This window comes from Lutra lutra, chromosome 3 (genome assembly GCF_902655055.1).
Source record: "Lutra lutra chromosome 3, mLutLut1.2, whole genome shotgun sequence".
Lineage (NCBI taxonomy): Eukaryota > Metazoa > Chordata > Mammalia > Carnivora > Mustelidae > Lutra > Lutra lutra.
The window spans coordinates 158,732,657-158,876,835 of NC_062280.1; positions in this window are offsets into that span (position 1 = coordinate 158,732,657).

The following is a 144,179-nucleotide window of genomic DNA, read 5'->3' on the forward strand; positions in this document are numbered from 1 at the left end:
GTCTCCAGCTGAATATGCTGTGGCACTGATAGCCCAGAGCAGGATGTGCATGGCTTGCCCCACCCCAGATCCCACAGGATGCGTGCAGCAATTTGACCGCCTTTGTGACTATATCTAGGCATCTGTGTGGGACAGAAAATAGTGGTAGAACATGGGACTCCCCATACCAGTATGACCCAGAACACACTCCAGGCAGAAGGTGGCAGTGGAAGCTGGGCAGGGATGGGAAGTAGGAGGCTGGGTGAGTGGGGTCTTTAGCACCAACAGGAAGGAAGCTGGCTGTGAGGAACCTATCTCCTATCCTCAGAGAGGATCAGGAGGCAGGGTCACATGTGAGCCTGGAAATCCTGGGCCATGCTCCATTGTCCTGTGGATTTCACTTAAAAGCAGAGATTCGAAGGTGTGTTAAGAGTTTTAACATGTTGACCCAGAGCATTAAGCCCCAAGTATATGTCTCTTCCCAATGTGGGTCTGAGTGAAACTTCACTGGCTATTGCCCATGAAGTGGCCCCTGACAATAGTTTAATTCAGTGAAATTCTCTCTCTTTTTTTCTCATGAGCTCACTCATTCTCTTTCTTATGCTCTCTCTTGCTTTCCTTCACTCTGTGTCTCTCCAGTTCTGACCCCTCAGGGTGAGCTTGTTGTCTTTAGATTCTTTAAGCACTGTAAGATCCTAATCCAGGATACCTTCCTCCATCCCACACAGTGGTTTACAAATATTCCTGTATCAGGGACTCTTTTTTGATTTAATTTAATTTTATTATTTATTTTTTAAAGGGACTTTCTTAACAGGTCAGAGAGAAAAAAGGAAGGACAAACTGTACCCACTGGCCTTCCTCCCTGAGAGTAGAGTGGGCAGTGGATAGAGTGAACTCACAACATGTGGACACGTTTCTTCAAGTAAAATTTTCACTTTTTTAAAAAAAAAGATATATATATATATATATATATATATATATATATATTTATTTGACAGACAGATATCATAAGTAGGCAGAGAGGCAGACAGAGAGAGAGAGGAGGAAGCAGGCTCCCCACGGAGCAGAAAGCCCGATGTGGGGCCCGATCCCTGGACGCTGGGATCACGGCCTGAGGCGAAGACAGAGGCTTTAACCCACTGAGCCAACCAGGTGCCCCTAAAATTTTCACTTTAATTTTCAAATTACTCTTTCAGTTATAGATCTCAGGTGTGGATTCAAATAAGAGTGACCATATCTGGTAAAAGTTATCTCCTTCATAAAAGTCTGTCTAGGTGGGTTGGACCTCACATTATAGTGAGAGAAATTAGCATCTATTCTCTGGGGTTGCTTCATATCCTGTTAAGTGTGTATACATTTGTATATAAACATAAAGTAAATATAGAAATGTGGAAGGCTGTGTGTTACGTAACCGTAAGCTAACTTGTGTCATTTAAATGGTACTCTCTTGTGGATAAACCACTCAATTTTGCACCCAGATAAAGATTTAAATAGTTGCTAGGGTATACTCAGAAAACCTTTTCTTGGAGCACCTGGGTGGGTCGGTCATTAAGCATCTGCCTTCAGCTCAGGTCATGAGTCCCAGGGTCCTGGGATTGAGCCCCACGTTGGAGGCTCTCTGCTCAAGGAGTCTGCTTCTCCTTCTCCCTCTGCTTGCTGCTCTCCCTGCTGTGCTTTCTCTCCCTGTCGAATAAATAAATAAAAAGTATTAAAAAGAAAAAAAAAGAAGAAAACCTTTGTTCAGTTTGCCTTACAATAATCAAATCAAGTGACAAAGGCCTAAATAATTTAGAGAAACATTTCAGTGTGTTCCTTTTACTGCATTTATTTTGCCAATGTCAGAAGTTATTAGATGTTTGTTTAGTCTAGTTTAAATTGAGTTGTTGTTTCAACTTATCTTGACTTCACAGTTCAATATTTCAGAACTCCCATATATAATGCAACTATTTCACTGTCTCACATTTTCTAGTCTATCTCCCTATAGCTTACACTTTACTAAAATTTGCCCACTTTTAATAACTTAGCTTAAATCTCTTATTTTCCTAAAATTCCTATTGTCCTCTCTGCTCATTCCATAATATTGCTTTCCATAAAACTAAAGACCTCAATAACCAAACTATTGTTGAGTAATTATTTAAGAAGTACATGATAAACCTTGAATTATTTTATTAATTTAATTTTATTCTTTAGAAATGTGTTATAAGACTTTTTTTCATTATAGGTCACAATCTCCTTGATGATAAGTGTTATATGAATTAGTCTATGGAGGAAGGAAAAGGAAGCTAAGGAATGTAAGTATGAAAAAAATAAATGAATTGATAAATGACTAAGTAAATAATTTGAGAGGTTTTACATGAGGTATATTGATAATGGGGTATTAACTAAAGATAAAAATTCATTCAAACTCCAATATCAGTTCCAGAAAGTAAGTATATGCAAAGTAATAAAGTTAAAAAATATTTATTCTTTTACTTATTTACTACTTTTCAAAAAATAGGAGGAATACTAAAGGCCTTAATTCACTTTTTAAATTTTTCTTATTTATAAGACTCTGAAAACTGTAAAACTTCAAACAGTGTTTCAGATTTATCTTTTTTTTTTTTCCCCGTGTTAGTTTAAGAAATGTATTTTCAGGTTTCTCCCTTTCTGACTTGAGGAAGGAAGACCTGTAGCCCAATTCTTACTCTGAGATAGATTAGAATTACTAGAACATTAAGAAATAAGATAATGAACGAAGTACTGGGAAAGGACTGTGGGACAGGAACTGTGAAAAAGGCTCCTGACACGAAGGAAATATAATAAACCTTGCCCAAGAAATGTTGTATCAAGGGGAATATAGATAAAATAAACAAAGTAGATTCATGAAAAATAAAAATATGTTGAAATTGTAAACGATAAAGGAATTACATTGAATCACTTTCTTTGTCTCCTAGAGCATGTATAAAATATATATTTGAAGACTAAATGAATAAATTCAGGACTTTATAAAATTTATTTTAAGGTTGAGCAGATTTTTTTCTTTTACTACTTTAAATCTAGTGCTTTTGTATATATTAGGTGTTCAATAAATATATGCTGATTAGGTCAAAATTTTTTCAGATAATGAGTTTTTGAATATATATATATATTTTTTTTAAGATTTTATTTATTTATTTGAGAGAGAGACAGTGAGAGAGAGCATGAACGAGAAGGTCAGAGGGAGAAGCAGACTCCCCATGGAGCTGGGAGCCCGATGCGGGACTCGATTCCGGGACTCCGGGATCATGACCTGAGCCGAAGGCAGTCGTCCAACCAACTGAGCCACCCAGGCGTCCCAGTTTTTGAATATATTAATCAAATTAAGTAATAGTTTAGGTCTGTAATTAGATATTAGTAATGCAACATGTAGTTTTATTATGCATCATGGAACTCTAAAGCAAAAAATAAAGATCTCAACTGCATTTGTGATTGCCTGAAAAGACCTCATGGATTTATGAACATGTGTCCCTAACCCTCACATGAGGAGGGCTTCAAATATTTAAAGCAGCTATTTCTACCTTCTTCTTATTTCAGGGATTTTTCCTTTCTGGAAGATGTTTTCTTAAACTTTATACAAATTGGGCACCTTTTCTCTCTATATCATAGAGAAATAAAACTATAAAAAACTCTTCTATTTCTGGGAAAGAGATGAGAAAATTTTCTAAATGGAGCTCATATAGCCCTAGAGATGCAATATAGGTAGAATTATTCCCAGAAAAAAATGGCAACCATAGCAACTGTACAGAGCACAATAAAGGGGAGTACATATCCTTGAAAATCAACGTTGTTCAAACGGTATCTAGAAGGAATAGTATTAGTTATAGCTCCAGAAATATAACTTAAAACTTGATTCTTAATATATAAAGAAACCCAACACGACCATAATTAGACTTAACAATCTTGATACCAGAAGAAAGTATATTGTTACATGTTGTTTAAATCTGTATGACAGTGTTTAAAATTGTATTAAAAAAACATAGAGATTGGACATATACATGTAATTTAAAATGATAAAGGAAGATATGTTTACATAGGATTTGGGGCCAATTACATAGAAATAAGAGAGTATAATTCAAAATGATGAACATATTATACAATATTTATAAATTTAGATACACACTTCTATTAAGATTATAACAGGAAAAGGATGGCACGCTGAGAAATGGGACAAAGTCAGTAATATTTACTTACAATTTTAATGTTTATAAAAGTGTAGTTTTAGGGAAATCACAGGGATACTGCAATAATTCAAAGCTGATAGTAGCAAGCTATTACCATCCCTAAGCCCAAAAGGGAAAAAAAAAAAGGAGCAAATTCTATCAGAATCCAGACCCAGTAACCTATCAGAGATATATCATAGGAATCAGAAGGACAGAACTTTGGATAGGTCAGCAGTCTTGAGATCAACGTGATTTGGGTCAAGAATTGAAGTTAGAAGCCTAAAGAAACTTCAGAGGAAGGTAGCCAAGGGAATGAACACTCTAACTTCACCTCCTTACTCCCCAAGATCTCCTAATGCGGCTTCCCGTTGTCTACGCCCAATTGAAATGCAGAGCCACAGATTGACGAAGTAAGGCAGGTCAACTTCCTGGGCCAGAGAGAAAGGCAGAGGTAGATGACAAGGAACATAAGTGAGCAAGCTGGAACAAGCAACCATGCTTAGGTTGTTTAGTTTTTCAAGTCACTGCATAACATGTGTTTAATTCTTTTTATTTATATTATTTTTTGTTTGGGTTATTGATAAATTCCTGTGTTAAAATAGTCCCTCAGGTCTAACTGATGATTTCATTCAAGACTCTGGCTTCCCATTTAAATAGATGAGTAAGCTGTATCCCTAATTAAGAAGCGGCATCCTGTGTCATGTTTTCCACTCTGGAAGTGTTCTGCATTGGGTTTCTCAGAACCAGCCCTGAGATGACAATTTATGGGCAAGTGGTTTATTAAGACAGTGCACTAGCAAAGAAAACAGGGAAGAGAGTAGGGGAAACAGGTCAGGTTAGAGAAAGAAACCAAGCCAGGTTTTACTTTCAGAGGACGTCCCAGACTCAGCCTGATCCTGTAGGGAGCTCTAGAAAATAAATTATACCTCAGAGTTTGCTAAAGGCACACAATACGCTTTTCTAGAAAGAAATGCTTATAACATGAGTAATTCAATTTCCTAATTGAATAAATGAGTTGTAGGGAAGGAAAAGTGAGCATTTGTTGGTGACACAGATATAGCACTAAAAACTTTAATTATTGCAGCATACTTAGAGATCACTGAGATATGTGATATTTCTACCTAAATGAGAACAGAGTGGTATTGTTTGAATTTTTGAAATGGAAGAAAAAAGAGGGAGGGTGTTTTTGGGTCTTCTTTCTTTTTAAAACTATCTCTATTGCCTCTTTTGTTACTTAACACTTTCTCCACATCCTATACCCTCCCCATCCTATACACACACACACACACACACACACACACACAAACACCATTTCCAATTTATTTTGCTACTATGAACTGGGGAGCCAGATAACAAGTTGTAAATTTAAAATAAAAATTACAGATTCAATAACTACACATTTTAGGGGCTATGGAATTTATGTTAAATCTTCTAGAGCAAGGAGTAAGGACGTAAGAAATGGATTATGACCACAGATTCCTATGTTACACCTGAGTGGGCAAGTGTTAGTGAAAGTGGGGTGCCCCAGGGAAAACACACCCGGAATTTGAATTTCATAGTATCAGTTTTATTTTTTATTTTTAATTTTTTTATTTTTAATTTTTTTTAAAGATTTTATTTATTTATTTGATAGAGATCACAAGCAGGCAGAAAGGCAGGCAGAGAGAGAGAGAGAGGAGGAAGCAGGCTCGCCGCTGAGCAGAGAGACCGACGCGGGGCTCGATCCCAGGACCCTGAGACCATGACCTGAGCCGAAGGCAGAGGCTTTAACCCACTGAGCCACCCAGGCGCCCCATATAGAATCAGTTTTAGAAGATTAACAACTTTTTTTTTAACCTCTGCTCTTTCAAAGATGTTAGAATTGAAGTTCTCATTTTATCAGCATATTAAAAATATGTTTTACAACATATTGAAGAATTTGCTTAATTTGGAAATTTTAGAAATAAACAAACAAAAATTATAAAGAAAAACAAGCCACCCATGGCAGCTGTACTTCATGCTGGGTGCTCAGGTGCTTGGTGCCCTGCACTCAGTGCTCTGCACCACGGGTCTGCCCCTTTGCCATGGCCAGGCTGGAACTCAAGTGTCCTACAGAGGTCAGGACTGTAGAGATATTTCAGAGCACCACAGCAGAGACTGTGAACATTTTGCAAAGAGGCCCAATCTGAGCTTTAACCTTCTGAAGATTCTTATGGGAGAGCAAGGGGGAAAAGAGGAGATAGACATCTTGGGAAAGAAATGGGTTTCTTGGGGAAAAAAAAAAAAGAAAAGAAAGAAAGAAATGGGTTTCTCTGTAGAAACTGGGAGATGGTACTGACTTTCTTAGCTTTTTAGAAACTCCAAGAAATCTGCTGATGTTTCAAAGAGGGGGGAAAAAAAAAAGATGATTTATGATGACATCACATGTTGCCCAAGCAGATCCTGTGAGAGGAACAAGGCTTTTATAAAGAACATGTTGCTATAAAGAAACAGTGAGTCACCGGGAGCATCACCAATTGAAATGCCTTCAGTTATCTGCCATCCCCAACCCAACCAAAGGCCTTGGCAGCTTCAAGGACCTTGCTGTAAAGGCCTGAGCTCAGAGCATGCTGCAATATCTCTTCCCCATCTCCTTCCCCTCTGCTTCTTTCTGAGGACTTCGATTGCATCTGGCCTTGCTTTCAGGCTCCTATTGGTTAAAGTGGGTGTGCAGGTATTGTATTGGCTCTGTGTGCGTGTTTGTGTGTACTAGGGGGTATGATGCCCCTTGGTGTTCAAGTGATGGGTGATGGAGGAAATGGTGGGATGAGGGGGAGGCCTGTGAGTTTAACAACAATAACAACAACAACAACAACAACAACAATAAAGCAGTAGTAGAGGCAAAGAAGGAGGATCCTAATTTCACCTCTTCCTACAAATACATCTAGTGTAAATAACCCAGAGAACAACCCAAAGGGTGGCAGACCAAATGCTCTAGAGCTAAATGTAGTGAAAAGGCCACACCAAAAAGAGTAAGGAGAACAAAGATATGGTTGGGAGCCAAATTGACTTACAGGACCGTCCATGGGAGGGAGGGATGCCACAGACATGGAGAGGAAAGAAGAGAAGATCCCACACCAGGCACCCATGTATAGGAGACCTGCACTGGAGAGATAAATCCCTATAATATTTGGCTCTGAAAACCAGAAGGGCTTAATGTCTCAAGTTTTTCCAGTTGGTGAGGCTTAACACCAGGAACTTAAAAAAATTAGCAGGCTTGGCTTTGGGAGAGCCAGAGAATGATGGCACAATAAACAGCCATGCTGAGATACAGCACAGAAACAGCAGTTTGAAAGATGCTTGGGATGTACTGGAGGGATATTTGTTTGCTAATCTCAGGGCCTGTGTTAGAGGAACAGGGATCTTTGGGAAACTTCTCCAAGAAAAAGGGATCTGGCAGGTGCCTTTTCCCTCCTCCTCTGCCCCTCCAGCTTAGATACATGGGCACCTGTGGAAACACATGCTCAACATCACTTATTATCTGGGAAATGCAAATCAAAACTACAATGATATATCACCTCACACCTATCAGAATGGCTAAAATATAAAACAAAGAAACAACAAGCGCTGACAAGGAATAGAGGAGAAGGAACATTTATGTGCCATTAGTGGGAATGTAAACTGGTGCAGCCACTGTGGATATAGATTGGAGGTTCATCAAAAAAGTGAAAATATAATTACTATATGATCCAGTAATTCCATTACTGGATATTTACCCAAAGAATATGAAAACACTAATTTGGAAAAATATATGCATCCCTATGCCTACTGCAGCATTATTTACAATATCCAAAGTATGGAAGCAACTCAACTATCCACTAAGAAATGAATGGATAAAGTATATATATATATATGTATATATATATATAGGAATATTACTGAGCCATAAAATATTGAAATCTTACAATTTGCAATAACATGGATGGATCTAGAGGGTATCATGCTAAATGAAATAAGGTAGTCAGGGAAAGACAAATACCATATAATTTTACTCATATATGGAACTTAAAAAATGAGAAAAAAATTTTGTTTGTTTAACAAAAAAAAGGAGACAAACAAAAAACACATTCTCAAATATAAAGAACCAGAGGGAGATAGTTAAGGGGATGGGTAAAATCGATGAAGGGGATTGTCAGCACACTCTGAAATTTTGCCTCCTTGATGGAGTTACTGTAAATGCCCCTTTTAAATAGCTTTATAGGTTCAGGTATGATACACACATAATATGGGCACATAATCATACATATAGATTGGTGTGTATGTACGTACATGATGATTTTATATATATGAATATATATGTAAAGGGGCACCTGGGTGGCTCAGTGGGTTAAGCCTCTGCCTTCAGCTCAGGTCATGGTCTCAGGGTCCTGGGATCGAGCCCCATAGCGGGCTCCCTGCTGCCCTGCTGAGGAGGGAGCCTGCTTCCTCCTCTCTCTCTGCCTGCCTCTCTGCCTACTTGTGATCTCTCTCTCTGTCGAATAAATAAATAAAATCTTTAAATATATATATATATATATATGTATATATATATATATATATATATATATATATATACACACACATACATACCATACTGGATAAGAAGATTTGTATAATTTGCTTTATTCATTTAAAACTAAATTATGTGGGGTGCCTGGGTGGCTCAGCGGGTTAAGCCTCTGCCTTTGGCTCAGGTCATGATCTCAGGGTCCTGGGATCGAGCCCCGCATCGGTCTCTCCGCTCAGCGGGAGCCTGCTTCCCCTCTCTCTCTGCCTGTCTCTCTGCCTACTTGTGATCTCTCTCTGTCAAGTAAATAAATAAAATCTTTAAAAAAATAAATAAAACTAAATTATGCAATAATTTTATTATAAATCTAAAAATTTTTGCTAAAGAAAAGACAACAATCCAAATACAGTGTCCCAAATTTAATTATTCACTTAGGACGGATTCTTAAAGTAGACTCACTTGGTCATAAGGGATATATTTCTTTCTTTCTTTCTTTCTTTCTTTCTTTCTTTCTTTCTTTCTTTCTTTCTGTCTTTCTTTCTTTTTCCGAAGATTCTACCCATTTATTTACAGACAGAGATCACAAGTAGGCGGAGGCAGGCAGAGAGAGATAGGGGGAAGCAGGCTTCCTGCTGAGCAGAGAGCCTGACATGGGGCTTGATCCCAAGACCCTGAGATTGGAGCCAAAAGCAGAGGTTTTAACCCACTGAGCCACCCAGGCACCCCATAAAGGATACATTTCTAAGGGCTCCTGGTGTTCGTTTTCCAGACAGTTTTATATCTATATCCAGACAGTTATTATATCTAACAGAGTGTGAGACTGATTATTCTACCGCAGCTTTCTAGCACAGAATATCTGTTTTTCTTTTCTCATAATATTTGCCAATTTACAGATAGGGAAGAAAGATGGTATGTATGAATTTTGGTGGCATGTATTTTATTTCTTGGACATTTGAACACAGTTGTATTTACTAGCAATTTTTGTTTCTTCCTTGAAGTCCTTCGACTACTCTTCTATTACTCTTCAGGTGTTTTTCCTTTTCATAGTCATTACTCTTCACGTAATAAGGCCAATAATATATTAAGGCTAGGCCAGCTGTGCGTATTGCATGTATATTTTCCCAAATATTTGATACTGTGAAACTTAGAAATATTTGTCACCAACGTAACAGTTTTTGTTATTACTCAAAAAGTTTAAAACATCTGCTAAAAATCAGTCTCCAGAATTGCTGTTATTTGCTGGGACATCTAGCAGCTCAGCAGCTACTTATTCTTATCACTTGAACTGCCCTATATTCTGAATCTACAGGTACCAGACCACTTCAGGAGCCTGTTCCAGGCCCACTTAATTTCCCTCCCCATGGATCTGCCTACTTTCTTCTTTGAAAAGCCTGAAGGAAATTCAGGGTCAGACCAATTCAACAAAATGCTACAGACCTAGTGAGAAGTTAGAGTGTTTGTTTGGTTTGTTGATGACAAAATAGATTGTTTCATCCCTTAATGAATACAAGTAATGTGCAAGAACTTTAATGAATCCATATCCTACCAGGAAAAGCCATGAACGTTGCCTTAGGGAGGTCAATTATTTTTTATGTCTTTTTAGTGTACGTTTTATAGTTTTGTATGGCTGGATTAATTAGCACAAGGACTAGATAGGAAAATGACATGAAAACAAGCTGTTTTTACCTAATGTGAGGAAGCATGACAAGAAATAATTAAAATGTAGTCATTTCTCAAATGCTTTCAAATATTATTCTATTTTAAGCAAAACTATAGCTGCAAAGTACAAGGTGTCATTAGCATACATTACTGAACCTTTGTATGTCCCATTTATTTCTCAAGGCTGAGAATCAAACTTTCTTTTGTCCTCTGTTTCCTTCCCATTTGTGGTTATACAAGAATATTTTACTGTTTGTTTTCATTTTTCATATTGATTTATATAATTGATCTCCCACTTCTTGGTAGAGGTAGAACCTCAGAACTATGGAACTATATATATATATAATAGTTATTCATATTCATATGCATTCATATTAGTTGGCATGCAATTTTCCTTTCCTTTTTTTTTTTTTTTTAGAGAAAAACGAGAATAAGGTGGGGGAGGAGCAGACGGAGAGAGAGAATCCCAAGCAGCCTTCGTGCCCAGTGTGGAGCCCTATACGTGACTCAATCCTACAACCTTGAGATCACAACCTGAGTGGAAAATAAAGAGTTGACCACCCAGCCGATGGAGCCACCCTGAAGCCCCTGTAATTTTCCTTAATAGCAACTTTTATTATATGACAAAATTAGGCACAGACGTTTTTACTGAACTTCTGGTCACTTCTACAGGCAGTTTGAGCATTCACATATACATACATATAGTGCTTTTGAGGGCATCCTTTTATTTATTTATATATGTATATAATTTGCTTTTGTGTGCTACCACCAACATTCAATAATCCACCAGGCATATGTGATGTATTTCACAGAATCACAAGATTCTGTTAGATATAAAGTGTAAAGTTAGGGGCATCTTGTCTAGCCCTTTAAAAATGAAAGATTTTATATGTCCATTGAATAAATCGTATGAACTATTTGCTCTACTTTTATAAGAAAACAGTAATTAACATTCAGTGACCACTTCCTGTATAGAGGTTATTCTTATTTGTAAGCATTTCAAGCAGCTCTTCCTGGGTTAAGCAGAAAGGGAGTTTATTAAGAGATACTGAGCATTTCACAAAATCATTAGGAAAGGCTGGGAAGTAGGCCAGCTGCTAAACAGAAGAAAAGTACCCCAAACCTTATTTAATGACCAGTACAAACATACTGGTATATATTGGCTAACACCAGCTTTCTCCATAATAATCCCCAAAGTGTTTTTGGTAACGGATCTGCTCCTTTGTTCCGGCTCTCCCTACCAACTCTTGAAAAAGTGTTCCTTTTTCTTTTCTTTTCTTCTTCTTCTTTTTTTTTAATCTTTGTCTGCCAGTAACTCATAAATCCATGGTGCTTCTGGTTGGCCAGAGCCTGAGTCACACGCTCGTGTAGTGTATGCAACGGAGGCTTGAAGAGCAAGCAACTAGCTTTGTCAACCCTGATGGTGTGAGGCAGTGTTTGCTGCTGCCAGTTAATAATCACAACTTAGAGAAAGCCCAAAACAAAATGTAGGCCTGATTGTTCAAAAGTAATAAAGTCATACATCCATCAAAATGTCCATGTGTCAAGCACTGTGGTGAAAGCTTTATAAAAAAGACCCAATTTTCTGTTCTGTATGTGAGAAAATGGAAGAGAAACTAAATAACTTGTCGTGGATCACAAGGCTAATAAATCATACTATCAATACTCAGACCAAGATTTCCTAAAGCATGGATTATAAAATCTTTCTTTAACTATGTCCTTGAAACACAAAGACATCATTAAGTGGCATGTGATTTTCTTCATAGCAACATTTATTAGATGACAAAATTATTCAGATTTTTATTGAACTTTTAGTCACTCCCACATGTCTTTTGAGCATTTGAATATACATAGATTGTGAGGGCAACATTCATTTAATTCAAAGTGATTAACTTCACTTAAGAGAATTTTTTTCTTTTAGTCACATCAATAGATTTATGATTTTTAAGGAAATGAAGCATTTATTTTACTTATAAGTAAGAAACTTAAAACTTTAATACTTGTAAAATCATGTTCTTACATAAGAAATGCCCTAAGTTAAGTATGTTAAATAATTCCCTCACTAATTACTGTTCAACTCTAAAAGGAAGTTCATCAACTATTCACACACTCCTGTCCCTTTCCTAAAATTATAATAAAATCATAAGATACCTCAGAAACCATCAGAAGAGTGTAATTAAGAGCCCATTTATATTTTCATAATAGCATATTAGATCTGCAAATACAAAATCAAGGTAAAACATGATGCAATACTGACTTTTAATAAAATGTAGTGATTCTAATGGTAAACAAGGCATTGATCTTTATTTTATTGAAACCATTCTCTGTAACTTTATAATCTCCCCTCCCCTTATTAAAAGAAGCATTGCAAGTGAGTATGCAGGAGATGAAAAACGAAAATCTATGGTAAAGGTAATGATCTTTGAAAATTTTCTCTAATGAGTAATTTGTGGCTCAGTGGATTTCAAGAGATTATTGGTTTTGGAAATGGATTCTATCAACTAAGGAGATAATGAAAATCATTAGGGTGGGATAAAATAAAACAGCAAATTTGTAATGCACACTAACATTTTCCAAGTCTCTAGTTTGCACACAAGTTGAAAGCTTTGTTTAAAAACACAATTATGAAAGTTTTTCTATGTAAGCCAATATATTTCTGTATAGTACAATGGCCTTACGTTTATAGCAAGGAATAATATTACACTGAATGCAATCTTTGAATATAATTTTTTTAAAAAACCTGAAATTGGGGCGCCTGGGTGGCTCAGTGGGTTAAACCTCTGCCTTCGGCTCAGGTCATGATCCCAGGGTCCTGGGATCGAGCCCCGCATCGGGCTCTCTGCTCGGCGGGGAGCCTGCTTCTACCTCTCTCTCTGTCTGCCTCTCTGATTACTTGTGATCTCTATCTGTCAAATGAATAAATAAAATCTTAAAAAAAAAAAACCCTGAAATTTAGGGTGATATTATATAATACAAAAGAGCGTGTCATCTCCATCAACTTGATTCCAAGGAATTAATTAATTTATATATAGATTATATGAAAATATATGGACTCAAGACATTTTTGTGTAACATACTCAATACAGAAATAGTTCCTGGTATCATTTCTGGATAATTTGCTTGACATTCTAGACCAACAATTCTTAACCTTTTATGTTTTCTCATTCATGCTTGTCTGTTCTGCTTCTTGTATCCTCAGGCCTTAGATCAGTGCAATGTACACAAGAGGAGGGCAATTAAAATGTGTTGAAGAACTGTTTGAGTGCATAAGATATATTTACAATTATAGATAAATTACAGAAGCTTGAATTCTATGAGATTTAAATGGTTAGCATCACAAACTCCTTGAAACAAGAAAATTTGTATTTGTACTAATGTATTAATGAATGGATTACACTAATGAAGGCAATATTTTTTTTTTAAAGATTTTATTTATTTATTTGACAGAGAGAGATCACAAGCAGATGGAGAAGCAGGCAGAGAAAGAGAGAGAGGGAAGCAGGCTCCCTGCTGAGCAGAGAGCCTGATGCGGGCCTCGATCCCAGGACCCTGAGATCATGACCTGAGCCGAAGGCAGTGGCTTAACCCACTGAGCCACCCAGGCGCCCTGAAGGCAATATTTTTGAAAGCTTAGATCATTTTTAACAATTAAAACCAGTTATTAATGAAATTCTTTATTTCTTAATTTCTTAATTAAATTCTTGGTAAAACTACACAGTGTTTTTTATTGGGAATGTAAAATATATGAAAAGAAATGTAATTAGCTACTTGCTAAAAAAACAAAGGAGGGAAGGGTCTACTTCATATGCTTTACTTGATTTCAATCATTTCCTTTCCCTATTCTTCCTAATTAATGAATATTATCTTAAAATCTATCTATTTATTTACTTATTTTTAAGATTTATTTATTTTTATTTTGCAATGCCAAGTATTGATTATAAACGTGACATTGACTAATATAGAGTTAAGATTTGGATTTGGAAAAGCTGATATGCTGTATTCCTAATGTTTTAATTATGTTGCTATCAAAATTAACCTACTGAAATAGGTAAAAATGGTAAGAGCTCATTAAACATAAATATGCCATTACTTAAAATAATGCCTTATTCATCTAAAAGGACAAAGTAAATATACAAGCATGGACAGTCTTAGTTACATACATCTATTTGTGTAGGAAAATAACAATTAAATAATTTGACTATCAGAAAAAATTATGCCTCTCTTCTAGTACCTTAATTCCTGTTTTTTAAAAAAGTAAATTTTCTCCATTTTTATTGAAGTATGAAATTAATATACAATGTTATATTAGTTTTATTGTGCAACATATTGATTCAACACATTACTCAGTGCTCACCATGGTAAGTATAGTCACTGTACAACATTATTACAATATTATTGACTATATTCCCTATGCAGTACTTTTCATCTCCATGACTTATTTATTTTATAATTGGAAGTTTGTACCTCTTAGTCCCCTTTATGGTTTTTCATAATCATTTGTACTAGAGGAATCTTATATAGGTCATCATGACAATGATAAAACTACATTCTATTGATGTGAATCACTTTGCAAAACAACTGTAGTCAAATCATTGCTAAGAAAACAATAAGATTTCAAATGAAAACAAGTTTTGAATATTCTAATTTTAAAAACAACACAAAGAGGTAAAAGAAAGAAAAAAGGCAGTAGAATAAGAAAAGTATAAATTATCAGTATATGGATACACATGGCAACTCACTGGTCTATTCTGTCATGAGCTCTATGATTATCTTTATAGATCTTCTGATGGTCACCAGAAAAAGAAACTAAACCTGTTTCTTATTGTCTTTATTAAAAGAAAAAGATTTAGTTATATCAGTGGACCACCAATGATTAGAAAAATACAACTATGGTTTTCTAGAATTAGCTTGGAGACATCTTGATAGTAAGAAGTAAATGAAAAAAGACATTTACTGCCATTACATTAGAGAGTGTGATGTACTTTGAAATGTTATGTTTAATTCTGTAAGCAAAGAAACCACAGCACAAAGTGCTTAACAAACATGTCTAGGTGTCCACAAATCACAAATAGTGACGAGTTTTAAGTCTATCTGTATTCAAGGTCTGTTTCCCCCCAAAAAGAAAATCAAAGGTCTAGCACAAATTTTAAAAATTGATTTAGATTATTGAAGGCTATATTCAGAATTTTGTTTTTGTTTTGTTTGTCTGTGTGTGTGTGTGTGTGTGTGTGTGTGTGTGTGCATGCAGATATTTGTGGGTTTTTTGTTTTGTTTTGGTTTGGTTTGGTTTGGTTTTGGTTTTGGTTTGTTTTTGGCTCAACTTTAGATTCAGTGATACATTGAAAAAACATTTTAATCAAGGTCTAGTCTTAATTTACAAATCTGTGGAAGATAATGTTTAAAATCTGAGGAGCAGATAGTAGGGCATAATGACCAAGTCTTGAAGAACTGATTTTCACCCCATTTTAGCCTATTTAATTTTTATTTTTTGTGCTATTCTTTGTAAAACAATCACTTAATATATCCATTCTCTCATTTAGGATATATTTGAAAAATATCTATTATTAACAAGGATATTGTGTTAGCCTCTGGGAATGCAATAGTAAAACAACAAAATACTCTTGCTTTCAATGACTTGGCAATCCAATGGGGAAATAATAAAAGAAAATGGAAAATTATAATATAGCCTGAAGATTGTAAAGATAGAGTTATAAAGTGGTGCCTCAGGAATCCATAATGGAAATATCTTAGCTAGTCTTGAAAGAACAGGGAAGTGTTTTTGGGAAAAGTAATATCTGGAAGATGAGTAAGAGCTCTCAAGACAAATTTAGCAGGGACAAGTGTTGGAAAATGGGAATACGTTCCAGGCTAAGGAATGATCTATGCAAAGTTCTGGTTAGTAAAGAAAGATGGAACTAATTATTTCTCTAACGTTGAGAGCAGAGAAAGAATTCAGAGCTTGATAAGATATGAAGTAAGAATGTAATCATAAAAGATATTTAAGCCAAAGTTGTAATTTGAACTTCATCCTGAGGAAAAAGACTTTTATAACGGTCAGATTTTTCAAAAGATCAGGGAGTGACATGCAGATTTAAGTCAAGAATAATGAGATTATAGGCAGTAAGGTCAGTTAGGAAATTTTTTACAGAACACTGTGTAAGAATTATTGGTAGCTTGAATTAGGTACCTAAGGAAACAATCCTTTTGTTCCCAAACAAGTTAACAACTTGTATCTATGTTTGTATTCCTTTTAAAAGTTCACTGCAGACCTAAGTTCTTATACAGAACATATTACTATATTTTAAAATTATGTTAATACAAAACATTTAATAATCTTTGACTGGAACATAAATGATACGATGTGTATTGATGATCTAGCACATACCTTACACTATTAGCCCTGTGCTACTTAAAGCTCTGAAGACCAGCATTGATTAGCATTAATTGGGATATTGTTAAAAATGAAAATTAATGAGATGCACCCTAAAACTACTAAGACTGCTGGATGTGGGTCCCAGTTCTCCACGCTATTGTGATGACCACTAAAATTTAGATTACATAGTCAATATATTAAAACATAGTAATTATTTAAGGAGAGAAGTAATGCATATTACTTATATTCCTTATATTCAAAAGCTAAATCAGAAATTATAAAGTAATAGTAAATGTCAAAAATTCTAGTCTTACATTAAGTACATACAACTTTATGGGTGTGCTTTTGTTTTATTGTTTTAAAAATAATATTGCATTTCAAATTGCAGAAAAATCCTGTTAACCCATCTAAAATATGAAAATTTATTTCATACAGTACAGTTACTCTTTCTTGTCTGTGGTGACCTTATTGCAGAAAAAGGAGAAGTAAAAGCAATGGCTATAAATATTTGATAATTGTAGTTTCTAGAAGAAAACCTTCTAGAATGTATCTCTGAACTTCTCTAGGTTGATATAAAAGAGACTTCACATGTAATGGAATTCATACAAATGTTAAGTTTAATGAAAGTTTTCTCCTCATGTTATTCTTTTATGTGAAATTACTTTTGTCAGTGAAGAGTGCCAGTGGCCACTTTGTGAAGATACAAAGAAGACCAAAATAGCAATGGTGAAATAGTCATCAAAATCTTTTTTTTTTTTTAAAGATTTTATTTATTTATTTGACGGAGAGAGATCACAAGCAGGCAGAGGCAGGCAGAGAGAGGAGGAAGCAGGCTCCCCGCTGAGCAGAGAGGCCGATGCGGGGCTCGATCCCAGGACTCCGATATCATGACCTGAGCCGAAGGCAGCGGCTTAACCCACTGAGCCACCCAGGTGCCCCTAGTCATCAAAATCTTATATTCAAAGATAACTCTCATTATTGTTTCCTGAATTTATAAATGGAAATTTCTATAAACCACTTTTTTTTTTTAAATGGGCATAGTACTGAGTTCTAGGTTCTTCCATGGTTTGCTTCACACAGTTGTATAGTATATTTTGTGTTCAACAAATATTTTTATTTCTTACTTCAATTTATTCAATTTATTGATTAAACAAATAACAAAACGTTTATCTGTTTCTCCCATTGTCCAATGCCCACCTCTTCCCTTACATCTGTTAATATTTGCTTTATATGTTTAATTGCTCCTATGTTGGGTGCATACATATTTACAATTGTTATATCCTCTTGTTGGATGGATCCCTTTATTATTATGTCATATCCTTCTTTGTCTCTTCTTACAGTTTTTGTTTTAAAGTCTATTTTGTCTGATGTAAATATAGATACTCCAGCTTTCTTTTGGTTTCCGTTTGCATAAAATATCAAGGTACCAAATTGATGGGTCTTTTTAAAATTCATTCAGCTATTATATGTCTTTTTGATTGGAAAATTTAGGCCATATACATTTAAAGTAATTATCGAAAGGGATATGCTTACTGTCATTTTGTTAATTGTTTTTAGTTGCTTTTTAGTTCTTATCTATTCCTTTCTTCTTCTTTTGTCCTTTGTGGTTGGATGACTTTTTATAGTGGTATGTTTATATTCCTTTCTCTTTCTCTTTTGTGTATTTACCATAGGGTTTTTTTTTTTTTTCTTTGCAGTTGCCATGAGGCTTACATATAATAATTTATATTCATAAATGTGATAAATGTCATAAGTTGACAACAGCTTAAGTTTGATCCCATTCTAAACTCAACATTATACTCTCCCTACCTATTTCACATCTTCTTATGCTGTCCCTTAACTAGTTTTTGTAATCATAGTCTTACTCTTTTTGTCTTTTAACCTTTATACTAGTTTAATAATTAATCTACTACTTTTACAGCATATTTACTTTTCCAGTGAGATTTGTTCTTTCATATGTTTTCTTGTTACTAATTAGTGCCCTTTCTTTTCAGCTTAAAGAAGTTCCTTTAACATTTCTTGTAAGGCTAGTTTAATGGTGATGAACTCTGTTAGCTTTTGCTGGAAAACCAACTCTCCTTCAATTCTGAATGATTTCAGCTCAGGTCATGATCCTGGAGTCCTGGGATCGAGTCCTGCATCAGGCTCCCTGCTCAACAGGGAGTCTACTTCTCCCTCTGACCCTCTCATGCTCTCTCTCTCTCAAGTAAATAAATAAAATCTTAGGAAAAAAAAAAGAAAAAACTATGGCTGATACTGTGCTGAATAGTAATGTAATGATGTTTTCTCTTAACATTTGAAAAAAAATCCAATCTCATCCATTTTGTCAACATTTTACTGCAAGTCTAAAAATTGCAATAAAGCAAGGCAAATAAATAAAAGGCATTAAGATTACAAATTAAGATAAAGTTCAAAAAATTCAAATATTGCAAAGTGTGACAAGAAAAGATGAACAGAGAAACAAAAAGTAGATTTGAAAGATTAAAAGTAAATATTGAGGGACGCCTGGGTGGCTCAGTTGGTTAAGCAGCTGCCTTTGGCTCAGGTCATGATCCCAGTGTCCTGGGATCGAGTCCCACATCAGGCTCCTTGCTCGGCGGAGAGCCTGCTTCTCCCTCTGCCTCTGCCTGCCATTCTGTCTGCCTGTGCTCACTCTCTCTCCCTCTCTCTCTGACAAATAAATAAAATCTTTTAAAAAAAATGAAATCATTTATAAAAGTAAATATTGAAATAATAAACCTAAATTCAGCCATAACAAAAATTCTATTTCGTAAATTTTTTTTAAATATTGGGAAGAGCTTAAACAATTTAACATATCATTAAATAAATTATAATATGTCCACATAATAAAGTTCCACACAGCTGTGTAGTGTCGTCCATTTACTTAACCATCTTATCTTTCAGTGGTCATGTTGAACATTTTGGAAAATGCTAGAGAAAAAAACTTGGGGTAAGTCTTTAATGTTAATACAGAATATGCTGGAGGATTTTTCACCAACTAGTATAAACTGTTTTTTGGAATGTCCATTATTTAAAAGAGTTTTATTCAAAAGCATTTGCATTTCATAAAAGACATTGGTTACATAGAATTATTTTTTAATTCAAAATGTAATGAGATCATGCTTCTTTGGTATTGGCAATTTAATTAAAAAACACAAACAGAAACAGAAATAAAGTATCCACTATTCTAAGGCCTTTTAAAGATATAGTTTTTGCTATTTCTTTTTTATGCAGGGGTCCCCTTCTAGTTTATAATTCTGCTTTTAGCTAGTTAGATGACATGCCCTCCATGATTCTCTACTCTTTAAAAGAAAATAGAATTTATAAATATTACAATAATAGAAAAACAATACACATCTTTTAAAATGACCATATTATCCTAATTATTTCAGGAAAAAAAATCCCCAAACATTATAGTAGCTCTCCAATCAGATAACTATATATTTGGCAGGATTCCTACAAGGTATTCACATATTGCTTTTCATTAAAGTGTTTTCCCTTGTATATCTGTATTATTATCTAGAAAGCATTAAAGTAAAGATTTGAATTAATTTACATTCACAGCAATTTAGAATCATTCCCTGTGTAATCTCAAATATCAGTAATTTGTGTTTTAGGATCTTATGGCACTAAACTTTTTGCCTTCTCACCATAGTACCTTCCTCAATCTAACCTCTGCCTTCAAACTGTGGAATTATGTCAATAAGTTCTTTCTTGAGCATTCTAAAAAAGAAAAAATAGAAATTTTCGTATAATGATATAAAGCATTTGTTTAATACAATAGAAATTTTATATTTTGAAACTCTTTAGTGCTTGTCACTATAGTATACTTGTCCTAGTAGATAGATATATTGCGTATATCAGCTTTTATTTAAGTAAATAGATGGAAAACTCACATTTTTTCCACCTAGTGAGTTCTTTATGTCAATGTGGCATAAGCTGGATCTTTTTATAACTTAAATTTCTCCAAATGTAAACTGTATTCATATGTAGACATCCACATCTTAGCCTGAAAAGATGCCTGTCTATTCTTACCCTTTCCCCCTTGTGATCACAGCACTTAATTGTCACCAAAGAACCAAAAGATTTCTGTGTGCAGAGACACTGACAGCTCCATAATGAAGATATGTGAATAGTAAAATGGCAAGGCTTTTAGGGCTGTATATATTATGAAAAGGTTAATGAGTAGTGCTACCCACAGAGCACTATTTAGCTGACTTTGAAATTTTATTGATGAGAAAACTTTTGATTTTCTTTTCTAAGGACTATGCTCTTGATGATACTTATTAGCTTCCTAAAAGAAAGTACACATTTATGTCTTTTTGTTAATTGAAAGGATTTTTAAGCTGTGGGGATATGGACTACCATTTCGAAATATTTATATTTCTGAGTGGCTAACTTACTGCTTGTTAGATATAAAAGTGCAGAATTGTTGTTTTTCCTGTTATGTTGCACTTGTTGCCTCTCCTTACATAGGCTGAAAAATAAGTGCTAATAAAAATAATAATAAAATAATTATAACAGTGGCATTAGTTGTTCTTGGTTACAAGCAACATAAATTGATTCTGGCTGTTTAAAACAAAAGTTGGATATGTTGGATGTGTATGGGGAAATCACTATATTGATCACAGGTTAGAGAACATAGGCTAGAGAAGTGTGCAAAAATGAGAGTTGGCAACAGGAACGTCTGGCCGGAAAGTTGTTAGGCCTTCTGTCACCACTGAACATTTTTCCACTGCCAGAATAAGCAGTTTCACATATCCCTTTATTTTGCATCAAAATCTCTACATTCACACTTCCATATTTGAGAATCTTGATTGGTTAAACTTCATCATTATAGGCTTCTGATTCAGGAATTTAGGTTATTATCTTTCACAATATAGGATTGGTCTGATTGAAGAAGAGGCTGGTTGGTGCTAAACAGCAAAAATGACAAGTAGTCACTATTTTTCACCATTTGGTTATTCAAAATCCAAAAACTCTCTTCTCCCTACCTTTATATTTGTAAGTAAAATAGGGCACTTGTCCCTTAGTAGAGATTCACTCTGTTACCTAAAGAGAGAGAAACCCAAATATTGTCAAGTACTGATCCAGCTCCACATATAGGATCTTTGAATAAAATCTTTAATATTCACTTAAAACTTAATATATTTTTAAGCAGTTTAGGTTTACAGAAAAATAATTGTTAACTACAGAGAGTTCCCATATATATTACCTTAGTCCTCCCTTCCTCCACTCAGTTTCTCCTAATATTAACATCTTGCATTAATGTAGTTCATTTGTTGTAATTCCTGAATGTGGATACATTATTATTAACTAAAGTAAGCAGTTCACATTTGGTTTAACTCTATGTACTGTACATTCTGTTGCTATTGACAAATATATAATGACATTTATCTACCATTATTGTATATGGAGTAGTGTCACTGTCTTAAAAATCCAACTACTCATGGGTACATATCTGAATTTGTTAACTCTCATCTCCACTCCCCATTATTGCCTTTGAATAAGGTCTCAGATAGATGAAATTCTTTACCCCCAGAGTCAAAACCCCTTTTGTATTTATGGGAATATGAGAAAGAAAACATGGAGTTCCTAGTTTTATCCATAGTTCATCCAGTCTCCAGTAAGTGAAACGTGCCTTATTTTTTAGTGATAAACAGGATCTATTATCTAAGCCAATATCCTGAACCCATTTTTTGTTTATTCATCCTGGAATTCATCTACCCAACTTCAAAACTGGCAGGAGCTCTCTAAATGACTCTGTGGCAGTTTTATTTTGGAATCATTACTCTCTTTCTGATGAAGTAGTCCTTTGTGTCATGAAATTGATTCCAGAAACCCAGCAGAGCCCAGAGCTCCAGAGCAGAAGACAAACTTTTGTTTAACAAATCATTGAATAGAACCATCAAAAATCCCTCTCATATACACATTTAACCATTCTCTGAGATGCCCAGAAATGTATGTGTTGTTTTTTCAGAGCTTGCACCAACTCTTTGAAGATGTGATCCAAATGGGAACCATATAGAACAGAAACAATGAACTTCTATGAGAAGGTTGATTGGCAAAGTGTATATTCCCCCAAAAATATAACTTTTAATTAAATGTTACTCAGAATTATTCTCAAAATTCCTACAGCTATCTCATCACTGTAGGCCTCCCTTCTCTCACTGGATCTTTTACAGATCAATCAACTCTGTCAAAATCTAATGTCAAAAATTGTCAAATTTTTGAGCCCACTTATTTATAGCCAAATATTAAGGCAGTTAGAAAAAAAAAACTAATCAATTAAATGTTACTTGGGGTATACTGAGATATTCAATGTCAGCTTTCCTCTCTGCATTAGAGTGAGCAAGAAAGAATTGGGGGCAAGTAAGAGAAAGATTGATATTCAATTAATTAACATATAGTGTATTATTAGTTTCAGAGGTAAAGTTCAGTGATTCATCAATTGTATATAACACCAAATGCTCATTATATCACATGCCTTCCTTAATGTCCAACACCCAGTTACCCCAACCCCCCACCACTTTCCTCTCCAGCAACCCTCAGTTTGTTTCCTATAGTTAAGAGTCTCAGGGAGCGTGGGTGGCTCAGATAGTTAAGTAGCTGCCTTTGGCTCAGATCATGATCCTGGGGTACTGGGATAGAGCCCCACATTAGGCTTCCTGGTGGGAGCCTTTTTCTCCCTCATCCCTCTACTGCTTCTCCTGCTTGTGCTCTCTCACCTTGTCAAATAAATAAATAGTCTTTAAAAAAAAAAAAAAGAGTCTTTTATGGTTTGTCTCTGTCTCTGAATTTCATCTTATTTTATTTTCCCCTCCATTTCCCTATGATCCTCTGTTCTGTTTCTTAAGTTCCACATATAAGTGAAATCATATGATAATTGTCTTTCTCTGACTTATTTCATTTAGCCTAATACCCTGTACTTTCACCCACATCATTGCAAATGGCAAGATTTCAAAATTTGGTGGCTGAGTAGTATTCGTGTGTGTGTGTGTGTGTGTGTGTGTGTGTGTGTGTGTGTGACATCTTCTTTATCAATTCATCTGTCAATAAACAGCTGGGCTCTTTCCTTAGTTTGGCTATTGTGGACATTGCTGCTATAAACATTGGGGTGCATGTGTCCCTTCGGATGACTCCATTTGCATCTGAGGTAAATATCTAGTAGTACAACTGGGTTGTACTATAACTCTGTTTTTAACTTTTTGAAGAAACTCCACACTGTTTTCCAGAGTGGCTGTACCAACTTGCATTCCTACCAGCACTTTAAGAGGGTTTCTCTTTCTCCACATCCTCGTGAACACTTGTTCTTTCCTGACTTGTTAATTTTAGCCATTCTGACTGGTGTGTTAATTTTAGCCATTCTGACTGGTGTGAGGTGGTATCTCATTGTGCTTTTGATTTGCATTTTTCTAATGCCCAGTGATGTTGAGCATTTTTTCATGTGTCTGTGGCCATTTATATGTCTTCTTTGGAGAAGATTTTATTTATGTATTTATTTGAGAGAGCAAGCAAGTGCACCCACGTGAGTAGGGGGAGGGGCAGAGAGAGAAGGAGAATCTCAAGCAGACTTCCCCCTAAGTGCAGAGCCCCATGTAGGACAACCTAGAAATCATGACCTGAGCTGAAACAATGAGTCAGATGCTTAACTGACTGTGTCACGTAAGGCATCCCTGCAATGTTTTCTTTATACAAACAGAAGAAATTAAAGAAATATCTTGCTAAAGGCATTTATTTTCTTGGTATTTTAGGACTGAAACATATTTTACCTATACAATTTATCCTTCTATGGTCTCCCTTCATTTTTAAGGATAAGTTTTAATGCCTCAGAATAACAAAGTCCGACATGATCCAGTCCCAGAAAATCTTTCCAACCATAAATTTGTCTTAATTGAATTCTAGTTTTAACATTCAATATACATCCCACTTCCTTCAGAATTTTCTTCAGTCTAAGTACTCTCTGCTCTAGAAAATCTAAATTAATCATGGAACTTTGATTATCCCATTTACTTTCCTATCTCTGTTAATGCCCTATCTATATAATGCCCTTTGTTATACTCTTCTTACTTCCTATTGAATAGATACTCATGCTTCAGAACATATTTCAAATGTTACTTCCTCTATAAATTCCTCCTTAACTTTTTCCGGCAGAGTTAATCATTTCCTCTATTGTAGTCTTAGGACACTTTGAAGACACAGTATTTGGGACGCCTGGGTGGCTCAGTTGGTTAAGCAGCTGCCTTCGGCTCAGGTCATCATCTCAGCGTCCTGGGATCGAGTCCCACATCGGGCTCCTTGCTCGTCAGGGAACCTGCTTCTCCCTCTGCCTCCGCCTGACATTCTGTCTGCCTGTGCTCGCTCTTGCTCTCTGACAAATAAATAAATAAAATCTTTAAAAAAAAAAAAAGAAGAAGACACAGTATTTTCTTTAAATTACTAGTTTACCCATCCTCTTTGCCCACTAGATGGTGATAATAGAGGTTACATCATAGGCATCCTTGTACCTCAATTGTTAAAAAGAATAGATGCTCATTTGTTGAGTGTTGAACATTTGAGATTTCCAGCCACTTTGGAAAGTAGTTGTTTATATGAACAGTATCTCTAATGGAACTTTGACCCTGAAGACTAATCCATATTCAGTATACTAGAGTATTTTTTTAACATATATTTATTTAGGACTCTAAATGTATCATCTATTTAATAAAAACATGGATACAAAAAGAGACAAATCAAAATGGATTAATTTTTTCACTCAAAATATTCAAATATAGATTAAAAAGTTTTCTCTTTTCAAATTGACAAAAAGAAAGTAGATATTTTAGCATGGAATTTTGGGTAGTTTTCAGAATTGTGATCTTAAAAAAAAACAAAGACTTTATTTGTTCAAAACAAATTATAGTGATAAATAAATGAAAGAATAAATACATAATTAAGATTCAACATATAGTCACTGATATGGCTAATGTTATTAGGAACACTTCTTGGAGAAGCTATGGAACTTACTAGGATGGTGAATTGTTAACAATTAAATTTAGGCTTTACCTATAAGGCTAAGAACTGAAACTAATAAAAATTTTAAATGATCATTTTAGAGAGAGAGAGCCTGATGCAGTGCTCCATCCCAGGACCCTGAGATCATGACCTGAGCTGAAGGCAGAGGCTTTAACCCACTGAGCCACCCAGGTGCCCCCAAAATATATTTAAAAAAAAAATTAAAATAACACTGTCAAATTATTATGCAGAAATAAGATTAAATCCTCAAAGACACTGCTATTCAGTGATTTATGATCATTTTTCATCTTGTTGCTTCAATTTGTTCAAATTATTCAGGTACAGTTGAACCAGAGGAAGCTGATTTATGTCATTTGAACCTGCTCAATAATGATTTAGTTGGAGAATTTTAGACTATTTACTTGGAATCTAGACAATATCTGTTGTCCTTGTGCAAGGAAAATGTTAGTGGGGGAGTAGTGGTCTTGTGGCATCATAAAAGCAGAAAAAGATATGCTCAGTTCACCTCTGTTTTCCAATTGTAGACCAGAGTGGATCCCTGAGGGTGTCCCACACAAATCCCGACTGTATGCATTATGATAAAAACACCAGAAGTAAAGCTGTTCCTCCCAGACACATCATGTTACATAGAAATAATGGCTTTTCATCTTTATCTATTGGTTTAATTTCCCTTATGAAGTTGACCCAAGTGTCTTACTATCTCATCTTTTAAAGATAAAGTTTATTAACCCAACTATCCTATCTTCTTCTTCTTCTTCTTTTTTTTTTTTTTTTTTGAGATTTTATTTATTTGACAGAGAGGCAGGTGGTTGGGGTGTGGGGCAGACTCCCTGGTGAGCAGAGACCCCAATGCTGGGGCTCAATCCCAGGACCCTGAGATCATGACCTGAGCCGAAGGCAGAGGCTTAACCCACGGAGCCACCCAGGTGCTCCCCAACTATCCTATCTTCTAAAGAAAAAGTTTAACAAGCAAGAATACACACACATGTGTACATACATATACATACTGGACATCCCAACATAAACAACCATAATACTGTAAAAAAGGCAGAAGGCAGCTTTTTTTTTTTTTTTTTTAAGCTTTGGATAATAGCCTTCAAAATTTCTAGTCCTTAGAGAATAAAAATTCACGGATCAAAGCTTATGATCATATCAGCTCTCCCTGTGGACCACTGTACCATGAGTTTGCATCTAATCAGAGTATGATGGTAGCACTGAGTTGAAGAAGTAGTTATTAGTGAGTGGGGCAGTGATTGGACTTAATGAGGTGAGTCACCAGAGAGAAGTCAACTGCCTACAAGTGTGAGAAGCAATTTGGGTCTAAACTTTCTATGTTACCTTAACTAGGACTGGGCTTTAATATACAGAGGAGGTCTACAAAATGTTTATCAGATAGCATCTACTACATATTTAGAGCAGGGCAGATAATTGAGGTTAAACAGTGTCAGGAACCACTTAAGGCCTGTTTCAACCCAAGTGTGAAAATTGTGACAAATCTTTTTGTCACTCCAGTCCTGAAACTGAGATAAAAATTATAGCTCTATCTGCTCCAGACCTACCATAGCAAAGCCTATATCAAATCCCTGCAAAAAAAAAATGATGGGCACATAATTTGAAAGTTGAAAGTCTCACCAAATTACAGGAACTTTGTTAATATAAAGCATTTAGACAGCTCTGCCTTAGGAAAATATAAAACCAAGCCTATACAAGTTCAAGGTGATAAGAAATAGTAATGTCCCAACTAAAATAAAATCAATGATCTCCAGAAGAAGATAACAGAGCACATAGTTTCTACAATTTATCCTCCACAATGTCCAATATACAAGCAATAATCCCACTCATGTAAATAAGTAGGAATATGTGAATCAGAATCAAGAAAAAAAAGCAGTCAATAAAAATCTGTTGCCACGATGGCTGAGAAAGTTGCCTTTAAAAGACAAAAAGGTTAAAAGTTACTATAAATATATTCATTTTTTTATTTTAAAGATTTTATTTATTTATTTGTCAAAGAGACAGAGAATAAAAACAGGGAGTGTGGCAGACAGAGGGAGAAGCAGGCTTCCTGCTGAGCAAGAACCTGGAGGCAGGACTCAATGGGATCAGGATCTGAGCCAAAGGCAGACACTGGCAGATGCCACCGAGGCATCCCTATAAATAAATAAATATAGATTGTGATTCTGAGGCCCTGGGATGGAGTCAAGGGTTGGACTCCCTACTCCACAGTAGCCTACTTCTCCCTCTGCCTCTCTCTCTCTGTCTCTCATGAATAAATAAATAATATCTTTACACACACACACACACACACACACACACACACACACACACACACAGAATTAAAATAAATGTTTTATTGAATGAATATATAAAATCTTAGCAGAAAAATGGTAAGAGTTTATGATGGAAAAGTAAGTAACCTTAAAAAATGAGTCAATACTCTTCTCCTACCCCCTTAACCCCCCATGTTGCATCTCCTTTCCCTCATATCAGGGAGACAAACCATAAGTGACTCTTAATCTCCAAAACAAACTGAGGGTTGATGGGGGGAGGGGGGTTGGGAGAGGGGGGTGGGGTTATGGACATTGGGGAGGGTATGTGCTATGGTGAGTGCTGTGAAGTGTGTAAACCTGGCGATTCACAGACCTGTACTCCTGGGGATAAAAATATATTGTATGTTTATAAAAAATAAAATTAAAAAAAATTAAAAAAAAAGTTATGAAAAAAAAATGAGTCAATAGATATTATCCCATCTGAAGAGCTGAAGTAAAAAATATATATAAAAAAAGTTTGGAGAAAAATAAATAGAGGTTTATGAAGCTTCAAGCAATATTAAACTGTCTAACATACATGTAATAAGACTCCCAGAAGGAGAAGAGAGAGAAGATGGAAATACAAATAATAAATAAATAAATGAATGTCAAATGTGATTAAAGCATCCAATTATAATTTTCTAATTATAATTAATTAATTATATTAATATTATGTATTAATCAATATTATATATAATATATCATTATACTATTAATATTATATTAATAATATATTATATAATATTATATATTAATAGTATATTAATATCATATTAATTATAATATCTAATAAACTCAAGTAGGTCTCAGAAACAAAGTAATTTGGCACATCATGATCAAACAGGCAAATATCCGGAGAAAATCTTCAAAATGTATATCGAAAAATGGCATATTACATATTGTATAACAAAGATAAGGATGGTAGAAAAAATTATCAGAAGTAACTGAGAATGGAAGATAGTGAAGAACTAAGATAGTGAAGAAACTAATGACATGACAGCTTTAAAGAGCTAACCATAAGAACAACAAAGTTGCCTTTCTTCCAATAATTCAATATGCAGAAAGAATATCCTTTAAAATTTAAGATTAAAATAAATACATTTTCAGGTAACTAAAATATTAGAGAATCTGACACCAGATCTGAGCTATAAGAAATGATAATAGGAGCGCCTGGGTGGCTCAGTGGGTTAAGGCCTCTGCCTTCAGCTCAGGTCATGATCTCAGGGTCCTGGGATCGAGCCCTGCATTGGGCTCTCTGCTCAGTGGGGAGCCTGCTTCCTCCTCTCTCTTCCTGCTTCTCTGCCTACTTGTGATCTCTGTCTGTAGAATAAATACATAAAAATCTTAAAAAAAGAAAAAGAAATGATAATATATATTTTTTAAGTTGAAGAACCATATAGAAACTTGAATCTATGGAAGGAAAAAACATGAACACTGAAAATGATAAATAGATGAGTAAGTAATATACTCATCTAGTCTTCGTATACATTTGAGGAAAAGTAATTTGGGGGATATAGGTAAAAAAAGAATGGTGTGATGGGTTTTATGTTATATAAAGTTATCGAGGAATGCCAATGCCTCACTAATAAGAGACATTTCATTATAGTTCTAAAGAAACTGATGGAGTCAGCCATGAAGAAATACCTAAGAAAAGAGCCTTTTATTTGCAGAAATGTCTGTTCATGTCCTCTGCCCATTTCTTGATTGGATTATTTGTTCTTTGGGTGTTGAGTTTGCTAAGTTCTTTATAGATTTTGGACACTAGCCCTTTATCTGATATGTCATTTGCAAATATCTTCTCCCATTCTGTCAGTTGTCTTTTGGTTTTGTTCACTGTTTCCTTTGCTGTGCAAAAGCTTTTGATCTTGATAAAATCCCAAAAGTTCATTTTTGCCCTTGCTTCCCTTGCCTTTGGTGATGTTCCTAGGAAGATGTTGCTGCGGCTGACGTCGAAGAGGTTGCTGCCTGTGTTCTCCTCAAGGATTTTGATGGATTCCTTTCTCACATTGAGGTCCTTCATCCATTTTGAGTCTATTTTCATGTGTGGTGTAAGGAAAGGATCCAATTTCATTTTTCTGCATGTGGCTGTCCAATTTTCCCAACACCATTTCTTGAAGAGGCTGTCTTTGTTCCATTGGACATTCTTTCCTGCTTTGTCGAAGATGAGTTGACCATAGAGTTGAGGGTCCATTTCTGGGCTCTCTATTCTGTTCCATTGATCTATGTGTCTGTTTTTGTGCCAGTACCATGCTGTCTTGATGATGACAGCTTTGTAATAGAGCTTGAAGTCCGGAATTGTGATGCCACCAACTTTGGCTTTCTTTTTCAATATTCCTTTGGCTATTCGAGGTCTTTTCTGGTTCCATATAAATTTTAGGATTATTTGTTCCATTTCTTTGAAAAAAATGGATGGTACTTTGATAGGAATTGCATTAAATGTGTAGATTGCTTTAGGTAGCATAGACATTTTCACAATATTTATTCTTCCAATCCAGGAGCATGGAACATTTTTCCATTTCTTTGTGTCTTCCTCCATTTCTTTCATGAGTACTTTGTAGTTTTCTGAGTATAGATTCTTAGTCTCTTTGGTTAGGTTTATTCCTAGGTATCTTATAGTTTTGGGTGCAATTGTAAATGGGATAGACTCCTTAATTTCTCTTTCTTCTGTCTTGTTGTTGGTGTAGAGAAATGCAACTGATTTCTGTGCATTGATTTTATATCCTGACACTTTACTGAATTCCTGTACAAGTTCTAGCAGTTGGCCAACAGACACATGAAAAAGTGCTCCATATCACTCGGCATCAGGGAAATACAAATCAAAACCACCATGAGATATCACCTCACACCAGTCAGAATGGCTAAAATTAACAAGTCAGGAAATGACAGATGCTGGCGAGGATGCGGAGAAAGGGGAACCCTCCTACACTGTTGGTGGGAATGCAAGCTGGTGCAACCACTCTGGAAAACAGCATGGAGGTTCCTCAAAATGTTGAAAATAGAACTACCCTATGACCCTGCAATTGCACTGCTGGGTATTTACCCTAAAGATACAAACATAGTGATCCGAAGGGGCACATGCACCCGAATGTTTATAGCAGCAATGTCTACAATAGCCAAACTATGGAAAGAACCTAGATGTCCATCTACAGACGAATGGATAAAGAAGATGTGGTATATATACACAATGGAATACTATGCAGCCATCAAAAGAAATGAAATCTTGCCATTTGCGACGACGTGGATGGAACTAGAGGGTATCATGCTTAGCGAAATAAGTGAATCGGAGAAAGACAACTATCATATGATCTCCCTGATATGAGGGAGAGGAGATGCAACATGGGGGGTCGAGGGGGTAGGAGAAGAGTAAATGAAACAAGATGGGATTGGGAGGGAGACAAACCATAAGTGACTCTTAATCTCACAAAACAAACTGAGGGTTGATGGGGGGAGGGGGTTGGGAGAGGGGGTGGGGTTATGGATATCGGGGAGGGTATGTGCTATAGTGAGTGTTGTGAAGTGTGTAAACCTGGCGATTCGCAGACCTGTACCCCTGGGGATAAAAATATATGTTTATAAAGCTGTAAAAAAAAAAAAAAAAAAAAAAAGTTGCAGCTGGGAAAAAAAAAAAAAAAAAAAAAAAGAGCCTTTTAGACAAAAATAAACAAAAAGACCCTAAAATGAAACTATGCTTGGGGTATTCAAAAGTTGAGAAGGAATTCTGTGTATCTGGTATGGACAGAGGGAGAATGGAGTAAGTAGTAGAAAATATGGACCGGATCAATTTCCAGGACATGGTGAGTATTTGGCTTTGCTCTAAATGTGACAGGAAGCTACTGCAAGGTCTTGAATGAAATGACATAGTATATCTTTAATTTTAAAAAGGCCACTCAGGTTTCTGCAATAAGTAGACATGTAGAATGCTAGAGTGGATGCAAAACAATCAAAATCTGAATATATTTTTAAGGAGAAGCCAACAGGATTCATGGATGAATTTAATACAGAGAGTGAAAGAAAAAACAAGGAAGATTTGCTAATTTCTGGGCAGTTGATATGATGAAGACTTTCAGTTAGCATTCATCAAAAAAAAGATGGGGTACTGAAATCGGGTGATTTGAAAAGAATTTAATAAAGGGAAGAGACTATTTACAAAGGTTAGGTCTGGGAAAATCAAGAAGTGTTTGTACAGTACTCTGGGGGCTAATAACTAATGAGAGAGTGGTTGCCATGATAATCCCTAAGTCTAAGGGAAGCAGCAGTTACCACAAACCATAAAGAGTACTTCCAGAAATAGGATTGCCCTAAGAAAGTTGTGTTGTTCAGCAAAGTGTTGCAGACAACACATGGTGATCTTAGTGAAAAGGATCCAGGGCCATAAATATGCCAATATTACTCTTTTCTTGCTCTCTAGACTTCATTCTGGGGTCTCTCATTATAAAATCCAGCTGGAAGTCAGAGGGCAATAGGGATTCTTCATTCAGTTCATATGGTTTAAGTCTGCTATGGTAGAAAGCAAAGTGGAAAAATTTGAACAACAGATGCAAGGCAGTTATTTGAAGATATATAACACAGGTAGAATGCCAAGAATCAATCATTAGACAGCAAAGAAGTGTTCAGTAGTCTGGAGTTTAAGGGAAAGATTAGCATAAGTAATATAAATTAAAGACTGCCACAAAATACAATATATAAAACCATGTGGTCGGGTGTGTAGTTTCTAATAAAACACATGTCAAGGGGCGCCTGGGTGGCTCAGTGGGTTAAGCCGCTGCCTTCGGCTCGGGTCATGATCTCAGAGTCCTGGGATCGAGCCCCGCATCGGGCTCTCTGCTCAGCAGGGAGGCTGCTTCCTCCTCTCTCTCTGCCTGCCTCTCTGCCTGCTTGTGATCTCTCTGTCAAATAAATAAATAAAATCTTTAAAAAAAAAAAAAAAACACATGTCAAAAGTTTCATACTAGGAATATCTAAAATTAGGTGAAGAAATGAAAGAAATCAACAAATCAGTCTGAAAGGATTATTTGGTGAGGTAGTAGGAGAACCATAAAAGAGTTCTGGCTTATAGCCAAGTGAAGATTGATTCAAGAAGTAGGGAGGTGATGGGATGTATTGGTGGCTCAGTCAGCTGAGCAACCCACTCTTGATTTTAGTTCAGGTCTGATCTCAGGGTTCCAAGATCAAGTCCCGTTTTGGGCTCCACGGTCAATGCACAGTCTGCTTAAGGCTCTCGCCCACCCCCAAATCCACCTCACATTCTCTCTCAAAAGAAGATGAAATAGGGAGGTGATTTAAAAAGTGTCAAATATTGCTTATATGTTTAGTAGGATAAGACCTAAGGAATGGTTACTGTTTTTGGTGTTATGAATGTGATTTTAATGAACAGCATCCAGGCCTGGACCTCACAAAACATCCAAATATTTGCCAGTTCCAGGAGACTTGGACTTCCTTTGGTTTTGGTGCTCACTCCACTTTGGGACCATTAAATTGGCTTGACAATCTCAAATTATCATTAAGTAAATTAGACATCTTAAAGTAAAACTTCCCAAAGCTTCTTTAGCACCAACTTAAATTTAGAAAGGTCTTTAAATCTCTGTAATGATTATTGTAAGGCCAATTGAATATATACACTGTAATTTGTTAGATTGGCTTAATCTACACATTTGTTCTCTTGTTAATGAGTGTTAACCTTGTGGAAAGTACTGAACCATGCTTGGTGATGACATATTACTCTATCAGTCCTCTCGTTTCAGTAGGCTTCTGCATACAGGGCATGTAAATACATGGTAGGACAAATCTCAACACATAGCTTTCTGTTCAGCAACCAACTTACTTCCCTGAAAAATGTATCTTTGTTACCTTAAAAGTAAAGAATAGTAGAAACAAAATTTGCTTTCTAGCAGGGCCTAATTTTTTTTTTTTTAGAAACATATAATGTATCATTTGTTTCAGGGGTACAGGTCTGTGAATCATCAGTCTTACACAATTCACAGCCTTCACCATAGCACTTACCCTCCCCAGTGTCCATAGGGTGGCTAGCAGGGTCTAAATCTAAGAAGTATACAGGATACTATTTTGACCACCCTATTGTAGACTCTGATCTGGATATAATTTTGTGTTTCATGGTGGATAAAGGTCAGTTACCAATATTATAGATGACTTTGAACTATGATTATTTATAACAAGAGCTCCCATGAGTTTTTTGATTTCTCAGTTATTTTATATTTGTGAACAACTACCACACATTTAGTTTACTGTATACGATACTGAAAATCATTTCAGGGATCCTTACATTGGTGCCTTTTCTTCCCACAAAGTCTATAGAGGTTTGAAATCTTTGTTAAAGTTTCAAGTCACTTCCTCAAAATCTGTGTATGTTTAGCAAAGAAATGCAGTGTCCCTCCTGATATTGGATATTTGGTTTTAGGCCCTTATGAGAAACTTAACTGCTAAAATTTGATTTCTTAGTCATAAATTCAGTAACAATTTTCCTTGTAACTTCTATAACTGGAAATCCCCTTAACATTTAGTGTTGCCTTTTCAAAAAACTTGAATCATTGCTCTTGAACAACTCCAGGAGAAGAATATTACTTTTTTTTGCCTTTCTCATTCATCTAATTGCTTTCTTATTGATTCATATTGGAACTTCTTTCCACTGTATTATGGATCCCATTGGGAAAAGAGCAAGGCAAACTTTTATGTTTGTTAACATTCATCACAGGGCACAATTCAGTGTCTACCACAAAGTAGGAATCATTAAAAATAAGGTAAATGTATAAATTAAGGCAATCTAGTGAATTGGAACTTATTTATTCATTACATGAAAGTATGTGGTTCCTTTTCATGGGTGTTCACATGTTATTAAACACATATCTGTTTCTTCTTTTCTTGACTATGTGATAGTCGAATACCTAGAGATCAAAATAATGTTTTACACAATTTTGAATCCCTGGATCTTGTCAGAATATCTGGTGCAGAGTAGAAACATACTAGGTACTGGTTGAACCTAAAATTTGCCATAAAATTAGACTGAGATTCTAACTGATTGCCATATCCTCCTGTAATTCAGATAAAGCAATAGAAGAAATATTTTTTATATCTCTCATACATATATGTATATATTTGTATTTATGTCTATATTTAAATTGTCAATATATGTATATATTTAAAATGCTATTATTGTGCTTAAAAGATTCTATCCTCTTAAGTGGAAAAAGTTTGAAGAAATGACCCATATTTATTACAGTAAGGATTATAGGATTACAGATATCTTAAATCACTAATATTTTACAGAATATGGCAAAAATCTAAAAGTCTTCTCCCTTGAATCATCCGCTTATATTCATGCAAAGTTTGATCCCAAAGAGTTCATAAACTCTAACTTCCAGTATCCAAGGGTCATAGATAAAAATACAGATTTATAGTAATCCATATGAAAAGATCCCAATACATCACTTCAATCCATGACTGAGGAAACCATGTTTCAGTGATACATCCCTAAAAATCTCAAAGCATAATAACAATAATGTTGGTAAAAATAATAATAAAATAATATGTGTAGTATTATGCAAAGGAAACAATAATAAATTTGGAATTAGGCATCTTACATTTAATTGTATGACACTGTTAAAAAATTTTATTCTTCTTTGACTCAGAACATCAGCCCACATATTGGACATTGTGGAGAAACTATTGTAGGCACTCAGTAAATATGTGTAATCTGACTAGTAATTATTTTCCCATCTTCTGTCTGTGATGGTTAAGCTGATAAACCCGAGTTATAATAATTTGTTTTCTAATAACATTTTCTGTTAGTTCAATATGTGAATTTTAATTTTAAATTCATTTTAAATCTTGTTTGTTTTTAACCTGAGTTTTGATTAATATTTTTAATATTTAACTTCGTATTTACTATATCATTTAGTGAGAAGAATAATTGGTGTTGATTTAACAAATTAAATGAATGTGCTCAGGAAATAATTCTATATAAGTTTATATTCTAAACTCCTCCATTTTCTATTCTTGAAGCTGACCTTACAAAAAATACCAGGGTAGTGCAATTTGAGGCACATGGAACTTGTTTTACTGTTTAACTCATTGACACTTGATATCATTTTATTTTTTTCTTCTATCCTGATAGTAGCTAAAGATCTCCAAGATGTATGAATTCAGATACATTCCCAATTTTTAATTTTTTCTTTTTTGTTCACAACTGAACACTTAAGGAATATTAAAAGTTCAAGATACATCGATATGACCTTACACTTCTTTAATAAAATAATAAAGTAACTTCACATTTCTAAAAAATAATAAATGTATAGCCTTATTTTTTAATGCAAGCCAATGACGCTTAAAGTAAAGTTTAGACAGCAGGCAAATATATATCTTAATGGTCAAATTTTACATGTATTATAGTTTTCTAATTGTTTTCATCTCAATGATATAAATGTTGACATGTTTATCCAGTGAAATTCTACTTGTAAATGATTATGACTCAATTGTAGCTGCACAAATTTTAAAATATAATTTTAAGTTGTAAAATATCAGTGAAATTTACAGTAAAATCCACTTTATATCAAATTCAAAATTATACTATATATAGTGAAATTATGAGGAAAAAAGAAAGCATAAAATATTCAGAATATTTGTATTAAGATTGTGAAGATTAAGAATATCAGTAATACTTTCAAATTGGCTTTCATGAGAACACAGACATTTATTGTATTATTCTTTATATTCCATACATGCCTTAAGTATATTCTTTAGTATGTATGAAATGTATCATTAAAACATGTAAAAGGCTGAGTTCTAAAATGAGGAAAAATACATCACACTTGCAAAACTCTTTCTATATGCAAAGCAATATATTTGGAAATTAGTCATACTTTTTTTATAAATATTTAAAGTATTTATATATTGTTGGAATTAAGAATAACACTTTGGTGAAGTTCCAAAAATGTTTTGTGGATGGCTGCTTTTAACCATTCAACTAATTGTCTCCTCATAATTCCTGACACTTCTAATTCATATCTTTGGCCAAGAAACTTCCTCTATTCAGGAAATGGGTATTTTCTCAGTATTATTATCTTAGTTAATTGTCCACTGACATATTATTATAATTAAAAATGCATTTTAATGGTTCACTTATATAAACAGAGTTTTGTAAAAACTGTTGCTGAATTCCAGAGAAGGGGGCTTTTTATTTTTAAATGTTATTTGTATAGATATTTTTTATTATTTTAAAGTCCTTAAAGGAGTTTGAAGACTATTTAGAACAATATTAATTTTAAATTTTCTACAATTAAAAATAGATCCTTTTCATTTATGTGATCACAGATGGCCAAGCAATTTTTGACCAGAATAAAATTGCAGAAAACCTTAACATTTAGAAAGGGGTGCTTTATTTTCTTTTCCCTTTAAAATATTATATTGTAGAGAGATTTTCTATTTTAATTTAAAATATTGTTTGAGAGAACTAGTAATGTCTCGCAAAATATGGTTTTGTTTGAAGAGTACTTAGATCTCTGTTAACTTTAAATTTACTGCAACTTAAAAAATCCTTTTTATCTATGCAAGCACACAGCTGGCAAGTCTAGGCAAATGACAAGATTGTGTGCAATATTTAACAATACACCATACTGCAAACAAGAAAAAAACAAAACAAAACAGATTTTCATTCATGTAATCATTAATATCTGATAAAAAAATTAAAAGTCTTTCAGCATTTTGACAATCTGTATGCATGTCATTCAAGAAGATATAGCAGGTAGATTTAAAAATTAATCTCTCAAAAGGCAAAATATTCAATATAAACTTAAAGTGGCTTAAAATGAGCCAGTGATGTTTGTCATTTTTATTATTCTTACATGGCTGCATAGTTTCCACATTAGTGCTTAAATCAAAACTTTTAGCATTGTTCTTAAAAGCCACTGAGAGCTTTTTCTTTTCTTTCTTTCTTTCCTTTTTTTTTTTTTTTTTTTTGTTTAAAATTTTTATTTATTTACAGATAGAAAGGGAGGGAGAGAGCACACAAGAAGGGGAAACAGCAGGCAGAGAGTAGAATCAGGCTCTGCACTGACCAGGGAGCCTGATTCGGGACCTGATCCCAGGACCCTGGGATCATGACCTGAGCTTAAGGCAGATGCCTAACCTGCTGAACCATCCAGGCATCCCACTTAAAGCCTTTTCTTATTGCACAGACTAGTTCTTGGTGTACTTACGGGCTCAAAGCATTCTGATTCATGCTTATTCAATTTCCCTTTCTTTTGGCTCATTATTTTTCAGATGTGCTACATCCACCTCATAATTTTCTGATGCCTTAATTCTCCTGAACTCCTTGTCTCTTTTTTTTTCTATTCTTTTCTAGGGAAATTCTTCTGCATTTTTAAAAATAATTTTTTCTCTCATTTTACCTCAGTATGTTCTTTACTAAATAATTCTTTTTCATGAATTTTACTCTTTTTCTTTGTTTACTCTTCCAGTATAGACAAAAACACACTTAAGACCCTTCATGTCACCAGTACCTTGACATTCTGTGTGCAAAGTGCCATCTCTACAACATTTTTCATGCCTTCCTGAGACCATTACAAGCTACTTTTGTCCTTATTCTTGTGCTAAAATTGCTTTCTCAGAGTATTAACTTCTGCTAAAGCATATGAAATAAAGAATAAAAAAAGGGAGCATACATGAATGCCAAAATGGAGACCCAAGGAAATAAAAATATCTATTTATTGTAACAAATATATTAACAAAACATGCACTCAGAACTTGACATCTATGATTTCTCATTGGGTAAATTTATACAAATTATAAAACTAACCTGCATCATAGTTTCCTTTTCTAAAAAGAATAAATTAGTATTAGCTTTCTTTTTTGCTTCATTGTTGTCAGTTACATAAAATAATGTGTTAAGATTTTATGCAAGTCCGGCATCTGGGTGGCTCAGTGGGTTAAGCCTCTGCCTTCGGCTCAGGTCATGGTCTCAGGGTCCTGGGATCGAGCCCCGAGTCGGGCTCTGCTCAGCAAGCAGCCTGCTTCTCCCTGCCTCTCTACCTACTTGTGATCTCTCTCTCTGTCAAATAAATAAATAAAATCTTTAAAAGAAAAAAAAAAAAAGATTTTGTGCGAGTGACTGCCAAATAACAAACACAGCCCAAATATGGGGGTGTGTGTGTCTGTGTGTGCTCCTGGTATTAAAAACAATCTTTCAGTATTACTTAACCAAAAAAACTTTTGATATTACCTAACTAAAGAGGGAATAAATTTAAGTTGAAATAATGTTCAGTGTGTGTTGAATGAAAAATAAGCATATACTTTTCTCTTAATACTGATATGAAGTCCATATTTTTAGTTACAGACAAAAGTCATTACTCATCATTGGCAGGAAACTGTAATATCTATTTATATGACAATCTAATAAACAAACTTAAATCCTATCACATTTTGAGATTCCAAGAATGATGAATTCTGTAGAGTTTAAATATAGCTAATCTTCTTTTAAAATTGAATCATGCTATTATATTTTATTGATACATATGACTATCAATGAAAGTAGCTCCTGTCAAAAAAGAAAACTAAATAAGTGATCATTTGTATTTAATGAGTAAATAGGTATTGGTTAATTTCTTAATTTTTAAAAATATAAATGATATATTTTCACTTTTTTATCACTAAGGAAAATATATCAACATGACCAGAATTTTCCCTTCATATAAGATCATAGAAGTAAAAATACTTTTCTATACTGGTCAGTGTACTGATAATTACAGCCAAACATTGCCAAGGTCACAATATGACATTTCTAACACAGGACTTAGAATATAGTCTCAAGAAGTCCATCTTAATTAATCAAAGTATCATATTTTCCAAGTTCTTATTATATGTATATACATGTTCAATTCCATAAATATATCATAATTAAGCAGTCTAATTTCTAATATGGCAGCACAAAGGGAGAATATATATATCAAATTATATGAATTCATATGAATAATTTATTTAATCTGAGACTGTCATAGGGTGGAATGATTCATGTACTGTGCCTCTTAGCACTCATTCTGAAGAATTAACTATAATAGTAGAAACAAAGAAATCAGGAGTTGACAAAATCATCCACTGATTAATATTTTTGGGGTTGTGAAACTGTCCCTCATAGAAGCTATCAATAATCTTTGAATAAAAGTACAGATATTTGCAAGGAAAAACAACTTTCTACAAGCCCTAGAACTGCATTAGCAAAAGTAAAAAGGAACACATACACAAACACACACAGAAATACCCAAAATCTCAATGTGATCAGTCTTGAAGATTCCCAGAGCTATACACAACTTGCCTATATTTCTGGTCATATCAACATAAACACTCAAGTTCCTGTTCATGAGAGTCCATCCATCTTCATATTCCTTTCATAAATCCTTTATTCTCCCTCCTTGTCCAGAAATGTCCAAATCTCCAAACCCTCAAAACAAGATATAAACAAAACATGATCACTGTCCCTAAGCAGTCAACAACAGTCCTGTTGTTATTGTTTGCATAATATAACATTAATATTCTGAGTAAATCTGGGCAATAGCTGTCTTTCAAAAGTCTTTGAAGATTGACTTATTAATTTGTTAACTGATTGACCTCATTCAGACCATCCAAGTAAACTCATTCTGAGAATTTTGATTTACTGGGGCACCTGGGTGGCTCAGTGGATTAAAGCCTCTGCCTTTGGCTCAGGTCATGATCCCAGGATCTTGGGATCAAGCCCCGCATCAGGCTTTCTGCTTAGCAGGGAGCCTGCTTCCTCCTCTCTCTTTCCCTGCCTGCCTCTCTGCCTACTTGTGATCTCTGTCTATCAAATAAATAAATAAAATATTTAAAAAAAAAGAATTTTGTTTTACTAAAATTATATGCTATTAAGCCAAAGGTTAGCTTTTATAATTGTTCTCATTGAGGAAATCTGATTTTCCAGGACCCCTCAGAGGCCTTGCTTGCTTTGCTACAATAGGTTTTTCATTTCTAAGGTCTTCATTTTGATGACCCAATACTCCTCAATAAGCAAAAAAATATAATCTTATCTTTGGGGAAGACTTTATAGATAAGGGTGGAGGCTCTTATTTCAAGTAGATACAATATAAGAGAAGTTACATTTATTTCAATTACAAATATGAATTTCATTTTGTACTGTAGCAGAAACCAATCAATCTTCATGGGAAACAAAGAGTGTGAAGCGTATATGATGGAAGCAGCATTTAAATGTGATACAGTTTTATAGAAACACTTGTTATAAGGGCTCTGCAAGACTGATGAACTAAAGTGTTTTATGTTAATGTGTAATTTTTACATGGGCTACAATCTAAGTATTATATGTGTTTAAAAAAGCAAATTTGACAGAGACACAAGAAAAGATATTGTAGAATGCATGTTTCTTTGCAATAGAATCTAATGTGGGATATCAGAAATTACAGTTTATTATTCCTAAGCAGAATGTAAATTTCAAAAGAAAAAAAATCTTTCCAAAGTAAAGTAGAAAAATTGATTTTTCTCTCTAAAAAATACAGTCTCTAACTTAAAATGGTTTGACTTACAATTTTTCAACTTTTACAATGACGCAAAAACAATATGCATTCAATAGAAACTGTACACTGAATTTTGAATTTTTGATCTCTTCCTGGGCTAGTGATACATGGTACCATACTCTCCCATGATGTGGGGCAATGGCAGTGAGCCACAGCTGTCAGACACATGACTGTGAAGATAAACAACCGAGACACTTACAACCCTTCTGCACCCATACAACCATTCTAATTTTCACTTTCAGTGCGATATTCAATGATTTACATGAGATAGTCAGAACTTTATTATAAAAAGCTTTGGTGTTAGATGATTTTGCCCAACTGTAGGCTAATGTAATTGTTCTGCACACATTTAAGGTAGGCTAAATTATAAACTTCCATAGGTTAGGTGTATTAAATGCATTTCAACCTATGATATTTTAACTCATGATGAATTTAGCAGAACATAACCCCATCATAAGTCAAAACAGATTCTGGTTTAACTATCCAATTTCTTAATTAAATCAACTCTAATGTTAAAATTAAATTCTTAGGGAGAATATATATTATTAACATGGAATGAATAAAAAATCATAATTTTTATGTCTTCCACATCCAGTCAGGATTGCGTAGGAAAGCAATATACCTTCCTGACAAAAGGATACAAAAAATTTCTTATAATCACTCAAAAGGGACTTTCAGCAAAGATAATGAAGCAATAACTAAAATACAGATGTCCTTCCTAGAAATTTACTAAAATGAGAACTTTGTCAATAAAAGCCAAAAATAGGGAAAACAAATACATGTTATAACTGAAATGTACTTTAAAAAAATTTCTCCTGGACATGGTAAAAGGGAAACTGAATTAAAGATAAATATTTTCAAAAAAGAAGTTCAATGTCATAAAAGGTAAGTAACAAAAATATTGTCAGAAGACCACACACCATCTTAATTGGGATGATAGACAAATAGTAGCCATTTTTTAAAATCTCTGTATGATTCATTTCAGGTTTTTTTTTTTCATTTATATCTAATTTCTAACTTATATCTAGATCTTATGCTGACCAAAATGATAAACAGAATCTTTTAAGACATTCAAAAGAGTAGAAAGCATTAAACCTATCTAAAAGGATATATAAACCAACTTAAGCAAACAGAAATGAGAATTAAAATACATGAGCACATATACAAAGTATACACACACACACACAATTATATATAATAAAATAATCCTGCTAGGAGAAGTTAGTACAGTGGACATTAGAGCTGGCAGTTGATTAAAAAAAAAAAAAAAAAAAATCTAGGGGCGCCTGGGAGGCTCAGTGGGTTAAGCCACTGCCTTCGGCTCAGGTCATGATCTCAGAGTCTTGGGATCAAGTCCCGCATCGGGCTCTCTGCTCAGCAGGGAGCCTGCTTCCCTCTCTCTCTGCCTGCCTCTCCATCTACTTGTGATCTCTATCTGTCAAATAAATAAATAAATAAAGTCTTTTAAAAAAAATCTTTTCTCAAAAATATGTTTCGGGGCACCTGGGTGGCTCAGTGAGTTAAAGCCTCTGCCTCCGGCTCAGGTCATGATCCCAGGATCCTGGGATCGAGCCCCACATCGTGTTCTCTGCTACGAGCTGCTTCCTCCTCTCTCTCTGCCTGCCTCTCTGCCTACTTGTGATCTCTGTCTGTCAAATAAATAAATAAAATCTTAAAAAAATATGGTTCTGAGAAAAATAATTTCCAATGGAGCAAACTTTGAGAAACACCAGTTGATAAATGCTCCCTTAGCTAAGTTTAATTCCTTCACTGCACAGTTCTTGGCATTTTTGTCTTAGGATCAATGGTGTCAAATGGCACCTCAGTAATGGAGTATGGTAGAAAGAGGAAATCTCTCTCAAGGAGAGGAAAGAGCAGTCACTGGAAGCTGGAGCGGAACATCGAGTACTACCAGCATTAGACTGGCACCAGTGACTAGATGGGGTAGGTGAATGCGTAGAGGTCAGAAGGACCCAGAATACATGAGGACATGCATGAGGTTGCATGGTAACCACACATACCCTTGACTTCAAACCCCATGTGGACAGTGACTTTCTGCTTTTGTACAAAGCTCATGGAAAAGAATGCAGGGAGAGCTTTATTTTTACAATTTTGGTAGTAAACTGAACTTTAAGTAAACAGAAAATATTATGTCCCACTGGCAAGTTAAGCTTTCTTCACTATTGTAAAATACTTGGAGTTGCTGAAGTTTCAATTTGTTTTTGAAATCAAGGAGTTCTCATGTTTTGATCAATAATAATATGGGTGATAATTATGTATTATACTAAAAGAAGTATGTACCTAACATGTAAGATGAAAATTATTTTCAATTATAAGCATTTATTTGATTGAAGCAATCCATACATATTATTTTGAAACTAATATTTATAATTAATTATTATTAAAGTTTTAAAATAGTCATTTTCTTACTCTAGTGCATGACATATATGGTGAATTGATGTTGAATATTAACGATCATGTTTGCAAAAATGAGACAGAATCAAGCATCTGAAGATTGTTTCTTTGTTTCTGATTACTACTTTTTAAAATGGCTTTGGGTAAATTACAGTAATCTAAGATCATTCTCATCACTACAATGGAATAATCATAATGGTAATAATGTCAATAATTATAACAATTTTAAAAAATGTAATGGAACATTTATGAGGTGTTCTGCAATCAGCATAATGAACTGATTTAAGGAACTCTCCTTTGTGGGTTTTAGAGCAATATAGGGACTTACCTTCTAAAGAAGTCAAGGAGAGCTGCTAGTTTTTCTACAAATCTATAACTAGAGTATGTGTACATGCCTCAGGTTTGGACCTCCAGAAGTTCACACTTGGGAATCTGAATATTGAACAATATCTCAAAGACAAAGAAGTAAATAAAAAACTTCTTACAGTGGCAGGGATGGTGACAAGAATCCAGGAGGAGTGATGAGTGTTGAGTGGCCTTCACAATCCAGCTGTGGCAGTGCTCTCTGGTGGCATCCAAGCCTGGGTGTCTCATGGGATGTCTGTTCATAAGTCATACTTGCATACTTTCTGAGACTGACAAAATATCTCATCTATGCATAAGTCATCTGATATCCTTCAAAAACATTCTTCTGCTAACGCTCTCCCAGTCATTGTCTGTTGTTTGAGACTAAGAACTGTAACACCAATCGGTATTCATGGTGTAAACAGGAAGATAAAAATCATGAAATTCTATAACACTTCGGTATAATGATTTCTTGGAAAACATATTTTTAGTTAAAACACATCGTAACCTTTCTAACCTCTCATTATCTTCAGCAGAGAGTGCCTCCTTCATTAATAAAGAACAGTGTATTAGTTTTCTATTGCTGCCCTAACAAACTGCCACAAACTTAGTAGCGTAAAACATCACAGGTCATTAATTTACACTTCTGAAGGTCAGAAGTCCAAACTAGGTCTAAGTGGACCAAAGTCAAAGTGTCAGCCCAGCTGCATTCCTTTCTGGAGAGGGGAATCCATTTCCTTGCCTTTTTCAATATCTAGAAGCTGCCCATATTCCTTGGTTCATTAACCTTCATTCACCCTCAAAACCAACTATAGAAGGTCAAGCTATTCTCACCTTACATACCTTAACTTCCTTTTCTGCTGCCTTCTTCTACATTTAAATACCTTTATGATTATATTTTCCCCATTCTGATAATTCAGGATAATCTCATTTTATTTTTAAAAATTTATTTATTTGATAAAGAGAGAGAGGGAGAAAGTGAGAGAGAGAGAGAGAGAACAGCAGGGAGAGCAGCAGGCTCAGGAAGTGAGAGAAGCAGACTCCCCTTTGAGCACCGAGCACAATGAAGGGCTTGATCCCAGGTCCTGGGATCATGACCTGACCCAAAAGGCAAAAGCTTGATGACTGAGTCACCCCAGGATAATCTCAGTTTAAACGGATTGAAAACCTTAATTCTATCTGCCACTTTAACACCTCTTTACCATGGAAGGTAGCACATTCCCTGGTTTCAGAGATTAGGATGTGGACCTCTAGGGGGACGTTATTCTACCTACTGTGAAAAGCATTCCAATATGGCTTGTGTGTGTGTGTTAAAAACTACATGAACAGCTACAGAAATAATGAAGGATTTAAGGCAGATTACAACATTAATACATAACAAATCATTTAAACCTATTCCAAAAAGTTTATTCATGGGAAAATTTTTGTTTATGCCATTTTTAAAACTGATTTTTGTATTATGTTCAATTAGCAAACACATAGTACATCATTAGTTTTTGATGTCGTGTTCAATGATTCCTTAGTTGCATATAACATCCAGTACTCATCACAACACATGCCCTCCGTAATACCCATCACACAGTTACCCCATCCCTCCCAACCCCTCTTTGAGGTTTGTAAAGGATTTCTGAAAGTAACTGAAAAGGCAACAAGTAACTTCATACTTGTAATAACCAAAGTAACTGAAATAGGAGTTGTACAAAAGATGGGTTCTTAAGAATTGTGTCTCTAGATAATTCTCCCTTTATATAATATCAATGATAGTAGAAACAGAAATCTTAGAGGGATAAGAAGACAGTTGCTACAAATTGGCAAACACTGAAAACCTCTCAGGATCAAAAAAGTTGAAATCCAAAAAAAAAAAAAAAAGTTGAAATCCATTGGAATAAATGTGTATGAGATTAATGAAGATCTAACTATTAAATCTGTTTCCATTATAAACAGGAAGAATTTTATGAAATATAGAAGAAAAAACAGAATTGAAACTATGAAATACATTTTGGGCTATCAGTTAGGAGACTGAATATATTTAGGAACAATAAATTACAATAGAGGATCACTGAATCAAATACAACTTAGTAATGAGTAATGTCTTTTTAAACAATCCATCTTAAATATTTCTAACTAACATTTCACTTTTTCCCTTCTGTCGTTAAAGTTCTGTCCAGGTTTTACAAGAAAAATTACTGTGCCTATTTTGTTTGTTTTTCCTATATGAACTATATTTTAGAGTTATCAAATGTAATTGATATGGGAAAGTTATTTTTTATTTAAAAAATTTCAAGGGCACCTGAGTGGTTCAGTTGGTTGAGCATCTGACTCTTGGTTTGGGCTCAGCTCATGATCTCAGGTCTTGGGATGGAGTCCTGAGGCTCAGTGCTTAGCCAAGAATCTGCTTGGGATTCTTTCTCTACCCCTATCTTCTTGTTCCTCCCCCTGCTCAAGCTCACTCACTCTCTCCATCTCTCTCTTAAATAAATAAATAAATAAATAAATCTTTAAAAAAGTTCCACTTAATGCAGAGGAAAAGAGAAAATAAGAGTAAAAAAACAAAAACGAAAACAAAAAAAAAAAGCCTCATGTATGTGATTCATGGGATTGGCAATGAATGGTAGATGACACCTGAACCCATTGACTAATTTTAACATCCTTAAATCGAGGATGATCTCTTTCATTTCTGTTTCAGAGCCAGATTTTGGTAATAGTCAAAAGTATACCCGTATCAGAGTAGGAAAAGAAAGTGTATTTGGAGAAAAACTAACCTATCCAATGTAGACCTGAAATTAACAAGATTTTGTATGTCAATTATACTTCAATCAAAAAAAAAAAAACTAATCCACCTGAATAATTTATGGATCAATGCCTAGAGTATCTGAAAGCTTGTCAGATATTCCTCAGAATTTCCTAAGGAGATTTCATTCTCCTTTTAAAATTCTTTCTTCAAGCAGTGGCAATAAATTGAAAAGAGAATATTATATTGACTTTGTAGTTTTTTGTCTGACAGTCTCACAAATACCATATTCTAATATAATCATTGATTATTAATGTATTATGGCTCTATTATGATTCAAATGTACCCATGTTACTGGTCTAGAAACCTAACATTTTAACACTTAACATTTTTAATATCTTAAAATAACCATTCTTAACATTATTTACTTGAGAAACTTTTTGTACGTTCAAAACAACTATACTATTAATTATTGAAAAACAACAAATTTGTTACCTAAGAGTGATTAGGTTCTTATGGTTTTCTGTTTTAAACATCTTAATATTTATACTCAGCATTTTTCAGATTATCATAATTAGCATTATTTCACAATGGACTTTCTTTATACTTGAAAATACGAAGTTCTACAGTAGGAAATGTCATACACAATATTATGTAAGGAAAAAAATCACAGTTCAAATGAAATTAATCTCTTGGAAATTATAATAAAATGTAAGTCATGATGAGATTATGTGAATTGCAGGTTCAATTCTTATGAACATCTATACAGGTTTTCACTGGAGGATTTCTTCCTCTCTCAGAGCTCTAGAGTCTGCACACCAGGTTAAATCAACTGACCTCCTCATCCTAGTTTCCTCTAGGCCATTTCATTTCCTACACCGTTCTATTTAACCCCTAATGTATTTTTCAGGAACTCTTTAACCTTCTCCAATAAATGCACAAGCCTTTAGGGATGTTTGGAGTTTGAGACTATTTGTTTTTAATTGATCAGAATTTTCTTAAAAAAACAAAACAACATAAAATAAGTGGGTAGGGACACTCTTACACAGTACATTCAGGGGCCAGTTAAGGTTAATTTTACAATGTTTTATACTAACTAAATTGTTTTAAACTAAACTAATCAAATTTGTTGATAGAATTCAAAGCCATATTATCAACTAAGTAGAAGAAATCAGAACATTAGATTGGAGTAATAATAAACAATAAGGGTGAAGAGGAAGACAGAATTTTTAGTTGCAATTCTAAATAGAGGAGATAAGAAGGATGAAGATGAGAGCCTATACAGAATAGGTTACTAAATGGAAGAAATATTTAGTTTTTCTTTGAAGTACAAATATCACAACTACTACTACCATCAATCTTCCCTTCTATAGTATTGAAGAAAATATTCATACAATTTTCAAAATTATGTTAAAGGAGTTATCCTAATCTATCCGATAATCTGAACTCAGTTTAAGAGACCAAATATTGAGTGCCTGGGTGGCTCAGTGGGTTAAAGCCTCTGCCTTTGGCTCGGGTCATGATCCCAGGGTCCTGGGATCAAGCCCCGCATTGGGCTCTCTGCTCAACAGGGAGCCTGCTTCCCCCTCTTTCTCTCTGCCTGCCTCTCTGCCTACTTGTGATATCTCTCTGTCAAATACATAAATAAGATCTTTTAAAAAAAAAAAGAGAGACCAAATATCTACATCTAAGCCTTATGTTTTATTTATATTTCAGTATTCTATCAAGGAGAACACAATACCACCTGGCAGTTGCTGCCAAACAGGCAAATCAATGGTAGAATACATTCCAAAAAGTAAACTCAATGAAGAGGAATCTGAATAAGGAAATGATAACAATAAAATAATCATAACCCTTTTGCTCTTATTATTATACAACCCACATAAATATTGCAGTCTTTAACAAAATTTAACCTTGATACACTGTGATCAACATGATTGCACTCCTCAATCAAAGGATCTGTGTTTCACTGTTCAGTGTGCCTGAGGTACAGTAGGATCAAATAAAATCTGCCACATGAGGTCACCTCAAAACTGTTGTTGTCGTAGTAATGAAATGGAATAGCTTAAAATAATAGCATGAGCTCCGGTTTTTTGTTTTGTTTTGTTTTTGCTACAGAGCTTTGCAAGAAGATAAAATATTTTTAAGAAACCAAGCATATTATAAGATTTCTATTTCATGTAACTATATCTAAAATCTATGTGTTAGAACAAATTATATTTAGCTCAAATATAATCTTTGAAATATATATAAAATATATTGTGATTAGAATATTTCTTTATATTATATATGGAAAAAGTTACTTCCCAAATTAGATCAGTCTCTTGGAAACTACAGTAATGTATATGTGTACATGCAGTATATTTTAGAAAATTGATATTTTCCAAAAGATAAAATTTTTTCTCAATATTAAAATTCACATTGATAAAATAATCCTGTAATCATAGATCAAGTAAGAAATAGGTGATGTGTTTGGTCCTGACTAAATAATTTAATGCATAAAAATATGTTGAAGTGGGCTTACCTTATATAAATATACAATGATTTGTGGTTGCATGCTCCATTTTTCTGACTTCATCAGGTTTTGAGTTTAAACTCAGCAGACTTAAATTTTCAAAGGGATTAAATTTAATGTAAGGTTTATTTTGAACAATAAATGATATGAAGTTTTAAAAATTACATGAAATTGAATGCAATTCTGATTGTGCAACCCTATATGTTGTTGAAAGTTGGGATAAATTATAGTCCTAAATAAAAAAATGTGTTTTGTATCATTTCTCAGCCTTTGGGCTGAGGTCAAGTGAAAAGTGTGTTTTTTTAGTCAAGAGAATTTTCAGAAAAATTCTAAAACATAAAGCACTTACTACTGTTCCAAACTGTTATTAATATACTTCTAGAGAGAATAGTATATGGGATTATCACTATTGTCCTTCATACTTAATATGAAATCACTTAAAATGTAATACTATAATTTTTAAAATAAAAATTTCACATTCATTAATTATATTCATTAACACTCATGCCCTAATATATGACAGATGCTGTGATATGACATAACTGATATCATTACTAATTCAATTTTTTATCATGCAGTTATATAAATTATGTTGTAAGATATGTTTAAAACTGTAACTGAAACTTTTTTTTTTTTTTTTTTAGTATTAGAAATCCTTGTGGAGGAGTGGTGACTGGGAAGGAGCACGGTAGTGATATATAGTATGTCTTAGATGCTGGTAATATTCTACTTCTTGTCCTGGAGAGTGGTTGTCTGGCTAAGTGACCTTTGTAAAATTTGCCAAACTACACACTTACAAATTCCTTCACATTTCTCTACTTGTATTGACCTGGGAGTTTCCTAGGATCAGCCAGCCAGACTACACCTAAGTGAAGCCAGCAATCAACCCTCTGCATATTTAAAGCTTCCAATCAGCTTTCAGCTTCACTGTCTTTAACATGTGTATATAGACAAGGAGCTCAAAATATTTACAAAAATTCTGTAATATGAAAAACAACAAAACAAAGCAAATAAATAACAGGATAACACTTTGAAACAAAAGCTATACAAGAACAGCCTCCAAAATACATATTAATATACTCAGATATATAAGAAATCGAATACAATCAGGCAACAAAAGCCAGGATCCTCTCTAAAATAAGATCGCTCAGAGAACACAAACAAGGAAGTAGCAATGAAAAACTCTCTAGGAAATTTAAAGATCAAGATTAAAAAAAAAAAAAAAAGGTGAAGATATCTCCTGAAAGGCAAGCAAAATATAAATACATGGAAAAAAAGGAAAGAAAAGATCAGAAAATTGGTGGAAAATGGTATATCAATCTGGGAGATCCATTAAATAAATAACAAGAGTTCTATAAAGAAAGATAAAGAAAATAAAGTGGAGGAAATTAAGAAATAATGCAAAAACAATTTTGCAGAATTTAAGAACCTGATTTTTGAGGAAAAGAATCCACTAAGTACAATGCAAGTACAAAGGATGAAAACAGAAATATAACAAACTGGGTAGAAAAAGAACATCAAGTATTTTTAGGACCAAGTGTATAGTGAGAAAGACAGAGAACAAGGAGAACATCAAGTATTTTTAGGACCAAGTGTATAGTGAGAAAGACAGAGAACAAGGCTTTTCATATAAAATATCAAAATATCAAGTGATCCTGGAAGTGGAGCAGCATCTCAAAAATCAAGAAAAACTATTATTCACCATGAATTTTATGTATCAGCAAATTAGCGTTTAATAGGGGTAAAATAAAGATAGTTTCAGATATTTAATGTCTCAAAGAATTTAACTCCATGCACTCTTTCCCAGAAAATTACTAGACGAGGTGTTCAATCAAATTTGGGGATCAAGCAAGAAAGCAGGAAATATAGGAAAAAGGACTTTATTTATTTATTTTTTAAAGATTTATTTATTTATTTTAGAGAAGGGAAGAGGCAGAGGGAGAGGGAGAGAAAGTAAGATTCCCAGCTAAGTGCAGAGCCTGATGCAGGACTACATCCCACAACCCTGAGATCATGAGCCAAAATCAAGTGTTCCAACAGAGCTACTCAGGTGCTTACAAGGAAAAGGACTTTAAATAGAAGAGATATATGAGTGCAATTATTGAAAGGATGGCAGTGGTGGTCTCTGGAGCACAGATGTGAAGCAGGGCTAGTGACAAAACAAAGCATTTTTATAAGGTTGAAATAGTCTTGGGAGAGATTTGTTGATAATGGTGATACAGAAACACACACACACACATCAATCACATGCAGGCACACACACAAACATACATACATACTTGAGAGCATTTGATACATACATATTTGAGAGCATTTGATAATGAATTAGGGATAAATGAATGGAAAACTAAACAAATGGGACAAGAAGGTGATTGTTTTCTCCAGAAAAAAAAAAAAAGTTTCTCAGAAAAGGATAATATAATTCATGTCCACAAGTCAGTGGAGTGTGAGAAGATATAAAAATTAAAAAATCTCAATTCTTCATACTGGAGAGTCAAATATCTATTGATAAGTCAATCATCCATTGATAAAAGCATTGTCTATGCTCCTTCTTTTAAAAAAGTACAAAAGAAGAAATATAAGCACATTAAGAAATAGAGAGAATGGGGCACCTGGGTGGCTCAGTGGGTTAAAGCCTCTGCCTTCAACTTACATCATGATCTCAGGGTACTGGGATAGAGCCCTGCATCGGGCTCTCTGCTCAGCAGGGAGCCTGCTTCCTCCTCTCTCTCTGCCTGCCTATCTGCCTACTTGTGATCTCTGTCTGTCAAATAGAATAAATAAAATCTTTAAAAAAATAGAGGGAAATACAGGAATAACTTAACATAAAAGAGAAATGATAATCTCTGAGAAGAAGCACAAGAGAACTTCTATTTTCTGGTTAAAAAGTTTGTAGATTTGCGGTGCCTGGGTGACTCAATCAGTAAGAGTCTGCCTTCAACTCAGGTCATGATTTTGGGGTCCTGGGATTGAGCCCCACATCGAGCCCCACATCAAGCCCCACATGGAGCACCACACTGAGCAGCTCTCTGCTCAGTGGAGGAGCCTGCTTCTCCCTGTACCTCTGCCTGCTAGTCTGCCTACTTGAGATCTCTCTCTCTCACTGTCAAATAAATAAATAAAATCTTTAAAAAATTAACTCTTAATCCATAAACATGATTTTGACAGATTTTTAAAATAATAACACTTAAACATACTATGAACCATGGAACTTCTTAGATCAGCTTCTTCATTTATCAGAAGAGGCAGATGATGTGCCAAATAGCTCATTTTGGGGCAATGATTATAATGGCTAGGCTAAGTTAATGATAAAAGCCTTTGGACTACAAGGCAGGTGCTCTTTTCCTAAGGAAAGTGGTCTCTGTTTTAAGAAAAACATGCAGGAGTTTGTTTCCAGCATGTATATATGTGATTATCGAAACATTCCATTCCATTATCAACATGAAATATGAGTCATTCAATTTTATTACATGAAATATTCCAAATATATTTGGCTTAAACCTTAAAAATAACAAGATAACGACCACAATGATAAAGTCACATCATGAAGAGAACTATACTTTATAGAATTCACGAGGATGAACAGTTTACAGCTCAAGTTGGTTCCTTAATACCAGATTCTGAAAATTTTGTAATTTCTACTTAGCGATGGCAAGTGAGTTAAGGAGCCAGTTGTGGAAAGATGCACATATGTACATGCACACAGAACTTCTGTTACATTCTTCTTCAGAGTTTTATTCACATCTTTCATCAAGCTTGATGTTTCCAAAGTAGTAAAACATAATCTCTGCTTTCCTGGATAAGTAAATCCTTCAGGGTATGCTGCTTAATCTTAGTCTTGCAGGATCACTTTTACAGAGCTCTCTCAATTGAGGACTGGCAAACCAGAGACCTGGATTCACTGAAGATAAACACTAGAGTTAAATATTGTTTCATTTGTACATGCTTACCTTCAGTGTCCTAACTCCTAATGTAATGATTGGAACAGATGCAATCATAATTTAACAATTCCAAGGCAGCTTTCTGGCCTAGCCCCAGGGATGCAGAGTTTTGTTTAAATTTGGCTTATATCAGCAATGAGAGATTCCAATTTAGGAAAAAACAAAACAAAACAAAAAAAAAAAAACTTTGTAATTTCTCATACTTTCCTTGACATTAAAAAGAATCAAAATTCTTTGCTTTTGAAAAAGGACAAATAATCAATGATGTACACTGGAAAGAGGGTGTGGGGAGACAAAGCTAAGAATACAGCTTTATTTAAAAAATTTATACTAAGTCATCTAAACCACCTAAGCAATTATTCAACTTACAGGTCTTTTTTATCGTTCTTGGGAGCAAGTTACAAATGACTGCCAGTAAGACATTTAAATGAAATGGATATGAGGAGAAATGTGGCTTCACTTAGAAAAAAAAATTAAGGAGGAAAACTTGTGGATATCTAAAGCATTAATAATTTGAAAAAAAAAATAATTGTTTTCTTTACATTTATCCATTTTTTGTTAATTATTTTGTATTTACAAAAATCCACAATGTCATTCAGAAATAATAGCTGCTTTTCTTTCCCAGCATTTGTTAATCTCCTAAATAATGTTAATTTTATATCAAGGAATGAATTGTCTTTTGTGTGGTGCCTATAGGGTAGAGGTCCACTTCACAGAAAATCATCTCACTGATAAGTAAATAGGCTGCTGTAACTCTGTCCTTGGGAAAATTTTTGGCTATAACCCTCTTAGCTAGAGGAAAGTTTGCATTTCTAACTAAGGACAATATTCTATTTCTTTCCTACAAATCATGACACTCAAATGTCATAAATTGCCAGTGAGTGACGAGTTTGTTGCCATTACATATATTTGTGAAGTTAGTAATAAGTGATAGTATATTTTCTTGAGAGTCACAAATATTAATACATTCACCAGTTATGGCTCATAACAAAGAGAAAATTACACTCTTGGACCTTCAGACCAGAGTTCCTTATTGGTGTATGGTCTATTCAGGAGGGACTAAAATAGGTTTTCCTATAATGGATTCTAGGCCAATTCTTCAACAACTTAAAGCCTTCTGGGCACTACATCTCTTCTTAAATAAAAGCTCTATTCTCAGTAGGAACCCAGGCCAGTAAATATGTGGAAATCATTCAGAAAATAGATTTGTAATTTTATAATAGATTTTTAAGCAGGCCACTTCGTTGCTGATGATGTTTGAACTATTATTGTTTGGAAATTCAATATGTATTCCACTTTTTAGAGTTATTCATTCATTCATTCATTCATTGAGAGTGTGTGTGTGTGGTAGGGAGTGGTTGTGGAAGTGTAAAGGGAGAGGGAGGGAGAGAATCTTAAGCAGGCTCTATGGAGCCTGAAACAGGGCTTGATCTCACAACCCTGAGATCATGACCTGAGCCAAAATCAAGAGTTAAGTGTTTAACCAATTGGGCCACCCAGGTGCCGATCTGCTTTTTAGAGTTTTAATTGGCATTGGCATATAAAGTTAAAAACTAAGATTTTATCCTGATTATATTATCCTACTTATAATATCTAACTTTCTTATATTTGTTAGTCAATGCAGAATATAAAATGCATGTTACCTTGAGATGGATATATTACTCATGTGCTAAACTTGTCTTATCTGAGAGACACTTTGAGGTAGAATTTGTTATAGTTGAATAGCTTTTGGTTTTAATTAAAGAAACCTGCTTGACCATCTTTTATTTTATTTATTTATTTATTTATTTTAATGGTAACAGTTGACAAACTTATTTTTTAATTTTATTTAAAGATCTTACTTATTGGAGAGAGAGAGAGAGAAAATGAAAGGGGAGAGGGTCAGAGGGAGAAGCAGACTCCCTGCTCCACAGAACCCTGGGATCATGACCTGAGCCGAAGGCGGTGGCGTAACCAGCTGAGCCACCCAGGCACCCCTTGACCATCTTTTAAAAAGCAAATATAAGGTAAATAACTCACAGGAGAATATATAGATCTTAATTTTAGACAGAAAGTAGACTCAGTCATTGAATAGAGCAGCCAGAGGTCTTCATGCATGTCATGCTCTTCTCTCTATATCAGATTCATTTCCTTTTATTTCTGTTGACACATTTTCTGAGTAAAGACCCCCAAGCCAGAATATGGATAGCTCAAATTTTCATAGTTTGCATGCCAAAGTTAAAAAGATCCAAACACACAAAACAAAAACAAAATAAAAGCAAAACCAAATATAAGTCCTTGAATTGCCTCACATTTTCAGGAAATAAATTCTGTTTGGCTCAAATTATGTCAATTCCCTACTATTGCTAAGTCAACTATAGTCATAGGATAAGGTTATATGGTGCAATGTGAGTCTTAGGGATTCAATCCTATGAGTAAGAGTCATTTTCCAGGGGAGAAAAATACATTATAAGATAGGCAAACATTCTAACAGATTTGTAGCATTATATTGTTTTCCATGACTATGATATTTCACTATCATAAATTATAGTTTATATTACATTGATCAAACAAAATATATAAATGAAGTATGAAATTAGTGATTCTATGTAGAAAAGTATTGTGGTTTTTTTAAGATTTTATTTATTTGAGATGGAGTGAAAGTGAGTGAGAGAGAGAGTGGGAGAGCACAAGCAGGGGGAACAGGGCAGGCAGAGGGAAAAGCAGTCTCCCCAATGAGCAAAAAACCTAATAGGGGACCAGATCCCAGGACCCTGGGATCATGTACTGAGCTGAAGGCAGATGCTTAACCCACTGAGGAACCCAGGAGCCCCGAAGTATTGTTTATAAAAATCTGCAAGTTGCCAAGAGTCTGTTTTGATTAGGAGAACGTTTAGAGATCAGATACTATGTCGACTTATATTTGGTGAATTCTTCTGGAGGCAGACAGAAGGTCAGGCCACATTTAAGCTTTCTGAATATTAGAAATAAATAGGGATCAACTATGCATTTAGGAAGAGGTGAAAGGTATGCAATACGTCTCATTCCAAATCTAGTCACAGCCATGTTTGGTAAAATATACCAAGGAAGCACACTGAAGCAACACAGATGTTAGATACAGTTTGAAATACAAATAACAGTTCTGACTTGCCTGGTAAAACCATTGGCTATGTATAACTGAAAAAAATTGCATGTACTTTTATGTGTCAAAGGCTGATATGTGTCTGGATAAACTATACTTACAAGCTTTATAAAATTCATTTTTTTAAGACTGTGATCCTATTCATTTTGTTTGGGTCCTTTTGAGATGTAAAAAATCATAGTCTTAATAGCATTATTCCATTTTGGGATAGACTACAGTAGAACTTCATTTGAGACAGATACTAACAAGATGTTTACCAATTTAGTTTCCTTAGTCTAGACACACAGAAGGATGAGCTTTCTCAGTCTTCCTTATAATTATGCTGGGGTTATAAACTGGATTCTAGCCAAAGGCAGGGCTAGGAATGATGTGTGTGGATACAAGTCTGGTCAGAAAACACACAGACTCCTCCAAATGTCTGTCTTTGAACACTGGCTGGAAGAATACAAAGGGTCTAGAAGAAAACTTTTTGGGGTCCTTAGGAGAGGGTGGAGCAGCATGATTTAAGAAATCTTTTTCTTTCAGTTGTTACTGAGGAGATCGCCCTGGTGCAGTTATCTACTGTCAGCCACTTGTGACTTGAGTAAGAAATACAGATTTATTGTATTATCTCTAAGATTTTAATTCAAGTTTTGTTGTTGTTGTTTTGTTTTGTTTTTTAGTGATCTCTGCACCCAACATGGGGCCCAAACTCATGATCCCAAGATTAAGATTTTAAACAGTTAACATACCAGCTATCACTCATGGCCTTAGTAATGTAATTTGTATTTATATTATATTTTTGTATTTATATTATAAGAAAGTAACCATATCTTATAATTCTCCAGTATTTTAAGGTCAGTGCTCACTCTGCTGCTTGTAGTTTCATTTGTTAATGAGTCACTTCTTAAAAGGAAACACAAAACAAACAAAACAAAACAAAATACATTGTTCCTTCAAGTTGTAAGGCATCCTTTTAAAACAATTTTAGACGGACATGCTTCCACCACTGTAGAATAAACATTACATGAAGGGAAAGAAGTGTATTGTCAGGAGAATAGAACTTTTAGAAGATATACTTTCATTTTTAGTTCTACCATCTACTAGCTGTAGAGCCTAAGGCAAGCAATTTTAAGTATCTGGGTTTCAATTTCCTCATATGTAACATGAAGGAGTTAGAGCATACCCCCAAGGTCCCATCCAATTCCAAGATTTAATGATCTAGGAATAGCCATGACTTGGAAAGGGTGGGGAGTTGTAGAAATAATGGAAAGAAGAAGAATATAAAGGTTATAGGTTGAAGAAAATAGATGTTGAAATAGAGGTGTGGCAGGGATTACAGAGAGAAAACAAAACTGTAGAATGACATTACTTACTATAGCTGTAGAAATTCTATGTTATAGAAATCTTGATGTATAGAGAGTCATTTTTAAGAATTAGTCTGTGGAACTAAACCAAACTTACTTGAAAGCCTGGGTCTGTATACTTGGAAATGTATCTAGATCACTTTGCACTTGAGTTACCCATTCCATAAATTAACATTTCTTAACTGAAAATTAATCTGAGAATTAATCGAATGAGTATATGTAAAGAACATAAAATGGCATAAAATTCCTGAGATATATTCCAAAAATAGGATGTATTTATTCAAGTATTTGCTATTTGAGTCCTTTAATTTCCAAGTCAAATTAAGTTTTCACATTTCTGTATGAGTTATCAATTTCCCTTTAATTTTCTGTATAATGTTGTCAAATGACTTTCTGTTTCCGTGTCTCAATTTTCTAATCTATGAAAAAGATGAACTAAAATACCTTGAATTATTTTCAAACACTAACATTATATATCTATTTCCTCTGCATTGGTAAAAGCATCTAGTATTGGCAAAATGCGGAAATTAGAGAAACACTAGAAATTAAGTCTATATTTTCTCTTTATAGATGTTGCAAGCACCCGAGGAAAAGAGCATATATGATAATCTCTGAAATAGTCAAAGCTTGTCTTAATTTTCCAAAATTTTCTAAATTACATAAAAGATTTGAGTTAAAGAGTGAAATAATGGGCTGAAGTAGTAAAAACACCAAAAAGATACTGTGAATATTAAGTATTAATTGAAATTTCATAAATTTCTTACCCTTTATTTTATTAAAAAAGTAGCACTAAGGATAAAACTGAGTTTTAAGATAAAACTACACATTGAAAAAACCCCAAGTTAAGCCTATAATTTTAAAATTTAATTCACTACACATTAATATGTAATAACTATTTTGATTGTTGATTTGATTTTCATGCACATAAAACAGTGTCAGTGGAATTACTTCCAAGTAATAGTTACATTAACACAAATAATAAAAAGAAAGTGATGCTTTATTTTTTCTCCTAAAGCTCACACTTTAACAGCCATTTTAATTAAATCACCATTTCTTCTGACTTTATTATGTATGGGAAAATACTGTTAAAAGGGAGCTTGAGTAATTGCTATGCTAACTTTTTTCAGTATAAATACTTAAAATCAAGAACATAAGCCCAAATCAATGTTTTAACTGTGTTTCTGGAGGATTACCAGAGTCATTTGGGATTTGATTTCAGATTTACTGAATCTTAAAATGGAACTATACATGAAAAACATTAATGATTGTACATATGATAAACACAATAAAATGCTGATAGGCAGGAGAATTCTGAAAAACTGCAACATACGTAGGGGAAGAAATTTGGGGAATTAATGTAAAGCCTTGAGATTAATAACATCAGAATTTCATGTTAATTTAGCAAAATGGACAAAATAACGTGAAATTTAACTCAATATTTAGTCTCAAAAACTAGGGTGGAAATCCTCCAGTCCTCCACCTGTCTTTTAAATGTAGCTAATGATATTTTAAAAATTCTGTTCTATATTTTATCTTCTATTTATTATTGAAATATATCAACGGTGTGTGAAAAATATAAGGATTAAAATATCAAAGTTCACAGAAATCAACTTAAATGTGCTTAGCTAAAGTAGTCTATTAATTTGTTGCCTTGCATAATTGTGGAGGCTCTGATTCCTGGCAAAATGTTCAGAGTGTAAAATGTGATTATTTTGTATACCTGAACTCAAGCACTATTTATAGTGCCAAATCAATGAACAAGGATTAACGGAGGCTAGTTTCAACCACAAGACTGGTATGAGACAAGGAACACGAATCAGTCCACATCGTCTAAGAAATGAAAAACTAAGATGAATTTATTGTTCTTGTACATTTGTATTAAAACTATAGGTGTGAGAACACCCTGTTTATTTAGATTTCTTTCAGAGAATTATCAGCCTAGAGCTGTACAAAGATGTGAAGTGACACAGTAATTTTTAGTAATAAGAAAAATATTCTCTAATAAATCCTCAATTATCTAAATAAATGGGAGAAAGACGAATATTTATCATGATGAACAATTTCAATGACAACCTCATTCTTTTAATTTGCTCTTAAATTTATCTAATGATTTTGTATTTTTTCCAGAGAAAAGAGATGTTACATATCTCCTTATTATCTCTACTACTTACTACTGCCTTATCTTGCTTTCATAATTCTATCAGAACAAGATATCCTAAAAAATTTCTGACATTTTAGAAATGAGCACATTGTAATGCCATCACTAATTTAAAGTGGGAATGTATTCTAAAGCATCCTTTAATTTGTATATCAACATATAGGATACTGAGCCTTAGGAAGAAGTAGTCTCTTTTAACACTTGTCAATTTTCTACTGTTTTTGATATTTATCCTTCCTAATACCTTTTGGAAAAAAAGATTTTTTTTCCTCCTATTCATAACTGAGCCATTCACCCCATAACGTGCTTCTAGCACAATTCCTAACACTACAGTGGATTACAACTCTCTACTCTGCTGTAATTTCCTAGTGGATGGCCTCATCTGGCAGGATGTGTATCTTTCTGTGTTGTTTTTACAGGAATGAATAACCCTTTAGTGCCTCACTATTCTATTTCCCAGGACTCTATGTGTTATCAGATTGGATTGAGAAACTGGAGTAACCCAAAGAAATCACAGTGTAGGAGACATGGAAACTCTTCTCACATAACAGCCCCAGCAGAGCAAAGGAAAATTATCCTTGCTAATGCACTGTAGTTCCTAACTTTTCTGTCCTCAAACCTGGCCATTTCTTAGAGCAAATCACCTGTAAACTGCCACGTTGAAAACATGTACTGCCAGAGGGCGATCTACCATCCACCCAGAGAGATTGTCCAGGCTTTAGAATATATTATCCTCCCTTTCTCACATGTATTTCCACACAAGCACAGGAACACTGCCATTTTCTTCAGTACACTTCTCAGCGTTGAACTCAGTCAGACTAAAATATCAAATGTAGGATAGTTGAGAAAGATGATGTATTTACAGAATAATCAAGGATCTGCTTTGGATTGGGTATTACAAATCTATTAAAGTCATTCAGAATGGGCTTGATTTCAACAAGTAAAATTTCCTTTGACTCTCCTGGCCATGAAGTGGAGCAGATATTGGTCCCTTTTTTTTTTTCCCCTGTAGTTGAACCTTTAACCATAACATGTAGGAATTCACACATAAAACATATATTTAGTATGTGCCCACTTGTGTCCCTATTTTCATGTGTTATTTATATTTTAGGGTCTAAAGTTTTTTGATCTAGCAAGAACCATGCCCTTGTGACATTTGCATTCTTTGGGGACAAGTGAGAAAACAAACAAGAAAAAAAACCTGTGTGACAGAAGATAATACATACTAAGTAAAAAATCAAACAGGGAGTGTTGAGAATGGGCTGCATTTCTAAATAGGAGTCTGGGAAACTTCACAGAGAATGGGACACTGGGAACAGGGGTGAGAGTGGGGGTGATAAATGGCTTAGATATGAGCCAATAAATGAGCAAACACTAAGGTTCACAGAATTCTCATCGTGCTTGAGACAAATGAAGGAAACCAGTATGGCTAGAATAGTCTATGGCTAGAATAGACTGCCAGGAGGTGGAGGTATTTGTAGAGCATGCTACATACTTTGGCTTTTGTTATGTATAAGAAGGAAAAGCACTAGAGGATTTTCTGCAGAGCAGTAATGGGATCTGACCTAAGGTTTAACAGAATCATGCTGACTACAGTGATCAGAAGAGACTGAAGAGGAGCAATGATGGGAAAAAAAGGAGCGCAGTTAGGCATCTACTATAATAATTGGGGTTTCTGCAGTACCAGGAGCTACCATAATAATGCAATGATGAGGAGCTACTGCAATAATTTGAACCTGCTGCAATAATCCTAGGTTACTCCAACAACCAAGAAGCTACTTCAGTAATGGGGGACCACTGCAATAACAAGGAAGCCAGTGCAATAATCCAGCCTGAGATGATAGTGCCTGGACAGCGTGGTACAATAAAGACGTTGAGCAATGAACAGACTCAGCCCTTATTTTGAAAATAAGCCCTACAGGATTTCTGGACAGATGCCACATGGGGTGTGAGGGAAAGAGAAGGATAAAGAAAAGAATAATGCCAGCACATATGTGTGTGTACTTGCTTTTGCTAAAAAATTAGGAAATGGAGTTGCTACTGACTGATATGGAGAAGACCATGGGGGAAGCAGGTTTGGAGAATTTGGACTGGAATTTCAGTACTGAACACGGAGTATATTTGAAGAGCTTTTTTTCCAAAGTGCGTTCTGAAAGGTTACTAGGTACATGAGATTCTTTAATAAAAGTCATGTTTTTATTTTTAGAAATAATTCTCTTTTCATGTCTTAAAATGTATAATGGCTTTTTAAGTCTTACTGTCAATAAACACATCATCTTTATTTCATCTTTCTCAAATACATTGGGAGATATATATGACCTTGGGTCTTGTTTGTTCTGACATCCATAATCACTGTAAACATCCAATAGAAATATAATTCTGTGGAACAGAAAATGTGGTAGACTTTACAATGGAATATTATCCCAGAATCTTTATTGAGTAAAGACCAAGAAATATACTAGTTCCTTACAAATATCTTTTCCCCTCTCCTTAAAAACCATGCAAAAAGATCATAAATATTTCAAAATTTCAGATGATGGTGGTTTAATTGCATAAAGAAATTATCAGTGTAAGTTTCCTTTCAACCCCCAACTCCAGGAAGAGAGATACACGTTTTTAGATTATGCATTCTACTCACTGCAAGGAACTAAAGATTTCATAAATGAAATTTCTTCTTAAAAGACCAAAATAGTTTTATTTTAATGTCTAAAATGGCCTGTTTCATCTTATCTAGGTAATAGAATTTATTGACTATTAAGGTGATGCCCAGGAGATAAAAGCACATTTAGAAATAAGTACTCAAGTAAGAATTTCTCTAATTCTTGTGGGGTTTAGAGACAAACACACAATAAATACTTAGGTAACCTCTGAGGGGAAGCAATTTTGAAAATCAAGAGTTAATTTTGTTAACATTCATACTTATCATTCAATAGTCTTTAATTGTAACTAAGTTGTACTAGGTTTTGTTGGGAAAAATAGCACACACACACATTCAAAATTTTGTGATAGTAATATCTGACAGATATTATAGTAGGATATGTGCATCATTGGCATTTTTAAAATAAAATGCAAATAAACTCTAATGAAGAAAATATAATAGGTTTAAATATGATGCAAAGAAGAAGAAGAAAACAATACTTCATTTTTCATTGGGGAAAATCACATAATTATTTAAATTGAATTTTTAATTTCAAAATTTTAATTTTATCTATTTTTTTCCATTTCATTTTATTTCACTTATGTTGTTTTACCGCGACAAGTTTAAGGTCAATGAACTATACATTAGAGCAGGAGTTGTTTGTCTCCAAGGGTTGACTAAGTAGCACATAAATATTTTGTAAATATCTTCAGAAATATAGTACAAGGTGTAGGGAGCACTGTGCTTTCAACCATTTCTATCTCTTTGTTTATGACAAAAACAGTGTTCCCACTGAGCTAAATTCTGTTTTAGTTAGTGCTCCTAAAGTTTACTCCATGGACATGTTGCTTTTGCTAGTGATACAAAACAAGTTCTGTGGTTACAAGGATGCGAAAGGGGAAAAATGCAAGTTAGTAGATATTTCATGCAGTTTTATTCTCAAAGACATTAATAAATGATCAATTGTGGTTTAAAATAGATCTGCTCCATTTCCTTTGCTTCTCTTGGTAGTTGTATATGTTTTCATTTTGCCTCTTACATATTTATGTATGACATAAATGGTTATAGCTTTTATTATATGAAGTGTAAGTTTTATACTTTACTAGGATGTTTCATTCACTAAAAGATGGGAATTGCATCTATTTTTCCTTATGTAAATCTTTTATTAGATTTTTCTACATCATTTATTATGACATTAAAGTTTATTAAGCTTCTATTTAAGGACTTAGAGAATTTTAAAAAAATAAACAATAAAAATTGAGATATAATCGACATATTACATTGCTTAAGTTTGAGGTGTACAATGTGCTGATTTGATACTTACATATATTACAATATGAATACCACCATACAATATGAATACCACCATTAGCTAAAATCTCTACCATGTCACATAATTATCACTTCTTTTCTGTGGTAAGAATGAGTAAGATCTAAGATCTAGTCTCTTAACAATTCTGAAGTACATAGTAAGGTATTGTTAACAATAATCACAATGCTGTGTGTTAGCTCTGCAGGACTGACTTATTTTCTAACTGGTAGTTTGTACCCTTGACCAGCATCTTCCCAATTTCCCCACCTCCTCAGCCCCTGATAGCCCAACATTCCATAATCTGTTTCTGAATTCAGCTTTTTTTAGATTCCACATATAAGTAATATCATACAGTATCTTTCTCTGTTTAACTTATCTAACTTGGCTTAATGCCCTCAAGGTCTATCCATGTTGTCACAAGTAGCAGGAATGAATAATATTCCATTGGATGTATACACCACATCTCCTTTATTTATTCATCTGCTGACATTTAGGTTGTTGCTATATCTTGACTATTGTGAATAATGCCACAATAAAAATGGGAATGTAGGTATCCTTTCAAGATCTTATTTTCATTTCTTTTGGATATATACCAAGAGGTGAGATTGCTGGATTGTGTGGTAATTTTCTGGTGTAATAAACACTGGGAAATTATATCCTAACATAGTATTTCACCAAAATAATTCAGCATCATAAAATAGTCACCTTTTGGCCAAAATAATTTCACAAGTATTTGCTATAGGAAAATAGAAGTTTGAATATTTCAAAATTAAACCATTTTCCCGATCTGAGTGCAGCAGTAATGGCCTCTCTTCAATTCTGATATCATAAATTTTTCTTCTTTTTTATTTTTCTTGCTTAGCCTGCCTAGATGTTTATAATTTTATTGATCTTTCAAATAACAAATGTAGGTTTTGTTGATTTTTCTCTATTGATTTCTTGTTTTTCAATTTCATTGATTTCTATCCTAATTTTTATTATTTTATTTTTCCTTCCTTAAGTTTATATTGTCCATTATCTACTTTGCTAGGCAGAAGCCTGGATTATTGATGTTCGATCTTCTCATTTTTTTAAATATATGCTCTCAATGGTATAAATTTCTCCTAAGCATTTTTGCTATATCCAACATATTTTCATAACAGTATTTTCATTTTCATTAACTTCAAAATATCTTAAATTTCTCTTGAGACATTTTCTATGAACCATGTGTTATTGAGAAGTGTGCTGATTATTCTCTAGATATTTGCAAATTTTTCTGATATCTGCTATTGATATCTACTTAGTTTCTAAGGCAGATTTCTCTATTCCTTACCATAGTAAACTTCTGTTCCTTCTCAAGGTAAAGACTCATGAAAGTGTGGGAGACAGGGCCCACAGGAGTTTTAGCTCTCAAGATAACCTCCATCAATTAGCATGTAAGTGTTTCTGGTTTCCAGTTACTATCTCAAGCAGCCCGATCAGCTTTTATGATGAACTCAACTGTAAATCTCTTTTTATTCTCCTGACTCTTCAGTTTGAACATGATGCCTTGCCTTCCATCCTCATTTCTATGATGGGCCAAAGTAAAGTTTTTGTTTTTAGTTCATTTCAGCTGTTTTTCTTTTTGTGAGGATGGGAATAATTATTTCTAAGTTCCTTCCATAGAGGAGATTAAATCAAAATCCTTAATATTATATTTTTAATTTTCAACATTATTTTTATAACATTTTGGTTTATTGAATGAATGGTGTAACTTCTCTTTCACATTAACTTTATTGTTGAAGTTGTGTTTTTTTCCAATATTATCTGTTACCTTCATTGCTATGATTCACTGATTTTTAGATAGTACTGCTATCTATCTTTCATGTTAGAGTCTTCTAAAGTTTGCGATACACAGCTATTCATTCATAATTAAGTTGGGATACTAGAAAGCTGTTTGTATGGGCAGAGTTTACTACTAACTGGTGAGCTTTACAGTATAGTAACCACTGAAAAGAAACATGTAGAGATACCATGATATTAGTAGCAGAAGACTTGAAATTTCCTGCTTAGAAATATTTGGGTATAAAAGTTACTCTTTTTATTTTAGTATATAATTCTCTTTGGTATATGACTTTAAATCATCTAAAGATTATTTTTTGCAGCTATGTTATAAGTCCTGGTAGACCAAAGTACGATTCTGCAGAAGCTCCTCAAAATAGTGCTTTTTACCCAAAAGTCCTTGAAAAACAACAGGTAATTTCTAGTAACTACTGAAATTCTGGAAGGTTTTACTAGAGACTCTAGAGAGGTTGGAGGAGGCTTAGGACTAATGTCCCATGCACTAAATCACTCTATCACTTTATATCCAACCCATGCATATATTTTACCCAGGAGAAGAAGTAGTGTATGTGGCAAATATTATCCTGATAATTTTACAATGTTAAGAAAGTCTTCAAGTGTGATAAAGTTGACCAATGATTTCTCTTTCTTTATTCCCCTTACACACATGCCTTATAGATAAATGAGTAATAGACTAAAATCGGCATTCTCTCTCACAAATTTACTTAGAAATGTAAATAAGTATTTTATTTATTTTTTTTTATTTTATAAACATATATTTTTATCCCCAGGGGTACAGGTCTGCGAATCGCCAGGTTTACACACTTCACAGCACTCACCATAGCACATACCCTCCCCAATATCCATAACCCCACACCCCCTCTCCCAACCCCCCTCCCCCCATCAACCCTCAGTTTGTTTTGTGAGATTAAGAGTCACTTATGGTTTCTCTCCCTCCCAATCCCATCTTGTTTCATTTATTCTTCTCCTATCCCCTCAACCCCCCATGTTGCATCTCCTCTCCCTCATATCAGGGAGATCATATGATAGTTGTCTTTCTCCGATTGACTTATTTCGCTAAGCATGATACCCTCTAGTTCCATCCACGTCCTCGCAAATGGCAAGATTTCATTTCTTTGGATGGCCGCATAGTATTCCATTGTGTATATATACCACCTCTTCTTTATCCATTCATCTGTTGATGGACATCTAGGTTCTTTCCATAGTTTGGCTATTGTAGACATTGCTGCTATAAACATTCGGGTGCACGTGCCCCTTCGGATCACCACGTTTGTATCTTTAGGGTAAATACCCAGCAGTGCAATTGCTGGGTCATAGGGTAGTTCTATTTTCAACATTTTGAGGAACCTCCATGCTGTTTTCCAGAGTGGTTGCACCAGCTTGCATTCCCACCAACAGTGTAGGAGGGATCCCCTTTCTCCGCATCCTCGCCAGCATCTGTCATTTCCTGACTTGTTCATTTTAGCCATTCTGACTGGTGTGAGGTGATATCTCATGGTGGTTTTGATTTGTATTTCCCTGATGCCGAGTGATATGGAGCACTTTTTCATGTGCCTGCTGGCCATCTGGATGTCTTCTTTGCAGAAATGTCTGTTCATGTCCTCTGCCCATTTCTTGATTGGATTATTTGTTCTTTGGGTGTTGAGTTTGCTAAGTTCTTTATAGATTTTGGACACTAGCCCTTTATCTGATATGTCATTTGCAAATATCTTCTCCCATTCTGTCAGTTGTCTTTTGGTTTGTTCACTGTTTCCTTTGCTGTGCAAAAGCTTTTGATCTTGATAAAATCCCAATAGTTCATTTTTGCCCTTGCTTCCCTTGCCTTTGGTGATGTTCCTAGGAAGATGTTGCTGCGGCTGAGGTCGAAGAGGTTGCTGCCTGTGTTCTCCTCGAGGATTTTGATGGATTCCTTTCTCACATTGAGATCCTTCATCCATTTTGAGTCTATTTTCATGTGTGGTGTAAGGAAAGGATCCAATTTCATTTTTCTGCATGTGGCTGTCCAATTTTCCCAACACCATTTATTGAAGAGGCTGTCTTTGTTCCATTGGACATTCTTTCCTGCTTTGTCGAAGATGAGTTGACCATAGAGTTGAGGGTCTATTTCTGGGCTCTCTATTCTGTTCCATTGATCTATGTGTCTGTTTTTGTGCCAGTACCATGCTGTCTTGATGATGACAGCTTTGTAATAGAGCTTGAAGTCCGGAATTGTGATGCCACCAACTTTGGCTTTCTTTTTCAATATTCCTTTGGCTATTCGAGGTCTTTTCTGGTTCCAAATAAATTTTAGGATTCTTTGTTCCATTTCTTTGAAAAAAATGGATGGTACTTTGATAGGAATTGAATTAAATGTGTAGATTGCTTTAGGTAGCATAGACATTTTCACAATATTTATTCTTCCAATCCAGGAGCATGGAACATTTTTCCATTTCTTTGTGTCTTCCTCCATTTCTTTCATGAGTACTTTATAGTTTTCTGTGTATAGATTCTTAGTCTCTTTGGTTAGGTTTATTCCTAGGTATCTTACAGTTTTGGGTGCAATTGTAAATGGGATGGACTCCTTAATTTCTCTTTCTTCTGTCTTGTTGTTGGTGTAGAGAAATGCAACTGATTTCTGTGCATTGATTTTATATCCTGACACTTTACTGAATTCCTGTACAAGTTCTAGCAGTTTTGGAGTGGAGTCTTTTGGGTTTTCCACATATAGTATCATATCATCTGCGAAGAGTGATAGTTTGACTTCTTCTTTGCCGATTTGGATGCCTTTAATTTCCTTTTGTTGTCTGATTGCTGAGGCTAGGACTTCTAGTACTATATTGAATAGCAGTGGTGATAACGGACATCCCTGCCGTGTTCCTGACCTTAGCGGAAAAGCTTTCAGTTTTTCTCCATTGAGAATGATATTTGCTGTGGGTATTTCATAGATGGCTTTGATAATATTGAGGTATGTGCCCTCTATCCCTACACTTTGAAGAGTTTTGATCAGGAAGGGATGCTGTACTTTGTCAAATGCTTTTTCAGCATCTATGGAGAGTATCATATGGTTCTTGTTCTTTCTTTTATTAATGTGTTGTATCACATTGATTGATTTGCGGATGTTGAACCAACCTTGCAGCCCTGGAATAAATCCCACTTGGTCGTGGTGAATAATCCTTTTAATGTACTGTTGAATCCTATTGGCTAGTATTTTGGCGAGAATTTTTGCATCTGTGTTCATCAAGGATATTGGTCTGTAGTTCTCTTTTTTGATGGGATCCTTGTCTGGTTTGGGGATCAAGGTGATGCTGGCCTCATAAAATGAGTTTGGAAGTTTTCCTTCCATTTCTATTTTTTGGAACAGTTTCAGGAGAATAGGAATTAGTTCTTCTTTAAATGTTTGGTAGAATTCCCCCGGGAAGCCATCTGGCCCAGGGCTTTTGTTTGTTTGGAGATTTTTGATGACTGTTTCAATCTCCTTACTGGTTATGAGTCTGTTGAGGCTTTCTATTTCTTCCTGGTTCAGTTGTGGTAGCTTATATGTCTCTAGGAATGCATCCATTTCTTCCAGAATGTCAAATTTGTTGGCATAGAGTTGCTCATAGTATGTTCTTATAATTTTCTGTATTTCTTTGGTGTTCGTTGTGATCTCTCCTCTTTCATTCATGATTTTATTTATTTGGGTCCTTTCTCTTTTCTTTTTGATAAGTCTGGCCAGGGGTTTATCAATCTTATTAATTCTTTCAAAGAACCAGCTCCTAGTTTCGTTGATTTGTTCTATTGTTTTTTTTTTTTTGGTATCTATTTCATTGATTTCTGATCTGATCTTTATGATTTCTCTTCTCCTGCTGGGTTTAGGGTTTCTTTCTTGTTCTTTCTCCAGCTCCTTTAGGTGTAGGGTTAGGTTGTGTACCTGAGACCTTTCTTGTTTCTTGAGAAAGGCTTGTACCGCTATATATTTTCCTCTCAGGACTGCCTTTGTTGTGTCCCACAGATTCTGAACCATTGTGTTTTCATTATCATTTGTTTCCATAAATTTTTTCAATTCTTCTTTAATTTCCTGGTTGACCCATTCATTCTTTAGAAGGATGCTGTTTAGTCTCCATGTATTTGGGTTCTTTCCAACTTTCCTCTTGTGATTGAGTTCTAGCTTCAGAGCATTGTGGTTTGAAAATATGCAGGGAATGATCCCAATCTTTTGATACCGGTTGAGACTTGATTTAGGACCAAGAATATGATCTATTCTGGAGAATGTTCCATGTGCACTAGAGAAGAATGTGTATTCTGTTGCTTTGGGATGAAATGTTCTGAATATATCTGTGATGTCCATCTGGTCCAGTGTGTCATTTAAGGCCTTTATTTCCTTGTTGATCTTTTGCTTGGATGATCTGTCCATTTCAGTGAGGGGAGTGTTAAAATCCCCTACTATTATTGTATTTTTGTCGATGTGTTTCTTTGATTGTGTTATTAATTGGTTTATATGATTGGCTGCTCCCACGTTAGGGGCATAGATATTTAAAATTGTTAGATCTTCTTGTTGGACAGTTCCTTTGAGTATGATATAGTGTCCTTCCTCATCTCTTATTATAGTCTTTGGCTTAAAATCTAATTGATCTGATATAAGGATTGCCACTCCTGCTTTCTTCTGATGTCCATTAGCATGGTAAATTCTTTCCACCCCCTCACTTTAAACCTGGAGGTGTCTTCGGGTTTAAGATGAGTTTCTTGTAGGCAACATATAGATGGGTTTTGTTTTTTTATCCATTCTGATACCCTGTGTCTTTTGATTGGGGCATTTACCCTATAACATTCAGGGTAAGTATTGAGAGATATGAATTTAGTGCCATTGTATTGCCTGTAAGGTGACTGTTATTGTATATTGTCTCTGTTTCTTTCTGATCTCCTACTTTTAGGGTCTCTCTTTGCTTAGAGGACCCCTTTCAATATTTCCTGTAGAGCTGGTTTGGTATTTGCAAATTCTTTCAGTTTTTGTTTGTCCTGGAAGCTTTTAATCTCTCCGTCTATTTTCAATGATAGCCTAGCTGGATATAGTATTCTTGGCTGCATGTTTTTCTCACTTAGTACTCTGAATATATCATGCCAGCTCTTTCTGGCCTGCCAGGTCTCTGTGGATAAGTCTGCTGCCAATCTAATATTTTTACCATTGTATGTTACAGACTTCTTTTCCCGGGCTGCTTTCAGGATCTTTTCTTTGTCACTAAGACTTGTCAATTTTACTATTAGGTGATGGGGTGTGGACCTATTCTTATTGATTTTGAGGGGGGTTCTCTGAACCTCCTGGATTTTGATGCTTGTTCCCTTTGCCATATTGGGGAAATTCTCTCCAATAATTCTCTCCAACATACCTTCTTCTCCCCTCTCTGTTTCCTCTTCTTCTGGAATCCCAATTATTCTAATGTTTTTTCGTCTTATGGTGTCACTTATCTCTCGAATTCTCCCCTCGTGGTCCAATAGCTGTTTGTCCCTCTTTTGCTCAGCTTCTTTATTCTCTGTCATTTGGTCTTCTATATCGCTAATTCTTTCTTCTGCCTCATTTATCCTAGCAGTGAGAACCTACATTTTTGATTGCACCTCATTAATAGCTTTTTTGATTTCAACTTGGTTAGATTTTAGTTCTTTTATTTCTCCAGAAAGGGCTTTTATATCTCCTGAGAGGGTTGCTTTAATATCTTCCATGCCTTTTTCAAGCCCGGCTAGAACCTTGAGAATCGTCATTCTGAACTCTATATCTGACATATTACCAATGTCTGTATTGATTAGGTCCCTAGCCTTTGGTACTGCTTCTTGTTCTTTTTTTTGTTGTGAATTTTTCCGCCTTGTCATTTTTTCCAGATAAGAGTATATGAAGGAGCAAGTAAAATACTAAAAGGGTGGCAACAACCCCAGGAAAATATGCGTTAGCCAAATCAGAAGAGATCCCAAATCGTGAGGGGGGAGAAAGGGGATAAAAAGGGGTTCAGAAAGAAAAAAGAAAAAAAAAGAAACTATTAAAAAAAGAAAGCTGATAAAGAAAAATATAAAAACAGGAAAAATATATATATATTAGATAAACTATTTAAAAAACGTTAAAAAAGAAAACGGTAAAAGTTAAAAAAATTTAGCAGAAGAAGAGAAAAAGAAAAAAAAATTGAAAAAGAGGAAAAAATTAAAATAACTGCAAGGCTAAAACATCATGGGGAGAAAGCCATGAGTTCCGTGCTTTGCTTTCTTCTCTGGAATTCTGCTGCTCTCCTTGGTATTGAAACTGCACTCCTTGGTAGGTGAACTTGGTCCTGGCTGGGTTTCCCGTTGATCTTCTGGGGGAGGGGCCTGTTGTAGTGATTCTCAAGCGTCTTTGCCCCAGGCGGAGTTGTACCGCCCTTACCCGGGCCGGGCTGAGTAATCCGCTCAGGTTTGCTGGGTTTGCTTTCGGGAGCTTTTGTTCCCTGAGCGCTTTCTGTAGAGTCCTGGAAGACGGGAATGAAGATGGTGGCCTCCCGGTCTCCGGCCCAGAGGAGCCAAGAGTCTGGGGCCCCACTCCTCAGTGCGCCCTCAGAGAACAGCGCCCAATGACTCCCGTCACCCTGGCCTCCGGCCGCGCTCCGAGCTGACCGAGCCTGCGACCAGTTCAAGGCAACCCTGAACTGAGAGTCACTCCTCGGCTCTGTCTCTGTAGCCGGCTTCCCCGTTCTAATACCGGTAAGCTCTGCGACACTCAGACACCCCCGATCCTTCTGCGACCCTGCGGGACCTGAGGCTGCGCTGACCCCGCCCGGGCTTCACCCCAGTTAAGCCTCTGGAGCGATGTCCCTCTGCGGAACAGGCTTTTAAAAGTCCTGAGTTTGTGCTCCGTTGCTCCGCCGCTCGCCGGGAGCCGGCCCCTCCCCCCGCGGTCTATCTTCCCGTCGCTTTGGATTCACTTCTCAGCCAGTCCTACCTTTCAGATAGTGGTTGATTTTCTGTTTCTAGAATTGCTGTTCTTCTTCTCTTCAATCTCCCGTTGGATTTGTAGGTATTTGCAATCTTTAGATAAGCTATTTAGCTGATCTCCCGCTACCTGAAGTAGTCTCAGCCTGCTACTTCTCCGCCATCTTGACTCCTCCCACTAAATAAGTATTTTAATATATATGGTGGAAGACAGTGTAGAAGTTGCAATGACTAAGACTGTTAATACGATTGTATACATATTTAATGAAACTGTGTTTTCTGATTAATTCTCATTTATCTGTTCTTTTTTGTTACTCCATTGTATGTAAGCTCAATGACAGTAAATGACTCCGTCATTTTACAAATATCTGATATGTTCACTGATGTTTCTTAAGCAACTAGAACAGTCTCTGCTCTGTAAAGATAACACTAATGTTTCTGAATTATAATTGTTTTATATGAAAATATATTATGCTGATAAATTAATAAACATTTAATTATAAGGCAAAAAGATAAAAGAAAATTCTCTTCTGACAATTATTTGTAAAGACTTCCATAGATAGGAACATAATTAGATTTTATTATTTTAGAAAGCATTAAAAGTTCTCTAATTTGGTATTCAATAGAATATGTCATAATTTTGTTATTATTATTTATGTTATTTGCAATAGAAAATATAGAGTTAAAAATGGAAATGAAAACCAGTCACTCTCATCTGTTTGTGGCCCCAGATTCCATTCTTTTCCTAAAGGTAAGCAAAAAAATCTTAGCTATATCATCCTACAGGTTTTCAAATAACAAGGAGAAGTTAGTGCAATTTAAAAGAAAATAAAACTAAGTTGGGCTCCATCTTAACTTTTTGCCATGGTGTTGGGCCCTACACAAGTTGCCTGAAATAGTTTCCTTTTTTCTATACTCAACTCAATCTTTATAATCCCTGCTTTAAGATATGAAAAATCTAAACATTATTTTAATTTTTTATTGAAAATATGTTAGGTTCCTTTTACCTAATTTATTTTCCAGTCTATCTTGTCCCTTCTTAAACAAACTATGTTTTAATATATTTTAATTTGTTTCTATTTTTGCACAACAAATTAATGCAAAAGTAATAGCTGAGAACAGTAGGTGTTTATTTTATTACTTTTATTACTTTTTCTTTTTTTTCTTGCAGTGGGGCCCAGGGTCAGAAGTCTGGAAACAATTAGCTAGTCCTCAGCTCAGGGTCTCAAAACATTGCGATCAAGGTGCCAGTTAGGCCTGAATTTGTATGTGGAATCTTCACTGGGGAAGCGTTTACTTTGAAACTCACTCAGGTTTTTGGCAGAATTCATTTTCTTGCAGCTGTTGGAAGAAGATCCCAGGCTTGTTATTGGCTCTCAGCTGGAGACCGCACTCAGGCTGTGGAGTCCTCCTACAGTTCCAAGAAACCGCTGACAATTTCTGGAGGCTGTTAAGTAGTAGTTAGCATCACTGAAGTAAGGAGGATGTCTACATCAAGAGTGATTCATGAAGCAACCAATATGATACATCACATTAACAAAAGAAAAGATAAGAACCATATGATCATTTCAATAGATGTAGAAAAAACATTTAACAATTACAGCATCTGTTCATGATAAAAACCCTCAACAAAGTAGATTTAGAGGGAAAATAACTCAACATTATAAAGGCCATATATGAAAAAACCCCATAGCTAATATCATCCTCAATGGGGAAAAAACAGAGCTTTTCCTCAATAGTCAGGAATAAGACAAGGATGTACACTATAATCACTGTTACTTAACATAGTATTGGAAGTCCTAGCCTCAGCAATTAGACAACCAAAAGAAAAAACAAAGGCATCCAAATCAGCAAGGAAAAAGTCAAATTTGCACTATTTGCAGATGACATGATAGTCTCTATAGGAAATCCAAAGACTCCACCAAAAAAACAAACAAAAACAAAACAAAACAAAACAAAACTGCTAGAACTGATACATAAATTCAGTAAAGTCATAGTTCACAAAAATCAATGTACAGAAATCTGTTGCATTTCTCTACACCAATAACGAAGTAGAAGAAAGAGAAACCAAGGAATCAACCCTATTTACATTTGCACCAAAAATCCTATGATATCTTAGGAATAAACCTAACCAAAGAGGTGAAAGACCTGTGCCCTGAAAACTATAAAACACTAATGACAGAAATTGAAGATGACACAAAGAAATGGAAAGAATATTCATGTACATAGGTTGGAAGAACAGATATTGTTACAATGTCTATACTACCTAAAGTGATCTACACATTTAATGCAATCCTTATCAAAATACCAACAGCATTTTTCACAGAGCTAGAACAAACAATCTTAAATTTGTATGGAACCACAAAAGACCCTGAATAGTCAAAGCAACCTAGAAAAAGTAAAGCAAACCTGGAGGCTTTACAGTTCCATAGTTTGAGTTATATTACAAAGCTATAATGAACAAAACAGTATGGGACTGGCACAAAAATAGACACATAGATCAATGAAACAGAATGGAAAACCAGAAATGAACCCAGAGCTATATGGTCAATTAATCTTTAATAAGGAAAGATTATCCAATAGAAAAAATATAGTCTCTTCAACAGATGGTATTGGGAAAACTGGACAGCAACATATAAAGAGTGAAACTGGATCAATTCCTTACACCATACAGAAAAAGAAATTCAAAATGGACAAAAGACCTTAATGTGAGACCTGAAACCATAAAAATCCTAGAAAAGAACACAGGCAGTAATCTCTTTGACTTTAGCCATAGCAACTTCTTTTTAGATATGTCTCCTGAGGCAAGGGAAACAAAAGCAAAAGTAAATTTTTGTGATTTCATCAAAATAAAAATCTTCTGCACTGCGAAGGAAACAATCAACAAACCTAAAAGACAACCTACTGAATGGGAGAAGATATTTGTAAATGATATATCTGATAAAGGGTTAGTATCCAAAATCTATAAAGAACTTATAAAACTCAACACTAAGAAAACCAAATAATCCAATTAAAAATAGGCAGAAGACACGAATAGAAAATTTTCCAAAGAACTTTTCCAGATGGCCAACAGACATGAAAAGATGTTCAAAATCGCTGATTATCAGGGAAATTCAACTCAAAACTCCAATGAGATATCATCTCACACTTCTCAGAATGGCTAAAATCGACAACAAAAGAAACAAGAATTGCTGGCGAGTATATGGAAAAAGGGGAACCTTCATGCACTGGGAATGCAAACTTGTCCAAAACCATTCTGGAATATAGTATAGAGGTTCCTCAGAAAGTTAAAAATAAAACTACCCTATGATTCAGCAATTGCATTACTAGGTATTTACCCAAAGAATATAAAAATACTAATTCAAAGGGAACATGTACCTTAATGTTTATAGCAGCATTATCTACAATAGCCAAATTACAGAAATAGTCCATGTATCTATCAACTGATGAATGGATACAGAGCTTGTGTGTATATACAATATCTAGGATCTAGTAAGATTATATATATATATCTATAGATATATATGCATATGTATGTGTGTGTGTGTGAATATTACTCAGCCATAAAAAGAATGAAATCTTGCCATTTGCAATGACATGGTTGGAGTTAGAAAATATTATGCCAAGCAAAATAATTCTGCCAGAGAAAGACAAATATATTATTTCACTCATATGTGGAATTTAAGAAATAAAACAAACAAGCAAATGGGTAAGAGAGAGAGGAAAACCAAGAAACAGACTCTTAACTAGAGAAAACAATCTGATGGTTGCCAGAAGGGGGGTGGGTGGGAGGATGGGTTAAATAGGTGATAAGGTATACATCTGAAACTAATATTACACTATATCTAGCTGGAATTTAAATAAAAACTTGAAAAAAATTTAAAAATTAAAAAAAATATGTAATGAATTAATAACTAAAAAAGACCAGTAGAAGACAGAATCTTACATAACACAATGTAATCATAAGTGGCATTCACCTTTTCTATATTCTGTTGGTTATATTCTATTGGTTAAATTGCAGATCAAGCCCATACTTGGATAGGGAAGATAATACACAAGGTATGAATACCAAAGATGAAAATCATGAGTAGGATATGGTAGGTATCTGAGAACATGTCTGCTGCAATATAGTTCTATAAATATAAAGCAATTCTTGAAATAAATCCTGCCACTTTCAAAATGTGTAAGTAGTGGTACTAAAACTACTTTCATTTGATAGCAATAGTAGTTGTTATTGATATGTATAAAAGTAATTTTAATGCAATTGTATTCTAAATAATGTTTTACAGCATTTTATTTCATTCAATTGTGTATTATGTATATATTTCCATAACAAAGATTATAAATACACATTATGACTTATAGTGACTACAAAGTGTTCTCTTTCATGAATATATATAATGTATTTAAGCGTTTCTTTATTGATGGACAGTGTATCACTCTTACTTTCTCACTCCTAGCTGCATTGATGAATATCATTTTATATATTTCATTGCAAAACTTAAATTATTTCATTATGTAACATTTCCTGATATAAGGTTCCTGAGTCATCTAAAAACATGCACATTTAAAATTTGATACTGACTGCCCTTCAGAAATTTGCATTTACATTCTCACCTACAGAGTATAAGAGTATTCATGACCTGGATTCAAACTAGGTAAACTATTAAAACATCTGAACCTTTAACACACAAACCAAAGTGCACACACACACATAAATCTCAGAATTACTTTTCAAGTAGATATTCTCATTTTTTTCTCCCAATGGAGTACTCAAAATCAATGAAATCCAAAGTTCTTAGAGACCTTTGAGCTATTTCCAATGGGCTCTTCATTATACTTGTAAGAATAACATGGTGTAGAACTTTTACCATTGAAGGTTTCTGGCCTTTGACTGAATTATTCATTAATATATATGCATGTATTTGACACTGTTAGCATTATGACTGTCTCCTTTCAAGAAAAAAATATCAAATAACCAGCGAAAACCCCTCACTGAATGTAATTTTCCATGTATGAAACTTCAATGACATGTAAACATAAATTATTTAACATTAAAGCATAATATTCTCCCAAATTACAGTAATAAACTCTTACAAATTTTAAATGCTGAAAGTAATTTTTATGTTTGAGCTGGTTGTTTTGATGATTTACTGAACTTGCACTTTTGCATATTAAGTATAGCTCCAAAGGTCCCATAGCAGAACTGCGTTTGAACACTTGCTACTTTTAAAAAACTTCCTTTGGCACGTATGATACAAATATGAATAAAATGTAATGCACGGAGAGTCAAATGCTAAATATCATTTTATTTATTTATTTATTTATTTATTTATTTATTTTTTTATTTTTTATGAACATATAATATATATATATTTTTTTAAGATTTTATTTATTTATTTGACAGAGAGAGAGCACAAGTAGACGGAGAGGCAGGCAGAGAGAGAGAGAGAGGGAAGCAGGCTTCCTGCTGAGCAGAGAGCCCGACGCGGGACTCGATCCCAGGACGCTGAGATCATGACCTGAGCCGAAGGCAGCGGCCTAACCCACTGAGCCACCCAGGCGCCCAACATATAATATATTTTTATCCCCAGGGGTACAGGTCTGTGAATTGCCAGGTTTACACACTTCACAGCACTCACCATAGCACATACCCTCCCCAATGTCCATAACCCCACCCCATTTTTAATTATATGCCACATACTCTATTAGAAGTAATGGAAAAATAGGAAGTGATTCTTTTTTATAAAGGGCAATATTCCAAATGGTACTTGAGGAGGATGGCTCCCGGCTAAATACCTATGTATGATTTTCAGGCCAAATCATGGACTATGACAAAGACATTAACCTGGCAGGCCTCATGGGGGAACTGCGTTACCCACATCCAATCTGGTGCAAAGCTAATGCATTATAGTCTCTGAAGGGAGTCAGTGTACATTCCCAATGTGAAGATATGACCTGTGATGTTTTAGTATCTGAATTCTGCTCTATTTTTCACTCTTTGGAAATATTTCGGCTATGATAGGTGTTCTATAAATGCTCACATATAGCTCTAACTACAGTCATAAAATAGCTTGCAGTTCCTTAAGCATACATTCCTTTTCACATTTAAACATATATATACATATATATATATATATGGAGAGAGAGAGAGAGAGAGAGAGAAAGAGAGAGTGAGTTTTGTATGACCTTCATTCTTACAGAAACGTTCTCCCTCTCCTGTTTCTCATTCTTCAAGATTCAGCTCACTTAATATTTTCTTCATAATAATTCTGGTTATTTTGTCCTGTAAGTTCACAGATTTCCTAATAAACTTCAGTTATTGACCTTATTTTCAATATCATTCTTAACTATTTCCTTTTCTTTGACCAAAAAGAAACTTTTCTCTTTAATCTGTACTTCTCCAATACACAATATGACTCCTGACATTAAATTTCTGCTCAATATTTGTTGACTTAAAGGAATATATAACCAATATATAGTAAGGACACATGCCATTTTCATTTCTTCAGTTATAATATCCTTTTCCTTTTATAAACAGTCATCAAGTTTGACTTCATTCATATTTTTTTCTGTGATTATTTTTCCCTTCTTTGATCTATTCTTTTGATGCTCAGCAGTACTGAAAAAAGTTTTATAATTTAACAATTGTTTATAATTTCTTGTTCCACCAACAGCTATAACACATGCATTAATTTCTGTCCCATATCATGTCTTTTAACTGTGTTAAATATATATCTATGTTAAATATATAAATATAAATATATATATGTGTGTTTCCACATCTGAACTCATAACTAATGCTGCAGTAAATATATGTGTATTCAGATATATTTTCAAGTTAATGTTTCCATTTTCTTTAGATTAATACCCAGAAGTGAAATTGTTACATCATATGTAATATCATATCGTTTTAATTTTTTGAGGAAGTTGATATTGTCTCCCATAGTGACTTTACCAACTTACATTCCCACTGACAGTGCACAAATATTTGAGTTCTCTTTCCTTTTTTTCTTGGTGAGTCTAGCTAGAGGTTTGTTAATTAACTAGGTTCAAGCTGAAGCCAGCAGATAGAAAGGGGCATGTTTGTGGCTTCTCTCTCTCTTTGTTCCTCTCCCTTTCCTCTCTCATCCCTGAGCTAGGTTACTAAGGCTTTAGAACTCCAGGACTAGCTGATGGGGAAAGAGAAAGGGAAAAAGGCAGTAATCATTTGGTTTGAATTGGTTTTTTACTTAATTTGCCTTGGAGACAAGGCAATTTCCTTTTCTCTTTCCTTTTCTTTTTTCTTCATAAAACTTTAAGAAGTTTCCCTAATAAAGTCCCTCTCCTCCAGTTGTTCTTCTTCTTTTTTTTTAAATTTTATTTATTTATTTATTTGACAGACAGAGATCACTAGTAGGCAGAGAGGCAGGCAGAAAGAGAAGAAGGGAAGCAAGCTCCCTGCTGAGCAGAGAGCCTGATGCGCGCGGGGGGGGGGGGGGGGGGGGGGGGGTCAATTCCAGGACACCAGGCTCATGACCTGAGCCAAAGGCAGAGGCTTTAACCCACTGAGCCACCTAGGCGCCCCTCCTCCAGTTCTTCTTATCACCAAGATTCCAAAGGGTACATTTCTATGCCTTCAGATATTTTGCAACTTCATCATTAGCCCTCCCCCCACCCCCGGCCAAGTGTACAAATCTAGCTTCTATTTGGACCTCTTCCCATTTCAGTTGGACAAAACACAAAATAAACCCATGCTGTCTTTCTCTCATTTTTCTTCCTGAATCTCATCTTAACTACAAAATATATACATGTCCTTTCCTCTAACAAACTCTAGAAATGAACATAGACTTGAATACACTTGTTTGACACCTTCGCCAAATAGTTCAGTTAGCCACACTGCCTTTTCTAGGTTTCCTGGAGTAGAGTCTCTACCTGGAGTAGAGACAAGTAAGATACTCTGATGTAAGGGAACAATTTAAACATTCAGTGTAGTCCCTACTAAATTCTCCAAATATGTTTTAAGTGATCTATAGAAACATAATGAGATGTTTATAATGAATGACTATTATTTTTCCTCAAATATCTAAGGAGAAATTAATCAAAGAATATTCTTACCCCTTGCCCAAACTCTGTCCTTGTACTGGGAAAACCTCATCTATGAAATATACTAAGTTACAATGATCTTTTTTTTTTTTCTTTGAGTTCCTGAAGATATATGATACCTAGATACATGAATTAACAAAGTGATAGATCCTTTTATTGCATGAATATTGCACTATCAAGATTACTAGATTTTTAGGCCAAGGACTTCCAGCTATAGCATCTTAATATCCCTAATTTCCTACCCAGACAAATTAGTTAATTATAAAACATAAAATGTACTGAAAATGATAGATGCTTAGAAGTTCATATTGATATATTTAGATTAGTAGATTGGTGAATTTATAAGTAATTAGTTAATAGTTTTTGGCTACATTGCACAATCTGTGTATATTAAGTAAAGCTGTTTATTCAGTGTCTGTGATGAGTTTAGACACCTTCTTTTTGAATGCTAAAAAGTGTGTTGGATTTCTTTATATTCTTCAAAAATCTGTGAGTTTATAACTTTTCTGCATTTTTGCTACAATCTTTTTAAAATAAAAAGTCAGGATATAACCAAATTTTAAACAAATCCTGGAAAGATACATTTGGATGAAAAGTTCTTAGAAAACATGTAATAATTTTTATTGTCCATCAGATTCTGTGATGGACAAAATGGTGGTGTTTGAAGATTAATGTTGAAGTTTCCCAGTGGGCCAGTGAGGAAGAGCAGATATTAGAGTGGTTTATAAGATAGAAGAAACTGATACAGGCATTTACTGAGGATACAATCCATTTTCAGGTGAACTCTGGTTTATAGCTATACACATAAAACTCTGAAACAGTCCCAAAGAACCCTATATCATTCTGTTTTATTCTAACCAACCTACTACATTGCATTCAGTGTAGATTTTGCTTTTAATAGAAGTGATTTAATTTCCTCTCCTATATTAAATGTTGATCCATTCAAAATATTCTTTAAAAAGAAAGAGAGTTACTGAATCTTAACCGCTTGGTTTTCTATGACTTGCTCCTCCATGAACAACAAGCTTTATAAATATCACCCAGCTGTTCACTTCAAAAAATCCTTTCAAAAAATGGAAGATGTTAAACTGACAAGATATATTTTACAATGTGTAAATTCTCTTACTACATATAATTCATGAAGGCATAGCAATACGTCATACTGCATTGTTGCTTTTGACAGTTATCACTGAAATTAAGGCCAGCCATGTTCAGAGACCACTGGGGACTCCACAGTACAATAAAGATGATGCTTTCACAAACACATCTTAAGAAATTACTTAAATGCAAAGTTACTTGTAGTACATTACATATGTGAGTTAATTCGAATGAATGAAGTATCTTTTGAACTTTCTAATATCATTGCTATGTTTGGTAAATTAGTTAATGAGTTGTCTTTTATGTTTCTTGCTGTGCCAACGGATACAGAGATACCAATCTAGAAAAAACAATTCTTTATTAAATATGAAATCAGATACTTGCTTAATGAAACCTTATATTTTATTTGAAAACTCATATTAAATATGTGATATGTCCAATCTGGTTCATTAGATGGATGTACAGAGAGTTAAATTTAACTTTGTTTTTACATTAGCAGTAAGGCTTCGCTGGTGAGACAGTTCTGCTTTTTTAATTATTTAGTGACTCAGTAGCAAGGCTGCTTCCACAAAGCCAACTGTTCACATGTACTAACAAATGAAATACCATAATCTTAACAAGATTATCATAATAAAGAGTCATCAGAGAAATTAGAATTATCTTCTTTAATTACAAGATTATAACCCCATTAACTCCTCTGCATGAAAAGTGGGAATTAGGGAGTAAGAAAGGAGAATCCATTGTTGGCAATTAAAACTCCAGAGCAAATTAAAGGGAGGGTGGAGAAAAACATCCTACATGGATTTAGATATTTCAGGTAATTTATTTAGTAGCATATGTTTGTCGTAGATTGCAAATTCCAAACTATAACCACAGGAAGTGTACTATTTTGGTTTCGAATTTTGTTTTTTCAGATTGCCTAAACAAGCAGCACTGAAAGCTACAACTTAAGAGAAGACCCTTATTTAAATATGCCTAGAGCTGTGAATTAATTATGGCCTAAATAAGTTATTAGAACAATATTGTCACTGATGCATTATTTATGGACAGTTGTTGAAAAGTTTGTAATCGCAAAAGTACTGAAGTGACATTTCCAAAGACATTAACATGAAAATGAGGAGAATTTGAAGAGAAAAAATTATTCAATATGCAACCTCTTAGTAAGATAGTCTTCAATAATGTATACAGCAACTACATTTTTTTTACTTCTAATATACACATGTAATATTCATAGGCCTGCTCTAAAGCTTTTTCAAATTAAGTTTGCAAGTATAAATGAAAAAATAGACACCCAGTGACAGTAAAATTTATATGATAACAAAATTATATCCAGGCATTGTTACCACATGCACAATAGAGTAAGAACAAAATATCCTTCAAAGATGTTATAGACCATGCAAGTTTTAAAATACTTATCTACTTTCTTACTATGATATTAATATTTTATATTTTAGATACTCCAATATAATTATATTAAATTGTAGGTGATCTGTACCTTTTGAAGATTAAATAAAACAGGAAAACAAGTGAATTGTATTCAGTGAAGCATGTTATTAAATTTCAGCATAGCAGCAATTTTGGTTGTTTGTATTGTAAAAAAGGATAACATTATGCCATTGTGTAAAAAGATCTTACTGAAATTAGCTTCTGACAAAAGATTATACAGAAATAATCCTTGAAACAATTCAGAAAAAAGTAGTAGCTACTGCTACAGTCATTGAAAGATAAGGCATATAGGAAGTAGGATGAGTTCTCAAGATATTTATTATGTATTCAATTTCAAATCTTAAATGGTCAAGCTAGAAGCTTTTCATGATACATTATGTATACTGTGTATATTAAGAAATAAACTCCAGTCAGAGTTCTGCAGGGTCATGCATAACTCAAGTAGCTATGAAAAAAAAAAAAAAAGACCCAAAAAACAAACTGTAGTTTTTGTTAACATACCTGGTATTATTGTTTACTTTGAAATTTCAAGCGCTTTTCTCTTAATATCAGGGAATGGGTATAAGAAAATCAAGAAATCATCAGTGTTTTATATCTAGTTCATACTTCCAAAATTTTGGACTTCATTAATTGATTATAGCAAGATAGAGAAAGGCCAAGGTGTAATTGTAAGTTATTTGATTTCATAGCTTCAGGAAATATCCCTAGGAAACTGGGAAGTTTTCTTTCTTTCTGGACTTATTTTGAGGTATGTTTCTTAGGTGTTCTTATCACGTGATAGTTTTGTTTCAAAACAAAAATCGTTTCGTATTGGTTAAAGGAAACCCAACTATATTCAGTCGCCCTTTGTACCTACGCAGTATTCAGAAGCAAAGTGAATTACTCCGTTGCCATATCAGGGGTACTTTCTGATTCATCTAAGTCAGTATGTCATTGAATTCTTCTGACCAATCATTGGTTCAGGGATTAGTTTTAGTTATTAGATACTCCAATATAATTTTATTAAATTATAGGTGATCTGTACCTTTTGAAGATTAAAGAAAACAGGAAAACAAGTGAATGCATTGTATTTAGTGAAGCATGTTATTAAATTTGTAAAGCAGATGTGAAGTCAGCTGTGGGGGCACACGCCTCAGAAACACTTCCTTACTTTTAAGGTGAAGGAAGTGATGGTACTGGAAGATACTATTTGAAGCAAAGTGAGGGCACTACGGTGAGAACAAAAGAATGGAAATGCCTTGTGTCCTTGAGGGCATCATTCATACCACTGATCCTTACCTGAAACTTTTTATAATATAAGCAATTTATTTATTACTAGTGTAAATATTTTATTTATTATTTTAGAGGGAGAGGGAGATTGAGAATCCCAAGCAGACTCCACATGGAATATGCCTCCATGTGACTCAGAGCTCAATTTCATGACCTTGAGATCATGACCTGAGCAGAAATCAAGAGCCAGATGTTTAAACGACTGAGCCACCCAGGCACCTCACAATCCATTTATTATTTAAGAAAATTTCAGTCAAGTCGTTAATATGGGTCTATGACCTTCTAAATATTACAAATATTAATGAAATATGCACTCCAATGGTAATTGCCATTATCAGAAGCTAGATAGCTGTCTAGTATTTTTTAATACACCATTTATAAAAAAATAACTTCTTAAAATATAACATTTTATTTTAGGTATGTGATATTCTTTTGCTTTCTGGTAGCTAGAATTATACAGAAATGCTTATTTTAAAAAATATTTTAGAAGATATTAACATCCTCTTAGTGTTTATTATTTTTTTAAACAGTGTAACACTGTTGCTATTTTACCTTACCAAAATACTCCCAAGGGCAAAGACTGTCAAATGAGCTCTACCCCTGTGCTCACCATTACAGATAATTGTTGGAGAAAGACAATTATTCCTAGTAAAATAATTAATCCTAGTGGTGAGTTTTTAAATGATCATTTAAGAAATAGACCTATAAGTCTTTGAAGATGTATCTGGATAAGAGGAAGCATAGCAAATGGAAATTTAATATGCTTTATTTGAAAAGAGCTAAAATAAATGTAACTTCTTTTCATTTATAAAGAGACATATAAGAGCTTTAGTTAAATTTCTAATTATGTAAGAGTCTTTTTCCAGTTGTCTCCATAAAATATGATTATCATTAATTTATGTCTACATTTAAAGTACTTAAAGAAGGTGCCATTCAATTCCTTTCCACTCAATTCACATAATTAATTTTAGCAGCAATAGTCTTAAGTAGACATACATGCAATTGACTTTGAAAGCTAAGATTTGGTCCCCAAATGTGAAAGGTCATTTTGAAAAGAATACTTACATGCTGTGCTTCAGTCCTGGATTGTGCAAAATTGATAAATTTACTGTAATTTCCTTAGCCATACAGTAGGAGGAGCATAGGATCTCTATCTAGTTTTTCTGTCCCTATCTTTGTTACTAGCATCTTGATTCCAACCAATTATTGAATGTCACTTATATTCAGAAATTAGCTTAGAAAGAAATGCCAAAAATAAAAAGACCCAGATCTTGCCTCCTCTGGTGGAGAACACATTATCATTCTGTGTGACATTACAATATTAAAAACATGGACTCAATACAAAGGTATGATCAAGTAGCTTAAAGGAGAAAGACTAGGAAAGAGTTCATAGAGCGGGTAATTCTTAAGCTAGATGGCATAATGGTAAGAATTTAAAAAAAAAAAAAGGTGCTGGGGTCACGTGGGTGGCTCAGTCAGAAGAGCATGTGGCTCTTGATCTCAAGGCTGTGAGTTTGAGGTAATTTACCTTCGACTCAGATCATGATCTCAGGGTTCTAGGATCAAGCCCTGCATCCCGCTTCCGGCTCTGCCAGGGAGCCTGCTTCTCCCTCTCCCTTTGCCTGCTGCTTCTCTGCTTGTGTGCTCTCTCTTTCTCTCTCTGTCAAATAAATAAAATCTTAAAAAAAAAAAAAAAGAGGTGCTGAAGTGAAGGTGGAGAAGGACAAATCCAAGTACAGAAAGTAGCATAGTTGTAAAGAATATTTCAGGGGCACCTGACTGGCTCAGTCAGAAGAGCATGTGGCTCTTGATCTCAAGGCTGTGAGTTTGAGTCCCACATTGGGGGCAAAGATTACTAAAAAATAAGCAAGCTTGAAAATAGTACAACAATTACATTAACATATTAAAAAAGGAATATTCCATGAACCTGTGAGAAAACTATAAGCATGAAGCAAAATAAAGCCTTTAACAATTATCAGTTCTGGTCATATTACTATTAAAAACATTTTACAGGAACTGGGTAAGTAGATTGAAAGCAATGTTTTTGATATCCTCTAGCATATGTCCATAAACAAGGTCAGTTTTTACCATTTTGAAATGAATACATTGTTTAGTGGATCACGATTATTTTCCTTGATTGTCAATCAATACGCTATTTGAGGAAAAAATATGTTAGACTATGGGATAGAGTCAGAACTACCACAAACAAGGAACTCATGTGTATGCTCATACTTCCTTAGTATAGCTTATAGAACACAAAGGAATATAAGATTACATGAGAAATAGTTTAAGTTTCTTTCCTCATATTATTTTTTTTTTGCTTTGCTTCAAGTTTTTATCTATTTTGCAGTGTGTTAAATACTCTTAAACTGCATTATCATATCTACTAAATTGTGAGCTTCTTGCACAGAAGGATTACTCATGTTTATGCCTTCTCCAAGAAGTTATCACACTACTTCATATATAATTGGTGTTCAACAACTGTTTATTCAAGTGAATTTTTTGCTATTCTAATAAAATACATAGTCTGCTCTTTTGTCTATGCAGAAAACTATTAAATCAATATATATATAGCTATTGTAGTATATTTTAAAGCTTTAAAGTATAGTATAATAGCACTTTCATAAAGGATGGATTTAATAGCCTTATATTGTCTGAGTGCATTAGAACATGGTGTGTATGGGTGTGTGTACACACATAATAGTTCTTTAAATTCAGATACGAGAACCTATTTCACAGAGGTTAAAAGGGAAACATATAATATCAACAGAATTTACATTTTTATATCAATTAAACCCTACTTTAGTAATTTAAGAATAGTTTTTCATTGTAAAATATTTGATATGTAATCTTAATTGTAATGCACTATAATTTGATTTTTTAATTTTTGCATGAACTAATATTATTTAGCTAATTATGTTTTACTGGGTTCATCATCTTTCCACCTATATAGCCCTCTTTTCTACCAGAAAGATCAAACATCAATAGGGATATTATTTTAATTTTTACCCCCACATTTACCCTATATAATAGGGTGAAAAATTATTCATCTATCTCTCTTCATAATCCCTATAATCTCAAAAAAACAAACTTTTATAATTTTTTTAAAGATCTTATTTATTTATTTGACAGAGAGAGACACAGCAAGAGAGGGAACACAAGCAGGGGAGTGGGAGAGGGAGAAGCAGGCTTCCCAGAAATCATGGAGCCTGATGTGGGGCTCAATCTCAGGACCCTGGGATCATGACTGGAGACAAAGGCAGCCACTTAACCAACCAAGCCACTAGGCGCCCCCCCAAAGCAAAGATTTACTCTTAAAATTAGAAATTTTAAAAAAATCATTACATTAATTTGAAAGAAACAAATTAAAATTTATCATTGCCATAAGACAACCTCTGGTTTGTGGGTCTTAAGTGGGAAATAGTTCTCTTTGCATTAAAGAATCTTTAGCCACTACATGAGGCAAGGATTAGGTAGACACACATAAAAGATCATCAGAAAGATACCTCCAGTACTTCAAGATTTCTGAGATTTAAAAAATGGTAAAGTGGGTTCATTCTCTTTGAATTAAAAACGTTTCATAATGAGAATAAAAACAGAGAAAAAGGAAAGGGCAATTGAAATGGAAACTAGTATATACTTATATATAATAGAACCAGGTAAATTAGTAGGATGGTCTCCCAGGAAAAAAAAGTATAGATACAAGGAAAGAAAGAAAGTAATTAAAGACATGATGAATACAACAAAGACAATGACATATTGTTTTTACTTTGAGCAAGAAACATAAACATAGATCTCATGGGGCAATTCAATAAAATGATAAGAAAATAAAATACAAAAAATATGAGATAGATCAAACCACACATTCAGTCACATTCAGAAATGTGTGAATTTATGAATTGATTTCATAACTATATAAGGAGGGTGTGTGTGTGTGTGTGTGTGTGTGTGTAGTTTTATTGTTGTTATTGTTGTTGATGTTGTTGTTGTTTTATCTGCACCCTGAACTCCAGTGGCAAATTTTGAATGAAAATACTTAGGCAGAATTGAAGTTAGGAAGAACTGAAGTTTTGTTTGTTTCTTGCATGTAAATAAATAATTTTGGTTCACCACAGCACTATTTTTATATTAAAATTTCTGCACATTCAATGCTAGTTTTTTATCCTCCATGTGATTATTTTATATGAGCAAAAACACATTAGTTTTTACTAATCATAGATCCAAACTACTCTCACTACATGTCTAAATAATACCTGATATCAAAGCACTAAGTGAATTTTCCTAATGCCTAAAATATTTGCCTCTCTTCCTCAGAAATGTTCACTTTTTTTATAAGCTTAGTCACTATATATTCATTCTCTTTGAATTTTCCCGGATTCCAAGTATGTGGGAAGAGTTGCATTGGCATATGTACAAGACAAATGCTTATATCAATTTATTACTTATTATTTAGGAAATTTGGGACAAAATTTCAGCCCTAAATACATAATTAAAAGGCATGTTTTAATAAGTATGAAAAAGCTTTCTGTTTTTACATTTCATGAAAAGGATAATTTTAAAATGCAATGACTTCCAGCAACCAATCATTCATATAAATAGAGGATACTACTGTATGAAACTTGAGAAATGTAACACAAATTTGAGTGGGCTTTATATTATTTTCTACTTTACAATTGAAGCATTGCCTTTATAGGTTCATAATAACATTCATCAGAGGCCTCTACAAAGTATTTATTTTAAAAGTTACCTATTCATTTTAAAATCTTTCTCCGAAGTTATTGGATGCTGCTTATAACTTAGAACCTCTGTTATAGCTTCAGAAAAAAAAACATAAATAAGAGCCCATTATAAAAAAATTCGTATGGTAGGGGCATCTGGGTGGCTCAGTGGGTTAAGCCTCTGCCTTCAGCTCAGGTCATGATCTCAAGGTCCTGGGATCGAGCCCCGCATCGGGCTCTCTGCTCAGCAGTGAGCCTGCTTCCTCCTCTCTCTGCCTGCCTCTCTGCCTACTTGTGATCTCTCTCTCTCTGCCAAATAAATAAATTAAAAAATTAAAAAAAAATTCCTATGGTCAACTGTAAGAGGAAAATACTCTCTCAAAATACAAATTGTCAAGTATATTTGAATATTATGTATTTAGCATACTGATTATTAGACTGCTTAATAAGTTAGTTGCAAGGCTGGAGGCCTGCCAGAATGGGTTGAGATAAAATATAAAAGTTAGACTAAATGTGTAAGATTCAGAGCCAGGAAGCAAGAATCATATTAATATATTATATCTTGGTTTCAGATTCAAAGAAAATATAAAGTGAGAAAAACAATTGCTGGAAAATGTAACTTCTATTTTCCAAATACTGTTTATTTTCACATTATGTCAAGACTATCATCACGTAAACTTTTCACAAAACTAGATAGAAAATGCAATGGGATTTAGCATATGTGATGATTTTGTATATAGGCAAATATTATGCATAACAAAAATAGGAATAAATAGAAGTATAAAAGAAGAGATAGTGACTTAAGAATAATGTACATATAATGACTTCAAATTATTATATTTATTGGAATGAAATGGTATTTGTTGATCCCAAAGTTAATCATTCTATAAACAAAGTTAACAATATTCTCTCTTAAAGGTGTTTGCACAAATTTACCTCTTCCTAAATGCATGCTCAAGTTTAACATGACAAGATTTAAATTGCATTTTTCTAAATTTTTACGATTGAATAAGTGGTAAAAACCCAGGAAGCCAGGCTAATTCACCACTAACAATGTTAATTAGAGAAGAAATAAGTGTCTGATGCCACTTTGCACAGTGCCTTATCCATTACAGCAAAGATCAAAAAACACAAGAACCGTCATTTGCATAGTGTTCCAACAGGTAAAAACTTGGCTCATTCATAGCAAGAGCTTTCTGCTCCTGGCATCCACAAGCTTTGATAACAGAAGACATGCCACAATTCAGAACAAAATGATAATGACTGCCGCATACCACCTTAGCCTGTCATTGCAACAGCTACCTGAAGATTAAACAGCTTTTATAACTATAAAGGAATACTTCAGACACTGTGAACACATTAGTCCTCTGCAGAAAACCTACCTACCTCTTAAGAAACAGAAAGTTGGGGTGCCTGGGTGGCTCAGTGGGTTAAAGCCTCTGCCTTCAGTTCAGGTCATGATCTCAGGTCCTGGGATCGAGCCCTGCATTGGGCTCTCTGCTCAGCAGGGAGCCTGTTTCCTCCTCTCTCTCTGCCTGCCTATCTGCCTACTTGTGATTTCTGTCTGTCAAATAAATAAATAAATAAAATCTTAAAAAAAAAAAAAGGAACGGAAAGTTGTAGCAACTTTCTGTTTACCAATTAAATCAATACTATGATTTCTGGAATTCAGCCACACATGCTCTTGCTATAAGATGGATACCAAAAAACAAAAACAAAAATGAAACAAAAACCATGCAACACACACACACACACAGACACACACACACACACACACCAACATTAAGAAGTCCCATATTGAAATTCTCTATCTAAATAATATTGTTTAGCACCACACTCTGCCACCATGAACATGTACAGATGATACACTGAACAAATTACTCCCAAAATGGTATCGTGATCTGAAAATATAGACTGATTTCAAAAGGGCAGGACAATTTCATGGACTGTTGATCCATAACTGACCATGCAAAGAAACTAGATATGTCTATGTGCATAGTCAGCCTTTTGAGTCCAATGTCGTAGAAAATATTAGTTCCCAAGATAGAATCAGAAATTATAAAATCAAAGACTTACTGGCTGTAAACCAGTATTTTTTCTGAGAATGATATAGGAAATTAAATAATAAGCTCTTTGTGAAGTCTGTGAATGTGTGACCATTGTCCGTAGAGCACTCTGGATGCTGTCTTATAATGTAAGAACATTACAGGCACATAAGTGAACAAAGACTTGCCATGATCACAGAAATCCCATCTTCAGGAATACAGAGTTGTGTTGATGAACATTTTCATAGTATAAAATAGTGATGTATAAACAAAAATGTACAGTACCAAATGCCTATTTTTTCTTTGTTTTGGTGATTCTTTCCTTTTCTCTCCTTTCCTCCCCTTTCCTCCGTTCTTCTCTTCAGTCTTTTTGCCTCTCTCTTCTTTTCTGTTACTAGCTAGAAAAATTAAAAGTTAGTGTGACAAGGTGCAACATAACACCTTACTTCTCTATCTGTGCTCTTCTTCAGTGTGAATTTGTGACATCTTATCAATAGATGGAGTTTATTTTTGTAACTTCTTGAGTTTAAGTTGGCTGTGTATCTGCCTTGAAAAACACCGTATGGTAAAAGTGATACTATGCCAGACCTGGATGTGTCTTTTCTTGGGCTGGTAGCTTCAGCCTCTTACCTCTCAGAACATTCACTTTTAGTATACTCCCCCTAAGAAGCCAGCAGCTGTACTGTTAGAGGCACCAGTCACATAGACCTGCCAGATTCAGGTGCTCCAGTCAATAGTTCTGGATGAACTGCATCCAGCAGCTGGCTTCAACTGCCAACTTTGTGAATCAACTATCTTGGCCATCGAGTACTGCTGTGCTTTCCAGTCACTGGAGCCTCAGCAGACATCTGTGTGAAACTACATGGGAGACTTGAAGGGGAGGAATTGTTCTGCTGAATCCAATCAACCAAACCACTGTGAGAAATAATAGTTTTTTTAAGCCATTAAATTTTAGCCTTAATGTATAGCAGTAGGTAGTGGAATAGTGAGAAAACAGTCACAGTACAGATAATTGGAGGAAGTCTAGAGATTAGAAAAGGTAAAAAAGTTAGTGGGGAGAGGTTATTTTATTTTATTTTTATTTTTTGATGATGTAAGCAATTGCAAGTGAATATGGCTTGAAATATCTGAAAGTCAACAGGGGGTTAGAAAAAAATGTTGTGAAAAAAAATCAAAGAACATTGAAGTGGGGGTTGTGGCAGGGTCACACTGAATCAATTTACTTGTCAAGAAAGAGAACACAAACCAATAAAATGACAATGAAAATCAGTATGCTGAATCATGAAAGGAGAAAATGCAGGGCAGAGGGTGAGTATGTTCTAGAAAGGCATGGGAGTTTATACTGCTTGGGAATGGAAAGCTTCAACTCAGGATAAGAAATAATTACTTTATATGACTGTATATGTTTTCTTAAATCAAGTGTCCTTACTCATTGGCCAGGAAAGAGCTTCCTGTGTTGGTCCATTAAAAGTATGATGCTCCAAAAATGCTCCAAGTTCTTTGTCCTTTTTCGGCTTTCACTGATGGGGTGCTCAAAGTTCATGGCATTTTTGTCATTGTTGTTGTTTTTAATAGCTTGAGGTGATTAGTATGATTTGTGGTGAAACACTATTCAGTTATGATATCTCCAAGCAAGGGGAAATTTTCTTTTTATGAAGAACAAACATCACCAGGTTTTATAATCTTTGTTTACCATATTGTAATTTTTTTCAGACCTCAGAACAAAATCTATCAAAATATTAACGTTTTAAATTATTTCAAGAAGCATCAAAATCTTTGAAAATTTTTAAGTAAATTGAACTTACAAAACTTGAAAAAATGTATAGTCTATGTAATCCTTTCAAGAAGATTTATGAAATGCAAGAATAAGATATAAACTCCAACATTTAGGAAACTGTTGAAACAATCCTATTTCAAATCATACAACATAACCCACTGAATCAAGAGTGCTACCTAAACATAAAACTGTAACATAGGAATAGATAACAGCTAAAGTAGACAGAATATTCCTATCTCTTTCAGAGTCCAAGTTTCCAATGTCATGCTTTCTTTTTTTTTTTTAATATTTTATTTATTTATTTGACAGAGAGAGATCACAAGTAGGCAGAGAGGCAGGCAGAGAGAGAGAGAGGGAAGCAGGCTCCCTGCTGAGCAGAGAGCCCGATGCGGGACTTGATCCCAGGATCCTGAGATCATGACCTGAGCCAAAGGCAGCAGCTTAACCCACTGAGTCACCGAGGTGCCCCCCAATGTCATGCTTTCTGTAACACCAACAAAAGTTAGGCATTTGTTGGTGTATTCATCATTAACCAATGCTTACACAATATTACACAAACTCAGGTTGAATTGATCAGGAAAGATTCTTACAGAAAACAAACAAACAAACAAATTAGATTATTTCAAGAATAATCCATGGGAATCAGAAGTTTTTGAAGTTATTAACAATAATCCCTGTTGTTTTATGTTATGTTTAACTACAAAACTATTCCACAAAAATCCATTAACTTATTCCTCTCAATCCTTACCTCATCCCCTAGTTACTCTCTCTCCAGTAAAATTGACATTAAGTACCTGACTGGTCATGGACTGTCTCAGAACCTGAGGCTATTTAAATAATTTTCCAGGTTCTGGTTTTTTAAATTAATTTCATGATTAAGCATGAAAATTATTTTATTTAAAAGTAAAATTTACTACTTTTTGAAGATAAAAATGAGCTCTTGGCTAATAAATATGGAGGCTTGTAAGGAGCTGTTTGAAAGTAATAGTCTTGGGCGCCTGGGTGGCTCAGTGGGTTAAGCCGCTGCCTTCGGCTCAGGTCATGATCTCGGGGTCCTGGGATCGAGTCCCACATCGGGCTCTCTGCTCAGCAAGAAGCCTGCTTCCCTCTCTCTCTGCCTGCCTCTCCGTCTGCTTGTGATCTCTCTCTGTCAAATAAATTAAAAAAAAAAAAAGAGGCCAGAGGGTCTTTAAAAAAAAAAAAAAAAAAAAAAAAAGAAAGTAATAGTCTTTTGAGCTATTCGTTAAAATGTCGGAAACTTTATATAACTTTTTTGAACAATATTACCTTTTGATACAAGAAAAAAAAGAAATAATTTATAACCAGACTTCTAATGTATGTAGATTTATGATCTATCCTACAATGCCTTTATAGTTCATTTTCAAGAAGTAATAAGCAAATAAAAATTAAACAAATGGGAAAATGTGTAGACACTACAGGATCTTTTATTTTCCAGAATTTAAATTAGATGGTCATTAATTCAATGGTAAGCTTCCAAAGTGTTTGCCACTATCTATAACGTTGTTAAGGGTTCCAGATTTATGAGATTACGAACAAAATAATAGTTTTATACATTAGTTATGCATACATATTAAATTTATTCTATATAGAAGTATTGTGTGATGACAATAGAGAAAAATAACTAAAATGGCTATTTAGATCACGTTAATAAATTCTTTAGTATTTACAATTAGACCCTAGGAGATTTTATTTATCTTGTTTGTCTTTTAGTTTTTAATAGAGGCATGGTTTCCATGCTGTACAGATCTTAAGTGTTCCAGTAGATCCATTTTGGCAAGTATCCAATGGATACTTGGCTTCCAGTGTTTGGCTATTATGAAGAAAAGCCACTAAAAACATGTACAAGTGATTGCATGGACATATATTTTCATCACTCCTATGTAAATACCTCAGAATTGAATTGTTAGATAATATAGTAAATGTATATATACTTTTACACAAAATTGTCAAACAGTTTTACAAAGTGGTTTAGTCACATGCTCTGAATATTTACCAACATTTAGTGTTTCAATATTTTCAATTTTAGAATTTCTAGTGTGTTTGTGTAGTAATAACTCACTGTAATTCAAGTTCCATGTCTACAATGGTTAATTTGTTGAGTACGTTTCCATGTACCTAAAGGCCATTTCTATATCTCCTTCATGAAATATCTGTCTTTTCTCCATATTTTATTGTGTTTTTTATAATTTTGTTATTGATTTTAGGAATTCTTTGTATACTCTGAATATATATGTATGATGGAGTCTAAAGGTTTACTATGAATTTAGAAGTCAAAGTACAAATTAATAACTGTACTACAAATGCAATACTCAAAATATTTGCCAACTGATAATGGAAACCCTTATAAATCTGACTTAATGCCTACCATAACATGGGAGCAATATTTGTGGAGAGTTTGGCTGAGTCATATTTTACCCTTAAAACCAGGATTTCAGGTCCTAGGAAACCAGCCAGGTGGACATATGGTGGGATCACATAAGAAACTTAGGAGAAGGGGATAAATAACTATTGGAGTAGGATTATTGGAATATTTTAACAACCAGTATTATTGTACTAACATATACTTACCCCTAAAATCTACAAGCATACTATCCCATTTTATCAGTTCTACAACATACGATTTCATATTTTAACATAGCATTTAACAATAACATGTGTCTGACCCCAATATTTCTTAAAATTATAGTTATACAACAATCTTCATGATTTAGTTATCATTGTGCATGTGCAAGGTGGGCCGGACTTAGTGACATATTCATTACTACAAGTGAGTTATGTTTACTTATGTTTGGGTTAAATTACTAATTATAATGTCTTAAAAAACATGACAAGACTATTCATCAATATAACTATATATGATGCTTGTAGAATTCAGGAAGGAGAGAAAAAAGTAAACTTTCATCATTAAAGGAATTTGCAATTTCATATTTTTTGTAAATCAATAATCAAGTGCTTTATAGAAACTACAAAGGGAAAATTGTATCGTAGATAAAGGTGACAATGTTTTATTCTAAAAATGGTTAAAAAAGAAGCCTATCACCCACCAAGTAATACAGCTAAAGGCATGAGAAAAGCCAAATACCTCGGAATAGGAGAAAGAAATTTGAAAGCAACTGAAAAGTGATGTTACCATCTTTTTTAAATTTTTTTTCAGCGTTAACAGTATTCATTATTTTTGTACCACACCCAGTGCTCCATGCAATCCATGCCCTCTCTAATACCCACTACCTGGTTCCCCTAACCTCCCACCCCCCGCCCCTTCAAAACCCTCAGATTGTTTTTCAGAGTCCATAGTCTCTCATGGTTCAACTCCCTTCTCCTCTCCATCTCCCCTTGTCCTCCATGCTATTTGTTATGCTCCACAAATAAGTGAAACCATATGATAATTGACTCTCTCTGCTTGACTTATTTCACTCAGCATAATCTCTTCCAGTCCTGTCCATGTTGATACAAAAGTTGGGTATTCATCCTTTCTGATGGAGGCATAATACTCCATAGTGTATATGGACCACATCTTCCTTATCCATTCATCCGTTGAAGGGCATCTTGGTTCTTTCCACAGTTTGGTGACCGTGGCCATTGCTGCTATAAACATTGGGGTACAGATGGCCCTTCTTTTCACTACATCTGTATCTTTGGGGTAAATACCCAGTAGTGCAATTGCAGGTTCTATTTTTAATTTCTTGAGGAATCTCCACACTGTTTTCCAAAGTGGCTGCACCAACTTGCATTCCCACCAACAGTGTAAGAGGGTTCCCCTTTCTCCACATCCTCTCCAACACATGTTGTTTCCTGTCTTGCTAATTTTGGCCATTCTAACTGGTGTAAGGTGGTTTACCATTTTGACGATTGTGCCTAAGACTGAAGCTAGTGCCATAATTTAGTTGGAAGCATTTCTTTTTCTTATATATTAATACACAGCTTAACAGTGCATCCTATAATTACTGAGGTCTAAGAGTCAATAAATTATGGAATGTACATCAAATAAACAAAGAAAGAATAAAAGATTGATCAGTAGAATGACTTCAACTAGTAATTCTAGAGGTATGACAGTATGTATCGTATTGGTTATTTCTTTTTAAAGATTTTATTATCCACACTGAGTGCAGAGCCCGAGATGGGGCTCAATGTGGAGCTTGATCCTACCACCCAGAGTTCATGACCTGGGCCAAGAATTGGAGGCCCAACCAACTGAGCCATCCAGGCACCCCAACATATTTCATATAATATATTAAGTTGTCAGCAAAATTTAGGTCCTAAAATTCAAAATGAACAAATCATAAAACATTATTTGCTGTGTGATTCAGCCTCCTGGATGTAATGAGGGGGGAAAAAAAGTATGGTTGTAAGCTTGTTGGGGCAAAGAAATAAAGAAAAGGTAAGAAATGATGCTGAATCATATCTTCAAAAAATTTCACATGACAATTGGAAAAGAACTTCAGATAACTAAAACAAAGAGAAATAGACATTATTTTAATAAAAGAAACAACAAATTCAGAGTTTTCTTATATTTATTTGCTCTGTCTTTTTTTCTTACTAAAAGGTACACTTGAGGAAAGCAGGGGTTTGACTTGTCTTTTTCTCTTTTATTGGGCCTAGGAAAGTCCATAGCTTAAAATAGACATTAAATGTAAAGAATAAACAAAGACAGACTCTTGCTTTTGTTTTTATGGCAATTACATTTGAAAAGAAACATTACATGTTGTGATGAACACTAGGTGTTATACACAGCAAATGAGTCATTGAACACTATCAAAAACTAATAATGTACTATATGCTAGCTAACTGAACATAATAAAAATGGAGGAAAGAAACATTACACACACACATGCACACACTTACTAAGTGGATATTACAATACAGCATTACAAATTTTTCACAAGAATATCATATAGAAGAAGGAAAATTATTTTAAGCAATTTCCTCTAAATAATGATGTAGTTTTAGGAATAAACTAGTAACAACAACAGCAATAATAACAGCAACAACAACTTTTATTCACAGATTTTACTCCTGCTAAATTTCTTCACATGCCCCAGAAAACCCAGTTGGCTCTTGAACGTGGTAGCAGCTCAGAAAACAAGTTACCCTCAAGATTTCATTCATGAATTTGAAAAAATGTTTCTGGATGCTTGCTATCAGCCTTTAGCCAGTGATGGTAAGCTGTTTAAATTGTAGGGTGCTGACCAAAGCTGGCAGGGTAATGATAAAGATCATATTTGAATGGATATCACTTTTAGGAAAAAAATGCAGAAAATGAAAGAAACAATGAAATATATACTTCTGCAGTTGTATTAGAAAAATAAACATTAATAGATTCAAAATTAATAGATTCAAAGTCAGATGAATTGGTTTAACTCATAGCTTTAAAATTTTTTAACTTATGAGGAATATGACATTAACTAACACTTTAATTTCCATTTCTTTATCTGTAATGAGGATTTAGCAATAAGGATTTCCAGAGCATTTGTGACAATAAAAAGATAATGTATGTGAAATCATCTTGTGATCTTTCAGGCACTATAAAAATGAAAGTTATTGTTTCAATTATTCAAAATAGGAACCAGAAAGGTTATTCTTGCATGGTATTCTAGTGTGATAGTAAAAGAGTAAATTCATGCAGGCATAAGTGGGACACAAAGCCACTAATAGATTCTGCAAAAGTATAAGTTTTCATAAATAGTTGGGGCTCAAATCCAGGTTTATGACATATAACGTTTAATGAACAAACAAGATAAAATAATTCCTTTGTCATACATTTTAAGTAATTATAACCATTGACATTAACAGCCATAAATTTAGGAAGAATTTAACTTTATTACAATAGATAAGGAAAAATATTATCCGAGTTTTAATTGAATTACTGAATTAAGAGAAATTAATGATAATTCTTCCTCTACTTTCTGATTTTTGAAACTTATTAAAGTGAGAAAACTAATATCTTAATGATATCTCTAATTGCAGATATGTTCTTTATGTCTCATATCAAATTATTTGGAAAGACTGTTAATAGGAATACTTCTATGTAATATTGAAATTAACTGGCTATCTACATGATGAGTTTAATTAGAGAATTTATTAGAAATAAACTGTATGTTTCATAGTTAATTGATAATATTTTATAAAACCATAGAAGTAAACTATTTTCTGTAACTGAGTATCAAAAAATTGCAAAGGCATTACTAGTGGGGGTTTGAAGGGAAGGTCAATTATTTGATAAGGATATGTTTTACATTCAATTTTATTTTTCATAGAATGTAAATTGTAATATAATTACCACTATGTTTTTATATATATTTTTTCTAAGTGATATGGAGAGTTAATCTTTCATGACTTAGTGTCTTAGGAGCAAATATAAAATATTCTGGCTAAATTTCAATTGCTATATTACTTTCTCTCAATTTCTATCCTGTATCCAATTTCAATACAACTGTTATTTTCTTTATAAAAGATGTCTTTATAAAAGATGTCACAAAAGAAATATAAAGTAATATAAAAGACATCTTTTATAAAGAAAATAATCTTCTGAAATACAATAATCTTCTGAATAATCTTCTGAAAGACAAATTATGGTAACAATAGCTCTTCAGTCCCTAGGACATCACTTACTCCAGCAACTGGGCATCAAGAAAACAAATGTACATTTGCATACGTTCTTGAAGTTAAATTTATTATATATATTATGCATATTATATATGATCGAATAAAGATGATAAATATTATATAAATATCATATGTAATATACATGATAGAGTACATATGTGATATACATATAATATATTATATGTATATATATATATACCCACACATGCATATATGATAGAACATTTTTTTAAATTTTTAAAATTTATTTTCAGCATAACAGTATTCATTGTTTTTGCACCACACCCACTGCTCCATGCAATTCGTGCCCTCTCCGATGCCCACCACCTGGTTCCCCCAACCTCCCACCCCCCACCCCTTCAAAACCCTCAGATTGTTTTTCAGAGTCCATAGTCTCTCATAGTTCACCTCCCCTTCCAATTTCCCTCAACTCCCTTCTCCTAACTCCCCGTGTCCTCCATGCTATTTGCATAACAAATAGTATGATAGAACTTTGTAATGTAAAACTATCTAAATAGGTGTTGGGGATTTAAGGATGCACTTGTGATGAGCACTAGGGTATTGTGGAAGTGTTGAGCACTGGAGTGTTGTATGGAAGTATTGAATCACTATATTGTACACCTGAAACTAATATTACACCGTATATTAACTAACTGGAATTTAAATCACAAAAAAGAAAAAAATAGGCTGCTAAGTCTTCACCCAAAGTAACAGTGAGAAAAAGGGTATCATGACCTTGGAGTAGGGTTTGGATATAAGGCAGGTAGAAAGATTCATTACTAATATGCTATCAGGCAAATAGGCCTAGATAGTTGGGAACAAAAATGCACTTTGAGAGGTTAAAATTGGAGAAAGATGTTGATTTCCATAATAAACACAGATCATAGTAAAAGACCAAGAGATAACATTTTCATGGAAAGAAAGATGAAGTGTTAGAATTAAAAAGCATTGGGATGCCGCAAATTTAACTTAATGAACTGAATTACTGAGGACCAATTTTGCAGTTCTATCAAGGGTTCTATCAGTGTAGTTCCCCTGGGCTTGATTGTTGTACATACAGTTAGAGTTTACAGAGCGGACTTAAATAAATGTATTTTGCCCTATCTCATACTGTCTTGATGAGCTCTACATTCAAACTGAAGGCAGCAAAGAACATACTTTTGAAACAATAATAAGATTTTTTAGTCTCTAATGTAGCTCTTCAACATGAGTATGTTCTTTTCAAGAGCTACACAGAAAGATAAGCTAACTTCTCAAGGGGTTCTCCTGTGGATGGTTTTAAATTTGTACTAAGAACTAAGCTCTCTAATCATTGGGAAATATAAGAACTTCTCCACATAGTGAGTCATCAATTCACCAAAATAGAGAAATCTCACCCAAATATTGTCAAGAAAATGTCATTAAAAGAGGCAACTGTCTTTTCTACAGAATGGATCTCTAGATCCATAGACATCTCTCTGATGTCTATTTCTAGACTTTTTAAAAATTTTCTAAGTAAAATGTTATAGATATCTATATATAGTTAATGCCATTGTATTTATTTATTTATTTATTTATTTTGAGATTTTATTTATTTATTTGATAGACAGAGATCACAAGTAGGCAGAGAGGCAGGCAGAGAGAGAGGAAGGGAAGCAAGCTCCCCACTGAGCAGAGAGCCTGATGCGGGGCTCGATCCCAGGACCCTGGGATCATGACCTGAGCCGAAGGCAGAGGTTTTAACACACTGAGCCACCCAGGCACCCCAGTGCCATTGTATTTAGATTCCTCTGGAAATACTGAGCATGATCTATTATATTAAGATCTTATGTATAATACAACTTGGTCAGGGAGGTGCATCTGGTATTCTCTTCTAAAAATATAATAGATTAAAAAGTGTTTTTTAAAAAGTAAGAAGTTATTAAGCTATCTCTGTCTCCATTTATCATTAGAAAATGCATAAATGGATAAAAAAAGAGATCAATAAACAAAGATATTTTTAAATTTTTCGGAAGTGCTATTAATTTGTCATGATGTTGAAACAGATCACCAGATGATAGCATTTTGTTTTTTTTCATTTGTTTTTTATTTTTTTAATTTTTTTTAAAAGATTTTATTTATTTATTTGACAGACAGAGATCACAAGTAGGCAGAGAAGCAGGCAGAGAGAGAGGAGGAAGCAGGCTCCCCGCTGAGCAGAGAGCCTGATGCGGGGCTCGATTCCAGGACCCTAGGATCATGACCTGAGCCGAAAGCAGAGGCTTTAACCCACTGAGCCACCCAGGCGCCCCTTTCATTTGTTTTTTAAAGATTTTATTTATTTATTTGACAGAAAGAGACAGCGAGAGAGGGAACTCAAGCAGGGGGAGTAGGAGATGGAGAAGCTGGCTTCCAGCTGAGCAGGGAGCCCTGATGTAGGGCTCCATCCCAGGACCCTGGGATCATGATCTGAGCCAAAGGCAGATGCTTAATGACTGAGCCACCCAGGCACCCAATGATAGCATTTTGAACTAAATAAAACAGGTTAGAGATGATTTTTAGAGAAGTGATTTGGTGACTGACAAACCCTGCATCATGCATGCAGGATATGGTCTCCAAGTTTGTAGGGTTTTTTCATTTATTGATTTTATTGGATCACTTAGCAAATATTTATTAAATGTCTATAATGACACCCTAAATGTGCTAGGATGGCCAGAGAAGGGTTAAAATAAGTTTTGCCCTAGCCCCATGTATCTAAACATATTGGAGAATACAGACAAGTAATGAGGAATTATCAGTCTCTAAGTAAGAAATTCTGTTCTCATGATAGTGCTTTATAAAGCATAATGCTATTTTATGTATTTATAATTTACTGGTTGCCTGCACAAGTCACTTCCTCACAGTGGTTAGCTCTGGTGTAGAAACCAAATTAGATGAGAAATTGGTAATCATCTAATTCAAGCAAATGGAACTCGATGTTCTTAAGAGATACTTTCATCAAGCTATGAGTTAGGGAAACATTTATCTTCATACATGAAGAATGACTTTAATTAAAGAATTCTGTACATTGGTATTTTTTAAATATTTATGAAGTATAAATAAGTAACATAAATACAAATAATTATTAAATACCTACTATTCTTATAAAAACATTTTTTAGATCACCAATGTCAAAATAGTGCTCTTTCTCCTCTAAACCATGCATAACAATAACATATATTCGTCACTCATTTATTAATATATGTATCACCTGTTATGATCCACTCCAGTGGGTGAGGAGGAACATAATGATAGAAAAGATAGTTGTTGCTGGGACTTCAATATTATCACCCAACTATTTAATGATAATATACTTTTCTTCCATTATAGTGTCTGACTTTGAAAAAAGCTGGTTAAAATATTAAGCTATATATTTTATCTTAACACTATTTAGTTTTTTATAGGAAGCATTAGAAGAGATTCCCTCCCCCTCAAATCTTCATGTTGTATTTTAATTTCAAAGTAACAAGTTGAAGAATGCATATCTTATCAGAAATATGCACAAGTATTTATTGGGTATTTTTATTCTAAAAAAGCTCTTGTCCGATCTTATATTTTTTCTTAGATTTCATTACAGTAAATGACATTTTTCTGTTATTTACTTATATAATTTGAGGACACCATATTTAAAATCAATGTGTATTAGATGCAAAAATTTTATTCCTAGTTAAAAGGCAGAGACTTTGCTACATATACAAATATTTTCTCAGATAAAATAAATATTGAAATTACTGATATAGCAAAAGAATAACTTTGTTTCCTATACTCAAAGAATAAAGGACTTTTACTTGGAAATTTGTATAATTTTGTCTAAATATTCTTATAGGTTATTTCATTTCAGTTCTAAAAAATTGTAAAACACAATCAACTAATTACTCGAGACTTCAAGTTCTATTATTTGTTTCATTTTTTCATGTTTGGACACTGAAAATAATATTAGATAATTTTGTTTGTTCAGTTTCTTTTTTTTTTTAAGATTTATTTATTTATTTATTTGACAGATAGAGATCACAAGTAGGCAGAGAGGCAGGCAGAGAGAGAAGAAGGGAAGTAGGCTCCCCGCTGAGCAGAGAGCCAGATGCAGGCCTCAATCCCAGGACCCTGGGATCATGACCGGAGCCGAAGGCAGAGGCTTAACCCACTGAGCCACCCAGGTGCCTTGTTTGTTCAGTTTCTTGATCAGGATTCTTATATAATAGATGTTTGGGTAAGTCTTAGATAGCTGATTACATCCACCATGATGAAGAAAAATGTCTATGAAGTTTACACAAAATTGGACTTCCGAAATCTGTAGATATGAATTCAATTATATTTTACCAATTCACTCATTATAAATCTTAGTCTATTATTTGAATTGGAGAATATTCAAAGAATTCGGGATTATCTAATTTAACCACAGCTACCTCTAACTACATACTTATACATATGTAACATTATTAAAACTAGTCATAAATAATTTATAGATGAAGTGACATATTAATTTGGAAGGCTGTTCCTTTATTCCCTCTCCAGTTACCAGTTAAACTCAGCATTAGAAAATACCATAAAGATTCTACCAAACATTTAAAAGAAAAGTTATTACGTATTTTCAAAGTATTCCAAAGAGTAGAAGAGGAAGGAAAGCTTCCAAATTCATTTAAAAGACCAGGATTGCCCTGATACCAAACCCAGACAGAAATACTTAAAAAAGAGCACTGGAAGCCAATAGCTCTCATGAGCATAGATGCAAAAACCTTCAACAAAATATTAACAAGCTGAATCCAACAATAGGTTACAAATATTACTCACCACAATCAAATGTGATTTTATTGGGATGCATGGATGGTTCACTACTCACAAATCAATCAATGTGATAAATTACATCAACAAGAGAAAGGATAAAAGCCATATGATCATTTCAATCGATGCAGAAAAAAACATTTGACCAATGCTTTATGATCAAGTACATCTATCCATGATAAAAACCCTCAACAGGGGCACCTGGGTGGCTCAGTGGGTTAAAGCCTCTGCCTTCGGCTCAGGTCATGGTCTCAGGGTCCTGGGATCGAGCCCCACATCGGGCTCTCTGCTCACAGGGAGCCTGCTTCCTCCTCTCTCTCTGCCTGCCTCTCTGACTACTTATAATCTCTATCAAATAAATAAATAAAATCTTTAAAAAAAAAACAACCCTCAACAAAGTAGGTTTAGAACATACCTCCATATAATAAAGGTGATATATATAAAAAAAACCCCTATACCTAACAACATATTCGATGGTGAAAAACAGAGCTTTTCTCCTAAGATCAGGAACAAGACAAGGATGCCCCCTCTTACCATTTTTATTCAACATAGTACTAGAAGACCTAGCCACCACAGTCAGACAAGAAAAAGTAATAAAAGACATTCAAATTCTTAAGGGAAATGGAAAACTCATTTTTTACAGTTGACATAATACTATATAGAGAAAACCTAAAAAATTCCACCAAGAAAGTACTAAAACTAATAAATGAATTCAGTAAGGTAGCAGCATACAAAAGCAAAGTACAGAAATCCATTGCATTTCTACACACTAATAATGTAGTAGCAGAAAGAGAAAATAAGTAAACAATCCCATTTTACAATTGCACCAAAAATAATAATGCTACTAAGAATAAATTTAACAAAGGAGGTGAAAAATTTGTATTTCAAAAGCTATAAAGCAGTGATGAAAGATACTGAAGATGACACAAATAAATGAAAAGATATTCCAGGTTCATGGATTGGAAGAACAAATATTGTTGAAATGTCCATATTATCTGAAACAATCTACAGAATTAATATAATCTCTATCAAAATATAAACAGCAGTTTTCACAGAACTAGAACTAATAATCCTAACATTTGTATGGAGCCGAAAGACCTAGGAATAGCCAAAGCAACCTTGAAAAAAAGTAAAACTGGAGGTATCACAATCCTAGATTTCAAGATATACTACAAAGCTATAGTAATCAAAACAATATGGTAGTGGCACAGAAACAGACATCTAAATAGAACAGAATAGAGATCCCAGAAATAAGCACATGATTACATGGTCAATTACTCTTCAGCAAAGGAGGAAAGAATATGCAATAGGAAAAAGTCAGTCCCCTCAACAAGTGGTGTTGAGAAAGCTGGACAGTTATATGCAAAAGAATGAAACTGGATCACTTTCTTGAACCATATATGTAAAAATTAACTCCAAACAGATTAGGGACCCAAAGATGATACTGGAAAGCATAGAAAATGTTAGAAGAAAGCACAGGCAGTAATTTCTCTGACATCAGCTGTAGCAACATTGTTCTAGATATGTCTTCTGAGGCAAGGTAAATAAAAGCAAAAATAAACTATTGGACTATATAAAAATAAAAAGCTTCTGCACAGGAAACAAAACAATCAACAGAAGTAAAATATAATCTACTGAACAAGAGAGGATATATTCAAATGACATATTCACTGAAGGGTTAGTACCCAAAATATATAAAGATCTTATGGAACTCAACACCAAAACAAACAAACAAACAAACAAAAAGAAAACAACAACCCCACAAATAATCCAATTAAAAAATGAGCAGAAGGCATGAAAAGACATTTCTCCAAAAAAATACATACAGATGGCCAACAGACACATGAAAAGAAGCTCAACATCACTCATCAGAAGAAAAAAAAAATCAAAACTACAATGAGACATCACCTCAAACCTGTCAGAATGGCTATAATAAAAAACACAAGAAACAAGTGTTGGAGAGGATGTGGAGAAAAAGGAACACTTGTGCACTGTTTGTGAGAATGCAATCTGGTTCAGCCACTGTAGAAAACAGTATGGAGGTTCCTCAAAAAATTAAAAATAAAATTATCACATGATCCAGTATTCGACCACTGAGTTTTTGCCCCAAGAATAAGTAAACACTAATTCGTAAAGATATATGCACCCCCTGTTTACTGCAGCATTATTTACAAAAGCCAAAATATGAAAGTAGCCTAAGTGTCCATCAATAGATGAATGGATAAAGAAGAGGTGGATATATATATATATACACACTCACATATATCACAATGGAATATTATTCAGCCATAAAAAAGAATAAAATTTTGGGCACCTGGGTGGCTCAGTTGGTTAAGCGACTGCCTTTGGCTGAGGTTATGATCCTGGAGTCCCAGAATCGAGTCCTGCATCAGGCTCTGTGCTCAGCAGGGAGTCTGCTTCTCCCTCTGACCCTACCCTTTCTCATGCTCTCTCTCTCATTCTCTCTTCCTCAAATAAATAAATAAAATATTAAGAAAAAAAAGAATGAAATTTTACCATTTGCAATAACATGGGTGGATCTAGAGGATATAATGCCAAGTGAAATAAACCAGTCAGAGAAAGACAAATATCATATGATGTCCCTCATAAGTGGAATTTTTTTAAAGATTTTATTTATTTATTTGACAGAGATCACAAGTAGGAAGAGAGTGAGAGGGAGAGAAGCAGGCTCCCTGCTGAGCAGAGATCCTGATGCGGGGCTCGATCCCAGGACCCTAGGATCATGACCTGAGCCGAAGGCAGAGGCTTTAACCCACTGATCCACCCAGGCGCCCCCATAAGTGGAATTTAAGGAACAAAAGAAACAAGGAAAGAGACAAAACAAAATGCAGACTCCTAACTACAGAGAACAATTTGATGTTTAGTGGAGGGTAGAAGGGAGGGATGGATGAAAAGGTGAAGGGGATTTAGAGTACATTTATTATGATGAGCATTGAGTAATATATAGAACTGTTGAATCATTATATTGTACACATGAGACTTATATAACATTTTATGTTAACTATACTGGGATTAAGATAAATAAAGAAAATACAAGAAAGAAAGTACAAATCAGCTACCATGTAACTGAAGCTTTGGCTTTTCATGCGTTAAATAAGAAAAAAAATTTATAGTGTCTTTCAGTACAGGGGCTGAAGATCACAGGGTAAAATCTTTTAGAGACTGACATGTACAAACAGTGGAAAAGCCCCTTAATTACCTTAGCTGTTACAGGATCCCCTTAATTTGCAATTATATTTCTTGCATTATCTTTTGATTTTGACCCTCTTTCTTTTTTCATCACTGAGAAAAATATGGTAATAAACTGGCCAGAAAAAAGTAAAATATTAATAATAATGTCAGAGATTTCCTAATTCCCAGTAAACTGAATTTTACTCAATTGTGTACTTACAAAACCAAAATATACACAGTCATAAATCTTGACAATATGTAATCATTATGTTAGAGATGGTTAGTCAGTGGAAGTTACTTTATTTTTCATAAGAAGTATCTGGAGAAAATTGTTTAAGCCCTCTGTATTACTTTATACTCTGATCATTTGTGAATTTATATATATATATAGCTTAACTATTTATAAATATGTATATATGCACTATGGCCCAATGTATGTGTGTAATTTAGTTATATATATATATATATATAGTTATTTAATACATAAACTATATTTACAGTTTATGTATATACATACAAATGTGTATCCAGATGTATATAAATATATATATCCGTATATAAATATGTGTATTTGTTTATAGATACAAATGTACCATGTATGGATATATTATATAATATTCATGTAGTGTATTTTATATGCACATCTTTTTTAAAATAAAATAATAGATATAATTTAAAAGAATCATCTATCATGTTACAAGTGACAGCATTGGCTTTAAAGACCAGAGTCTTGCCATTGACTAGCTCTGTGCCTTTAAGCTAGTTTCCTAAAATTTCTGAAACTTCATAAAAATTGCATACGATAAAATCCCTTTTTTTTCAGAGCTACAGTAAGGATTAAATAAGCTTATAAATGAGAGAAGAAAATAGCACAATCTCTTCTCAACGTAGACACTCAATTAACATTGAACACTATTCCTCTTGGTCCAATCCCTGATTAATAATATCATTTTTATTGTAAGAAATTATTGTGTTATTGTGCATTTAAAAGAGATTATGAAAACATGTGGCAACTTATACAACAAAAATATAACAAAATAATTGTGAACTAAATTCTTGCTTTATTTTTCACCTGAGTTTGATGAAGGGATATTATGTCTGAGCACAAGCCATTATTAATCAACTATTGTTTTTAAATTGAAAATAAAAATATCATATGATTCAATAATTCCACTACTAAGCATTTACACAAAGTAAACACAAGCACTAACTGGAAAAGATATATGTACCCCTATGGTTATCAAAGCATTACATATATATATATATATATATACACATATACATATATATATACACACACACACACACACACACAAACGATTAGTATACAACCATAAAAAGGATGAGATCTTGTCATTTACAACAACATGGATGAACCCAGCAGGTATTATACTAAATGAAATAAATCACACTAAGAAAGACAAATACCATATAATTCTACTCATATGCAGAATCTGAAAAATGAAACTAATGTACAAATAAACAAAAAACAGAATGAGATATATAAATATATAAAACAAATTGATGGTTGACAGAGGGAAGGAAGTTGGAGAATGGGCAAAATGAGTGAAGTGGAATGAGGAATACAGGCTTCCATTTATGGCATAAATAAGTCATCAAGGTATGAAAGGTACAGCATGGGGAATCTAGTCAATGGTATTGTTAAGAGCGTTGTATAATGACAGAGGGTAGATAGACTTAGGGTGAGCATAGGATAATGTACAGAGATATTGAGTCACTGTGTCATATACCTGAAACTAGTGTAACATTGTGCATCAACTATTCTAAAGTTAAAAAAAAAATTAAACCAAGTTTTTTTTCCTACATCTCTGTTTCAAATTATCTTACAATATGCTTCAAATTAACTAAAATAATTTAATCCGTCCCCTATGTTCGATATCCTTTCAATTTACCTTTCAACAATCACTTGGATTCTTAGGTATCTAAATATGCTGATCTTGAATAGTTACGTCATAATAACTATTCCTTCAATGCTGGAGATCTAATCAGACTCCAGATCCTCAGTGTTCGGTAGGGACACTCCTGCTCCTGACTTTGAGGAAAAGTACTCAGAAGTCCATGTAGGATACAGGAATTTGCTTAGCCACTAGTTTGTGTATGTTAAATTCTATATTAAGTTGAATGCTAATTGAAAATTGCACACAGCTCCTGGCCTTTCCTGTTAGGCATTCTAGTATTTGCAAACACCACATTGAGCAGTGTGGACACTACAAATCTCAGTCATCATATACCCTTTTTCACTAGGTTACAAATACAAAGTAAGTTAATGTTTCCAAATCCTAAGGTAATGTGTAATTTTCTCTTAAGCATCTTTAGCTTATTTCTTTTCTTTTCTTTTCTTTCTTTTTTTTTTTTTAAGATTTTGTTTATTTATTTGACAGAGATCACAAGTAGGCAGAGGCAGGCAGAGAGAGAGGAAGAAGCAGACTCCCTGCTGAGTAGAGAGTCCAATTCGGGGCTCCATTCCAGGACCTCGGCATCATGACCTGAGCCAAAGGCAGAGGCTTTAACCCACAGAGCCACCCAGGTGCCCCTTATTTCTTAATTATCATTAATACTTATTATTCATTTATCATGTATTAAACAAACATTTGATATGGACCTGTTATACTGGTATGTCCCAGTCACTGTTTTATGTGTTATTAACACAACTGTTCATATTTTCTTTTATTTTTAAGATTTTATTTATTTATTTGACAGAGAGAGACACAGCGAGCACAGCGAGAGAGGGAACACAAGCAGAGGGAGTGGGAGAGGGAGAAGCAGGCTTCAGGCCAAGCAGGGATCCAAGCAGGATCCTGGGATCATGACCTGAGTCAAAGGCAGAAACTTAATGACTGAGCCACCCAGGCACCACAACTGTTCACATTTTTAACAGAGAAATAATGTAATAATGCTCAGGAACTTATTTTTAAATATTATGGACTATTTATTTATTTATTTTTAAAGATTTTTATTTATCTGTTTGTCAGAGAGAGAGTGAGCACAAGCAGGAGGAATAACAGGCAGAGGGAGAAGTAGTCTCACTGTTGAGAAAGGAGTCCAAAGTTGGATTAGATCCCAGAACCCCAGGATCATGACCAAAGGCAGATGCTTAACTGACTGAGCCACCCAGATGTCCCTACTTTGGACTATTTAATGCAACCAGCAAATACCATAAAAACTTTAATGACGTAAAATGTCCAGCTTTTCAACAGTTTTGTTTTTCTACTGAATTATCATCTTAAATATCATCAAGTATGGAATAAAAGCTGTATGACTTTGGGACACCTGCCTGGCTCAGTCAGTTAAGTGACTGACTCTTGATGTCAGCTCAGGTCATGATCTCAGGGTCCTGTGATTAAGCCCCCTGACAGGCTCTGTGCTGAGCAATTCTTTCTTTCGCTCTGCCTCTGCCCCTCCACCTGTTCACGCTTGCTCTCCCTCTCAAAATAAATAAATATATAAAATCTTTTTTAAAAACCCTGCATGTTGGGGCGCCTGGGTGGCTCAGTGGGTTAAGCCGCTGCCTTCGGCTCAGGTCATGATCCCAGGTCCTGGGTTCGAGCCCCGCATCGGGCTTTCTGCTCAGCAGGGAGCCTGCTTCCTCCTCTCTCTCTGCCTGCCTCTCTGCTTACTTGTGATTTCTCTCTGTCAAATAAATAAATAAAATCTTTAAAAAAAAAAAAAACCCTGCATGACTCCAGGAAATTCATTTTCATATATACTATATTTTGATATCACTTCCTTGGCCCACCTAAAATTACTGTAAAAAAATTAAATTTTAAAAATGTATAATAAACCTATGGAGCACCTGTGTGGCTCAGGTGGTTAAGTGTCTGACTCTTGATTTCAGCTCAAATCATGATCTCAGGGTTGAGACCTTCCACGTGGGGTTCCACGCTCAGTCTCTCTCTCTCTCCCTCTCCCCCTTTCCTCCCTGCTCTTCCCCAGCTCTCACTCTCTTTCTCTCTCAAATAAATAATCTTTAAAATATATATTAATTAATACATATATGATATAATATATATGTATTTGTGTAAATTCATATATGATAAATCCTAGAATATATATTGTAACACAGAATAGCATAGATTCTGTAACTTCATTAGTAACTCAAGTCCCAGTCTTTGAGCTCATACTTGAAGGATTATTTCTGGGACAAACAAAACTGGGAAAGTGGTGGGTATATCTCTTAGTGGGACAGCATTCCACACTTGTGTTCTTAATATGAACCATCACATATCTCAGTTTCATGTTTTAATACTCTTCATAGTAGCTCCTCATAGTATTCTTCATAGGAAAAATAGACGTGTTTTACTAAAAAAATAACTAAAAACCACTGATCTGGTATTATTATAAAGGGTTAATATTAATATCAGTTTTCTACTGTTATGGAATAGTTCTAGATTATAGACTAAAATAATGTTGGGTTTGATTTAACAGTAATATTGAAGATTATTTGGAAATCAGTCAGTGATTGTATAACAAAGTAAGACATAGTATGGCTCTAAAACATTGTCATAATATGTTGGTATGCACTATATGTACAATTAGTCAACAATTTGAATTACATCACATTTTCACATCTCCTAAACCACTGCTAACTAAAAACATTTACATATCATGTATCTCTTTTATCTGTTAGTTTATTACACATAAATTGAGAAAATGCTCTATATCTTTCATACAGCAATGTCAGCATTTTGGGATTTTTTGCCTTATTACATCATAAGCACTTCAACAGCAGCCTACTACAAATGATTATCTTTTTATTACAAATGAAGAAGTTGTCTTTAAGAGGTCAATTAACTTTCCCAGGGTCATACAGCAAGAAAAAAAAAATGTTTCTTATTTCCTTCAGTAGATTTTAATATCCTCAGCAACACTTTCTGTACACTTAGCATGGTGCTTCAAAAAAACGTGGAGTCAATAAATCTTCTTGACTGACTAATCTCTAAGTGAAGCTGATTGTAGCAACTCTAACCTAGTAAGATTAGCATACCATTTCCCTAATTTTATTTTTCCAGTCATAATAAAATAGTGGAGGAAATACACTGATTAAGTCCTTCAGAATGTTCTTGAAACTAATAGCAAGGAGCATCAAAGAGGAAACTCCTTGCTCAGAGATAATAGAAAATACCTACTTCCCTGAATCTCATCTATAAAGAAACAGTGACACCTATGATATAAATTAGATCTTTCAGAGCTCACTCCTAGGTTCAGACCTTGAGGAACACTAAGTTGTACTTTCTGAAAGCTGAAACCAATACTACTTTTTTAGACCTTTTTTTTTTATAGCATTCTAAATGTAGTTTGACAAAAATTGTTCAGGAAGGTTGGGCAAAGAGTACTAATTGATGCACTGTGTTTTTGAAGAGACTGATGTGCAAAGATAGGAAAAGTTGAGTGTCGATCTGCTCCACTATTATTGACCTTGTCTTTGGAAGGGAAATAAATGCTCAGTCACCATGGCCTATAACATGTAGGCCTCTTGGGTCCAGGCCCTTCTTTCTGCTAGTCCAGAACTAAAATACACACAAATATATATGAGGCTAAATGATGGTAAGTATTTTCAAACAACATATCTAAATCTATAATTCTTAGTGTTGCAGGCACCAGGCTTTTTTCCTCATAATATAGCAAACAAACAAAACTTGCTGTCCTCAAATAAATTTGAATTGATCCCACTCAAATTAATGATAATCTGAAAGAAACCCTACATTGAAATGATGCTAAAATAGGTGAAAAATTATCAAAAAAATGACAAAAAAGTAAGACTATTGAAATTAACATGCATAGTGAAAAAAATGTTTTCCATGGACTCTGGGAAATAAACTAAACAGAATTCAAAGGAAATATAATAGGAAAACACCATTTCCTAAAAACTGAACTGGCACAGCTAGGAACAGACATGAAAAGTAAAAATAGTAGAAAATGGGCCATTTACAAAGTATTTAGAAAATAAGTTCTATGAAAAATAAAGTCAGGAAGCAGAAGAATAGACATGATATATGAAAGCAGAATATGACATAGAAAAATAAAACATTTAAAGTTGTTTAGGAAAAAATCGTAAACTGATGCATATTTTTTAAATCAAATCAAATCAATATTAGATGACTACTTAAAAGTCAAAGTACATTTTTCTAAAATAAAGTAATATCTATATTGATAGTTTGAATATTACACAGTGTTCCAAAGGGATAATAGTATTATATGATTGCAGAAAGATAGGTATGTTTTAACATACACACACACCCCTCTGAAACAAAACATTACCAAACAAAATCCAAAATTATAAAAAGAGAATGCTCTAAGACTACTTATTCCAAAAATGAAAGACTAAATTAATATTAGAAAGTCTGTAAGTGCATTTTACCACATTAATTGATAAAAGGAGCATCTAATCATTTTACTAGGTGTAGAAAAAGCATATATAAAATTTAATATATAGTCATTTTAAAATATCTTACTGTCTTAAGGGTACTTTCTTAACCTGATGAAGAGCATCATAAAAGCCTACAGAAAAACAACACAATAAATGTAGACTTGTTGGAAATATTTTTCTTTAAATCAAGGTTGTAAGTTTGCTCACTACCACCACTTCCAGTAAATATCACTTTGAAAAGCATGGCCTATACAGAAAAAAAAAATAAAATAAAATAAATTCATAAGGATTAAAATACAAAAAAAATGTTATTTATAGAAGTTACAAGGTCTTCAAGGAATGTATTGGTAATTTTATAGAACTAAGAGATGAACTTAGAAGGTAGGTGGAAAGTAGGTGGATATAAGTGAAATACAAAAGTCAACTGCATTTCTACACACCAGATCAAAACAATTAGAAAGAAAAAATGTAAAAAGAAGGTGATTTTGTACCTTTTGATTAACAAATTCCCATTTCTTTTACGTCTGTCCCTACAAAACACCATTTTTCCCTGCTTCTATGTATTTGACTTTTTTAGATTCCACAAATAGGTGAGATCCTGTAGTTTTTTTTCTTTGTGTGCCTGGTTTCTTTCACTTAGTATAATAGTACAAACTTGCAATTATGTAAAATGAACAAGTCTAGAGATCTAATGCAGAGTGTGGTAGCTATAGTCAATAGGAACATAGGAAGGATATTTCTTCATTGACTACTTTTTCAGAGTTTGAAGTTGAAGTTTTTATAATGCAATTACTATGCAAATTTGTAGGCAATGTTCTTTCAAATAAAATATGTCTAATAACAACTAAAGGAATAATAAGACAAAAAGAAAAAGATGGAGAAACAAAAGAAAATAAAACAATGATTTCCTTAAAATTTTCTGCATTATTTCCTGGGTCTTGTTCCTAAAAAAACAATTTTGTCTAAAACTGGTAATGCATGTCTTAACTAAATTCAATTTGTGGAACATATACTGTAATTGGTTATTTTAAAGAGTGTGTTTTTTTTTTTTCCTTACTTCAGTGGTCTTGAATATGTACCTGGGGTAAGGCGAGGAAAACTATTTAGCCTCAGAAGTCCACTTTTACGTATGCTTCAGTTTAAACCCAGTGGCATCCCATAAGCTAGCAACATAATTAGGCTGGGATTAGGCCAAACCCTCCAGATTTTCATAAACCTGATGTTCTCAAATTCCTAACAGAACAGTTGAAATCAAGTGACCTTAGGAAAGTCAAAAAAGAGAAAAGTTGAGTTTCCAAGCACCCTATGGCATCAGTAATAAAGTTAAAAGGGTTGTGCAATTGCATATGTAAAATTTCTTTTGCTTTGCTCATTATTAAAACAATTAAAAGGAAGGAAAACAGTGGAGACAATAATTTCTGGATTATGTTAGTATAGTATTAGCTCATCAATTCCTTCTGAGGAAGAACCAATAGTTGGTATAGAAACAATGATTAAAATAAAAGAAATAGGTATATCTAGTCTATAATAGAAAAAAAATGATAGCTTCTAATTTCAGCCATTTTCTGACACTAAATACATGAATAAAAACATGTGCCTTGGTTGGTACAGAAATCTGTTGCCAGATTCAGAGAAACAACTCATCCTATGCATTCAAATATACACTAGAATATGTCTATTTTGTATTCTGCTGTACTTTTTATTTTACTTTTAGGCATTATGCATAATTTAGGGAAAAGATAATATTAGGTACATAAAGTCTCTTGGGATGTGATGTCATGCCTTACTTCAGAGCTCTAGTTGGGAAAGTAGCAGGAGTTGGTGAGAAAACTAAAAGCATGTGAATAAGATAAAGACAGAAAACATAAATAACAATATTAGCTCCCAGGTCTCATGTATAGCGAAATATGAAATTAAAGCAATATTATAATTATTTTAGGCAAAACATGAATGCTTCAAACAACCTGAGTCTTCTCCCTTCATTCCAGCTTAACCCAAATTTCTTGTTTGGGTCCTGGTATCATTTGAGATTGGGACCTTTCAAAAAAAACAAACAAAACAACTTCTAAGTGGTACTTACATTACAACAGCAGGTATGATGACTTGATTATGGTAAATGTTCGATAGTAATTTATAAATATAAGTTAAATCTGTAATAGCTTGTCACTATGCCATCAATTAAGTATTTGAGCAAAAGTAATATAAGAACATAAATTAAGTATAAAACATACTACACAGCTTATCCTAAATCAATCAATAATCTTTAACACTCAGAAAATGTTTCTCTCATTTTTCTTCAGTAAAAATAAAGAAGGCAATTTATCTTGATTCAGAAATAAAACAATAACAGAGGATAAGAAGAATTCAGGAAAATTCCAAAAGAGATTATTCTCTTTTAAATAATTCAGTGTGGAAATGAATTGGGTTTAGTGTGATAATCTCTCTGAGAGAACTCTAAAATGATAGAGTGTAATTTAAGGCATCTGGGACTACTGATTAAATCGTCAATGACAAGCTAAAAAGGGTTACTGATGATCCTGAACCTAAAAAATTTGTATATATACGTCATTTTTTTTTAATCCCCCCCCAAAAATGTGCAGGGCATTTGGTTTTGTTGTGTGCTTTCTTTATAGGTCACAGACATGGCCTGATATGCATATTCATTAAGAAAGCATCAATTAAGCAGAGTGAGTTAAATGAAGTATGCTAATATGCAATGATTCTAAACTACCACAGGGTGGTAGGAGATTCACTTTCCACAACATTTATCTAATTGGCAGAACTAACTGCTTTGCTACACTTCTACCACATTCAAATCCCTTATTAGAAACTATATCATTGTTACTGCTCAATATGTGTGAATAAAACCTCAGAGGCAAAATTATACTTTAGGATATGCTATACTTAAACAAAAGTCCAATTCAACTAAAAAGAATGTGTGCATACATTAATTTGGTTTCTTTAGTTGTTTGTGTGTTTTCTTTCTATTTGTATAAAAGACAATTTATCTTTAATAATTAATGCAGAGGAAGTTCACAAGATACTTATAACAAATTTAATACAGTAGTTATTTATTAAGCCATTTAAATGATTATTTCATCAAAACATTCCCCAACATGGAAATATACCTGTATATATTATTAAATAAGAATTTTAGATTTGGAAACAAATTAACAAATATGTGTGGCCCAAATCTTTTATTTTACAAGTATATAAAATAAGACTAGCATATGTTACAAAGATCACACAATTTTTGAAATAATTAACTCAATCGATCTAGTCTGTGTTTTTAAAGTTTTTATTTTAAATTCCAGTTAGTACACAGTGTAATACTAGTTTCAGGTGTACAATATAGTGATTCAACACTTCCATACATCACCTGGGGCTCATCACAGCAGGTGTATTCCTTAATTCCTATCACCTATTTCACCCATTCACCCACTTACTTCCCTCTGTAACCATCAATTTGTTCTCTACAGTTAAGAGCCTGTTCCTTGTTTTGCCTCACTCTCTTTTTCCTTTTGTTCGTTTTGTTTCTTAAATTCCACATATGATGGAATCATATGGTATTTGTCTTTCTCTGACTTATTTGGATTAGCATAATAGTCTTTAGATCAATTCATGTCACTGTAAATGGCAAGATTCCATCCTTTCTGATGGCTGAATAATATTCCCACGTGTACTTGTGTGTGTGTGTGTATACACACACATATACATATATACATACACATACATATATAACATCTCATATATATATACATATAAATATGCATGTGTGTGTGTGTATACGTATGATAGGCACACACACACACACTCACCACCTCTTCTTTATCCATTCTATTATCGATGGACACTTGGGCAGTGTCCATAATTTGGTGCAATGTTGAATCATAGGGTAGTTCTATATATGTTCTATATGAGCCACATATAAAGAAAAGACATAAGAATACATTGAAATAAATGAGAGAAGAGTGCAAAAGTTGAAGACAGAACTTTGTGAAATGCCAGAATATGGAAGTCAGTGAAAAGAACCAAAACTGAGCTGCTACAATGAAAACTAAAATAATATATTGTAGATCGCCCAATAAGATTGTCATCTCCTTTTCCAAGCCTCCACACATGCAGCTCCCTAGCTAGGTTGGAAACTCCTTCATCATCTTTTCTACAGATATACTTAATAAGTTATCTTACTGAACAAAATAACTCTTGCCATTCAGGTTATATTATATAACCCATACGGTGTTCAATAATATCAAAAGGCTTTAAAATGTTATGTAGATATTCTGGAAGTCATTAGTGATAAGTATGGATGAGGAAGTTTAAATCATTCTGTCAAATCAAGAATAATGAGTAAAGATATCCAATTTTACAGAAAAAATTTTCCTATGGGATCATGATCCTTGTTTTACTCATATATGGGAAAAAATTAGTAATATGCCCAAACTTACTAATTTGCTGTGAATATGAATCTATACATTTTTCCAATCACTAACAGTGTATTTTCAACTCATTATTTTATAACCAATAACATTTTAAATCTAATTAATATCAAATCTTATTATCTGGAAGTTTTATGAATACTTAAGAGTGTCTACATTTTAAAGTCTTTCATGATAGATAAAATGTATAAAGAATAATATCTTAGAAGATTTTTATTTTGCTTAAACAGAGAAATAAAGAATCAAAAATTTCTGCCTATGTGTGAATTTAATATAACACAATCACCTAAGCACTCTGCCTGGAGGCAGTTTTCTGATATGAGTACAGAAAGGGACCCCAAGCAAAACAAAGAGAAGTCACTTTGTTGTGGAATCAGCATATAGAATTTGGGTAGGCTAAGAAGCCTGGAATTTGTGGGACAGGGTACCAGAGAAGGTGATCAGCATAGATCGTTATGGAAAAGAAAAACACTACAAAGACTTGTAAACTGCGAGATTCACAGAACTCACACTTTGAAGTAGATAACTCAACATTATTATCCATATTATTATTCATTTTGATTTACAAATTCAATTCATTTTAAATCAAAATCCTCATATTATTTTTTTGTAGGATTTGGCAAGCTGATTTTAAAATATATATGGAAATGCAAAGAAACTAAAATAAACAAAATAATTTTAAAGGAAGCAAAAAATAGAAAGATGTAATTTTCTAAGTTCAAGAGAGAATATAAAGCTACATTTTTAAAAGAACACAGAATTGGCTCTCAGATCCACAGATAGATTAAAGAACCAGAAAAAATCCAGAAATAAACCTATGACTATATGGTCATTTTTTTCTTTAAGAAAAGTACACTTAGTCACACTAGTGTAGAAAAGAAAGTCTTTACAATGAACAGTGCTGAAAAAACTATTTACAAGGAAAAAAATAATCTAGGCCCTACATTACCTCATACATATTATGTCAAAATAAATTATATAGCTAACCTTAAAGATAAAAATATAGAGGCATCTGGCTGGCTCAGTCTGTAAAGCATTCGACTCTTGATCTCAGGGTCATGAGTTCAAGCCCTAGATTGGGTGTAGAGCTCACTTAAAAAAAAAATGTATATAAAACTGAAGGAAGAAAATTTAGGAAAATTCTTCATGATCTTGAGATAGACTTCTTAGACAGAACATAGAAGACAATCATGTTTTATTAAAATTCAAGTCCTCTGCTCTTTAAGTCTACATACTCAGAGTAAATATATATATATATGTATGTACATATATATTTACAATAAATATATATTTACAATAAATATATATTTATAATAAATTTATATAGTTACAATAAATATATTTATATTTATAAATATATACCATGTACATAAAGTATATATTTGATATTTTTTATTCAGTATAAGCAAAATTTCATATAACTTAAAAAGACTACAAAAACAAAATTTTTAACAGGACAAAAATTTTTTTAAGATTTTATTTATTTATTTGACAGAGAGATCACAAGTAGGCAGAGAGGCAGTCAGAGAGAGGGGGAAGCAGGCTCCCTGCTGAGCAGAGAGCCCAATGTGGGACTCGATTCCAGAACCCTGAGATCATGACCTGAACTGAAGGCAGAGGCTCAACCCACTGAGCCACCCAGGTACCCCAACAGGACAAAATTTTAAAGTAGACTTCAAAAATAAGATACACAAATGACCAATTAGCACAAAACATATTCAAACTCATTTATCACTGGTGAAAAGTGGTTATCATGTTTTAGCAAGGATGTGGACAAACTTGAACTCTCATACATTGCAAGCACTGTATTGATAGAACATCTACAGCAGGCAAAAGTAAAGTGACAGAAAGCATAATGGAGGTAGTCTGGAGTTGTGTTTGAGTAGAGGTATTGATTGAAAAAGACACAACTGAACTTCTTGGTGGTACATAAATATGGTGTATCTTGATTGGGATGACAATTAGACATACACATCTGTCAAAACTCATCAAACTGTACATTCAAAGTGGGTGCATTTTATTCTGTGAATAATATAGCTCTATAAACTTGATTTAAGATGTAATAAGTATTTAAAATGTCTAACTGTGGGTACTTGGGTGGCTCAGTCATTAAGCAGCTACCTTCAGCTCAGGTCATGATTCCAGGGTCGTGGGCTAGAACTCCACATCCGTCTCCCTGCTCAGTGGAGAGCCTCCTTCTCCCTCTCCCTCTGCCTGCTGCTCTGTCTACTTGTGCTCTCTCTGTATCTCTCTGTTAAATAAATAAATAAATAATCTTTAAAAAAGTAAATAAAAAATAAAATGTCTAATTGTAGGACTTTTGAACCAGTTTTAATATGTTTCTTATGTTTCAAAGGTATATGTAAATTCCACTTCAGTTAAAATGAATATTCAATTAACATAAACTACTGATTTGAGTCATATTTTTATTTTTTTAAACTAAGATAAATATCAGCATATGAGTGATCTAAATGGTAGAGGTGAGAGTTTGTGCTATACTTTAACTCACCCAAATATGTACCAATGAATATGAGAAGAAGAAAAATGTACGCTATTAATTAGGGCATGCCTGCCACACTCCAGGGTTTTATTCAACATTATTCAGTCCCCAGGTAAAGCATTAAGGTCTGACCCACTCTATGTCTGTACAAGCATTGATTTGTTACACTAAGTTAGTATAATCAAAGAGCAAAGTCAGAAAGAATCATCAGCTCGTTGCAAAAGATGAAAGCTCTGTTGTTAGTCATACTATTGATGGCATCACTAATGTAGTTAACAACTAAACTTAGAAACGGAGCAAAAAGATTTATCTTCATCACATTTGCCTTCATGATTATATTTCTTTGGAAAAGGAGGCTGCTAATTATCTGGCATATGCGTGCATTCAAGATTTCTTTCTTTCTTTTTTTTTTTCTTTCCTCCTTTCTTCCATATCTGCTTTTACAAAAATAAATATTGAAGCTACATATCATAACCTTCTTGCACCATAACACACCCAATAATGACATAGTATGTGTAGAATTTTAGACAATTTTTTTCTACTTATTAACCAATCACACACATTTTAAAATTACAACAGAGAAAGAGCATAGGCATATATTTCAGAAACAAATTTACACATGCAACTAATTCATTTAATGCCCAGAAAGGGAACGCATACACACATGCCAATGTCATTGTCAAAATCCTTTAAAAAGCACGAAGTGCTAACTTAACATAATAAATATTCATTGGTACTATCTATTACCAGAAGTAGCACAAAGCCCTTGATTATCAAGTTTTAGAATGTTTCCATTGTTCGATTGTGAGATATTATGGAGATTGAATGAAAACATCCCCTGTATTAACAAAGGGAAAATTATATTGGCTATTCTGAAAAGTCAAAATAATTAGAGGATTTTGTGCAGAAAACCTGAAATTTTTCATTCATGTTAAAATTTGAAACAAATACTGAACTGCTATTCTGGGTAAGTACTGTCTTTCAAATGGTAATTTCTATTTCACAGTATTTAAAAACTATTAGTAACATTAGAGTTCATGTAGGACCTTCAAATCAGCAAACACTATTACACGGGAAGAAATTGGAATGTTAAGTAGATGAACATTGTTGAACTACTCCAAATACTCCAGCTTTTTGTGGGGACTGGGGTTTGGAATTTGTTTTTAAAGGATTTGTTTGTTCCTCTCCTTGGTGGAACTGTAACTGTCCATTACTCAAACAAGTTCATACTTCTAGGATAAGATAAGAAATACACGTTTCTTTCTACATAAATAGTCCTTTCAACTCTGGAGGTCACTATAGTGTCTTGAACTTGTAACCTCTAGGCTGTCCAAAGTGAACATGATATGCTGGAGCAAGCTTGGAACTCAATGCTAAATTTTCAGGAATTTTGCTAACATTTGAAATCAGGTTGGTGGCTTGAAATTGATCATGGCACAGTATTATTTTACACAATGATAACTAACAAATGCTACAAATCAGAACTTCCCTCTTGCTGACCTTCAGCTGGTTATTAATCACTTATCAACACACCAGTGATGATATCCCATTTCAAAAGAGAGAAAAAGAAAAAAAGAGAAAAGAAAGGAAAAGAGAAGATGGAAGGAAGGAAGGAAGGGAGGGAGGGAGTCGAAGAGGAAGGGAGGGAGGGAGGAGGGGAGAAAGGGAGGGAGGAAATATTTAACCCTTCAACTATTTAACCAACATTCTTATAATTCCTAAAAGTAATCTTTTAGGGTTTTTAAAATATAATTTAGAAAACCAAATTAAAATGTAAGACTTCTAAAAATATAATTTAGAATATGAAATTAGTTTTTCAGTAACATTTTCTTCATCTCCTAAATGATGATAACATTTTTTACTACTCTGTAAACATTATTTTCAGAAGAGAAAATTCATGCAAATATATTTCAGAGAAAAAAATAAAAGATTTCCTGTCAATAACCATATATATCTTCATCCATAAGTAGAGAAGGGTGAGGTGAGCATTATATATTGTGAATAAAATCTTATTTAGAAAACTATAGTAACTACCTTTATTTCCATGATCACCATAGCAGTCTTCTAGTTTTGTTCTTTTTCTAGGAGTCCTCCCTTAGAATAAACTCTCTGACTGCTGCCTGAAGAGCCCTACTAAAATGTTAAGTATTGTGATGTTACTGCATTATTTAATTTTTTCTTCAATATACTTCCACCACTGTAGATTTGTAAATAATTCCTAGACAGTAAAACATGCCTTTAGCCTTATAACCACTGTCTCCATTTCAATCAACATTTCTTTATACCAACATTTAAAAGGGAATAGCTATTATAACAACCATTAGGCTAGTTCTGAAATAGACATCAATGATATATAGTTAGAAAAGTCATGGTTCATGAATTAAGGAATTGATATTTTAGATAGGAAGACTGTCAAGAAAAGAGATGATTATATAGTAGGGTTCACATATTAACTCACAATACAACTAAAAATTAAAGATAAAATAAAGATCACGACTTTTTGTTTATTTTAATACTATTTTCCCCCCAATTCTCTATCAATAAATCACTAGGAGAATAAAGATAATTAACTAAATATCCCTATCAGATTACAACATGTGGGATAATATAAACATTTCCTGAGGAAAGTACTCTCACTTAGAAAAAAGAAAACACACTTAGCTTTGCCTCTTTTCCTAAAATAAGGTCATTCACTCATTCATTCATTTATTCAGGGAGTGGACAATACTTATGCATCCATGTGGAAATGAGGGGTAGGGACAAACTGATTCCATGTTAGCATTTGGAGATGTATTGTCTTCTGTCACATATCTTTGGGAAAATTCCCTTTATCATATAGGCATGGAATACCCTGCTGGATTCCCTAGTTAATTTTGACAACTAATACCATTATAGTTGATGTTTTTAACTTCCACAGGGGCAGGGAGTGCCTTTTAAATGACTTGCTTTCACCTTTCAAGCTATCCTTAGGCTCCCCAGTGTCCCTCAGAAGTCCAGTCTTTAGCAGGTCAGGCATGCTGTTCTCTGTAGTTCCATGCTATACTTACACCCATTAATGTTCCTTTTTATATCACAATCCTATAAGCTTGGAAATGAAGCAAATTATTGTATTTCCTCTATGCCATCTCCTTTACCATAAAACATGCCAAATTCTCTGCAATAGCAGGAAACTGATCTAAAGTTGAGCCCATATTTGATTTTAAACTGAGCCCATATTATACTGAATTGGGATATAAATAAATATGAAAAATATTCAAAGACAAAAACATGTTTGCAAAGATTTTGTGTATTATATAATATTGTTATTTAATGTTACTGTCTACTTTTTCTCTGTAATTTTCCCTTAAACAATAAAAGTTTTGGGTTAGGTTGGGTAAGGTTTTTATACACAGAAAAGTTGACCAAAAAATCCACGATTAATAATTTAAAACTTGTTGTACATAACATTTGGTAATTGATGGAAATCCAAACTGGAAAAAAAAAAAAAAAAAAAAAGGAACCAAAGATTTCCCAGAAAAACTAAACCCTGAGATAAATCCTGTAAGCTTATAGGACTTACCCAGGTAAAAAAGTAAAGATGCTTGGAACAAAAGTGTAACATCAAACCAGAACAGGAAAGTATGATAGCTGTGGGAAAATACAAGGGTTTCACTGCGGCCAACATGTAGTATCTGAGGACTGGAGGGAAAACAGTCAGGCTGGAGAAGTAAGTACGGCAAGATTAGGATACGTTTTGAGTGTTATTCAGTGAATATATGTTGGAGTCTCTAACCAAAAAAAAAAAATAAGTCACTTAGGTGACATAATGTATTCAGGTTATATTTTAAAACTATTTTTGAAGGAAGGAGAATGGACTTGGGGAAGAGCACAAGTCTTGAGGCAAGGAGACAACAGTAAGAATAGAAATAGAGGGGCCTGGGTTTGAAATACATATGTTTAATGTGTAGTATCTATTCCCCACATATTTGAATCAGACTTTAAAAGAATACAGTCAGAAGCGGAAGGCAATGGTTGATTATGTTTAATGAGAACTTCAAGAAGAAAGACAACTGGTTGGCATAGGGTGTTAGAGAATATAAAACACTGACATAACATCATTATTTTTGTTGTAAAGACAATAAGAAAAGTTAATATATATGTAAGATTCAAATAAGGGAGAAAGAATACAGAGCCTTAGCCATATGATGTTAATATCATCCTTAGATTAGATTAGCATATATTCTGCATCTTGGTCATCCTAAAATTCAGTCCTGGTTAGTTCGTTTGCTGAGAAAGGCAATGTACTTCCCTGGAAGAGTTACTTTCACATTTTATAGACTGTAACTCAAATCTTCTATTTTGAATGTTTATTGTGGGAGTCTCATTATACATTATAGAATCATATATATCTCATGCATTAGATATCTAGGCTTATTCATCCTACATGACTGTAACTTTGTAAACTTTGATCAACATTTACCCATTTTCCCTAACTTCCAGCCCCTAGTTACCACCATTTTATTTCTGTGTGTGTGTATTTAACTTCTTAGATTCCACATGTAAGTGAACTTAGGTGATATTTGTTTTTCTGTGTCTGGTTTATTTCACTTAGCATAATATCCTACAGTTTCATCCTATTGGTGTAAAAAGGTTTTCCTTCTTTTTTAACATCTGAACAGTATCCCAGTGGTGGTGTATATGTGTGTGTGCATGTATATAGATCACATTTTCTTTATCCATTCACCCATCAATGGACATTTAGGTTATTTCCATGTCTTGGCTTTTGTGAATAATGCTGCAATAAACATGGAGGCACTCATATGCCTTGGAGTTATTCTTTTTGATGTTACTATAAATTGGATTGTTTCACTGATTTCCTTTTTCAATAGCTCGCTGTTGGGGTAAAGAAATGCAACTGATTTTTGTATTTTGATTTTAACCTCTTTCAATATTAAATACTCTATTTAATTATACTTTAATATTCCACATTTCATTTTTCAAGCATTAGGAATGCTACATGCTTGATTTCCATGGTAGTCTTAATTTTATATCTCTTATCACAATGTTAATCTTCAATGGCACTTTTTAATTTAAAAACCCAATACTAAATTACACATAGTTCTAATACAGGGACTGGACTCTAAATTTCTTGAGTGCAAACACTAGGCCATTTCTTACTTGAATTCCTAAGAAGAGAATGTTTTCTATCACGTAATAGGTTCCCAATAAATGTGTACTAAATGGTGGAAACTCAGGCCACAAATAGTAAAAAAGAAAGTGAAAGCTAAAATATATTAATTTTCTAATAATTATTCATTTTTTTCTATTTGTATCTCAGAAATGTCAACAATTCTGTAGGAAAGATCTACAATTTATTCTTTTTTTATGCAAAAGGACATTGAAATACTAACCGAAAATCTAGCTAAAACATAACCAGTTTCAAAGTTATTCCTACCTAAACACACCTTTAATCTAAGCCAAGATTCATTTACAGGTTTCTATCTTCAAAGGAATACGATTTCTTAAAGTGCTTCATAAGCTAGACACTGAAATAAATATCTCACATGTATAACTATGCTTAAATATTGTCTAACATTATAATATGGGTTCTACCTTTCACATTGAATTAGCAATGAAAAAAAAAAAGTGGAACCTAGTTGCAGAGGACCTTGTCCACATAACATAGCAAGGGGTAAATGGAACTGAGAAGTCTACCCATATCCATTTCACTCCAAAGCATGTGAGTTTAAATACTATTCCAAATTAAAACATTAAAATTATAAATACATCTATACTTGGGGGGGGGAGTAAAGAACAGTTACACAAAAGATATGACCAAATGTAGCAAATCATATGACCATGACTTTCCAATGTCAGTTTCTAATTTTCTATGTACTATCTAGATGATGGTAGATTCCTATATCCTAAATATACAATTAAGGATAAAATTTATAGCTTCACATATTTTTCCGAATAATACCTATTTAAAAGGAGTTGAAAATCACTGAACTCTCACTACCTTTAAATCTATTTTTAGTATGGCAATTTTAAAGTTAATTGTTAGATATCTGTTTACTTCTTCACTTGATCTCACCTTAAGGATAGGGAACAAATTAGAATCATGGTAAATTTTATAAACACTTTTCCTAAAAAATCACTGAATATAATCATGTCTCAACCATCTAACCTGGAAAGCTTGGATACATCTTTGATTATTTCAGTTTTTTGGCTCCTTACATTCAGAAGAATGAAACTATAACATTTAGATAGAGGAAAAGAATCTTGTCATGTTTGGGTATAGAGCTCATAGGGGATTTCATTGCACAAAGGATTAACCTTTGGATTCTTTAACATACCGTACAAGGTCCTTCACCATCAACTCCAACCTACTTTACTTTTTATCAACTGCCATTTTCCTCTGCTCTTGTTATAATATGTGTTTCTGCCATTCCCTGAACTTGTGCTACTTCATACTTCCAAGTTTTTATACATTCTGTTCTCTCATACTTGAATGCACATTTCCCACTTCTCTGCCAGGAGAATACAAACTTATTGCTTATGGCACAAATTAAAGGTTGTAAAGAATATATCTTCTGGGCCAGGCAGAATTAACACTTTATCCTCTGAAACCACCACTTTGCAAACACATAATATAGTCTTCAATGCACTCCATTATAAATACACTTGCTTACAAAGCCACATTTACTCATTGAATGGTGTTCTGAATTGGAAAAAACAATTTCTGGTCAATTTTTTAGCATTTTTTTTTCATTTTTTAGCACTATACCTCACTTAGTAATTAAAGATTTTTGAACAGAATACTCAGAATATAATTATTATCTTAAATTTTTTGTATTCTATGATCATTAGCACAATTTGTGAATAGAGTAGGCAGTTAATATATTTTAATTTTAATAAAGTGACAGAATATCAATGAATAGCTAATTAGAAATTGTGGTTGACTATTAACATAAAAATTTCAAAATTTGTTAGAGCTATAAAGAAAGTTTAGAAAACCTAATTAAATACAGATTCCTCTGATGATACATTCATCTCTTACAACACTCAACAGTCTACATAAGGTTTATTTACTTCTTATTACTAAAATAATTTTTCTAGTTATCTTATTCTCTGATACCAAATCCTATTGTATAAAATATTACATGAATCAAATGTCTGGGTTCATTTTTTAAACAAGAGTCATGTTTCTCCAGTGATGAAATGTCAACTTCTGTATTTCATACACTGTCAAATTTTCCATATTGCTTAAGAAAAGGTCTGAATAAACACATAAACCATGTCCTAAACTCCAAAATCTGAAAATTTATTAGACATCTAAAAGAGTGTGCCACTCACTGACAGTATTTTGTCTTCACTCTTGATATTCATAAAATGACTCAAAGAATCCCTTTGTCATAAAAGTCTGACAAAATAGGAAAAAAAGAGAGTTGTCTAGTAAAAGACATCATAGATTATGAGAGTAATAATATATGTTAGCTACAGTTATGTCACTAATTCATTATGGCTTATGATTTATTCTTATTTTACCTTATTTTCATAAGGACTTATGAATGGTATGCCAGAAAATTTTACTTACACTACAATCATGAATCATTATAACAATATTTATCAAGTACTCAGCTATGACCACTGTGTTGGTAAAATCTTGCAACATTTTGTTTTCCTTAGTACATTGGCAAATGATGATAACCCAAACTTAATAGTGACTTGACTTCAGCCTTTCTTAAGAATCATACTGCCCCATATCGATTCAAATCCTTAGACTCCTAGAGTAATAGGCTTCCTGAATTCCTGACTTTCTGGTTGTCCTAGTGTATCCATTTTATGTGTGTCACATTGACCTCATCTAAGCATAATGCATTCTACTCCTCAATAACCTTGAAATCTCATTGTTTATCAAATCAACTTGCATGTCAGTTAATGTATTTCAACACTTGTCTGCCACAATTTTTCTACTATTTTGAAATATTTTACCTTTGTTATGTATTTAAGCTAGGTTTTGGGCAGTAGATCATTTTCTTAAAAGAAAACTGCACACTGAATCCCAGTTAAAACACTGGAGATATGATGGTTGAGCAAAAATGATATGGAAGATTTCTGCTTTTAGCCAAGACAGAGTAAAAGGAACCAAATTAGTCTTCTATCTGAAACAACTGAAAAGACAAAAACTTATAAAACAACAGTGTCGGGGCAGTGATTCTTGAGAGATGGGAAGCAAATAAATTGAATTTTGCATTGGATTGAATAGTGCCCCACCAAAATCCATGTCCACCTTCAATCTGTGAATATGACCTTATATGGAAAGAGGGTCTTTACAGTACAGTCAAGTTAAGATGAGGTCACAGCTTGTGTTCTCATAACAAGAGGGAAATTTGGAGGCATAGATAGATGGAGAGAGCTCCATGTGTGAAGAACATAGAGGTCAGAGTAATGGACCACAAAGCCATTGAATAGTAGGTATTGCCAGCAATCATCAGAATGTGGGAAGAAACAAGGAAGCATGCTCCTAGAGTCTTTGAGAGAGCATTACTATCCTACATCTTGATTTCAGATTTGAAGACTCCATTACCTAATAAATTTCTATTCTTTTAAACCATCTAAGTTTGTGGCAATTTGTTAGAGTGCCCCTAGGAAATTAATCTGACTCTTGAGATTGTCACATTTCACTGCCTAGAGAGATTCCATACTACAGCTTGGTGAAAGAGAATCTGGGTGGAACCTGATAAAATCTCTCTACATTATCAATATTCCAGGAGGTTTAAGTCTGATAAAGTACTAGGGATAAAATGGCTTCTTAGAAGAACTCCAGTAATCTATAGAGGATTCCCTTGGATCATTACCTGAGTACTGATCAGGATATATGTGTGAGGAAAATATTCAAAATACAGCAAAGAACCATACAAAAAGAGCAGAAGTATAAATCCCCAGGCCTCTCCTAACACCAGAACTAGTTCATGTTCTAATTCAACAGAGTGGAATATTTGATAACTCACAAAGTATCATGCAGAGTAATCACAAACTGCTCAGAGGTGGAGTCCTTACAGCAAACTAAACTCTACCTATATAACATAGCAAGTTTTGAGTTGACAAAAAGCTTATCAGACCTATAAGGAAAAAAACAATAGAGCCCATAAGGAAGAGAAAAATAAATCAAGTGAAACTGAACTAGAAATGATGGAAATTATAGAATTAGTAAGAAAGTACTTTTGAGAATATTATTAGACTATTAAACTTTTAGCTTCTGCTCCGACATATAAAAAAAGGTTGGAAGTCATCACTTTCATCTTTACAAGAAAAAAGCTGAACAAACAAAAGTCCGTGCCTTCTCTGTGTCCCACCAGGGACCAGAGATCACAGTGCAAACTATAATGTTAAAATCCATTGAGACAGGAGAATCCAGAGAATCACAGCCCAGATCTGCTTGGCTGGAGCAGAAGCTGTTATAGCCAGAACTGATAGAAACAATTAAATGGTAATTATGATGAATTGCGAGAAACTGAGTATGGATTAACACGGAAGTGAAAAACCCTAAGGCAAAGGGTCCCAAACTTCCCTTGATTTAGCAGTGGTAACTTGGTGTAGTCATAAGGAGAAAATCTGGGAAAGGTAAATTCTTGCTTCTGGCAGAGGAAATGAAAGAATAATAGCGATGAAATACAGAGAGTGTTTTCTATAGCAGAGTTCTACTGTGCAAGAGATAAGACTTGACCAGATTTTTATCCCACTTGGAGGAAGGGCACTTTTCCAGTTGCTGCCCTTGGGAGCTATTCTGTTTCATCTAATAGAAGAAAAGTGTTGAGAAACATTTGTGATGCTTACATGCCAGGGACACAGACCAACAAAAGACCGAGATTTAATCATGATTATGGAATACTTCCCCCTTGCACACACCTTACCAGAACAAGAACAGAGCTATACTACAAGAATAGATTACAGCTGAAAAAGCTGCAACTCTCAGAGGAGTACTTATGGAAGCCCAGAATCAACAGGAGGGATGAGCACTGGAGAAATGTGAAGCCTCTGGCACCTACAGATAAAACAAAATTAAACACCGCAAACACCTATCAGATTAATATAAAACCTACCATTAAGGGACTATTTACCTCAGTTTCTATCACCAAATACATCATGTTTTGCTTTCAATAAGTAATTATAAAGCTCGTTAAAAGGCAAAAACAAAACAAAGCAAACAAACAAACAAACAAAAAAAAAACAAACAGAAAAAAACACCAAAAACCTGAAACAACAGAGCAAGCCTTAGAAGAAGACTCACATCTGATACAGATGTTGGAAGCCAGGGAATTTAAAATTCACTATTTAAAATAACTATGATTAATATCTTAAGAGCTCCAATGGGGAAAAAATAGACAACAAGAAAGAACAGATGGGTAATTTTAGCACAGATGAAAACGCTAAGAAAAAAAAATAAAATGTTAGAACTCAGAAATACTGAAACAGAAATGAAGAATGCCTCTGATGGTCTCAATAGTAGACTATATATGACTGAGTAAACAATCAATGAACTTGAAGAAAGGTTATGGAAACCCCCAAATACAAAAGAAGAATCATGAAAAAAACTGTATATCCAAGAACTATGGGACAATTTCAAAAGGTGTAGCATACATATAATTGGAATACAAAAAGAAGAAAGGAAAAAACCCACAAGATTTACAAAGTATTTGCTAAAACCCATACAATTTTACAGCACAATGAGTGAACATTACTGTATGAAAATTTAAAAAAAAATTAAAAACCTGGGATCCAGGAAAAGAATGCAGAATGTGGACAAAATAATCTAACTTTAATACAAATGAATTAACTGACCTTACTGAAGGAGGTAGGGGAAAGTGGTAACCAAAATAACTTTGGAAAGAAGAGGACTCTTTAATACTAAAGTCAAAAGGAACTGTCAGTAAATAACCAATATACTCTATTTGATAAAATTGTTTTCTATGGGTTTATGGGCTTACAGTTCTGATACCACTATATGTGTATGTATACTGGCATCAAGTAATTAATGACTATTGATCTTAGTCAGATTTCTCATTGTTGGGGTAAGAGTTTAGAAATAAATAAGGAAAGGAAGCTAGAATGATTCATGTAGTAATGTATTAGCATTGGGTCTATTTCATGAATTTGTCTTAGTTCAGGTATGAGAAAATACTACAGACTGGGTAATTTATAAACAACAGAAATTTATTTCTCACAGTTCTGGAGCATAGTCAAGTGATAGCCCTCTTCCAAGTTTCAGCCTTCTCTAACCTCCAATGGTAGAAGGGTAGCTCAATGGGGTCTCTTTCTATGAGAGGACTAATCCAAATTATGAAGGCTCCACTCATGATTTAAGCACCTCCCAAAAGCCTCACCTCCTGCTATCACCCTGGGCATTAGTATTTCAACATATGAAATTGGGACGGTGCGGGGGGGTGGACACAATCATTCAAACCATCCTAGAACTCCTGTTTAGCTCAATATAGATACATATGATCACATATAGAAACATCTATAAATATGGCTTAATATGCACACATGTGTATGTTTGTTCTATCACAAAGAAGGCCTAGAACGGAAAACATCCCAGTAGCACAAGTACACTAAAACCATGATTTCTAATATCATGGTGTCCAATGCTATTCTAAATTAAGAGGAACCAGTTTCTGGGATAAATGGCTGATTCCAGACCCGGGGCAAGGAATATACATGGTGAACATAGAGTATTGTGTAGTGCCAGAAATTAAGGAAGTGTTCAAATATAAAGCCCACAATGATGGAATTCTGTCAAAGGGACACAAGAGCCAACTGAAAGAGCTTTCAAACACCAAAGTTGAAATAATGTAAACAAACAAATAAATAAATAAATAAATTATAAAGTTCTTGTCAATGAACTTAAATAAATATTAATAAGTCCATAATGATAATAAATGTTGACCAAATACATGAGGGAGGAGAAACAAATCTCTTAAGCAAAGTAATTTCTTTTTTTTTTTTTTAAGATTTTATTTATTTGACAGAGAGAGAGAGAGATCACAAGTAGGCAGAGAGGAAGGCAGAGAGAGAGGGGAGGAAGCAGGCTCCCTGCGGAGCAGAGAGCCCTATGCGGGGCTCGATCCCAGGACCCCGAGACCATGACCTGAGCCGAAGGCAGAGGCTTTAACCCACTGAGCCACCCAGGCGCCCCTTAAGCAAAGTAATTTCAAGTAACTCTCCATTCTGTGAGTGTAGTCTATACAATATTGATTTGCTTCAAAGAGCACAGTAGATCAAGAGAAAATTTTAAAAGTCACTGTAGAGTGCAGAAACCTGACAAACTGTTGCTCAGTCATGTCATCAAAATCTATATTCATAGCAATAAGTCATTTTTAGCATCCTTGATATGATGTCATAAAAATAGCATCCTATCTCTGTGGTTTTCTTCCAAAAAAAGATAAACCCAATGTAATCAGAAGAAAAGCATCAGATAAAGTCTAAATGAAGAAATTTTAAAAATGCCTGAACAGTGCATGTCAAAAATGCCTTAAACAGTACACATCAAAACTTTATGAGAACCAATGATTGTCTGAGAAACTGTCCCAGCTAAGAGGAGTCTAAGGAGACATGACTACTAAGTGTAACGTGCATCCGGGATAAACCCCTTAAAGAGAAAAAAAGCATTTGCTAAAATAAAAGACATATAAATAAACCATGAATTTTAGTTAATAATAATACATAGATTATTTTAACAATTATGCCACAACAATGTAAGTTGTTAATAATAGAGAAAATTAGGGGTGCCTGGGTGGCTCAGTGGGTTAAAGCCTCTGCCTTCGGCTCAGGTCATGATCCCAGGGTCCTAGAATCAAGCCCCGCATCGGGCTGCATCCCCCTCTCTCTCTCTGCCTGCCCTTCTGCCTACTTGTGATCTCTGTCTGTCGAATAAACAAAATCTTAAAAAAAAAAAAATGGAGAGAAAATTAGATGTGGGCATGGGTGTTAACACTTGAATAATGTAGGTGTTAGGAGCACCCACCTTCACACAATCAAAAATCCATCTGTTTTTTTCCACTCCACCAAAACTTACCTACTAATAGCCTATTGTTGACCAAAGGCCTTAACAACAATATAAGCACTCAATTAACATATATTTTATATGTTACATGTATAATATACTGTATTCTTATGATAAAGTAAGCTAGAGAAAAGAAAATATTAAGAAAAATGATAAGAAAGGAAATTCAGATACAGTTCTGTGCTATATTTATTGAAATTATCTGCATAGAAGTGGATCCATGTAGTTCAAAACCTATGTCTTTCAAGGGTCACCTATACTATCTTTGCAACCTTTATATAAATTTAAAGTGCTCTAAAATAAAATTTCATTAAGAGTTCTAAAAAAGAGTTATTTTAGCTGCATCTTGTATATTTAGAAAGTAGATGAAAGGTTGAACAAGTGCAGGAGAAGAATAGGAAATATAAAAAGGTCAAATTCAAATACATAAAGATAAGTACAGTAAGATAGAAATGAATGGGATTAACACTTCAGCTATTGCAAAAGAAAGAATCAGTGCTTTTGTAGACAAAGAAATATAAACTGTCCAAAATGAAAGATAGACAAATAACAGAAATATTACCTGTCCCTTCCATCTAAAGAGGCAGAATCTAAGAAAAGTTCACTGCATATGAAAAGAGTAGTTAGAAAATCTTTCTTTATCTCAACACTTTATTTCCTTTTACTGTCTCATTTAATTTGGATTGTTAAATTTGCATTCTTCTTAGGGCCCACTCCCTGTGCCCTGGCTTCTGTGAAAACTTTCTGGTCCTCACCTAATATCCCTCCTAAAGATCCCTTATCTTTTTATATGTCCTTCTCTACGTATATACCCTAGTTAGTAATGTTTGTACATATTTACATCTCCTTAAACAACTTTCTTATTCGTTAAGCGTCAAATTTTTTCTTATTTAATTATATCATACAAGGTTCTACCACAGTGTTTGAACAAGTCATAATTGTATCTCTTATTTAAAGCAGTATTAGCATGTGTTAATGCTTTTTAAGTGTTTTTACATTCTGGCCATTTAGGAATAAGTGGTATCCAGCTTGTCCTATGTGGTTGTTTAAATTAGAACCATATTGTGACAAAAAAGTTATAAAAAACTAAATCTAGGGGCACCTGGGTGGCTCAGTGGGTTAAGCCTCTGCCTTCGGCTCAGGTCATGATCTCAGGGGCCTGGGATCGAGCCCCACATCGAGCTCTCTGCTCAGCGGGGAGCCTGCTTCCCCTTCTCTCTCTGCCTGCTGCTCTGCCTACTTCTGATCTCTCTCTGTCAAATAAATAAGATCTTTAAAAAAAAAATTAAATCTACATCTTTTGATGTCAGAATTTTAATAATTTTATACGAAGATACATTGAACAAGAAAAACACACCATGGAATTCTGCCATAGTGTTCACGTTTTCTAAACAATTCTAATCACAGGTGAGACTGAAATGAGATTCTATTCTACTACAAACTTACTCAGTCTATGCTTGTACTCTCTTATAGGGCCACGGTTATGCTCTTCCATTCTCCTGCAAATGGAACATATATTTTTGTATCGATTTTTTGGTATAATTGGCACACAGAATTAAAGTCTTATTTGCATACCTTGGAGATTCCCTTTAAGTTCAGAGTCTTTAAAAACCTAATTGGGGGGCGCCTGGGTGGCTCAGTGGGTTAAGCCGCTGCCTTCGGCTCAGGTCATGATCTCAGGGTCCTGGGATCGAGCCCCGCATCGGGCTCTCTGCTCAGCAGGGAGCCTGCTTCCTCCTCTCTCTCTGCCTGCCTCTCTGCCTGCTTGTGATCTCTCTCTCTGTCAAATAAATAAATAAAATCTTTAAAAAAAAAAAAAAAAAAAAAAAAAAAAAAAAAAAAAATAAAAACCTAATTGGTATGGATATGCTATTGTCCCCTGAAGATACACTGCAACATGCTGACTACTTGCTTTATTCACCAACAAAATAATTTTGTAGAATGTTGCTACTCTATTTCACAAATTCCACAGTATGTTTTGGAGAGTTTTCCTATATGACAGGCCCCTTTTTGCCCTTTCTTACTGGAAGCAGTGAAGAAAGTTTTGTCCTCTCATTTTAGATGCAATGAGAAAGTTCATTTAGATCTGACTTGGAAATAATTTCTCTACTGTTTATATATTTCTTGGGGAGATGGATGAAAGCATAATTATGTATCTCTTTAAACTCACAATTATGAATGGTATAGGTAATACCTTAAATAAATTGAAAAACATTAAAACATGAACTGCATTTAAAAAACAATTATCTTCAAATAACAAACTACCAAGTTTCTGCAAAGCAAGTCAAAATATGAGAGTTTTGTTGAGAAATAGGTAATGATTGCTTCACACTGGTTAAACCATTTTATTAAAAGAGATTAGTGTGAATACAGAGATGGGAAGGGCTTTGGAACATGAGGAACAAACAATCCCTTTACAGGGAAAAGGTCACTTTAATCTTGTGACATCTCATATACTATGATTTATTGAGTTTAGATAGATAGATACTTAGAATCTGCAATCTATTTCTGTTAGGAAAAAAAAAAGCAGAACCTTATCAGAGTTGTAGAACAAATAGAATTTTTTTTTTTTTCTGTTTGTTTCCTTAGCTTTTGTAAGCTCCTTGGTTTGAAGCTTGGAAAATATTTTTGTGCAACATCTGAAAAAATTCCCATTGTCACTTGCAATCTTATAACTGACTTTTTCCTAAGCTTTATGTAGTAACACAAGCTGGATTTGGGAAAAAATTATTTATTTTTTCTCAAAACACATAGTTCAGAGAGGACTTTCATACAATGTCATAATGATTTGATGATAATTTATGTTGCATACAAGTAATAATCCAATATTTTCACTATAATTTGTAACAATAAATAACCACATAGGACAATTATTAAAAGAAGTTAATAAAGTTGGTTGTGTTTTCAAAATTTAAAAAAAAGACAATTACTATAAAAGATGACATATATTGAGTTATATCTTCATGTTAATTCCTCATCAGAAAGAAATGCTGAGAAACCTTAAAGCTTAACTAATGCTTAAGAGCTACAGAAGTCAACATTTGTGTATTATCTTGCATAACAGAAAAGTGTTTTAACACATATAAAGTATTTTAAGTAAAATAAAAGTCACATTTAAAAAATTATATTTACTTTATATAGCTAATGAACTAATTTTTAAAGGTGAAAATACTCCTTTGAGGATGGCTAGGTTTTCATCTAGCCTTTTGATTTTTCATATGGCAATTAATATAGCCCTTTATTGTTGCTTACATTCTTTTGACTTATGTTGGAATAAATACTGGGCCCAGGTTATTAAGCCTATTTATTGTACATCTAAGCATTTAGTGCAATAGTCATTTAATGAATGGGAATCAAAGGTAGATAACATTTTTGGAAAAACAGATATTTTCTCAATAAAAAACATCATACAACTTAGTGTGTGTGCTTTAATATCACAAACTTTTGGAAGATATGGATCTGTAGTAATGTATTGTTTTTTTAAATATTTCTTTATCCTGACATAGCCTCCTTTGCAGTAAAAGTATGTTATGGGTTGAAATGTATCTCCCCAAAGATATGTTGAGGTCATGACCCACAGTATCTGAAAACATGACCTTATTTGGAAATGAAGTTGTTGCAGATCTAATTACTTAAGATGAGGTTGAAACAAATATGGCTTATGTCCTTCTAAGACTATGGGAAGATACATGGTTGAACTACATGTGACAAGAGAGGTTGAAATTATAGAGCTGCAAACCAAGGAATCTCAAGGATTTATGGCTACCCCCAGAAGCTAAGAAAAGACAAGTAAGGATCCTTTCTACCCAAGAGTCTCATGGAGAGCATGTCTCTACTGATACCTTAATTCTAGACTTCTAGTCTCCAGAGGGCTAGACAATAAATGTCTGTGAGATGATAAATGTATATTATTTAAAGCCACCCATTATGTGATACTTTGCCATAATCATCACAGAAGACAAATATATTTTTTTAAAAATTTCCCAACATTTGCAATAAAATACACATGTGCATAAAAATTTCATATATTTGTTATGTATTTGCTTGGAGAGAAGACACACATATATGTGTATGTATATATGTATGTATGAATGTGCATATATGTGTATGTGTGAATATACATATATATGTGTATATATACATATATATCTTCTGCAAGTACTACACAACAAATATATCAAGCACTTTTTCATTTACACATACATTTTCTTACACACATGTATATATAGACATATACACATGCATATGATATATGTGAGATTATTCATACGTTTATGTATGTGTATATATAAATACATATATATGTATATAAATATATACCTAAGTCTTACTGACTCAGAATCTCTGGGGCTGGAACCCAGGAATGTGTATTTTTTATGAAGTGTTCCAGATGATTCTAATACACAAATGTTTGAAAACAATTATTTCATGTCATGCTGACTTACTACAAATGTTGCTAATATGTTTAATATTATTATTCCTACAAAAATATTTCCCAAGATACTGCTTTGAGTTGCTTAATTAGCTGTTCTCTACTAAAGCATTCAGTGATCAAAAAAGTTTAGACAATTTTGCTTAATATATCCCCTCCTTAGACATTTATGATATATATTAGCAATAATGTAGAAGGATACAATTATGCATAATAATTAAGATTTTCTCATCTCTGCATTTTCCTTATATTTCCAGACCCTTTTACCATTGAGTTAAAAACCATTATTGCCACAGAGAGCATTTGTTTTCTCTTGGTAATGGAATAAGGGTCACCAAAAGAATCCAGAGAGATTTTTTAAAAAAGCAAAAACAGTTTCACTTTTACAATTAAATAGACTGGGAAACAAAGTTCTCACAATTTGCAGGAGCTATTTTTTTTTTAATCCTGAGAAAAAGAAAAAAAGACATGAATGTAATGCTTGAAACACTATAAGGACAGACCAAAGATCTCAGTGAATTAAGATCAAAGAATAAAAAATGCAGTTGGGAAAATGTGTGAATATGTAACTGCCAACTTCCCCCCTAAAGTTGATCAGCTGGTGAATAAAAGAATTGGGAGAAAATACACATCCATTAGAATGAGTAAATTAAAAAATTATTGATAGTAACACATGATGGAGAGGGTGTGGATAAGCTGTGTATCTCATGAACTGCTGGTGAAAATGTAAAATGGTATGGGCCCTCTGAAAAAATCAGTCAACATTTTCAAGTAAAATTAGATATATATCTTATGTCCCAAATCACACTTATGGTCATTTATCCTAGAAAAATGAAAATGTATGTTCTCACAACTGTTCAAAATTGTTCTATTTGTAATAACAACAACGGTAAAAAAAAAAAAGTTGTCTTTCCAAAATGAATGGTTAAATAACCATGGTACATCCTTGCGAATGAAACCTACTTATCATACAAAGAAGCAAAAGTTGATTGAGTCACACAATGTGGATGCATTTCAAGCATATTAGGCTGAATGAAAAAGGGACAATCTTAAAAAATTTTATAAGTATGATTCCATCTATATAACAGTCTTAAAACTGACAAAATTAGAGAGATGGAAATAGATTAGTGGTCTCCAGTATTTAAGGTTGAGAGAAAAGTGGTTACTACTATTAACAGGTGGCATGAAGAAGATTTTTTGTGGTGATGAAACAGTTCTGCGTATTGATTATTTATAGTGGTAGACACAAATCTACACATGAGATCAGATTTTATAGGGCAACACACACACAATACATATATATACAAATACACAGATAAGTGCATGCAAAAACTGGAGAAATGTAAATAAAATCTATAGACTAGTTAATAACATTGTACCAAATTAATATCCTGGTTAAGATATTTTACCATAGTTATGCAAGATGTTATCACTGGGGTAATTTGGATGAAGAATACACAGTTTGTCTCTGTACTATTATTTGTGCAGCTTCAAAATTTAAAATATTTAAAATTAAAAATAAAAATTAAAAAAAAATGGTGGCAGATCAATTTAGCATGTGAGCCACCATTTGCTAATCCATGACTCAAGATACAATGTATTTCTCAATCACAGATTGTAGAAGTAATGAAGAACTTAAGTCTTCATTAATCATTAATTAATTATATATTAACTTTAAAAAGTTGTGATGAGATATCTGTAAATTTAGATGTCATATGTGTTTCTGAAAAAGGTACCCCACTCTGTCTCACTCTGCTACACCCACATTCTGTGTGTGAGGGCATGATGAAAAGACCTGGGTAATTTTGGAATAATTTGAAAACTGAATTCTAGGCCTTACCACCCAGAATGCACCCCCTGTCAAAGCTGGCAAAGAAGTTGTAAAGGAGCAATGTCTGTCTAGGCAGACTATGTAGATGGATCTGAGAGCAGCTCCTCAGGTTCCAGGATTTCAGAGAACTGTGTTTGGAAAAGAATCTAAAACTTCCCCTTTCTCCAAGGCATATGTTGTACGTGCACTAAATCAATTTGAATCCATGACAAGGTGAACTTCAGACCTCCATAGCCAAAATGCATAGATAGAGGACTGTATGCATTATGTGGAGTAGGAGATAGCGTGGATCCCCCCTCACACACAAACAAAACTTCAATGAGTAAACACAAAAATAAATTTATTTATTTTTTAATTTTAAAGATTTTATTTATTTGAGAGAGAGAGAGACAGAGAGAGCACAACAGGGGGAGCAACAGGCACAGGGAGAGGGAGGAGCAAACTCCCTGCTGAGTAGGGAGTCTCACACAGGTTTGATCCCAGAATCCCAGGATCATGACCTGAGCCAAAGGCAGACACTTAACCAACTGAACCACCCAGTGCCCCAAAATAAATTTATATTTTTGTTCATACTACTTTCCCAGTGCTAGTTAGCACAGAGTTCTGTTCATCATTGGTCCTGAGTCTCAGGCTAATCAGGTTTTACTTTGAAATGTGATTCCATAATCATCCTAGAAAGAAGAGAATTCTGTAAGATCTTACCAAAACAAATAAACTGATACATTTACTTCCCATTCATCTTCATCCACTAGGATTAATTTAACCCCCAAACTCAATCCTTAAGTGGAAGAAATTTCATTTAACCTTTGGTAAATGTGATGGAAGTGGAAAAATAAATATGAATGAGAAAACTGTAAAAGTAGTAAAATGCTGATCATGTAAAACTGACTGAGATGAAATAAAGTCCATTGTATAATAAACACAATGGAATATTACTCAGCCATCAAAAAGAATGAAATCTTGCCATTTGCAATGATGTGGATATAGCTAGAGAGTATTGTGCTAAGTGAAATAAGTCAGTCAGAGAATGACAGATACCATATGATTTCACTCATATGTGTAATTTAAAGAAATTAAACAGATAAACATAGAGTGAAAAAAAAGAAAGAGAGTCAAACCATAAAACAGACTCTCGGGGGCACCTGGGTGGCTGAGTCAGTTAAATATCTGACTTTGGTTAAGGTCATGATCCCAGGGTTCTGGGATCAAGCCTGGCATCAGGGTCTCTACTTGGCGGGGAGCCTGCTTTTCCCTTTCCTTTTGCAGCCCCTCTCCCTGTTTGTGTGTGCTCTCTCTGTGTTAAATAAATAAATAAAATCTTAAAAAAAAACAAACAAAATGAAAACCTGAGACTCTTAACTACAGAGAACAAACTGAGTGTTGATAGAAGGTAGGAGGGCAGGGGGATGGGTTAACTCCACTTCCACCACTCCACATACTTGAGGGGTAGGGAAAGATCTGAACTGATCAGGTCAAATTAAAAGTATTGCATATAAACTATATCCACTGAATGAAAGATTTAATTTTCCTGAAATGTCTATCCTCCCTAAATATATGTGAATTTAATGTAATGCCAGTCAAAATCCTACCAGGCTGCTCATGTTCTAAAAGTAGATTGTGGTGATTTTTCACAACTCTGTTATTTACCAAAAAAAATCATCAAATTGTTTGCTTAAACTTGGTGGCTTTTATGAGTTACATAGGCAGGGTAATTAACTGATAACATCTGTATGAAAAAATGACATAGAAACCACACAGAAATGGATCAGCATTTTCAAAAACATTTAAGGGGGAAAAAAGCAAACCAAAAATATTAGTTGTCCTTCAAGTTTTAAGACCAAAAGAAAACAATTCTCAATGGGTCAGAAATTAGTAAATACTATAAATACGTGCCATCCCTAAGGAATCTATTAAAGCTGCACAGTCCAGTAGAGTAAGCATTAGCCACATGTGGCTATTTAAATTTAATTCAAATTAAATTAATTACAATTCGATTAACTAAAATTGAGTTCCTCAGACGAGGTGCATTTTAAATGCTCATACTCGTGTACGGCTAGTGGTTATCCTATGGGACAATATAGATACAGAATATTTCCAGAGTTTTGAAAGTTCTATGTGACTACTCTTTTCAAGAGATTCAGCTTCATTTAATCAAATATCCTGGCAAAATTTGCAAAATTACTAATTGTAGGAATTTTATATATTTGATTGAAACGTTAATATTAAAACTAGAATGGGTTACATGGTCATGAGTTGAAGAATAATATATAAAATTTTTTTCCTGAAAAACAGAAAACAAATATACCATAAACAGAGAAAAAGAGGTAAATTAAGATAAGATTATTGCCAGCTGTAAAGGTAATAACTGGGGGGGAAAAGTACACCATTTAAAACTGACAGTATAAGATTAAGTAATAAAAAAGCAGATTATGGGCACTATAAAAATGTTATAAAATAGTAACCACTAGCATAAAATGCAAGTCTCCTTAAATACCAAAAGTTCTTTAAAAAGGAATAAAGATTAGGAAACACAAAAAGAGAAAGAATATAAATAAATATACAATAAATATAACCTTAAATACAGTAATTAAAACATAAAACATAACAGAATTGGGACCAAAGATAATAATTATTACAACAGTGATATCAACACTTAGCTGAGTAATTTTAAAAAATGGTTTTAATATCAACACGTAAAAGCCCCCGCCAATTAAAGATATAACACAAGGGGCGCCTGGGTGGCTCAGTGAGTTAAGCCGCTGCCTTCGGCTCAGGTCATGATCCCAGGTCCTGGGTTCGAGCCCCACATCGGGCTTTCTGCTCAGCAGGGAGCCTGCTTCCTCCTCTCTCTCTGCCTGCCTCTCTGCTTACTTGTGATTTCTCTCTGTCAAATAAATAAATAAAATCTTAAAAAAAAAAAAAATAAAATAAAAAAAAAGATATAACACAAATACCTACGCACAAGGTAACATGGGGAGAGATGCAAGGGATGAAAGGATAAATAGAATAAAATAGAGTTTGTGGAGAAAAATAAAGACTAAAACATATAAACAACATTATCTAAAGGCAGTTCTTCCGGATATATACCAAACATATACACTAACAATAGAGAATACTTTCTAAACACAATAAAACATTAACAAAATTGACCATGCATTAACGCACATGCAATACGTAAGTAAATGTGATGCAATAATACTAGAAATTTTAAGTGAATCCTAAAGAAAACACAACAAATCACAAAACAAAAAAATACATCCATTCTCCTAACTTAAAAAAAGGAAAAAAAAAAGAATGTAAAAGAAAAGAAAGAAAGAAACAGCATGTTATCAAAATCTAGGCTTTCAAGTAGTTTCAAGCATAAAGCAATAATGATAAACATATCCATTAGTAGGTGTATAAATAAGGGCTTTTACAGCTTGCTTTCTTCCCAATCTCTGCTGGCAATTTATTCTAGAGCCTTTCCCTTAATTATTTCTTATAAATTTCTTCTCATAAATTTGATTCTTCAATCTACAAATTAACCCAAACAAATCATATTATCTCCATATCCTAGTTAAAAATTGTTTTCTGGATAGTTCATTGAATTGTCCTATAGGATCTCAAACAGTATTTTCAAACTAAACTCTGTATCTTCTCCACTGTAACATGCTTCACCTACTCCCAAACCTGTGCTGTCATTACTCATATAGATGCCCATGATA